Genomic DNA, 144179 nt, shown 5'->3' on the forward strand with positions numbered 1-144179 from the left:
ACTTTAACATCACATATCCAAATTAAGAGGTGTCAACAGGAAATAGTGTGTCTGAGAGATTTTATTTCCCACAAGGAAACTGACTTCAGCGTGCTCATGTGTGCTAGGCCTCCAGACCAGAACTTCCTCTGGTCACAGTCAATGTCCAAACCACCACTGTGGGTGAAAGGACACAGGGACCAGTCATATTTAAAATTAGCCTGATGTTGCTTCCAAGAGTTGTCAGATAGCTTGTATTGTGATTAGCATTTGCCCCTCACATTATATGGAACCAGTAGCTTATTTAAGAACCAGTGAAATCAATTTGTGGTTATGTTCTATTTCACCTTTTTTTTCTGGGAAGACTTAGGGCTCATAGTTCAAGGATGGAAGTAACCAGAGGACCTTGTAGAGGATAACATGACAGCCTGGTTTTTGCAACGTGGAAGCCTCTGCACTTCATTCAGTCTTACTGTAAATGCAGTTTCCATAGGGTAATACTATGACTGCATCATCGTCATACAACCAGGAATTGGCAAGCACTTCCTAGGAACAGGTGGATAGGATTGCTTAGGTAGGTATCAAGACCTGAGTCATTGTACCAGCACATTTGGTGCCTGCTGTGGTCACCAGCCCCATTTCAATGCTACTTTCTTCCTCTAGCTTCTACTCACTTATTTCTCTATGTAAGCAGAGGCATTACTGGACCACTGAGGCACCCCCAAACTTGAGGCTGGGAAAACCTCAAATGGCCAATCTAAAAAAAAAAAAAAAACACCTTAAAACAAAACCCAGGACCTCTCTCTCCTCCTGTTTATTTTTTCCTATTAATTCAACAAGGTATCCTGTAACAGCATCGTTGGAGCCTTCCTCCATTCCATAGGAAACAGTGTTAGCATGTACTATTCGTTACTTGGCTGGCTGCAAGTTAATTACTCTGCTTATGGTGGGGAAAATACAAAAAAGCATTGAATCAAGGCATGGCAGGCAGAACTTGCCCCTGTCTTTTTCCTTTTTCTCTTGTCACAGTGTCATAACGAACTCACGGGTTGCAGAAGGCTGAAGATTTGTTTATTTTGCTTTTATCCAAAGGCAAAGCAGTGCGCTTTGGTGTTTGTATTTGTGAAATTAGAAAACATAGCTCAAACTATCAAGAGAAGGTGAGGGTTGGGAGTATATGCCCATGACTTTCGCATACTGTATTTTTCTAGGTCTGTGATGCGTTTGTTCTTTGAAAAACAATAAACATGATTTCATGTAGAAATTCTGGGAATAGTTTTTTATTTTTTTAAGTAGAAGGTGAAAGATTTATTTGATCTAAAGGGAAACCATAGTATAGTCTTGTTTTTTTCAGTGTAGTGATGAGATGCCAATTCCTATAGACCTTGAGGGGACTAAACAAACAAAGCTGACAGAATAAAGGCTAATGAAGCCAAAAAGGGAGAAAACTGCATTTGCATGTTACATGTATATATGGGTTTTCACTGGGTAAACACTGCCCAAGAGGGAATGGAGGAAAGATCACTTACAGAATAGGACACAAGAAAGTGTTTGTGAAATATTCTGGTGCCTCCAGTGCTTGTCTGTTTGCCATTCTTAGATTTGGATGCTTTTGCCTGGTTTCCCTTTTCAAAGTAAGGCTTAAAAAAACCCCAGCTTTACTGAGGTATAATTAACATATAGTAAATCACACATATTTAAACTACATCATTTAATATGTTTCACATATGTATACAGCCTCACCACAAACAAGATGTTAGATGTTTAAGTGACTGAAATAAATATTAAAGGCTCAGCTGACATGCATCAGGGAGCCTCTGAAGACCAAGTAACCAAGTAAGTCCTGCTCAAAGCAGGGCTGGGATTTATGGAGTGAGCAGAAGAGAGGGATACATGTCCTTGTGCTGTGGCTCAGATAGAAGTCTTAGTTTTTAACTGTTGTGAATCTCACAGCTGGAATCATCAGAGATTATTCCCTTCTTGGTGCTTCTTGCTCAGGACAGTGCAATCTTATCCAGATAACTGTCAGAACAGTTCTCCACAGAGCTATTTTTTGTAATCCTTATGCTTTGTTAGTCAATGTTTAGGGGAAGGGAGGAGTAGCAAATAAAAGTGAGGGGGAGGGAAAGGAAAGGCATTAAGGGTCAAAGCCAAGGGAATCTGGGGTCTTGCTGTCATGATTTTAAAAATCCTTTTACAAAGATAATATCTGTCACCCTCAAAGTTTCCTCTTGCTCTATTGTACCTCCTCCCTCTGACTTCTCCCCACAACAAGGCCATCGCTGGTCTACTTTCTTTCTTTCTTTTTTTTTTTTAAAGAAGATGTTGGGGCTAGGAGTTTGTTTATTTATTTATTTTTGCTGTGTTGGGTCTTTATTTCTGTGCGAGGGCTTTCTCCAGTTGTGGCAAGCGGGGGCCACTCTTCATTGCGGTGCGCGGGCCTCTCACAATTGCGGCCTCTCTTGTTGTGGAGCACAGGCTCCAGATGTGCAGGCTCAGTAGTTGTGGCTCACAGGCCTAGTTGCTCCGTGGCATGTGGGATCCTCCCAGACCAGGGCTCAAACTCGTGTCCCCTGCATTAGCAGGCAGATTCTCAACCACTGTGCCACCAGGGAAGCCCTGGTCTACTTTCTCTCACATACATTAGTTTGTATTTTGTAGACTTTTATGTAAATGGAATCTAACAGTTTGAACTCTTTTTGTCTGTCTGCTTTCAACGCAAAATTATTTTGAGATTCAGCCATGTTGTTGTGTGTACCAATAATAGTTATTCCTTCTTTCTTTCTTTCTTTTTTTTTTTTTTTTTTTTTTTGCGGTACGTGGGCCTCTCACTGTTGTGGCCTCTCCCGTTGCGGAGCACAGGCTCTGGACGCACAGGCTCAGCGGCCATGGCTCACAGCCCTAGCCGCTCCGCAGCATGTGGGATCTTGCCGGACCGGGGCACGAACCCGTGTCCCCTGCATCGGCAGGCAGACTCTCAAACACTGCGCCACCAGGGAAGCCCTCTACTAGATAATTTTGTAGCTATCATTGGATTTTCTACACAGATAATCATATTGTCTGTGAACAAAGACAATTTTATGTCTTCCTTTTCACTGTGCATGCTGCGTGTTCAATTTTACATTGTAGAGTTCTGTATATCTCTATAAATGTTCTTGAGCTTTGTGCTTTTTTTTAAAGTAATTAACATGATTTTTGACTTTGATTTTGGAGAATAAACAACACAGATACCCTCCATACATCAAACCCAGCTCTGACCACACCCGTGCTGTCCTCTTTCTTCACAACTCTTCGTGAAGTTCGACCAGGATCCATTTGTGGGTCTGGATAAAGGGGCTGGGATCACGAGGAGGTGAGGTGAGGTGTGGATTATATGGTGTAATTTGAGGGGAGCCACATGCATCTCTCTAGCTCCATCCAGACATGAAATATTTCCACCAAGAGATTCATTCCTGAAGGTCAACAAATGAGTCCTGTCTCTTGAGAAATGTAAATATCCCAGAAGGGGCAGTTGAGCTTTGTTCTTGGATATAAGTTGTTACTTGGAAATAGTTTGATCTTTTAGGATCAGTTCTAGGCTTCTGCAAACTGTTGGGCATCTCATTCCCCTGTGCTATTAAGAGCACCACATTCTGGATGTGCTTCTGAAACTTACAAGGGAGGTAACAATGACAATCACTTCATTTCCCTTTAACTGTATCACTTTTATTTCCTTATTTACTGCTTTAGGAGCAAACCAATGTAAAAGCAATCTTGAAACAAAACTGAACAATCAGTCTTATCCACCCCCTGAAATGTTTGGCCTAGTTCAACTCTGTATCTCTTAACCTCTCATACTTTCCCTTCCTTTGTCTCTCTATTATGCATTATAGGTAACTTCTTCAGTTGTAACTTCTAGTTTAGTGATTCTCTTTTCAGCTGTGCCTAATCTGTGGTTTAACCCACCCACAGAATTTCTTTTTAATTATTTTTTAGTTTTTTTTCCTCTGAAAATTTTCAATGGTTATTTTTCCTTGTTAATATTTTTATTCCATTTTAGTTTATTTAAACATTATTTTGTGTTACGTACATATCTGATAATTCCTAGGCCTCTAATTCTGCTGGCAGTTGTCTCTGCTGATTCTCATTCATGACAGTTTAAATAATTATGTACTTTTGAATCCATGTTCTGTGGTGCTTTATCTTTGGGAATCTCTTGAGCTTAGATTGATGACATTTCTCTCCAGAGTTGATTCAGGTTTGCTTCTAACTGGTGTCCTAGGTGGCTACGAATCTTGGAGTACTTTAAGTTAACGTTTTGCCTATTTTTTTTCCTAAACCACTTCGGTGGTACAAGTTCAAATCTTAAACCCTTGTGAGGGCAAGCATGGGGTTACATGTGCTTAGAGAGATGTTTCCCCCCCCCACTTCCCAAGTCCAGACTAAGACAGACAAATTTTCTTATCATCTCTATTTGTCAGCAAGCAAATTTTATTTTCATTTTTTTTCTATTCCAGTCCTCCACTGAATGCATAGCCCTGATACAACCTGGACTTTATGTCAGGGTCTCAGTTCCAACTTCGACTTTCTCCTCCTGGCTCCTGTGTGGTGGTCAAAAGCAAGGCTCTTTGTTACCAAGATTGGCAAAGATACACACATTGGCTGTAGCAGCCACTTATCACCTAGTTTCCAGCATCTTCTTCCCTTTTGCTCCTGACCTTTTTCTTATTTTCTTTCAAGCCAAGTTCTGCATTTCAGTGGGGGACAATTATATTTTATTCAGCATTTCTTTGGTTTTTGATTTTTGTATTGGAAGGGATTTTACTTTTTTTACTCTATCTAGCATACCTTTATATATTAAATCAACTAAAAAGAAATCAGATTTTTTTCCTATTTAATATCCAGACTGTTGCTGGAATGATTACCAGGTCCACATGTCAGATGGCCAGATGTCATATAATCATGAGGTACTGCAAGGGATGGGAGGGGGTTCCACTACATGGGAGAGTGGGGTTGACAATAGTGTTCTCATCTATTTTGTTGCCTTCAGTGTTTTGTAGAGTATGCAGGTTTACATGCATGTGGTTGTATGGATTGATGTTTACATTGTCTAGTTTAAATTAACCGCCACACATGGCTTAAAAAGATTCCTGCGAAAAACCAGGGACTGAGACAATGTTACCTGTGCAAGCAAGAGAAAGGCAGAGTTTATGCTCCTGCACCTAGGATGAGATCTTCATAAGCCTCATTTTTAATCACTACCAGAAGTTGAGGTCATTTCTTGTTTTTTGTTTTATTTTGCATGCAGTTTGGTCTAATATAATTGCCAGGTCTATGAGATTCTTTTCTACCTAGCTTTTCATTTACTCTCATCAGCAGTGGTATCATGTAGAGGAGTTAGAATATATGTGAGTCAGACTTCTGGGTGTGAATTCTGGGGCCACACTTTTCTAACTCTAAGACTTTAGCAAGTTTCTTAACCCCAGTGCCTTAGTTTTAATCATCTGTAGTAATATCTACTTCATAGGCCTCTTGTGAGGATGAAAGAGCATGTGTAGAGCGGTTACAACAATAGCTAGCATGCAGCAGGTTTAAAAAGTGTTACCCTTCCCTCTGTCTTCCTGTTGCAGATGTGTTATGATGTAAAGAAATTGTATGTAAAGTTACATTGTAAAGGGTGAAGTGATATAACAAAACAAAGGATTATGATGGTAACTCTCTAACCCTGGTGCCTTTCTCTAGAGTACATCAGAGTTATAGAAGGGAGAGGAACTTGGTCAGCAGGACAATGTCTAGGAAGGCTCTGGTCTAGTAGAACTAAGTGAAAAATAGAAACTGTGTTATTCCAGTAGTAATATACTCAGTAGTGTTACTATTCAAGGTATTATAACAAATATCTCATGTGCTAGGAAGCTTGAAGGGACTAGTTTCTGGAAAATACTCTAAACTTTAAAAACCCAATTGAATATCTAAACCTTTTGGGAAAAAAAATAAAAACAGGCATTCGAATGTAATTTCTGACCTTCATCTGGAATTAATACTTTCTCTCTTTCTCTGTCAGCCAGTTTTTAAAAACTAAATTGTGGTAAAATAACCTGCTGTATAGCAAGGGGAACTCTACTCAACACTCTGTAATGGCCTTTATGGGAAAAGAATGTAAAAAAGGTTCTTATATGTACAACAGATTCACTTTGCCGTACACCTGAAACTAACACAATGTTGTAAATCAACTATACCCCAGTAAAAACTAAAGAAAAATTTTACTTAACATTAAAAAAAAATTGTGGTAAAATACACATAACATAAACTTTACACATCTTAACCATTTTCAAGTGTATAATTCAGTAGCATTAAGTACATTCACATTGTTGTGCAAGTTCAAACCAATCTTTGAACTTTCCATCTTGGAAAACTGAAAGTCTACACCAATTAAACAACAACTACCCATTTCTCTCTTCCCCCAGTCTGTGGCACCAACCACTCTACTTTCTATTTGTACGATCTTTCAGTCAAGTTTTAAAACCTCAGGCTGTTTGAGTAGATTCAATGACTAAGAAGGAACATGCCTTTTTGATATATTTATTTTATGATCGAATTAGCTCTTAGAGAACTGTTAAAAATGTTGGAATTCTCCTCTTCTGTGTTTTGTACTTTGAAGGCATTGCCACTTGATCTCCAATTTGAAAGTTTGATGGCTCTTAGCCATTGGAACTCAAAATTCAGGGCCTGGAACAAGACCCTTTAAGGGATGCTTCAGGTTTCTCACTCACTCTAGTGGCCATAACTATGGGATTACTTTTCACCTCAAAGCCACAACACCACTTTTGAAGGACAGTGACTAGCCATTTGGGCCTCTGTAGGAATCATATAATTTTTAGATTTTTCTATCATACAATTTAAGTCACCTTGAAGACTTTTGATTTCAAGAAATTTCAGAGCGGAGTGAGAGAAGATTGGTATCCATTGCAGTATTGGTGCATATTAAGTACTCAGTGAATATTTATTATGAGTGATTATATGATAATAAATGGCTTATTAAAACTGTTACACTGAAGATACATAGTAGGCTAGACAGACACCAGAAGGATCAGATCATAAAATAAATAAGAAAGTATCATATTGAGATAATTATTACAATTACTTACATCATGCAATAGTACCTCTATCTTTCACATGGTAATCCATATAGGGGATTTAAATATTTAAATTAAAACTTATTTAAATTTTAATTTAAATATGAAAAATAGATTTGATGTTTATACTATTGGGATGGAGTCCATGTCACAATCTGGATTTTTTTTCTCCTTATGAAAGCCATTTTTCAACAATTTTAATGCTTTTATTGAAGTATAGTTGATTTACAATGTTTTAGGTGAGGGCTTTTCTATTTTAAACTCACAGAAATGAAATAGTTGGCAAACTCTGCTTAGTTATCTTGCAAACATTCCAGTATTCTAGGAGTCAGAGACAGCTGTATTTTTATTGTCTCCCTGACTCTGACTGCTGTGTGAGCTTGGGACAAACATCCTATCGTCTTTGTGCTCCCCTTTCTTCTCCACATGTGTGTAAAGAAGATCCCAGTGTCTTTCCTGAGTGAACCTCAGAGCAGAGAATGGACACTTGTTTCAATTTCAGCTTAAGGACAAACATCCTTTCTCCCTTTGGCAGTTGCCAGCAACATAAGCTTGTCTCTTCTGAAGGAGGCAGCCTTCTGTGAGGTGCGCAGCTACGCTGTGACAGAGGCCTCTTTGTGGAACGTCCTCTGCCAGGGTTAGGCACCTTTGGCTATTCGTCAGATTTTGTTGTCTATCTAAGGCAAATCTGGCCTGCACCTTTTCCCCCCGTGGAACTCCTCTGCCTGTGGCCTCACATCAATGAGTCAAGATATTGTCTTCATGGTCTACCACACTCACTGTCTGTAACTGGGCTTCTGCAATTCCATCAGGCTGCTGACAGACAGGCAGCTGGCTCCTTCTAAGTGCCTTTCTTTTGTTGAAAAAGATCATCATCTACAGTCTTTGATACAATAATAAAAAAAAAAAACGGGCAAGGGTATTTTAGTTATGTAGGTTTATTCCCAGGTCAAGATTGTGCCCATAAACGCAAAGGAAAATAATTAAAATAATGCCACATTCTTTTACAGTTTACTTATCTAACTTTTTTTTTTTTTTTTTTTTTTTTTTTTTTTTAGTAGTTACTATCTTTATCTTCTGAGAAAATGGTGAGGATGCTTTGTGAGGAAAAGGAGAGAGGAGAACTATAAAGTCTATATGAAAAAAAAAAACAACTATCAGAAAATGAGGTTTCCTTGACTTAGCAGACTTTTGGCAAGTTTCCTAGCCTGTCCTGCATGTGAAGGGTCTGGTTTGGGTGAAGGAGGGAGGTATGCTGTTACTTTCCCTTTGCGGAGGTTGTGGCTGGCACTCAGAACTCTGCCACTTCTGGCTGTGTGACATTAAATAGGTGAGTTCATTTTTCATGCCTCAGTCTCCACATCTCTAGAATGGAGTCATAATAGCGTCTTCCTCATGCCATCATTGGTGAGAGGTCCGAATGAGAACTTGTGGATGAATTGTTTTGCTCTGTGACTGTCACACAATAAATACCCAATTAATGATCACTTTTATTAGTTCTATTCTATTACGCTTTTTAATCTGCTTCATAAAAACTCAGACTTAGTTCCCTTTTTCTTTATGCTTGGTTCTCCTTTCTCCCAAAAAGGCATTCAATGAATCTTGAGTCTGGAGCATGTAGATGATGATGGCAGTGATGATGATGATGATGATGATGATGTAAGTGTACCATTATAGGGAACACAGAATGACAGACAAGCCTATAGGGATTTTATGAGAGCTCTGAATAAGTGGGTGTATGGCAGGCAGATACTCAGCCTTTCTCTCCTTCCAGTAACACCTTGAAGAAGATATAGTTACTGTCCCCACTTTAGAAATGAGAAAACTGAGAATTAGAAATTTAGATAACTTACTCAGTGTCACACAGCTAGACTATGCAGAGCTGTCTAGCTGCTGAGCCCACACAATCATGCAAAGAGGAGAAGTAACCCTGTTCTTCTATCTTCACCTGCTCTCCAGCCCTCACACCAGGCCTTTGATTTTTCTGGATGACTTGGAGCCAATGAGTCACCTCCTGGCATCTGGTTTCTCCAATGGGGCTGTGAGATTGGGTTTAAAAGGAAATGAGAATGACACAGAGCATTTCTCAGGAGTCTTCTCAAAGCCAGTGGTCACTACTGATATATGTGGATGCTAAGACACAACTTAGAACTAAAGGTCTCTGAAGTCAATTTTCCTCAGTTTCTCTAACTCAGATTTTTTGTTCTCCAGGTTTAGTAGGGTGTCATTGACCTCTTTCTTGGGTGTTTGGATTCTTAAAATACTCAGGCAGAAGTTTTAGAAATAGGTGGCATGTTTTTGGAGATTTGAAATTTCTGTTATAGTGTGGTTAAAACCATTTCAGATCTTCTCAAACCCTGATGAGTCTATGGTATGAATACCAGTGAAACAGATGCTTCTGAAAGAAGTGTGTTTTTTGAACAGTAAAGAAAGTAATGTTTGTTAAGCTCCTGATTTGGGCTGTCTGTAAAGAATATCACAAAGTTTGCTCCATTGAATTTCTAAGATACCTCTGCATCACTGAAATGTATGTTTCTAGAAGGGCTAGCACTATATATTACTCATCTTTGAATCCATGCCTAGCATACCATAGCACTCCATTAATTTGATGAACACTTGAATGAATGTGTCCTTTTTCACACATCAGAATACTGATGCGGGACTATGTATCCAATGCTAGGGAGTATCTCTGCTAATTGATCAATAGCAAACACAGATTCCTTACAGGCATTGGAGGCTCTGGAGTGTCTACATAGGAGGGATTTGGAGAAGACATTCTAGGTCTAAAAACTCTCTTGGCATAAAATGCACTCAGTTTTTTGTTTTTATTGCATTTATTTGGAGTGGCTTTGGAGGTACTGATAGAGTTAATGCAGAGAGATGAGAAAGCATTTTAACTTGCGTTTTGGTACCGTGATCATACGTAAGCTTCTGAAGAAGTGCTCCCAGAGGCTAAAAGGACCAACATGGAAATGAACTTAATCTGACTCCTTTAATCAATGCTACGTGAGTCAGCATCCAGTAGAAAAGATGAACCAGTAGTCAGCAGCAACATGATAGCAGAGGAGCCCCCAAAGGAGTGAGCTGTCCCCTGCTCTTGGACTCAGTTGTAATAGGCACTTAAGCTTTCTTTGGTAAAGGAGTTAAAGGTTCTGGCTATGGCAGCAGAACAACTGACCATAGGCTGTTGACCCTTGCAGAAAAGGACTTTTGACCTGAAAGGTGAAAAGGCTATCCATGATGATAAGACAAGCTATAATCATTGAGTGCTAAGGACTTTGTAGATAATGTCTCATTTAATCCTATCAAGTAGGCCCTGTTTTTAACTCTACAATGTGGATGAGGAAGTCAAGGCTCATACATGGTACACCAGTTGCCCAGAGTCACACAAGTCATCCACGTGAAGCCAGGATTCAATCCCGGGATTCTGGCCCTGTTTGGCTCTTTAACTGCTCTGTGTGACTGCCCACATCTGGGCCTAATAACACCACTACCTACCGGCGGTGTCCTCTAATTGTAGGCCAACAGGAAGTTGTCAGGAGAAACTAAATGTCTAGCCGAGGACCGGGCTGTCAATCCTGACCTCCAAAGGGGTAATAATGTCTCAATAGCACGCTAGTGAGTTGTCATGATGAGTATGATGTAACGCGTCTCTTCTGACCTCAGGATTCTACAAGCCATTTGCCAGAATGATTTAGGATTATTAATTTTTTGCTTAGGTTAAAAAAATTCAAAGTGCTCAAAGAGAAATAGATTCCCCTTTGCTTTCCAGCCCAAAATACAGATACAATTCAAAATCCTTCAAAATATCTAGAGATTGCTTTGCTTGGTATGATGAATACCAGTAAGTACCAAGATGTGCTCATGGATTCTATCGCCAGTATTATAAGGTTTGAATTAACTGAAGAGCCTTTCCAACCTGCTAGAAAGCACTATACCTCTTAAAACAAGAGAACACTCTAAAAGCATTACACCACCATTCAAGAAATTCCAAAAATTAGTCTCTGGCCCCAGCTGACTTCCAATTTTTTATTTTTGATGTTTCTGTTGCAATAAAAGCCTTCCTACTAGGTAGGATGAACATGACGGTTGCCAGTTGACTGACCTGATCATTTATCTTTAATGTCTGAATGAGAAGTGTTCCTGGCTTAGCAATGTAGTCCCTTGGCAGAGCTGACCAGGGCCCCAGGGAGCACTGTCAGCAGCAGCTATTACTAATTTAGTTGGCATCTTGCATTGTATTTAAAGATCACCACGACTCAGCCAAGTGCTATGGGATTATAAAATGCTCAGGCCGAGGGGGGTCACTCACATAGCCTGAGCCACAGTCAGAGCGCCCAGTCATATTGTGTTACAAAGATACAGTAAACAGCTCTAGCATTGGAAAGTAGGATGCAGCGTAATTACATGCAATTAACTAAGGACTCCTTGGGCAGCAGCCCAACTTGAGACTTTATCTGACAGGGCTGCAGGGCCGGACAGACAGTGGGGAGAGACCTTATTTTAGCTGAGTTAGGGAAAATAATGTCAAAGTTTGTGGCTGATAGGAGTACATCATGTATAATGAGAAATGAAAAGCTTCTACGTCTGTCTTTTGAACTGACCATCTGAAGTATTGCTTTCAACTATTTTGTAGAATACTATTGGTCCACAGGGCATGGTTTCCCTCTTTGTGTCCTCTCAGAGGGCTGGAGAGAATATTAAAGGGAAAGCAGAGTAGGAACCCCAGTAGAGGCAAACTCCCACCAGGTCAGTTAGCAACTTTAAGGTGGAATCCACACTTCTCTATAGAACAGTTTTAGATGATGATTCGGTATGATCTTTCTATGACAGAAAGCATTGCTAAACTTGGAAATACTTCCTCGATATGAATGCCTTTCCAGACCTTTTTCTTTCCTCTGTCGCTCAGGGCGAATATTAACTTGAAATCCACACTTGTATTTGTTGCATATGCTAATTCCAGATAAAACGCAAGACTTCATTCTGGAAATCTAGGATTTATTTTCTTACATATTTGCTGTAGCCTGGTGAAACTGCTTTGCATGATAACAGACATGTACTGTTAGGCTGGGGGAAAGTGCTTCTTGAAATGACAGAAGGCTGATTTTCCTATAACTTTGAGGATTAAATGTTTGTGTACAGAATGGCTTCTATTAACTATGGTGGGATTATTTCAGGAAAAAAACATATCGTTCAAGGGAAGAATGAGGATAAAATTATGAGGAAAGAATTATATAGGAATGAGAAAATATTATGTAGTCTCTTGGGAAATTAGGGTACCAGTTCTGTGCAAAGGTCAGTGAATGCTCAGTGAATGTGTTTCTCACTAGCAAACATTGCAGGAAATAGTCCTATGAGCAGTACTGGGAGAAACACAAGACACTAAGGGATCATTCTAAAAATCCAAGACATAAATAACTTTACTGCACTACATAGGTTTTACCTATTGTTCACTGGCATTTTATTACTTTAATTTTTTTTTTTGGCGGTACGCGGGCCTCTCACTGTTGTGGCCTCTCCCGCTGCGGAGCACAGGCTCCGGACGCTCAGGCTTAGCGGCCATGGCTCACGGGCCCAGCCGCTCCACGGCATGGCATGTGGGATCTTCCCGGACTGGGGCACAAACCCGTGTCGCCTGCATCAGCAGGCGGACTCTCAACCACTGCGCCACCAGGGAAGCCCCAAGCTTATTTTTCCCTCCGTCCTCCCTCCCTCCCACCCTGCTTTCCTTTCTCCCTTCTTCACTCCCTTCCTCTGTTTCTCCTCATCCCTCTCTCCTCCTTTTCTTCATTTTCCTCAAGCATCCGTCTTTACCTTTATTTTGTTTCTCTGTTTCTTAGGGCCCATTATTTTACAATAGGGAAATGGAGGATCAGAAGGGTTAAGTGATCTTCTTAAGGTTGAACAGTTAGTGGCTAAAACCCTGAATACATCTTTAGGGTTGGGCTTCTCTACTGTGTCCTCATGATTTGTCCTCATGATTCTTCTTGTAAGAAGTAATAAGAAGTCCTCCAAAACATAAGTACAGACAATCAGATTGTACTTTTATCTCAGAACACAACAAGGAAGAGGCAAGAGAGGGATGGACGGTGAGAGCTGTACTGCGGCTCTTCACTCTGGGAGATGGGGAACAATCAGGCTTGGGGAACCTAAGCAAGTGCTGGGGATGTTTGCTTCTGTAAGAAAGAGGGATGTAAGCGAGGCGAGGTGTTTAATAGCTGGAATTTCATTCGTGAAGGCAGCAGGATAAGAGTAACCATTGCGACTACCACCCAAACCACATTCCAGGCTTTGCTCCAAAGGCTAGCTGGGTGGCGTGGAGCAAATGACTTCACAAACATCTTAGGGCCTGAGTTACTCATAAAATAATGGTTTGTTGACTATCAATATCAATATCAATAATAATAACGTAGAATCTGCCTCAAGGCAGGGAGACTGGATCCTTGAGGGCCCCTCTGGGCTCCATGTTCTAAGTTTTGATTTTATAACGGAAAAGTAAACTTGGACAGACATTGCCAAAACTGTGAAAAAGCCTGAGGCACTCTGTAACACACCGATGAACAAAATAATTGGTTGGAACCAGGTTTTCATCATTCTGAGCTGAAACATGATAATATACCTTTGTACTTAAAAAGGTGATTTCTCCCCCTCTCCTTCTGGTCCTTTATAGCATTGCATGGTATTTAAAATTAGAAATCAATTAAAATAATTTTTTTAAATAAACATTTTCCTGGCTCTCGCTTGCATCTACTAAGGCAGGCTTCCAGCCTGCAAGGTCTCCCAGGCAGCTGCCTGTAGGGGTGCTGGTGTTTGCCCTTTTCCTGTTCCATCACCCTGCAGCTGGGCAGCTGCCCACCTTCACTGTCTAGCGGTCACTGCTATCACTTAGATGGTATTGCTGTGTCAGGAGGTGCCCCAGCCCCTGGTCCCAATGCCACCCTGCCTTTGCTTTTAGACAAAGTGAGGCAGAATCCTTTGTGGTACTACGTACCTCCAGAGGCTCCTATATGGGGCTGCTGGTTCTGGACAGCGAGACAGTACTCTGGATTTTTCCTTATTGTTTCTTGTTCCCAAATAGGAATCCAACTCTGTATGTTGGGAAAGAGGTAGGGAGGCTAAGCCGAATGAGAAACACCTCCATATACTCAGATCCAGGCTGAGGCTTTGTTCTTGGGTCAAGCATGCTGGGCTCCACAGATGACCAGCTTTCCTGGTCTCCTGAGATGGAGGAGTTTCCTAGACTGAGGACCCACACTGCTAAGACCGGGGCAGTCCCCAGTGAACTGGGACAGTTGACCATCCTCACAGCTCCCTTAGCCTGCATCCCTTTCTGAGGGGTTCCTCAGAGGCCTGAGCACTTAGCCATCTTTGAACCTCAGCAGTGTTTGTAGCTTAGACTCAAATTAGGATTGCTGCCTTCTATTTACACTAAATTTAGTATAGACTAAATAAATCCGAATTTCTTAATTTTTCTATATCCAAGGAGAACCACTGTACTTGGCACACCACACAAAAGAGGCAGCCCTTCTCACCTGGGCATCAGTCAGAAGTCATGGCAAAGTGCTAAGACCTCAACAACCTCAGCAAATATTTACTAAGTGTCTAATAGGACCCTATGCAGACCTTGGCCTCTCTAGGGCAAACCTAACTCTCTTCTTCCTAACAGAGTAGAAAGATTCTTCATCATTTCCACACCCTTTCCTTGAAAAAGCTCCCACCCCCAAAGGGGATTTTCGGTTCTTTTGTCATTATATCAAAAGTTAACAATATTATTTTAAGTAATACCCCCTGGGAATTAGAACCAACCCAGCAGCTTACAGAGATCAATCAGTTTCTCAGTTTTTTCTTTTAAACCATGTGAAGGTAATTTAGCTCACTGCTAATTGCAATCTATTTAATTACAATGCATGCAGATGTAAAAGCAAGTGCTAACACAGGTTGCAATTAGAGCATCATGTCAAAAAGCTGTTGTCCCTGGTGGTAGAATTAGAGGATGGCGGAAACCTCAGAGGTCATTTAGCTCGTTGTCCTATTGCAGAGCCTTCACGCCACATTTATATAATGCTTTGTGTACATCTCCTGTGATTGTTACACCACAGAAAGGTAGAAAGGATTGACACTAATATTTATTCTTTAGCCACCAGCTATCAGACCTGATCTGGGAAGATGACAAAGATGATTTCACTGCATCTGCCCGACAGCCTTATGAGGGAGGTACTTCACCCCTATTTGTAGGTAAGTTCCCAATGCTCAGAGAAATGACATGACTTTTTCCAAGTCCTCACAGATCATAGGTGACATAAGGATGAGCTGAACCAGATAGGCTTGGTGTGGATGGCCACACTCTCACCACCCTGGAAAGCAGCGGCTCTTTTCTCGTGGGGGGAGAACACGAGATTCAACAGGTGACTTGGCCAAGGCTCACTGACAGGATGTGAGATCTGGAAAGGGTGTTGGAGGTTATGAGGCTCCACTTGCTCATTTTCTGAGTGATACACTCGAGGTTTGGAGAAGCTGGGTTGAGCTTAAGGCCCGCTGATTGAGGCTGGGAAGCCAGTATTCTCCCCTCTCTCTCCCTCTTCTCTCTCTCCCTCCCCTTACCCCTCCCTCCCTCCCTCTTCCTCTCCCCACTTTTCCCCTACTCCCCACTCCGTCTCCCGCCCCATCAGTGGCTCCAGTGTTCCAGTTCAAACAGTCTCCCCTCTGCTCTCCTGGACAGCTACCCTGTCAGAACTCACCTCTGTGTGATTAACTGTGCTGGGCAGACTGGTGCCTGGAGCTTCCCATCCCTCTAAGGAAGGCAGGGGAGTAAGTGATGGAGAGTTGTCTCTCTCTGTAAGAACTCTGCTGGTGCTTAGGAATTTGCCTCCACAATCTAGGAAAATGTGGCTATTCCCCAGACAGGGTGCAGAGCTGGGATGACTCTAAAAGCTGTGGCTACGTATACTCTAAGGAGGAAGAACATCAGGCTGCATGAGCAGAGTTATAAGATGTTTTGCAAAACTGGATATAATTCCAATCTTGTGTGAGTTTTGTTTGTGAATAACGCTTTGTTTGCTGGTGATCCTCAAACTAGCTCACATGTGAATCCAGAGGGCCTGTAAATACTCAAATGCCTGGGCCCTGAGCCCAGAGATTCTGATTCAGGCAGTCTGGGTGTGGCCCGAGAATTCTCATTTCTCCCTGGGCTCTGGGTGATGCTCAGGCAGTAAGGCCTGAGGCCGGCCACACCCCAGGAGCGCTGCTGCATTCATGCACTTACCTAAAGCTAGCTGGTCCTCCACGTTCCAGCAGGCTCAGGACACAACAAACCCGAATATTTGAACGTGGCCGTGCTTTTTTAAGGTATTTAGTTTTCAGCAAAACATAATTTATAGAGAAAGAACTAAGGATGTCTACCAGTTCGTCCATCTGTTGCTGATTTATCTTCCCCTGTAAACAAATGTAGATTCTACAGTTTGTTATGATGCATAAATTTGGTTATATAATGGGTGAAATCCAGTCTTTTGAAATATGACAACTGCACAATAGTGTAATACTTAAACAATAACATCATTATTCTACACAGTGGATGATGCTGGTTTTTATTCCAACTCGAGTGTCTATAGCACTTCTGTTGTTTTTTTTAGTCTTCTGTGTCCTTCATACCAGGTTCATTTGTAAACCTGGCTCCTTACTAATGGCCCCAGTCTCTCTGATCTCCCTTTCCCTGAGTTCAAGGAAGACTAAAAGTCACAGGCAGAACTCTGTTTACATGGATTAGTTCCCCTTTTCAGTGGCCATTTGCTGATGAGAAGGTGTGAGATCCTGACAGCATAACTAAGACACATACCATGAAAGAATGACTAATTGATCAAAGGAACCAAAGGCTGAAGTGAGGAAATCACCTTTTAAACTACAACTTCTCCTTGACTTAATTTGCAGGGGCCCTGCCAAACATTTACAGCATAAAAACCACTGAGGGGAAGGAAGCAGTATGTTGTTTTCCCTACAGCTCCAGAGATAATTGTCCATGCTGATTTGTGATTTATTGCTTTCATTGAAAACTTAGAGAGGAGGAATGCATTCAGGTAAACAGAAAAAGGAGAATCCCAAACAAGTATTTTTTAATTACTGGAATAAAATGAAGCCGCATAAAAAGACCTCTTGACAGCTTGCGTGATTAAATTTGATAAACAGTTTGGGAAATCTTAGGACATTTACTTGCAAAATTTACCATAAAACAGCGGGCTTCTTTGAGAACTGAAAAGATCTGATTTTCATGCAGAAAATGACATGGTGCTTTGACGTGGGAAAGTTGAGAAACTTGCAGAAAGTTGAGTAGGGCTGTGCTCTTGACTCTGTCCACCGCTCAGCCTCCTGTGCCTATGCCCACCCCCAACTCCTTTCTCCTGTTTTCTTGAATTACGTCACTCAGTTTCCAGTTGTGCTTTTCTCACCCCAAGAAGGAAAAAATCGTGAAATGAATGCTGCTTCTTTTGTAGTCTGCTATTTTGGAGGTATTTGAGGCTGCCTTTGAAACTTATTTTATTTAAGTTGTTTTTCCATGCAAATGTTTGCTCTCTACCTAATTTTGGTCATTTCTTTGCAATGCCCTTTCTCAGAAGAAAACCAAAAATAGGTGCCAGTGTCACTGTGTGGGTTTGTTACCCAAATGCCCTAATTGTCCTTAATCCACTTCTCTCATATTAGAGAACTATAGCTGCTACTCCTGTTGAGAAAGATTATTTTCTCTGCTTCTGACAGATTCCTCCCTTACTGCCTTGATCCTAAGCCCTCTAATTATGGTTAAGTGTCCTGGCCTTATGATACCTGAACATCAATCGTTCTTAAACAACTAGGCTTTCTTCTGGCAATTCACTATTTTGTCTTCTTCTTTCTTACTGACAGTTATATAAAAAGACTTTCAAATTTTAATGACTATGACAAAATCCATTGAGCTAATGTATTACACTCCTTTTAACCGTTCCTCAGTGATGAATATTTTAAATTTTTTCTTGTGTACCTGATGCTTTTCTACTTTCTGGTCTGTTTAATCAGAAGACATTCCCAAGAGTGAGATTATTATATTGAAGGACATTACTATTTTTATAGCTCTTGAAACAGTTTGTCAGATATATTCCAACATGTAACAACAGTTTCACAACGATGATGCTGGAATTTGGTGTTACTATTATTTAAATTTGTTTTGTGATCTTAGTAGATAGACAGTGGTGCCTATTAATTTTCCATTTTCATGTCTTTCATAACTAGTATCATAATACATTTTGTAATATATTTATTTGTCATTTGTATCTATCATTTAAAAAATGCCACTATATATTGGTAAATATTAGTTCAGTGAATACTGAGTTTACTGGACATATTCCAGCCATGGGCAGGATGGGAGGGAGGGAGAGTGGAAGGAAGAGAGGAAGAAAAGGAAGGGACCTGGGGAAGAAGGGAGAGCTCGTGTTCTAACAATAGTCATTGGCAGTGTTTGACCTTGCTCAAATATGGGCCCATCTTAAAAACCCTGTCCTGGCTTAAAATTAGACTACCGTGGGGGACGGTCCATATATACAGGCTTTAGGAACCGAAGCCTTCTGTTTAACTATTCTTTGCTTCTTTGTTATGAATGTGTTTAGTGATACCATATGCTCCTCTCCCTTTGAGATGGGCATTTTGCCATGTGTATAATGCTTTGCGACTATTAATTACTCTGTATGAAATAAGTTATTATTACTGTGCTTCTCTGATGATTCCAGTTCTGCAGGAGAAGTGGGTTTTTGTCTTGTTTGTTTTTAAACAGGCTGCTTCTTATTTTGAGACTTAGGTGCAGTGACAGGACACACAGTCATGGTGAGCCTTCATGATAGCTTTCTGGACTCTGAATAGTTTGGAGGAGACATTTGTCACTGGTGACATTCTTGGAAGACTTGAACCTGCTACATGGCTTCTGCTCTGCTTGGGGACATTCAGTATCTCCAGTGTGTTTTTTATGGCTAATACCTGTGAGGACCCATAGACTTAGAGTTGGACAGTCTAGTTCTCTGCCTTTAGGTAGGGCAGCCAGCAGTAGGTTTGTTCAATCATTCATTAGTTCATGCATGAATCCAACCCATGTTTATTGAAAAACTGCAATTCCAGGTACCTTCTAAGAATTCTGATTCAAGATTGTTTAGGGAAGGAAAAGCAGCTATGCTTTCATGGGTCTCCTGCTGCTAATTCTCTAATGTCTGTCAAATATTCTTTCAAAAAGTGGCAAACTCTTTCTAACAAGCTAACTTTGGTTAATACAACACGCTACCTCACCCCGCTGCTTCAGCACACAGGGCTAATAAAATCCTTGAACAAAGAAAGGAGTTGGAGAAATATATAGGACGTCAAGATCTGAACATGTAGAAAATGGTAGCCTCATCAGAAATAGGATTAGAGTAGGGATGGGCAAGAAATTACTATTGGGCAAATACCAGGTGCTCTAGACTGTTGTGAGAATTATAGAGGATGACAAATATAAAGTACCTGGTGATCTGATTGCGTTTTCTGAGGGTCTGTGACTATCAGGTTGATTGAATTGTTGGAGAGCAAGAGAGGTTAAGAGTGCAGGCAGAAGCTGTTGGAGTGTTCCGAGTGATGATGGCAGCTTAAATCACACAGTGGAGGTGGAGAGAGGTGGACAGAGTCCAGATATATTCCAGACGTTGAAATGACTGCAGTTGCTGGATGATTGGATGTGGAGGATGAGGGCAAGGAAAGACTCAAGCGTGACTTCTGGGTCCTGCCTTAGGCAAATGGGTGTTGCCATTTAGGATCATTTGTGGTCAGGAAGGACAGGAATGGGGGATGCTGGGTGCGGAAAAATTGGGGCCTATATGTATTATGGGGAAAGGGGAAATTCCTGGACCACCATTTTGAGAAATCTGATCTATAGGTTTCTCCCGACAAGTGGGAAGAAATATGTTGGTTACTTATATGTGTGTCATCTTCCACAAAGCTGTCCTGATTGAATACCTGGGTTAGGTTCTCAAAGATTTCCATCTTCTTTAGCAAGATGTGATTCCATTCAGGCATGGAAGAAAGTCATGACAAACAGAAAGAGGTATATTATAAACTTTTCTCATCCCTGAAATTTTCTCTTCAACTGTAGTGATAAGAATCACAGTGAACGTTCACATAGCTATCACGATGTGCCAGTCACTGTTTGAAGAACTTTACAGATATTTCCTCAATCCTCTCTGTAACCATGTTAAGTAGGTTCTCTTACACCTTCTATTTTACAAATAGGGAAACTGAGGTACTACGAGGCTAAATATCTGTCGTATTTTTATATGTCACATATAAAAATATATAAGGATGGTAAAAGTAAAAGTTAAGATTTGAACCCTGAAAGTCTGCTTTCAGAATAGATGCTTTCAATCACTAGATTACACAGAATAGAAGAAAATACCATAAGAATTAGGATTGTTTTCTCATGTTGAATGTTTAGCTTTAATAAAAGCAAGCTGAATTTCTTGGCTTTTAAGCTCAAGTTAATCTCTTTCTCTAGGGTCTGATATTGACGGATGCTGTTATGCATATTCCCCAGAGGGAGAAATATGGGTAACAAATTAGGAAGATATCCTATTTTTTTGTGGTGTGTTTTTTGTATGTCTGGGTGGCTGTGTATATCCATATGACAAACACAAACACACATGATCACTCACATAGACATCTAAAACTATGGAATCTTGGTATTGTAAGGGAACTCAGAGATCATCTTTTTTCAGGAAGCAGCTTCAGAGGGTTAGGTGACTCCACACAACCTGTTGGTAGCAGAAGCAGCACTGGAACTGAATTTCTCAATTCCTAGACCACCTGTATTTTTCTCTTTCTCTCTTATATATGCTATGTCACCTCCATCTGCCTCCAAAGATGCTCCTTTTATGATAATTCTATGTGAGAAGTTTGGAGAAAAAGTAATAACTGTAGACAGTCATTCACTTAAAGGTAATCACAGATCCTCCAGAGTTAGCAGTTAAGATTGCAGAGAGATTTGGAGAAACCCTAATTTATGTCCTGAGATTAGTCATCCTCCTAAAGATCTTCAGTTAATTATTTCTGCCACTACCTCTAGGTGGCACTGTTTCCCCTTTAACACTATTGTGAGCAAGCACCATACTTTCCTTGTAATACCCCGTAGCACAGTGGAGTTAAGGCTGAAGACTGTACTGAAATTTTCAAAGGTAGAAGAATAACTAAAAGTGTCTGCAGCTCACAGAGCCAATCTACCCTGGTTCTTTTCCAGTTGCTGCAGCTGGACAGAGGGCTCCAGAACCTGGGAGCTGCTAAATTAGAGAAATTGAGGTGGTAGAATGTGTCCCTCTGGGGAGTACATGGGAAGATAGGTTTAGGTTGAAGGGATCCAGAGGAATCATGTTCAAAGTGTGGGGCACATGGAGAACTAAAAAGCAGTATAGAAAATTCATTTCAAGCCCTAAACATGAAAGTTAAAAAGGACAAGAAGAAGATAGGAGGCTAAGTGGAAGCTTCCTGCAAGAGAGACAAGAAATGGCTGGGACCCAAGGGATATGGCTGTTAAGATGAGGAAGAAGGGAAAGTCTTGGGGACGGAGAAGAAAGCTGGGATTTGGTGAGAATCTGGCTATGCAGAGTAAATGGATGTGAAGAACTAAGCTTGGCTTCTAGTTTTGAGTCTTTGTGTAAATAGAGAGGAGGAGATAACAGGTAAGTAGAGACACATGTCCCTTGGCAGTGGGAGATATTTTGGAAAAAATCCCCCAGGAAGAGTTGTTAATGGTGCATCCTGGAATCAGGAGAACTGAGGGGGCCTGGTCCAGGAGAATGTATTGACTATTGATGTGATTTTTAGTAAGAAGGAGAGGAGAAGTATGAATAAGTATAAACAGTTCTTAAATTTTATCACTGCAAGTTTAAAGCCTATCCTCTACTCTCCAACATTACCTGTAAAGTGATACACAGTTATATCTTCAAGCTGTGCTTCTCGGGACCTGTTTACACATAACACAAAGTAAATACTGGTATGAATTCAGCTTCTTGTTTCTATTTTTCTATCAGGAAATGATTCTTTTTACCAAAAGGGACTTTTGGTAAACATCCCTCACTGAAGGATGCTTGCCTATCTATGCTCACACAGAGGACTCAGAGGAGAGAGGCAGGGAGCTGCAGCATCCGCGGCATGGCTGGCACCTTGACAGTGTTGAGTAAACAAAGCCTCCAGGAGAAATCAGTCACTCTTCTATATGCTGGGCAAATATGAGCAAAGGCCACGATTTAGTTACAAAGGCTTTGAAACAGTAAGGAATTACCCTGGAGAAATTGAACTTTTCAGAAAATATGCAGATAGAACAGCACAGGAACTGTTTCCTTAGGTGGAGCACAGGCCTGGCAGTAGTTCCACAGGGAGGAGGGGCTGAGCACTGTAACTAGAATTACAGGTGTATGTTTTCATACATGTATATTATGGAAAATTTCAATCATCTATAAAAATAGACTAGTATACCCATAATTCAGCTTCAACAATGATCAGCTCATGGCCAACTTTGCTTCAACTGTATCCTTTTTGCTCCCATATTATTTTTGAAGCATAACCCAGACAGTGTATTAATTTATCTGTAAATATTTCAATACACATACATAATCAGCATTCAAACTTCTAAGTATCTCATAATTGTTATAATTTTTTGTTTAAGCCAGGATCTAAATAATGTGTACTCATTGTGATTGGCTTATGTATCTTTTGGCCTTTTAAATTCTACAGGACCCCTTCACTCCCTTTTTTTTGTTTATTCCTTGCAATGAATTTGTGGGAGACAACTATATTATTACATATAAGTTGTTTGGATGTAAGACTCTGTGTGGCAGAGACTGGTTAGACATTCACCAATCCTGCTTCCTTTTCCTTCTAAGCACACAGCTAAACCAGTGTTCCCACCCTTTTTTTGCAGTCAGATGTGACCAGATGACTGAGTTTTGGCCAATGGAACGTGAGTGGAAGGGATGGGAGCCACTAATTCTTGGCCCATAAAGACTTGCCATGTGCCCTCTCCACGCTCTTTCCTCTTCCCTAGTGAAAAGGAAGCCATGCATTAAAGATGGTGGAGCCACGGGATGCAAAGAGTGTGCATTGCTGAATCAGCACTTGGAGGATAGTTCCTGGCTGCCTGGGAGCACCTACTATTTTTTTTTTTTTTTTTTTGGTGGTACGCAGGCCTCTCACTGTTGTGGCCTCTCCCGTTGCAGAGCACAGGCTCCGGACACCCAGGCTCAGCAGCCATGGCTCACGGGCCCAGCCGCTCCGCGGCATGTGGGATCTTCCCGGACCGGGGCACAAACCCATGTCCCCTGCATCGGCAGGTGGACTCTCAACCACTGCGCCACCAGGGAAGCCCCTACCTACTATTTTGTTACTGAGATTTTGGGTTTGTTTGTAACATCAGCTAGCAACTCCTTGACAAATAAAATTTTATATGAATCTCATTATAAAGTGATTCTCAACCTTGGCTGCATGTTACAAACACCATGGAAACTTTCAAAAAAGGCTAAACCTGGCCCAGGACAATTAAATCTGAATCACTGGGAGGAGGTTGCAGCATTTAAACAGGGTATTTAAACAGAGCACAACATGTAATTCTAATATTTCTGAGGTTGAGAACTACTCTTATTGGTTGTGGGTTCAGTTATTTTTAGGGACATCTTTTCTCATATTCCTAAAGTACTGAGCTGATAAACCCCTCTAGATATTGTTTCCTTTGTCATGTACAGATACCAGGCAGGGTAAACATTCTCTGGTTATTAGTTAAGATTCTGGTGTGTAGTGTGGTATTCAGGTATACAACCTCTCACCCCCCAATTGCCTTTATAGAACACAATTTTAATGGGACTGATTTCTTTCTGGGCCATGCTGGTACACACAGTCTTCAAATCTCTCCACTGCAATCCTCTACTTACATGTACATTTCTGCAAGGAGAAGAAGGAACCTTCTTGGGAAGACAAGCTCTGTGTCCTATTATTGTGTCCCATTGACTGGAAGAGTGGCAGTCACATAGTGGGCTTTTATTAAATATTATTGATGAAGGAATGAGTGAATGATTTTATCACAAGGAGATTATGGAAACACCTGTACAGAGTAGTTCTTCCAGAGAGGAGAAATAGGAGTGAAGAAAAATGAGGAAACAGTTGACTCAAAGCATATAAAGCAAGAAGGCTTCTGGCAAGTTAGGTTTGAAGTGGAAGAGGGTACAGGAGAGAAGAATGAGATCCACAACATCATTAGAAGCATGAATAAGCACATCATAAAATGTTAGACTTGGTAGGGATGCAGGTATCAATCCAGTCCAACAATGCTCAATCTATTACAATATTTAATACCTTCCTAATACTGAAATATTCTCCTATGAGATTGTGGTAATGTTAATGAATATGATTTTTAATTGTCATACAAAGTAATGTGTCAGTATTTGAAAGATCTGAAATAAGGAAGTGAACCAATATTTCCAAGTGACGAATGCATGCTTTTACAAAATCATGTACCAGTAAAAGATACATTCAAAGTGCAAGATGAGCCAATGGATGTAACAGAATACAAAAAGTTTACTGATATGCCTTTTGCTTTGCAAATGATCTAAGAAACTATAACTTATGAAGTTCAGTATCGAATCATGGATGACGAATGAGAATTATCTGAAAAGGCTATTAAAATGCCCCTCCTTTTTTCCAACTATATTTTTGTGTGAGGCTGGATCTACTTCATATAATTCAACCTAAACCACATTTCACAATTGATTGAATACAGAAGTGGACGCGAGAATCTAGTTGTCTCCTCTCAAGCCAGATATTGAATAGATTTGCAAAATTGTAAAACAATACTATTCTTCTCATTTTTTGTTTTGAAAAATAGTTACTTTTCAAAAATATGTTTTGTAGGTTAACATTGTAATGGGTTTACTGCTACTGACTTAAAACACTTTCCAGTTTTAATTCCTAATATATTAAATATTGATGGATATAGTCTACCTAAACGAAAGATTTTTGGACTCCTCAATAATTCTTAAGAGTGAAAAGGATCCTAAGACCAAAAAAGGCTGAGGACCGCTGCTCCAGCCCATCGCCTTATTGTTCTCATGGGGAAACTGAAGCAAGAACTACATTAAAAGATGGGGCATTAAACATCACTAGAGTAAGTTGCCAAAATATAGATGATAAATGCTTCTTTTGTAGAAGAAAGCACTTTCAGACAGAAAACAAACACACAAACAATTCTTTGGTAGAAGTGTTTCAGTTGAGTTTTTTTTATGACCTGGCAGTGCAGTTATCAACAATGGAGATTCTAAGCTTGAATAATGTATGACATGGTGCGACCTACCAGAAACAAGTGATTTACGTTATTATTCTAAATTAAAAACCCTTAACTGTACATCTCAGTCCCTGTCTTTTTAGAAAAGTACGAAAGAAAACAACAGCAACAAAGAAGGAGTAATAGCCATAGAAAAATGGGCAGATGATGGTAATTAGAGCTGGTGAATGGTTACCCTGCAGCCAGAAGTCCGAGGTCCTGGTTGTCAGTCCAGGTGACTACAGAAACAAGACCTTCTGCAACCATGTTCTGAGACAGATGTGATTGAGGAGCACAGGATGCTTTAAAACATGTTTCCTGCAGGCCACGTCCTTGTCAAAGACACAAGAAGGCTCAGCCAATCAAAACCTTTCAAGGACCAGTGGTGGTAAGCTTCAAGTCATGCAGAACTGTTGGGAGCTGCTGGGGAATAGAAGCAGAAGGGTTCTGGGGAGGTGGCAGAGAAGAGGGTGACTCTTCACCCAGAGTTACTAACATTTTAAACAACAGAGATCAAGGTCTCAGAACATAGACATGGGTAAGAGGAGCCCTGTGTTTTAGAGGCCCACAAGCTAGCCTGCTCTAGCCATGTAGCTCCCCGCATACAGGGGTGAATCTGCAGGGCCAAGGGGACTTTCACACACTCAGCCCATGCTGTTCACTTGTTGGCCACATTCTGGGTTCACATTCTGGGTTCAAGGCTCCTGGAATTCTTTGCACAAACAACCCCATCCTGTATCCAGGCTGAGCCTATCTTGAGGGTAGGCCAGGCACCAATGTGTGACCCTAAGTCTGAGGGGTGGCTAAAGGGTTGACTATTTGAAGGGGGTGTGAATGGAGCTTGGACACGTGGTCTGTGGTGTCCATGCTCAAAGACATGAGGTTCCTTGTGGTGCAGACAGATTCAAGAGCCCTGGGTGACTGTCCTCATGTGACATTATTCCTACACCAAACTCTGAGGAATCTAAGAATGCTAAGTTCGAACCTGACCGTCTCTAGTTCATCCCCTCATTGTTGTCAGGGTTAAAAGACAGAACATATATTTTTTTTTAAATAGTGAGGCTCCATTTGTTCTCTTGTCTGAGGACCCATGGATATTAGGGGCAGGTTTGTCCAAAACTGTTTGTAGACGTGCTGGCTGACCTTTAGCACTGGAATATTCCTGGTGAGCCATGGTCTCTGTCTTTAGTCATTTCTTATCTAGAAACTTAAACTCACATTGTGAGTTCTTAGCAAAATAAAGGTGTTTGTGTCTAGGCATTATATCAAAGAATTTTACAAGTCATTAAAGTTATTGTGGGGTCACTAAACCCCTCCCTGAGTGTGACTCAACTGGGCCAGTGCCCATGTTTTGAGTTGGTGGACACAGAGTGGTCATCCTTTTGGGAATATCCAGAGTGTTTGTCTGCGTTGTTGCTGGAATCTTCCCATACGTTAATCCAGAGATATGGCAGCCCCAGGGCAGAGCCACTGCCATATCTATAGCTTGTAGGGAAGCCAAGCCTGTTAATTCAGAGACTATCAGACCCAGAGGAGTGATGCATGGAACCAGAGCTTCTCAATCATGACAACGTCTGGGTGCAAACCATACATTGGAGAAATGCCTGTTGACTCACCATCTTCACGGCAGATGGCTCAATTCACAATCCAAACTGTGGCTACTGTGAGGAGTAAAAGATAGGACATTCGAAATCTTTGCAAGTCAGTCATAAATATAGTTGCCATTGTGGAGAGCTACCTCTGTGCCACTAAGTGCGTCATCGTTGTTGTTTACTTATTTTAATTTAAATTCACATAACCTGACTCTGAGCCCGCACTGACCTAAGCATTTTCAAATATCAATTCATACGATCCTGATAACAACCTTATATGGTAAGCACAATGTTAACTTCATTTTATAGTTGAGGAAACTGAGGCACAGAGCAGTTAGGTAAAGTGCCCAAGGTTGTAAACTAGTAGGTGGTGGATTAGGGGCATGCCCTGGGGCAGCCTGCTTTCAGGGTCCAGTTCTAATATATTTAACCCTCTTAGGGCAGACATTATTATCATCCATTTCACAGAGACTATGATGCTAAGCCTTCTAGTTTCTCCAGCTTCCCTGGCTACGTTTGCATAGCTGGTGAAAGGTGTTGGAGCTTGAGCCCTGTCTACTAAATCAGCTGGACTGTGGAGCTCCCTCGCCCCTTTTCTGAGAGTTCTGGATCCACAGGACTTTGCTGCATATTGAAAGACTGACAATAGTTGATATCTGGTCACTGTGTCATTTCCATTCTCTCTAATGACTGTAGGATAAAGGTCTACAGATGGTCTGGAGGAGGCCCTGTGATAGCTTTGCAAAGCACTTGAGATCTGCGAGGAGGAAAGATGGGCGTTGGAGGGAGATGATGGCCCTTCCTGTCTCGTGACTTTGGAGACTGGTGTCTGAGTGCTCAGTTGACATATGGCTTGATGAGAACCAGGACCTATGGAGTGGAATGCTTCATTCTACAGTGAAAGGGCCCAGGTTTTGGAGGGTGGCAGACCTGAGTTTGGGTTCTACCTTCATTGTTTACTTGATCTGCTTGGAGTCTCATTGTTTTCTCCTGAGTAGAACAGGGATGTTGGTACTGACCGTGTGGGTGGAGGTGAGGGCAGGGCATAGAGCAGGCAGCCCATACGCGTGCTGGTTTCCTTCCCCTTTCTTCATTCAGAGCCTCACATGAGCTCTGAAAGGACCTGTAGAAAGCTCCCTATACTGGGGATCTGGCTGGTGGGGAGGGTGTCATGCCAGCGTATTCGTCCCCTGGACTCCGGAAAGCGGAGACCTCCCTGGCCAGCAGTGTGGCCTGCTGAGCCCGCTGACGCAGTGGCTCGGGCAGAAGGCCCAGCTCTGCCTGGCGCTTTGCCTGGGCTGCTTGAGCCAAAATGCAGGAGCCGGGAGGCCTGGCTGGGGAGGTCCAGGGCCTCCTGCTGTTCTTTCTCTTCAGCCCAGAGTCTGCCTCTCCGGACTCAGAGGGATGCATGGGACATTTGCAAAATGGGGGAACTGGTGCCACATTTCTCCTCATTCTATCTTGCCGGTTTTATTTTGTGGTGTGAGGTAAAGCCAACCGGGTAGTAAAGGCATTCCTGAGAAGCAATCAAAATTGGCAGTTTGCTCCTGGGTCGGGGCTGCACGGGGCCAGGGAACTGTAACCTTACAGTTTTTGTCCTCTTGAGGGGAGAGTAAGGAGTCCAGGTCTAGCTATTTCTAAAGCATTTCCTCCGCTCCCCCAGCCTGGCTTGGAGGGAAGAGAGGGAGCAGGAGCATATGTTCCGTACTGATTTGCATGTGCACACTTTCCTGCATCCATTATCTCACCTCATTAGGGCTTGGAAGGGGAAGTGGAGCCGAGTGTAGCAGCAGCGTGTGCTTTCCTGAGCCCTGCGGAGAATTGTCCCAAACGGTAAATGAAACAGTTGCAAGGGCCGGCCAGGAGCCCGCAGGTGGCTGGGCATCTCCCGGCCCAGGCCCAGCAGTGCCTGGCCGGCTGCGAGGGTCCAGCTGCGCTCGAGTCACGTGGCCTAGCGAGGGCGCATCCTGGCCAGGCAGCTCTGTGATGGATGATCCTGCTGGAGCTGCAGAGGCTCCACGAGGCTCTGTGGATCCCCACACGTCTGCTCTCCTGGTTTGGTGTTCCTTGAGCAGGAAAACAAATGGTTAAAATGAAGCAATGCCTTCCCTCCTTCACTGACAGCCACCTTTTAAAAGTGGAGGTGGACAGAGAACTAATGTTTAGTTCTTAGTGAAAATGACAGTAGGAAAATCTCCAGGTCAGGGCTGATCAAGAAGTGGGAGGCATGGTGATGGGCGGAGGGGGAGCAACTTTCTTGTGTAGCTTGCATGCACACCTCAAATTTAGAACCAAATGAGCCTCAATGTTCAGTTGTAGTTCATGTGAGTGTATGAAAATTATACATATGTATGTAAATAATATATATGTATATGCATGCATATGTATGTATATATGTATGCATCTATATACATATTTGTATGTATGCACATGTATATATGTAAAGATGTGTATATATGCATGCATATATTTATGTATATATTACATATGTGTATATATGTGTATATATGTATATGTATGTACATGTGTATAGTATGGGTATGTATATGTATATATGTACATGTATATAATCAACCGAATCATTAAAATACAGGTATGGAGGTGGCCCAGGCCTCACTAGATCTCCGAATAGGCCTGCCTAAGTTTATCCTTAAATGTTTGTGTGATTGTCACCTTTCACCCTTTGATGCCTGTCACATGGTTTGAAACTTTCATCTCTCACCCCTTGAGTGGAGACCTGTTCATAGACCTAACTCTTATTCATCAGCTGTGTGAACATGATCAAGTCATTTGGCTCCCCTGGGTCTCAATTTCATCTTTTGAGTAGATGGCGCCATATTGACTGACCTAGTTATGAGGTTGAGGCCATTGAAAACAAAATGACCCAACAGTACCTGCCCCCATGCTTTTATGGTGATAAAATGCTACGTAAAAGTGGAGTGGTATCATTTGAGAATGAATAAAGCCATTTTCCCCCTTTGCCTGTGAAAAATTACCTATTGATCATCTCTTGAATCTTTCCCTTAAGTGGTCTGGACTAACTTAGGGCCTCCTATAAACAAAGCATTGCAAGACCAAAAGCTGGTCTTTCAAAATAAAAAGAGCCCTTCATAAGCTTCCCCAAGGGGTAGGAATTAAACAAATTCAGGGCTTACTGAAGAGGGCTGTGAAACAGAGAGGTGTTTGGTGGTTGTTCTCGCCTCCATCCAGAATGGGAAGTGGGCGATGGAGCATTTGCTGCCCTGCCTGGTGGTCCCGAGGAGAGAGGGGTCCAGGCTGGAGGAATGTCAGGAAGGTCATGGAGAAGCTATGGCAAGAGGTAAGGTCCAGCCAGCCGTGGGGCCATGGCATGACCTGAGCACAGGGTGGGAGAACATCATTTCATTGATTCTGACCTACACTGAACAGACACAAGAGCTGTCAGGACTGCTTTTCACCCCATATCCTTGGAGAAAGGTTTCTCATGGATCTGTGTTTTATCATCTCTAAATTAAATGGTTCACAGTGCCATTTGCTTGAAGACAACTTGAAAAGAAATCATTAGGCCCAGAACACACAGTACAGAAAAGTGGGGTGGATTAGAAAGTAAAATCAGGCATCAGGATGACAACAGTTTACCCTCATGGAAAGGAATATTCTGCCAACTGTTCCCATATACTTTTTTTTCGAACATCCCCTCATTACCATTTTAAGACATGTGCTTATTCAGCTGCTCTCCAATTCTGCAGTTTGGCAAAGTTAAGTTGGTAGTATTAGCCTTTATGTCATAGCTCAGGTGTGAGGCCTGCTGGGTCCTTGGCAACTCAGGGTGTGAGGGTGTGTGTAGGAGGAGTGGTGGTGGGGTGGACCCAGTCACAGGGTCTGGAAGCCTTTAGCCCTAGATACACAATGGGGAATGGGCCTAGCAGAGGGGGATGCAGGGGATGCAGGGATGGTTGCAAACCAAGGGATCAGGCAGGCTGTGGTTGCTGTTCCCAGGCAACAGGAGCAACCTGCCTTCAGCTTGGAGGGTGGCATCTCATCTTACGAGAAGGTTCCGGAAGACAGTAATAGAGGCCAGGTGTCCAGACCCAGCCAAATGGACTGTGTCCTGGGTTGAGCTTGGGCATTACACAGGGCGGCAGGCTGTACAAAGGAGGAACAGTCCCTGTGGCCTGTCAGGATCCAAGGGCTAACAGAGCTGGCTTAGGGGCCACTTGAAAGTCCAGGCTTGGCCCTCTTTGCCTGGGCTGGGGGTCTACTCGGCAGGCCAAACAAAAGCCCAGCTGTCTTGATGGGACTTCTAATCACAGTTCAAACCCCTCTTGGCTGGCCCCAACTATCTGGTGATTGGATCAGGGACTGAGGCTGCCTGAGTCTGAAGGATGGATACTGCAAGAGCTGCCTCTGAAGGACTTAGAGAAGATAGAGGCTGAGTTTTGGGGATAACGTGGCTCCCTTAAATATCGTTTGCAGGTGCTCAGTTTGGTACAACTCTGTTACAAAACAGAGAAAGTTTTCCTCTTTGGAATGACCATCTTTTACCCTTTTCACACTGTCTTAGATGAAGAGGAAAATCTGATTGGTTCGCAGGGCACCTCACCCTTTCTCCCCACCCCTCCCATGATCATTTTCATGGGTTTGCTGGGCAGGTGGCTAGAGTTGAAAGCAGTCAGTCAGCATGACATATAGCACAAGGAATGGGTTCAAACAGTACTTTTGGCCTTGGCCTCATTAACCTCAGGCTTTCAGCAGTTGAGCCGAAGTCTCCACTTGGTAGGGGTAGTTGTGACAACTGCTGTAGCTCTGAAGAGGCAGAGGCAGTGTGCATGGCTCTGCTGTAACTGGGGAGGGGAGGGCTCAGGAAGGGGGCTGGGCTCAGGGGCAGGCTGAGCCACCCATCAGTGTTGTGTAAATAGCAGGACTTCACTGGGAGGTAACACGGAATCTGAAGTAACAAGAATTTTACCCTTGAATTTCTGAGGGGAGACGTCAGTCAGTTTGAAAATGTTTTTGGGTTCTGAGCAACAGCCTATCTTGAGAGTGACAAACGTACCTGGCTCAACTGAATATGATCGACATTTTTCTAAAGTCCTGTGATTCTTTGGCCGGTAATACCTGTGCGTAGGACCCGCACGGGCAACTCAACAGTGTGTGTGCGTCCTGTGAAACTCTCCAAAAGTGTTTAACATGACCTATAAATAATAAATAATGGTCAGCATAATGATGATACACTGAGGTGTGTTTACTGAACCTAAACTGATATATTACCCTGCTGAGGATGAAGCTTCCTGTTGGTTTGCTAAATTATTCTTTTTGTTATGTTTAAGATGCAGTGTTTAGTGATTTACTCCTCTTTGTAATGAGGCTGGGTGATTAGAGAAATCTTGCAGTGGCTCTGTTCTTCCCCTTTAATAGCATGCTTACAGGGAGTCTAAAGGTGACAGGCTGCTTACTGAGAGAGGAACATTTAGAGTTGGGTCAGAATATTTGTGCAAAGTGAAAAGAAATGTAAATCTTCTCCAGGGGTTACCATCAATAGTGTCTGTCTAAGATGCGCAGCAAAATTCCAATGGCTGGTCTACCTACCTTGAAACATGTTTGGGAAAATAGCTCTTCCAAATGCAGCTACCTAAAATTAGGTCAGGTGTCTCAAATTTCTGAAGTGTTGCTCTAGTGTAAGCTTTTAGAGGGCCAAATATGATGCTAGAGTGACGTTATCATCTTGGCCTCACCTACGGAGATCTCATTTTCGGAAGGCATGTCTATTTTTTGTCTCTGCTGCTACAGATCACCTACAGCATTTCCTTCAGAGTTGGACTTACACATGGAGGCTGTCCTTTGCATGGCAAAAGACATCCCGAATGCAGTCAAGGTTCGATTGAAATTTTCAATAACTTTCTATATCTGCTTCCTTTTTCCATGTATGATATATCATGGAAGAGTGTCAACTTACAAGGTACTTGGCATAGATCAGCTTTTGGGAAGCCTGTTTTCTTAGTGATTATATTTAACAACTTTGATAGCCTAGTAATTTTAGTCTTAAAGATGCACTTTTGTATTATCTGGGTAGTTTGCTCCTAGGATTAAAAAAGAGGGCACTTTATTGGGCATCAAGGGACATACCTGAATTAGTGGACCTGAGAGTTCTTGTGAAATTTTAATGGGAATCGTCAGCATGTTTGCTCATGAGAAAGATGGGAAATACAGTATGGTGAATCAAAACCATGTGGTAGTTTTCATTTTAATGTTCCCAGACACATAGCTCCAATATTTTTAAATTTATGCTCTTCCCAGATCTTACTTTCCCTTGGTATAACTCCAGCATTTTGGGAAAAGTCACTTATGTTAAAGGTGACATTGCTTCCTCTTTTGGAACATGCATTTGGCAAGGAATTCATTAGCTAGACAGGTGTTTATGTCACTGTCAAATTGCAATTGCTATTTTTTTGTTCGTTTCTGCCTATGGGAATAACACAGCTATTAGATGTTAATAAGAAGCAAATAACTTTCTACGACCTTTTCTAAGTTTAGGTGCCTGAAAGAAACAGCAGCCATTATTTGAAAGGTTGCTTACTATTATTGTTTTCTCTCTATAAGTTTAAAATGACATGCGCCTGGAGGTAACCTGGGATACGTATGCTTGGAGACTAGTTGAAAGAGTATAAAATCAAGTGTATAAAATCAATGCAGGAGGCAGTTGGGAGCCTCTCATGAGAAGTAAAAATATCAAATAACACATAAAAGACTTGATTGTTGTTGTATAATTATATATAGAGGATGGGAAAGGAAAAAAGGGTAAGGAGACTACATTAGCAAGAATGGAGAAGTTTACACTGGAAAAATTTATGCACAAGTAAAAATGACATGGATGGAGGCTGAAACAAAGGGAAATAGAGGGACACATTTAAGTGCTATCATTCAGCAGAACTTGGCATTGGTTAGGCTAGTTCTGCAGGCAAAATAATCAAGATCATCTCCAAGGTTAAGACATTAGGGAACAAACTGGAAATGCCAGTTATTAGGGATAAGATCAGAAGATGGATAATAAGGGAACAAGCTGTTACTAATTATAAATGGTAGTAAAACATTGGAAGGGAAAATCCAGAAAGTTAGAGCTGAAGGAAGCTTAGTAATCATTCAGAACGCTCATCCCAGAGAGGAGACTGGAGAACAGCAAAGGTCAATGAGTTGGCCAGTTAGTGAGACACCTGGGACTACTACCCGTGCTTCTTAGTTTGTGTTTTATCCCAAAGTGCTTTGTCAATGCCTCATGGAAAAATAAATGAGAGAGAAGCATATACTAATTTTGGGGGCACCCATGTTACAGGCCAAAATAGAAGCCAGGATTGCATGTATAAGCTGGACACCAATGGTTTGAGTATGAAGCAGCGTCCAGGAATAGATGCTTTAGAACCAAGTGTATAAGATGGAATATATGATGGAAAGGACATTTGAAAGGACAGTAAGCCAAAACTCCAATTGTGAGGCTGTGCAACTGCAGTTCTTAGGTGTTTGGGAGTTCCTGGGGACCTTAAGTGTGAGGTGGAGCTCAGGATTTGGGGCAGGGGTACAGGTATGCGGGCTAATACTGAAGGTGCTCCATGTAGCTGTAACATACCTAAGAATCTTAAAATGGTCCCGTGAGGCCTCTCCCACCCCGGACCCGCCAAGTCTGGCCAATATATTAGAGTGTTAGGTCAGATGTATCTGTTGCCTTGGTTACTCTGACTGGAGATTTAGAAATCAGCCTGGTGAACTTGGGGAGTCTCACTGAGCCATCAGGTAATACCAGAGAAGACTCTGGGGCCTTAGTTAATTCCTTGTGCTGGTCAGAAGCCAAGCCTGGTTACTTTGAGAGTTGGAGGTCTTCTCAGGGGGAAGTGGGGATGCTAACTATAGTTAATAGGCAGTGACTCCAAGGGTTGACCTTGACTCTTCAGGGATGACGTTGGGCAGTCGGTGTCTACAGAGTTGCAGAGCGTCTCCTGGGGCCTCACATAAAAGTTTCCCTGTGAGCTGTTGCTGAGGGGAGCTTCCAGCTCTGCTTAGCAGTTCTCAACCAGCTTCTCTAGGCTGGGCCCCCATGCTTTATCTGAGACTGGCTTATAAGTGCACAGCTCAGTTATGTGTAGGAGGCTCAGGGAGCACATTAGGGTTGGTTTCAGAGGGCTTACTAATGAAATGATTTCAATGATAGTATAGCCCAGTGGTTAAGAGCATTCAGACTTGACTCTGACACCTTAGTTCTATGATCTTGGGCAAGTTGTTTTACCTTGCTGAACTGCAGTTTCATCATCTGTAAAATGGGCCTAATAAAAATGCCTGTAAAATTGGGTTTTAAGGATGATTAAATGAGATACTGTATATGAGGTGCTTAACCTTGTGCCTAGCTTATGGGAGGCATTCCTTCAGTGTCAGGTGTTACTATTGTGACTCCTGCTGAATGAAGGGTCTGGACTGTAGTTTGAAGAGTCCTTTGGAATTCTCAGTCCTGGCGTGCTCTGCATCTTCAACCAGCAAGCCATCTGGCCTCTCAGGATATAGTAGGAAAAACTTCCCTGGGCCTAAAGGAAACCCACTGGCTCAAGTATCCATGAATTTCAGAAGGAAGAAAGAACATGGAAGTAAGAGATGAGCTCAGCACAACCTCCCCTCACCCCCAGAAGAATGGGGTCTGTGTGTGTTTTGCAAGGATCTGAACCCTGGAGTTAACTGGTCCCCAACATTAAATCACCATGAGCTTCAAGGGTGGGGATTTCTGGGTCTAAGTACTAATAGGAACAAAAGTATTTGGATGTTTGGGAGAGGTTTAGGAAATGGCCTAGCTTCAATGGCACAAAGGCAAGAGTCAGAGTCCACATGAAGTGCTTGTGGCAGTGGAAATAGTGGGCTTCAGTAATGGCTAGGAAGTAGACGGCTTCACTTATTGGGGAAACCCAAGGCCAAGGTCCTGACATTCTAAGAGATGACTAGAAGTGAATTCCTCCTACGTTTGGCTACAGTCTCCAGAGACTTAGACCATTGGGACGATGATGGGTGGTGCCAGGCCTGGTTGGTGGGGCAGGTGTGCCATTATCAGGGAGCCCTGCAGGGTCCAGGGGGCCCTGAACAAACAGAGAGCTCCTGTTGGCCATGGAGGTGTGAAGAGTAACAGCAGTGACCAGTAACGGTGCCTTCTATTTGCCTGACACTTTGCAAAGAGCTTCATGTTGAGGCATAAAATATCTGATCATTTTACTAATGGACATGAGTTTCTTTTACAAAAGGAATTGTATGTATGTATTAAATGCTTTGTCAAGGGTTTAGGGACAGGAGACAAGGCCCAAAGGGAATGCATTTTAAAGAGACAGACAACTGTACTATTTTACATCAATGGACATAAATTAGGGGATGGTAGGAGAGAAGAAATATGAGCTGGGACAGAGGGGGCAGGACAGAAATAAGGCTTCGAACCACATCTTGGGCACCAAATGCCTGTCTTGTTAAATAGGGCCCAGGAGACACTGGAAACGTATCTCGTATTTAATTTTAAGTTGTTTTTCTTGGTGTGTTGTAGTCCCCCTCCTTTTTCTCAACTTTCAATAACGTCTGCAACTTACCCGACAGCCCTGGTAAGCGTGTGCGAGCTGTGTGCAAGACAAAGGAAATGACCTGGATCTGCTGGCTGGGTTGATGTGGAGAGGAACCCACAGCTGGGGATCGCCCCTCAGGTGCTCTGTGCCCGTGCGGGTGCCAGTTAAGAGAAGTCCCGGTTCCTTAGAGATTTCATTTGTTCACCAATTTAATGTGGAGAAAGAGACCTTTTAAACACTAAAATAAAAATAATTTCTTTGACAGAATTCTATACCGTGGCCAGTTTTCTCAGGGACCTCATCAGACAGAAACTCAGGTGAGGAAGACATTGAGAACTCACTGTCCATTGTTAGGACAGGCTGATGGATTCTGTCACTGCTTTGAGAGGGGTTCTGTTCTGGTGACTATTCTGCAGTGAATCATCGTGTCTCGAGGGATCTTACAACCCCATCGGCATTTTCCTCCCAGAGATCACAATTACCCTCCTTCTATTATCATGTATATAGTCCAGAAGCAAATTATTTTACATCTCAGAGTTCTCAGAGATTGTAATACAAAGTCATACCACATTCAGTATAACAGTTTCAGATCTTTCTAGTTTATGTATTTTCTTGCAGGGGATGGGGGAGGTTGGCATTCCACACCAGTTACTCCTTTATATCTTCCAGCACATTTTGGACAACCCTCTTTGGGTTTTAAGAGTCACTGCCAAATGTCAGCCTTTCCAAATCTCCGGATAAAGCTAAGCCTCTCCTTCCTCTCCTTTGCAGTCCATTCATGATCCAATCCAGTTCTCCACTTAAATGACATCTCTAGTGGTTTGTAAGCTCTGCTGCTATGAAAAATAGTGAGAAATTCCATATTAGCTCATGCATCCTTACAGATACTTTTCCTAGTAAAAAAAAAGCTTTTCATTCTAGCATACAAACTAAAAAGCCTTAAAAGTATAAACTATATATAGTTTTAATATATAACTGCTTTTTTATCTTCCTTTCACTTCCAGCTATAATGTGTTTCTCTTTGATTGGCTATCTATGTTTTAAATATTGGGTTTCCAATATTTAAATAAATAGCCAAATAAATATTGGCTATTTATGTTTTATCTATGCTCTTCTATGTTTTAAACATCGAATTCCTCATACAAAGCTTAAAAAGCAATGTGCTGACAAATTATTGGCTTCTTTTTTCTTTTGACCCCTTGGTTCTAATTTTCTTTCCATTAGATTCCTATCCAACAATCATCAGCAGCATCAGGATATTTAGCCTTTAATATGAATGATCTTTGAACACTAGAGGCCTTCAGAGTAACCCCCACTGATAAATTTGCTTCTGAAAAAATATTCTAAAATTTGTTTAAAAAAATTTTTTAAACATCTTTATTGGAGTATAATTGCTTTACAATGGTGTGTTAGTTTCTGCTTTATAACAAAGTGAATCAGTTATACATATACATACATCCCCATATCCCCTCCCTCTTGTGTCTCCTCCCTCCCACCCTCCCTATCCCACCCCTCTAGGTGGTCACAAAGCACCGAGCTGATCTCCCTGTACTATGCGGCTGCTTCTCTCTAGCTATTGGTTTTACATTTGGTAGTGTATATATGTCCATGCCTAACATTTTTAAAAATTTGTTTTTAAGTAATATGTTCATATCATTTTGAAAAAGACATCAAAATCCTTATTAATGTATAATATTGATTTTTTTCTAGAGTTAAGACTAACAACGTGTTTCAATAAGTAGAATATGCAGGAGGACAATACAGAAGTCACTATTATTTCTGAGGACAAGATGGCTATCATTTATTTTTAAAATAAAAACACCTCCTAGCATATTCTTTCACAAAAACAAATGTTAGATTTTCTTAAACCCATAGTTTGTGGACCCTGGTGGACACGTCCCCTTGGCCGCAGCTCTTTAGTGGGTGGGATGGGCAAGGCCAGGGAAGGGCCAGAGCAGCGTTCTCTGAGCGACGCCCAGGGCAAATGTCCACCTGTGCAGAGTTCAAGGGCTGCCCTGTGTCAGAGGTGGAGGCTGGGCAGTCACACCCAAGAGATCCAGTAATATATGAGGATGGAGCTATCAACTCTACGGTGGCTAGATTTTAATCTATGAGGATCCCTGGTCCTGATGGATCTTGAGTTTCCTTTCACTGTGAAACAAACAAACAAAAAAGGTAATTAACTCTAACCAATAATAATATGGGGTCACACTTTCATGTTCTGGAATAACTCCCAAGAGGGTCCTCAAAGAGAAAAGGTGTTGTAAACACATTTTATTTATCTATTTTTGTAAAGTGTTACATGATCCCAGTACAAAACTCAAAAGTTACAAAAAATATTCAGTGAAAAATGTCTTTCTTATACTCCTAGCCCAGCCATCCAGTTATTTCCAAAGGCAGCCATCGTTACCAGTTTTGTGTGTAACTTTTTAAAAAATATTTATTTATTTTCTTTATCATTATTATTATTATTTTTGGCTGCGTTGGGTCTTAGTTGAGGCACATGGGATCTTTTTTGAGGCATGTGGGATCTTCTTTGTTACGGCACGCGGTCTGCTTGGGTTTCTTTCTAGTTGCGGCGTGTGGGTTTTCTCTCTCTGGTTGTGCTGCAGGGGCTCCAGGGCGCATGCGTTCTCTAGTTGTGGTGCACAGGTTCCAGAGCGCGTGGGCTCTGTAGTTTGCGGCACATGGGCTCTAGTTGAGGTGCATGAGCTCAGTAGTTGTGGCGCATGGGCTTAGCTGCCCCACAGCATGTGGGATCTTAGTTCCTCGACCAGGGATTGAACCTGCATCCCCTGCATTGGAAGGCAGATTCTTTAGCACTGGATCACAAGGGAAGTCCCTGTGTATCTTTATAGAGGTGGTTTTATGCATTTACCACACACATATATGTGTGTATAGATAGATAGATAGATATAGATATTATTATGCATCTTGTCTTTTCCCCACTTAGATAACTTCGAGATTCCATACCATATTGGTACATTTAGAGTTGCCACAGAAAATGATATTTTTGTTTTCTGTCCTCTGTTTTTCCTGATAGTTGAATAGCTGTAAAGATTTAAGAAAGAGGATTTTACAATCTGCCCCAAAATCTATAAAACTTTTGCCTCATATTTTCCGTATTTCTTCTCCAAGCACTACCTTCTGAAGATTTAATATAAAATTTGAGAGTTAGAAATTCAAGAGCATCTCATCCAGAGCCAGATTTAGATTCAATTTCTAGTTGTGGTTTTCACTAAGTAGATGAAATGCATAGACAATCAAAGATAAAAACCGAGTAGAAAATTGATACAGCTACTATGGAGAACAGTATGGAGGTTCCTTAAAAAACTAAAAATAGAACTACCATACGACCTAGCAATCCCACTACTGGGCATATACCCTGAGAAAACCATAATTCAAAAAGAGTCATGTACCAAAATGTTCATTGCAGCTTGATTTACAATAGCCAGGACATGGAAGCAACCTAAGTGTCCATCATCAAATGAATGGATAAAGAAGATGTGGCACATATATACAATGGAATATTACTCAGCCATAAAAAGAAGCGAAATTGAGTTATTTGTAGTGAGGTGGATGGACCTAGAGTCTGTCATACAGAGTGAAGTAACTCAGAAAGAGAAAAACAAATACTGTATGCTAACACATATATATGGAATCTAAGAAAAAAATAAAAATAAAAAAAAAGGTCATGAAGAACCTAAGGGTAAGATGGGAATAAAGACACAGACCTACTAGAGCATGGACTTGAGGATATGGGGAGGGGGAAGGGTAAGCTGTGACAAAGTGAGAGAGTGGCGTGGACATATATACACTACCAAACGTAAAATAGATAGCTAGTGGGAAGTAGCCGCATAGCACAGGGAGATCAGCTAGGTGGTTTGTGACCACCTAGAGGGGTGGGATAGGGAGGGTGGGAGGGAGGGAGACGCAAGAGGGAAGAGATATGGGAACATATGTATATGTATAACTGATTCATTTTGTTATAAAGCAGAAACTAACACACCATTGTAAAGCAATTATACTCCAATAAAGATGTTAAAAAAAAAGAAGAGTAGATTTTCCATTGAGACTTGTGATGGAAGATACTCCATCAGAATTTCCCCACTATCCCTGATGATAAGAATCAACTGAGACAATTCATAAATCAACAGTTTCCCAGGCTTCTCCTAGCTTAGGAAATCTCATTCAGCGGGTCTGGAGTCGGGGCTGGAGATTTGTAGCTGTAACAAGTATATTTAAATTTACTACATTAGTTAACTATTACCTCAAAATCCCTCACAACTTCATGGCTTAAAACAACCATCATCAGATATTATCTCTTATGATTTTTGTGGGTCAGTTTCTCAGATGGGGCACAGTGCAGGTGGCTAGTCTCTTATTCATGATGTCTGGGGACTCAGCTGGAAGACTCAGTTTGGGACAGGAAGCACTGAAGGCTGTTCACTCACAGGTAGTTGATGCTGGTTGTCAGCTGAGCACCTAAAAGGAACTGTCAGCAAGAACACCCACACATGACCTCTCTGTGTGGCCTGGGCTTCCTCACAATATGGTGTCTCTGTCTCAAGGACTATTATCCTCAGAGAAAGGGAGAGGAAATGCAGCAGAAGCTGTATCCTTAGTATGTCCTAGCCTCAGAAATTTACATAGTATTACTTTGACCATGTATACTTCCCCACTGATTGGGGCAGTGACTTCCTCCCCTCTCTCTTCCCTCAATTCAAGGAACAAAACGTAGACCTCACCTCCTGGTGGGGGGAGTTCACTCAGTAAAAAGAGCCTGTGGGGTGGGATAATGGCCAAAGATGGCCAATCTTTGGAGACTACTCTGTTCAGGGCACTCGATGGCCACAACAATTCATATTTCTCCATGTGTAGAATACATGCATCCCCTCCCCTGAGACCCCCCAAGCCTCATCCCATTACAGCATCTGGCTCAGGATTGGGGACTAGAGGGTGGACTGTGGTAGGTGGCTTCCAAGATTGTCTGTCCTCATGAGCCTCATGTCACCCGGTATTCATGCCTTTGTGAGATCTCCCACATTGGGTCTGGCTGACCCACATGATGGAAGGAATACAGCAGAATGGACGGTGTGTGACTTCTAAGGGCAGGTTGTAAAAGGCATTGCAGCTTCTGCTTGGTCTCCTGTTGCTCGATCTTGGGGAGGCTAGCCCCCATACTGTGAGGATACCCAACAGCCCTATGGAGAGGCCCACATGGAGAGAAACCAAGTCTTTCCAACAACAGCCAGCTCTAATTTGCCAGCCTTGTGAGTGAGCCACCTTGGAAGCAGCACCTCTGTCCCCAGTCTGGCCTTCCAATGACAGCAGCCCCAGTGGACATCTGCCTACAACCCTTTGAGAGACTCTGAGTCAGAACTGCCAGCTGAACTTCTTCTGAATTCTTGTCCCTTAAGCCACTGAGTTTTGAGGTGATTTGTTTCACAGCATTAAATAACTAATACAGCTCCCCAGGTAAATCTCATCTTCAGTAAAATTTGAGAACACTGGCTGAAGACTTTACTGGTTATGCAGATAGAGTTCCAGGCAGAGGCAGGGAGGTACACCTTTCATCATTGTAAACAATCTTGTTAGAAGTAAACTGTGTCCATCTGAAGTGGAAATAAGAGTTCTCTTTCTCATTTTTGAGGTATGTCATGGAAAAGGATGAAGAGAAGTAGGAAGATGTAACTTGTAACATATTCAAGTATTTTGGAAAAAACAATTCTGGACAGCAGGTCCTTCAGGTAGAAAGCTCCATGATGGGCAACTTTATCCTCAGATTTTTTTTTTTTTTTTTTTTTTTTTTGTGGTACGCAGGCCTCTCACTGTTGTGGCCTTTCCTGTTGTGGATCACAGGCTCCGGACGCGCAGGCCTAGCGGCCATGGCTCACGGGTCCAGCTGCTCCGCAGCATGTATCCTCCCGGACCGGGGCACGAACCCGCGTCCCCTGCATCGGCAGGCAGACTCCCAACCACTGCGCCACCAGGGAGGCCCAATATCCTCAGATTTTGATTTGAGTTTGTATATGTCTTGGCAGGTGTTAGCTCTGGATCCTGTCAGGAGCAGAACTCTAGAACACCATGTTTAATTCTGTTTCTCCTGAGATTAGGTCCCATGCAAATAATAGTTTCCACCCCTGTTGTTCTTTCTGTACGCTGCGTGTCAGTTAGTAATTATTTTCCCAGGGAAAGTCTATCAGGATGATTCAGCTCTTCATGTCCCTTTAATCTGCCAAGCAGTGGGGCTGTAAGTGTGTTTTTGAAGGAGTGGAAACCACCTTCCTGTGAGAGAGTTTACCGTGATATCAGCTACAAAATATGTCGCCAATGTTGTAGGTCAGCAACGTTTTAACATACCAAATGATTCTTAAATATTCCATGATTTTTTTCCTTTGGAAAAGGAGAACTGAAATGTTGGCCATGATATTTTCCTACAGTAGGAATAATATTTTAAGTTTAAAAAGGTAGAGTAAATTAAAATTTAAAAGATAGAATAAATAGAAAAAATTTCCCAGAGGTAGTGGGAGAACTAAAGAAGTAGGTTTGAAAACCAAAGAGTAAACTAAATATAACACTTGCATCAGCCATTAGCTTTGTCTTTTTTATCTGCAGACTTTGTGCTCTTTACTGCTGCCTAACATCCATTCTGTTAGGGTTCATGTTAGTGAGCACCCAGCCCGTGTGATGCTGGAGGGCTCATGGCTCTTTAGGACATGCTCCATGACATCAAGTAGCTGAGGCTCATGAAGAAGAAATAGAGACACACACAGAGATGTGTATGATATGAGCTCCTAGGTGACATAAATGATAAATGATTGCTCTGATATCCAAAAAGGAGACTGCTTGAAAGTTGACCCTTAAATAATAGCTAAGAGTTTTGCAAGTTGTGAAAATAATACATATTTATTATAGAAAATCAAACCAATACAAATAAGCAAATGGAAGAAGAAAATCTGTTGTTTGATCACATGGAAATAACCAGTTAACAGTAAAGTGTATAATCTTTTACTCTTTATCTATCTGGTATCTAGATGTTATCAGTATATTCATTACATTTAAAAAATAAAATAGGGATTACATTATATACATTCTGTCATTTTTTTCTTAATATATAGACAGCGTATTTCTACATCATTAAATATCTCTCCATAACATTTAAAAATGACTGCATATCTTATTGTCAGGAGGACAATACAAGTATATTGTTAAAAGGTTCATATACCTTACATGAAGTTGTATAAGATCACTGGAAGGTACGTTCTACAAACCCTAAAGCAACCACTAAAATTAGCCAAGTAAAGGAGCTATTATAGAATCATAAAATAATTAATTACAAGAATCAGAAAAAGAGGAAAAGAAAACAAAGCACAGACGAAACAAATGAAAAACAAATAGCAAGATGATAGATTCAAACTTAACCATATCAGTGATCACATTAAGTGTAAATGGTCTAAATAACATAATGAAGAAGAAAATATTGCCATATTGTATAAAAAAGTAAGATGGAACTTACTTTTATATCCTGCCTGCAAGAAGCACATTGCAATATATGGACACAAATAGCTTAAAGTAAATAATGGAAAAAGATTTCTGTTCTAACACTAACCAAAAGAAAGCTGGAGTGGTTATATTAATATCAGACAAAGTAGATATTAGAGCAAAGAATGTTACCAGGGTAAAAGAAGGTCATTTCTTAAACTTAGAGGTTGACTCATCAAGGGGAGATCCTAACTTATCTGGCTTAAATAATGAGGACACATGATCTCACATGACAGGGAATGCTGAGGTATCTGGATCCAGGGTTGGCTAGTTCAACAGCTCAAAGACATCAAAGACTCAAGTTATTTCTGCATTTTTGCTCTGCTATCCCCAGAATGTCAACTTGGTCCTTAGACTGGCCTCCCTCATAAAGGCAAGATGGCTGCCATCATTCTAGGAGTTGCATCCAGAGGAAGAAAAGGAAACTCTTTTTTTCCCAATTGCCCTCAGCAGACTTTTCCTTAACTGTCATTTATCAACACTGGGTCAACACTTGTGCACCTGTAAACTAAACCAAACTCTGGCAAAGGGAACGGTATTAGTAATTGGCTTAGACCAGCATTTAGCAAATTTTTTCTGTAAAGGGTCAGATGGCAAATATTATAGTTTTGCAGGCCATATGGTTTCTGTTGCAACTACTCAGTTCTGCAGTTGTAGCACAAAAACATTGATAGATGATACGTAAATGATAACATGGTTGTAGTACATTTTTATATACAGAAACAGCCAGTGAGCTGGATTTGGCTTAAGAGCCATTGTTTGCTGGCTCTTGACTTAAACTAATCAGCTGGAGTGGAGACAGGGCTACCTTCCTTGGGGGTTTGATAGTTAAACAAAATTAGTGTTCTCTAGGCTAGGAAGTTGGAAGGAATGGCTGTTGGGTAAGCAATCATCAGTATCTGTCACATACTGTCTTTTCCACAGTCCCTGTAGTTATTCGGTGCTCAGTAAACACCAGCTGGATGAATGGTGAGTGACATATGCAAGAGGAGGGTGAATGAGCACCTCTACAGACAGACCTAAGTTTTATAGGGAGTTGTTTCCACATTCTCACCTCTTTGCCCCAGGGCCTTGCACACCCTTGAGATGAGATTCGTTCTCCTTACAGCTGTTGCATGATGCAACTTGGGTAAGCTGGAAGGCAACCAGGTGAGGCAGAGAGATCATGGTGCTGAAGCGACATCCCCGCTCCTCCAAGATGACATCCTTGCCTCCCTCAGGTCCCTGACATCAAAGCTTCCCAATGGCAGCCTTACAAATAATAAATTAAACGGGGAAAGATCAAGCATGGCCTCACATGGCTGAAAGGTTGAATTATGATGTTATGAAGCAGAAGAAAGAGAGCCCCTCCCCCTTTTAAACCTAGAGTTATAGTTCTTCTTCCCTTGGCTAGTGAACACACTTCTGTTACTTCTGCAAATGCATTCTTTCTGTACTGAATGTGTACATGCTGTGAAAATATGTGGGTGCCTGCTAGAGATTCATTTCCCCAAAACACCTAGCAATTGGGGGAGTCATGTCACCCCATGTAATTGCAGGTTTGGGGCACCCTTCCTGCAGCTATCCAGGAGTTATCATATTCATGACCCATTTGTTGTTAATCCATCCAGGATCCTGGGGAATTCTGAGTGAGGGAGGCACTTTTCTCACGTAGTGACAAATCGGTAGTTGGGTAAATGATTTTGTTACTGGGATGAATTCTAGGAAAGGAAACCTCAGCGTTGATTATAAAAATAGTTTGTTTATAGAAGTAAGAGCTTTCAGGAGTGTTGCCTTTAATTTAACAGAAAGAGAAAAATTCCAAACATACAGAAGGTGGCAAGTCCACCTCCATGCCCCTTTCCTCTCAGTGCAAGGACATTTGTAGTAAGATGCAATTAAGATGTGGGGAACACAGTGAGCTCAGCTTTTTGGGTTCCAAATCTCTGCTCTGTTATTCACTAGCTTTATGACTTTGGTCAAGCTGATCAAGCTCTCCGAGCCTCTATTTATTTAACTTCAAAATGGGTATGATAATAGCACCTACCTCATGGAGGTACAATGAAAAGAGTCCATCCATGTAAAGTGCAAAGGAAGGGAAAGTGACTGAGATGTTAGAAAGAGGTACAGGGACCATCCTATGGCAACAGGGCAGGGAGGGCCAGAAACCATGCTCTGGGGGTTATGCTTTCTTGTTCTTGCTCTGTATGCATCCCAGCCTGACTTTTCTTAATTGGCCTCCTGGGAACATGGGATTTTCTAAACAGAGAAAAAAATGCAAAGTATTTCCTGGGCAGTCCAGCTCAGGAAGTAAACAAAGGTGTGGACAATTTGCCCACTTGTTTGATGAGGTCGATAGAACTGGGATTCCAGGCGGAGCAAAAGTGTGTTCCCACTCTGGCTGTCTGAGTCGAGGCCTTCTGTGTCAGGCTTTTAAAGATTTTGTTTGCTTTTCCATTTTCTCTTCTCAAAGTTGAGCCAGCTCAGAAAAAACAAATTCCTAATCCGTGTTTTAACCTAGTGTAAACATTGGTTTTCTCAGACAACAGTAGGAAATACCAGCCAATCTGGGGAAAGTTTTAAAGCAGACCATCAGCACTATTGTGAAATATTTTACAGAATATTAAATTCTATGAATATGATAATAATCCATATTCACATTCTACTTGAGTCTTTTAATTTCAACTATCTACTTAAAACTATAAAGTTAAATTTACATAAATATGTGTTCAGTTCCCTGAATACGTGTTTTTCTTCAAATCGTCAATAGAATGACTATTTTCACCACTTTTCCCATATTAGATTGATATATTTATCATAACGCAGGCTTTCAGGACATCACATGTGGTTGTTTTTCTAAAATCTTGTTCTCACAGCTTCTTGAGTTAGTGTTGCTTCAGTTCACGGCAGCCAAGGTGGTTAGAATCACTGTCTCCAAAGTTGTTGAGATAGTATTCTCTGTCCTTTCCAAAAATAATAATAACTAAAGGAGTTTAGTGTGGTTCCTGGTGCCAGCAGATGTTTTCTGTATTCCGTCAGTTACCTTTAATTCTGTATTTTCCTTCTTTTATGTTTACTGATTGAAGATTGAAGTACATTTCATATATGAGTTTCTGTCACTTTAAACATGGTTTATACGTGCAGGGCACATGACAGAGAAGAGAGACTGAAGCCTTAGGGAAGAAGGCCTGCGTGCCAAGGCCAACGCCCACTGTCTATTCGTGGCCTGATCTTGAGAAAGTCACTTTGTGTGTCTCAGTTTTATCTGTAAAGTGAAAATAATTTTAACTTCCATACTGTGGATTAGTTGAGAGTATTAAGTTAAAATCCTTATATGAAACTGCTTGTATTTGTTTGGCTACATTGGGCTCAGTTTCTTAGTGATCTTTGCTAGTTATCTGTCTAGTAACCCAAAGTGCCCGTTGCTTAACTCAATACTTCCTCACAGCAGCAAGAAAAAATTTCTACCCAAAGGATTTGGGTTTCCTGCTCCCAAGGCTGTGATCTCTAATACCTCCGTCACTGCTCAGATATTCATTTAAATTGCAGGAATTCTGCTTAGGTTCTCTCTGTCTCTCTATTTTCTTTTCTTTCTCCTGGTTTTTAAATTATTATATATATATATATATATATATACACATATCATATGTATATGCAACTCAGGGTGCTCCTGCATAGGAGAGGGTGGGGCTGCTACCCAGGGCAGCCTGGAGTTCATAAGGAAGTTGGCCCTAAGAGGAGCCTGGATCACGGGCTAGGGCCTGTGGGTTCCCAGAAGGGCTGTTCTAAAGAATGATAATAAGGAAGGCACAACTTAGATTCAGAGGAAGGGAGATATATATATATATATATATTTAACAACCTCAGGATAGCTTTTGTAATTTCAGAATTAAAAGAACAATTCCCTCTTTCATGGAGTCTTTTCCTTGAGGGAAGACTTTAGTTAGAAACTGACCAAATCCAGAATAAGTCTTTCTTTTGATCAATTTCCACATGTCACTTAGTTCCTGATGTAACAGTGACATCTTGTTCAATCTGAATAAGCGGCTGTGCAGAAGAGGAAATTGCAAAAGGAACACGAATCACTATTATGCCTTTCACTAATTTATGCATGCAGGGCTCATTTCCTCCAACAGAGTCCGGGATTAGAAGTGATGGATGCCTCCCAGGGGCCCCAATCCATCATTAGTCGGAATACTCCGCCACCTCCTCAAGGAAGAGCCTGATTCTTTGAGATGCTTTTTTCTCTCCTTACTTTCTTTACTATTTCTTGCTTGCAAGGATTATCTTTCTTCAGTAACCTGGGCTTTAGTGTGACCCTGAATAAGGAAATCATTCATTCGTGAATGCATGTATCCATTCATTTATTTACTCAATAAAAATGCATTGAAAATCTACTTTGTGCTAGCCCTTCTACTATGCACTGAAAATAGAAATGTGAAGAAAAATTAGTTCTAGCCCTCAGGATTTCCAGTTTTAAAGAGGCACTGAAGAGATAAACCAGACAACGCTTATGATGGACTGAATGCTTGAAGAGAAAGACTGTCTTTATACTATTGCTGTGGGAGAATAGTAATAGCTAATCTTTTAAAATTTTTACCATGTGCCAGGCACTGTTCTAAGCACTTGATATGTTTTAACTCACTTAATCCACACAACAACCTTATGAGGCAGATACAGTGTGTCTACTTTTATAGTTGAGAAAATCAGGTACCCAGAATTTAAGCAATTTGTCCAGTTTTTTAAGGAAAGGGTGGCTGAGGGAAATGAGTCCCTGCTGCTGATATTGGTTAATGTGTTGTGATTAGATAGATAACACTGTTGTGGTTTGGGCACAGGGCTTCCCTTAAAAGGCATGGATATTTACCCTGGTGCTCATTTGGGGAGGTGTCAATGTCCCGAAGGAAGGCAGAGCTTAGATTCAAAGGAAGGGATATTCCTGCCTTTCCATGGGTCACTCTTTTTTTTTTTTTAAACATCTTTATTGGAGTATAATTGCTTTACAGTGTTGTGTTAGTTTCTGCTGTATAACAAAGTGAATCAGCTATATGAATACTTATATCCCCATATCCCCTCCCTCTTGGGTCTCCCTCCCACCTTCCCTATCCCACCCATCTAGGCGGTCACAAAGCACCGAGCTGATCTCCCTGTGCTATGCAGCTGCTTCCCATGGGTCACTCTTTTGTGGTTGGACTCATCCATGCCCAGATACAACTCAGGGTGCTCCTGCATAGGAGAGGGTGGGGCTGCTACCCAGGGCAGCGTGGGAGTCCATCAGGAAGTCGGCCCTAAGAGGAACCTGGATCACGGGTTAGGGCCTGTGGGTTCCCAGAAGAGCTGTTCTAAAGAATGATAATAATTGTGATCGCCACATTTGGGCCAATCAAGTTCATCATCATGATAATAGCTAATACTTATCGAGTACTTCTCCAGCAGACAGTGCTGTTCAGTGCTTTGACTATATTAGTTCCAGTCTTCTAGCCATGCAATGAGATGGGTGTTATTTGCATTTACAGGTGAGAATACTGAGGAGTAGATAAGCTCAGTCATTCGTTCAGGATTCCACTAGCAAGTTTGCCCCAAGGAATTGGGGAAAAGGCTTGTGGTCATGCTTGGGTCAGGAGAATTAAGGGGAGGGCAGGGCCTTCATGCCAGGGGGGATGCTGGCAGCAGTGGCCCAGGCCCGCAGTAGTGACCAGAGACTGTGGACGTCAGCTGGAGGCGGGCCTTGGAGCTGGCACAGTGAGGAGCATGGAGGTGGCGGCAGTGGCACAGGCATTGGCCCTCTTGTGGTGATGAACGAGACACTGGAGCAGAGGAGGGGAGGCGGGCAGCTGTGGCAAGGACGTGCTCACATCATATACTTGCCGGGACCCCCGGATAGAAGGAAAGGAAAGGGGAGGTCCTAAAAGAATATAGGAGGGGGCCACAAGCTCACAAAAGCTGCATACATATCAGTGTGTTTCCAGCTCACCAAGTACTTATTGAGCACCTGTTATGTGCCTGGTGTTGTTTTAGAAGCTGGGGATTCAACAATGGAACAGCTCACACAAAAACTCCTATCTTCACAGAACTAATATTCACATAGGGAAGAAACACAGTAAAGAAGATAGATTAGTAAAATACAATATATGTATGTGTGCTCCACATAGAGAGAAAGCAGGAATGGGAGAAAGGATGTGAGAGTGTGTGTGTGTGTGTGTTTCTGTGACTCTGTGTGTGTGTGTGAGGTCGGGGGGTGGGGGGTTGGCTGCAATTTTAAACTGGAAGTCCAGGGAAGGCCTCACAAAAAATGTGACATTTGCAAACATTCCCAGGTGAAGAAGGTGAGAGATGAGCCGCAGACTTAGGGGGAGAGGATGAGAGGTAGAGAACAGCAAGTGTAAATGCTCAAGTGTAAACGCTCCAGGAATGGCAAAGAGGCCATTGTGGTGGCCTGGGGGCAGGATCACAGGGGAGGAGGTCTGAGAAGTAGGGGCACAGCGATGACTGGAAGAATCTTTCCTTTTGTTCTGAGTGATGGAAGTTAATGCAAGACCTTGAGAGAGCATCATCTGATCTACGTTGTAGTAGAATCACTCTGGCTGCTGCATTGAAAATAGGGGGTCAAGAGAGGAAGCAGTTGGGTTACACAGGCTATACAATAATCAGGTGAGAGGTGATGGTGGATTGGGCTAAGGTGATAGCAGTGGAGGTGGTGAGTTGTGGTCAGATTTGGCATATAATTTGAAGGTAGAGAAAACAGGTTTTTCTGCTGAATTGGATGTGGGCTATGAGCTGAAAAGGAGTCTAGGATGAATTCTGTCTTTGTCTTGAGCCTTTGAGAGAGTGGTCTTGCCATAGCCTGCAATGGGAATGCCTGGGAAGAGCAGGTTTGTGGCGTGTAGGATCAGGGCTCAGGCTTGAACATGTTAACTTGGGAGCCTGTTAGACATCCAAGTGTTGATATGTGCTCATGTGTGCCCAGGACCTGAAGAGACTGTAGAGTACTCTGAACTGAATCAAGTTAAAGAAAGTAAAAAATGTATTGAAAATTCTTCGAGGTGACAGACAAAGCAAATTCTTGCATTTTCATGTCACTGATGTTGCTTACAAGTTCTGGTTTTGATGAATTCATGGTGGGGAAGTTCTTTTGCAGGGAAGTCCCTTAGCAGAGTGGCGAGTAGGGTGTATCCCCAGAAACGTGCTTTTGAGAAGTGATGCCTGGGACTTACAGATCTAAACAAAGAAATTTCAGTATTACGTATGTGGACAGTCTTTCCTCTCCTTTCTCTGTGGTACAGGTAACCCTTCTGAAGCTTGCAACCAGTTAATACACTTTAGAGAATATCCTTGATTTTCACCATCTGAAAGTCCAAGTTCAGTCATAGTCTATTATGCATGTTGCTCAGGTTGAGATGGTCTGTGTGTTAAGACTTCTGATAGAACTGGTTTTACTGTTTACTCTCCTTTCTACCTTTAAATAGGTTGTCACCTTCTCAAAAGGTGAACTGAATGATTTGGTGCTATACTTTGCATAGTATTTTGAGGACACTGAGTCTGACTGGATTAATGGTAAAGGGGTACAGGATGCAATAAGACAGAGTTTTGGAAATTTCTTACCTAAAACATCCTTCTGACTTGGGTCAGATAAATTTCTCTCTCTCTTTTTTTTTTTTTTTGTGGTGCGCGGGCCTCTCACTGTTGTGGTCTCTCCCGTTGCGGAGCACAGGCTCCGGACACACAGGCCCAGCGGCCATGGCTCACGGGCCCAGCCGCTCCGTGGCATGTGGGATCTTCCCGGACCAGGGCAGGAACCCGTGTCCCCTGCATCGGCAGGCAGACTCTCAACCACTGCACCACCAGGGAAGCCCGGATCAGATAAGTTTAACAACACTTTGGAAACCCAAGAGAGTTCATGCAACGTTACCCTGCAGAGTTACTATTTACTCCATAGCAGAGATATATCAATTATTTGGATTTTTGAGGTGGTGAATTTTGATGTATTACTGATATCCCTGTAGCTATAGACATAGGAAGTCTCTTTTTATATGATCGAAGAGCTCCAAAATATTTGCAAGTCAAAAAATATCTTCTGCTATAAGGCATGAAATTTTAACAATAAAATGAGTTAAGGCATTTTTTCTATAAGGCCATTGTAGCTCAGTTCACACTTAATTTTTTAGACTCATGCTTGGGCATGCTCTTTATTAGAATACCTTATCTATCAAGGTCCTAAATATTGCACCTGGAGTAGGTAAGTTTTGAGAACAAGAAATTGGGGATAGTTTCTAAATGGTGAGCTGCCCATCTAAGCTAGGGTGTTATGCCTGGGCTGTTGTATCTCAGATGAGAATGTGGGTGGTAGGAAATGACTGGGGACTTGGAGACCAACATTTAATGGGACTGGGGGTGACAGCAGAGATGAATGTAGTGGTAGATGAGCTTCGCTTGCTTAGAACTTTGTCTTAACCAGACTTGATCAACATGCATGGCTTGCTCTAGAGGTAAATTAAATCATACCTTGTCTTGTCCTCTTAGATCATGGCTCCCAGTGGAAACCTAGGGAGTAGAGGAGGTTGGGACACTCAGTTGAAAAGCATAGTTCCTGCACTTGCCATGAAATGCAAAAGGCTACTGGACGTCCAATGCTGTGCCAGCTAGCAGAGGGTTAAGTCATGGTGCAAACATGCCTGGCCACCTTCAGATCAGAGCTGCAGCTGTCAAAGCCATTTATAAAAGCTGACACCAGAGCACATGTCACTATTAAGAGATCAAAGGGAAAGTTCCCTGGTAGAAATTCCAGGGAGGACATGTCTTTGTTGAACATTACCATTCTGTAGCTTGTGTGTCCTGTTCAAGTTGCTAAAAGGAGCAAACAAGGTGAATGGTAATGCTTGTGGATCAGCTCTCACAGCAGGGCTGGTTTCTTTGGCCTCTCGCTGGTAGCAGGGTCACAGGTGGAGATAAATTAAATGCCCCAGGCAATCAGCTAGTGTGAGCGTCAGGGAGAGAATGTGAACCTCCGTGGGCAGGGACACATACCAAAAGGGGCAAGACCTTCCCATGATTTAGCTAAATCTGCACACTGTGTAGAACAAATTGGTACCAAAGGCATGTCCTTTGATCACGGAGAAATCGCTACAATTCCTGCCTGTTGGAGCAGTCCTAAGTGAAATGAATTAGGATCCTAGGGAAACAACATTTTCAGGTTACTAGGTTTCTAGGAGGGCAGAAAGTTCAATATTAATTTGTCTGGCAAAAATCTTCACTACAGAGACGTGGCACATATTTTAAGGAGAATCTGTATCTGTTCCGTCCGCTATGGGAGCCACTAGACTCAGGTATCTATGTAAAAGTAAATAAAATAAAATAAAATAAAAAACCCAGCTTCTCAGTCACACTAGGCACATTTTAAGTGATCAGTAGTCACTGGAGGCTAATGGCTACTGTCTTCAACAGCACAGAAATGGAACATTTCTATCCTTGCTGAAAGTTCTCTTGGTCAGACTTGATCTGGATCATGAAATTGGCTGACGTTTTTCTGTTTCCACTAAAGGAAGGACAGACACAGGTGGAAATTATGCACCTGGCGCAGATTAGGTACTTAAACGCACTTCCTGGAGCGGGGAAGAAGGGGTGGTTCTTAGACCTTGAGCTGCATCACCAAGATGGTGCAGTTTTTCTCTTCCCCTTCTGTCTCTGAAAACTTGAGGTAAGAATAACCTAACTTATTTGTTTTGAGGGATTGTTTTGCATGGATTTGTAGGACTTTATAGATATCCTATAACAGAGATTTTCAAACTATGGGCCATGACCCATTAGGTTGTGAAATAAATTTAGTGGCTTGTACTGGCGTTAAAGGAAATGGAATGAAAATATCATCATGCTTTGTGTGTAGTGGGAGTGACTATTATTCTGAAAAATTTTGTTTGAGAGGTTGTACATATTTGGGTATACTGGTTCACTGTGTAAAAATGTGTATTTGACTCTGAATGGTGTTTAAAGCATGTTTGAAAGCCAGCTCTGAAGTTGAAAAACTGTGAAATGGCAAGCTCTTAGGGTCTTAGGGCCTAAAGCAATGGCAAGCCGCAAGTAAATGTGAAGAAGCTCATTTAGTTATTTATACCAAAGTCCATTTATCAAGTCTTACTTTAATGTTGCCTGTAGATGAAGAAGGGAACTGGGCATTTGGCCTCTCTAAGAGGAGATCTTTAAGGCAATCCTGTAGTGATCTATGGGGGCAGGATAAGTGGGATGCGGGTGATCTCTGTTATCTAATGTCTTTTAATATCTAACAGCAAAGGGATTTGAAAAGAAGGCATTTTGTAAATGCCAAATAGATAACATGGCATTTAATTACATTTAAGTATTTTATTTCTATTTTGTTGGAAGCAGATTTAACCCAAGAGTTATTGGTAGCATTTCCATTGATTCTGCTAAGTCAGTTGGTTTGTATATATAACTTCCATGTGTAACTTCATTTTATTCATCGATATAGTCGTTTTAATTAGGCCTTGAGTAGGAGTGGCAGTGAGAATTCAGTTTTTTTTGATACAAAAGCGCTTTCCAGAACTGTGAACAGCAAATATATTCTTCCCTTTGTTCTCTAACGGCCTGACTAGGGTGGGTCTTTTTGCCTAGTTTGAGAAGGGATTTGCTAAAACATAAACAGGTAGTTTGATCGGTTTTGCTGGATTCAACCCTATAGCAGCCAGAGAAAAAGGACACAGGTGAAGAGTAGGTACCAGCACTCTGTCTTTGGAGATGCCCTTTCTCACCCTAGAGAATTTCTAAGTGGATTTAACACAACACTGCCAGAAAATTCTTCTCATTTGCAAAGATGCTTGTTGCCTGATGTCCGTTTATTAGATGATAAGCTTCATGAGAGCAGAAACCTTGCCTGTCTGTTTACTGCCGTCTCTGTGCACCTGGGTCAGTACTTGGGACATAACAGGCACTTAACATAATAATTCAGTGCAATGATTGTTAAAGTGCAGGCCCCAGATCAGCCTCTGGGGAGTTGGTAGTCATGCAAGTTGTAGGAATCCTACCCGACCTATTGAAACGCTGGAGGTGGTGCCCAGCTGTCTGTGTTTAACAAGTCCCCCAGGTGATTCTGGTCTACATTAAGTTTAGAAAGGGTTTGATAATTTCAGGAGAATTGAGGGCCTTATGTGGGATTTTTGTATGTTCTTCTCAAGTGTAGATTTTTTAATTTAGGTTTTCACCTAAGGTCTCAGAGATTGAGTCAGAAAATGTGAGAATCAAAGTCTTTAGGAATAAGCCAGTGAATTAGTCTCTTGAAACTCTCATCTATCAGTCTTTGAAGACTTAACTAAAATGGTCTACTTCTATCATGCCTGTGAAAGAAGGAATACCAAAGGTGAGAATTGTGTTTGATTGTGGATGGTTAATGTTGATCAACTGACTTTCTAATAAATATCCAGGTAGAAAATCTTAAAAATTTGAATGAGAAGATTTTTGCACGTAGAATTATCTAAGTAAATGGTCGGAAATGCTATTATTGCTATTCCATTTGTTTAAAATCTTGTGCTGTTATAACCTCTAAATGTCTAACTCTGGAATAAGTAAACAGAATTATGATATAGTCTTTCTTTGGATTATTATGTAGCCAATAAGATATTCTTAAAGATTTTAAGTGATGTGGAATGCTTAATATCTAAAGCTCAATTAACAAAGCAGTTTACAGAACATTATGCTTTATGCAATGTATATGTCAGGAAATAAACTGGTAAAGAAAAGACAGAAAGGAAATATAATAGTAACACCTTTTGAGGTTGGTGTAAGAGACCACTGATTTCCTTAACTTTTCTTTGAATGTTTTATTTGTTTATGAGGATATATTAAAATGGAAACATTTATATTTCTATTTATGCTACAAAATACTAACAAATTAAAAAGAAGAAACTTAACCATCCTTCTACTGTGCTAACATAACTGTGTCCCTATGTTCATATTTTCTTCTAGTTTTAGTCCTTATGTGTGCATGTGTTTTACAACTGTGCTGATCAATCACATTTTAACATTTTATAACTGGCCCTAAACAGAGAGACTTGTCAATTCCTAATGTTTGCTTTGTCAAACCGATGTTTTAGGATTACAGATTTCTTGTGTAGTTAAAAACACTTTCAGAACATTTAGTGCCTTGAAATTTATTTGGAAAAAGAACACATTGTATAGAACACTGTCAATTCAAGATGTGCTTCTAGGGGGCGTTTCAAGAATAGAAAACAGGGATCTGAATCGGTGAAGTCACCTTTTCCAAGCAAAGATAAGAAGATGAGGATAGTGCATGGGGAGGAAGTATGGAAGAGAGGATGGATGGGCAAAGGTCTAGAGAGGGTCCTGAAGCATGAGGGTGGGATTGGAGCTCAGACCTAATGAACACCCTCTACGTTCCAAGAATTAGGAAGATCATTGTCTCTGCTTTTAGGAAACTTATTCTATTGTTTACACTACTTCCTCTTCTGAGTGAAATGTAACTCAGAAGAACAAGAAAAAACTGTTGCTGGAAGCCATGGTTCTGAGTAGTGGAATAAGCAGACTTGGACCATTGCAAATCAATGCAACCACTGCAGCAACCACAGGGAGATTTTCCTTAGGAGCAGCTAGTGGCTGAGAGCTTGGCCCTCTATCTTGCAAAGTATACATATATCTGGATATCATACAACACAATGGGCCTAATACTTTGCAGTTTTACTGTACTTTTACTATAAAAATACAGATTTAAATCTTTGATCTATTTGGAATTTTCGCTAGTAAAAAAGTATATAGTATAATATAATCTTATAAGAAAATCTTTTTTGCTTTTCTCAGAATGGTGGATAGTTATCCCAATATCATGAATTCGTTTGAAATGCCAAATTTATTATACCATGAGTTCCTTATGTATTTAGGCCTGTTTCTGAATGCTCTACTCTGCTCTTTTAGACTCTTTATGCAGGCACTGGTACCAACCATTCCATTTGTGATATGTTTGTAATGTTTTATTATTTGGTGAGGCTAGTCCCCTCCCATGACTCTTTTTTTTTAATGGCAAACTTTGATTATATATGATCTTAAGAGTCAACTTGTTCAACTTCAAAACTAATGAGAAAATCTTTACAACTTTACAACTTGGGTCTTTTAACCCAAGAATAAGGTGTATCTTTTGATTTATTCACCATTCTGTATATTTATCTTCAATGTTTCAAAGTTTTCTTTATCTATAAAGGGGACATCTCTTACAAATTTCACATCCACATGTTTTATCCTTTTGTATATACTGTAAATGAGTTTTTTCTTATTTTATAATTGCACATTGTTGTCATATAAGAAATATGATATATTAAATAAGAAATATATATTAATATAATAACCAGATACATTACTGGATTCTACTACCATTTTTATTAGTTTTCACCTAATTTTCTTGGGGTTTACAGGTATGAAATTGTATATTCTAAAATGGTGAGTGTTTAACTTTGTTCCAAGTTTTGTCTTTTATTTCTCTTAGCTAATTTGAGTACTTTCAAAACAGTGTTAAATATTGATGATAATGTGTTTCATATAATATGGAAATGTTTCTAATAATGGTTATGAGAATTATAAATAATAGTGAACACATGTTTGGTACTAATTATCTTCCAAAAAACTCTTCTAAGTATTTTGCATATATTTAGCATTCAGAATGGCTGGCATTTGACATGAGATATATGTATTTTATCAGGCAATGGAGTTTCTATATATTTATCATTTGCTAAAAATTAAAATTCTTCATCCATTCCAGGTTATAAAGATGAAATGCTATTTCAGCATCTGGATAGCTGATAATACAGGGTGCTTTTTTCTTTTGACTTGTTGATAGAATGAGTTATATTAATATGTGTCTTAATATTGAATCATCCTTGGCATGGTTAGTGATAAGTCATTCTTTTAGGGTGATTCTGGCTTCTATTTGCTTATATATTTATATAGAATATTTTTTATTAATATTCATGAATTGGATTAGACTATAGTGGTTTTTTTTTGCTATATTTATCAGATTTCTGTATCACTATCATGCAGGCTTTTGAAAAAAAATTGGCAGTTTGTGTTCTCTCTATCTGTGTTGGAAAATTTTAAACAATTGAGTTTGTTCCTTGATGGTTTTTTTTAGAACTCACCTGTGACATTATTCGTACAGGTGCTTTTTGTGAGGAAGTTTTTGGATAACAGGGTTTTTTCCTACTCCTTCTCATTTTTAGTGTCAATTTTAGTAATGTGTATTTTCCTTTCCATTTTTCTTGTTTTTCATTTTTATTTGCATAGACTTTGAAAAGTATTCTCTTATAATTTGTATTTTATTTTTTTCTCTACCTCATATTTGTGTTTATATATATTTTTTTGCTCTTCACCTCCTTCCTCCACCATGATTCTAAATGAGGTTGATTAGTGGTTTGTATTTCCCTCTCCCCTTCCCAAACCAATTCTACCCTTAGGTTTAACCTTGAAGTTCTACCTATCTGAAAAATATTACTATACAGCTTTTATTAGAATGTTTTTATCCAAGTCTTTGCAAAATATTGACTTTGTTCTTGTCAAGGATCCAGGATCTTTAAAATAGCTTAGTTTGCTAGATGAAAAAAATAACAGAAGAGTGAGGTAAGGTCATCAGCCTTGTTGGATTGCAGTGAAGTGTCTGGAAATGATGCAAGCACTAGGCAGGGGAGAGAGGTGGGCCTTAAAGGGCCACCACTGTTCTTGTGACCAGAGGCTTTTTGGCTTTAGTGGAGCATCAATCCCTCGTAGTCAGTCAGACTTCCGACATCAAAGATCATATAGCACTTGTGATTCCATATTGATCTTGAGCAATTTTCCCTTTTATTTCCCACTTTACCTCTCCACCCATTAAAATCAATAGTGTTTGGTGACCAACTGGAGAGGAGAGGCAGGAACGAAGAAGAAAGTTGGAGTTTTCACTTTTTTCTAGGCTGGGAGAGTGGATGGATGAAAGAACTGCTAACCAGGATAAGAAAAGAGGAGAAGGAATAGTTTTGGTTGGAAATGTAATGAGTTTCATTCTGCATATGTAGTGTTTGCAAAGCCTACAAGATACCAAGAGTGAAATGTCCAGTCTATTTTGATACTTGAAGACTCTCAAATACTTCCCTACCTCTCTGTCTGCAACCTCTGTCTTATATCAGATTCTTATAATTTCATACATAATTATTGGAATAGCTCTGGTTTTCCTTGCTTGCAGTCTTGACTTTCTATGATCTAATCCAGATGAACGTCTTTCAAACTTTTTATGGTGTCTGGCAGGGTTCTTTAAAATTTGCTCTCCCCACTTTCTTCTTTTAAGCTTAACTTCCTCAGCATTACTCCAGCCCTGACCCATAAATGCACACCCCAGGATCAGTCAGGCTGAACTATTTTATTCTCTGAACACTTTCTCTCATGGCTCAAATGATTTTCACATATTTGCTCTTGTAAGTTGCCCCTCTGCTTGAAATTCAACTTCCCCAAAACTTGTACAGCTGAATTCCTCATTCCTTGCAAAACATCCTAAATGCTGTCTCCTCTGTGAAATGCTGCAGACATTCCCCTGATCACCCCATAGTAGTCTGTTTTCTTATTAATCTAATTTACAAAAGAACAGACTTGATAGCAGAGATTCACTTCTATGCCTTCAGTACCTGTGTTGGTCTTGGTATATACTGAGTGCCCTGGACTCTTGGCTAAATGAATGGGTTTACCTTTTAATCAGAATGATTATATAGTGAGAATTTCAAGTTGAATGATTAGTGGAGGTGAATTTTGAAATAAGCAGCTGAGATGTTTGGGGCCATGATGGGTCTACCTATAAAACAGCCAGATCCACATATGTGGATATGTGATAAAGGTGATACTTAAATTCTTTGGCCTATAGCAGCCACTGGGAATCCATCTGCTTACTTGTCCCTGCACTCTTTGTGCTCCAATTCTTTCCTCTAAATTTGAACTCTTTGCAGTGCCTCTGCAACCACAATCCTACCTCTAACCCCCTAGGGCATAAGAATCGCTCTTAATCCCACTTCATTTGAATCTTTTCACTTCCTTACTGGCTCTGCAGTACCTTATAATACTTGTTCTCACTCTACTGCCTTTGTCTGAGCAAGCAGCTCCTGCCCCTCCCAAACCTGAAGAACCCACCTACTGGATGAGTAACTAGATTCCTGTTAAAGCAGGTCTGGTCTACTGTGAAGGGAAAAATGATATGATCAATAATTTAAATGATTGTGTTTTACCGTAAACTTTTATTTTCCTTTATAATTGGCCATAGATACACACAAAACAAAAACAGGGATAATGCTTTTATGGTTTTGAGGAAATAATCAGTTTGAGATATCACAAAGACAAATCTTGGTTTTCTGCAAGAGGGTGGTAGATGATGAATCATTTGCAGCTGGTGTGGTTCTAGAAGGTTCTGAGATAGTAGTGATTACTCAGGCAGCATCAGCCACTATTTGTCCTGTTGAGAACTCTTTGGAGAGAGTCCTGAGGATAAGGCTTGGAAACAAAATCAAGACCTCTTGCTATGTGATGAGTCCCAGGAGGGACTTGGCTTTCCCCAGTATTTAACAGCATATGAGTAATGTTAATGGCCATAACTACTAATAGCTCAACAAGGAAAATCAAAAGCCCCTGTGAAGAGGAGTTAAAGAAAAAGTCTCTCAATTGGTTTTGTTGGGTCTTATTTCACAGGTCTTAATTCACTTAGTTCTTTCTTCTTCTTCTTTGTGCTTTGATTTTTTGCCATTAAGTGTAAGGGAAAATCATTTAGGGGGAGTAGTACATTAACAATTACTGAGAATTTATCATATAAAGTCACCATATGGATTAACTCATTTGCCTCACAATAACCCTGTAAAGTAGGCAACATTATTCTCTCCCTTTCATAGGCAAATAAACTGCAGCTCAGCTAGGCTTAGTGACTCGTGAAAGTGACATGGTCAGTAGGTGATAGAGTCCAGCATTGACTGAAGGAAGCCTAACTCTAGGAACTTCACTTGGTGCTATTCTAACACTCCAACCTGAATCCATGTTTGAAGATCGTCTGCTGAGCTGCCCAGTCTGAGAGGAGAGATGAAGAGAAACAAGGTCTTTGTCTAGGCTTTGCTCAGGAAGAGAAGCCATTGCAGTAGGGAAGTGGCAGGTGATGGACCTCAGGCCTTTAGCTGTTTCGGGGAAGAGGGAAAACTAGGCTGGGGGTGGACAGGAGACAAAACGGATTTGTATACCACAGAATTGATTCTGAAGTGATTATCTCTCCAGTGCCATTATCAAAGAGCACAACAAGATAAACTGTGGGTGTAGATTGTAAAGGTGATGGGGGAGTGATAAGAAACCTAGACTGGGAGAAAGCAAGGGGAGACAATGGGAGAGTTCTGAAAGGACAAGTTGATCAGCCAAGTGGTATAGAAATGAGAAAAAGCTGTGGCTTCCTGGAAACACCTTGACAAAATCAAAGGAGACAGAGAATTCCCGACAGATGAGGCAGGCGCGAGCCCCTGTGGTGAACTCAAAGCAACAGGATTGGCTTCTCCCAGCAGACAGGAGGGAGCCACCAGGAAAGCAGAGCTTACAAGAGATTTCCAGGTATTTTGTTATAAAAACTTTTCTTTGGCTTCTAAATTCAATCTTGCAAAATCATTTTGAAGTAGAATCGTAGTCCTGAACTTCTTTCTGTACCAGAACTTTTCAATATTATTAACTTTAGGGGCTCTCATTTCCTCTGATGTCAAGATCCTGTGGTTTTACAACTAGAGATTGGCACTAGGTACATGGGGACTTATCTAGGTCATGTTTCATGATTAATGTATTCTACCCTCAGGACATTAATAGCTTCTTTTCACTTATAATCAAATTTTTTTTAACTGATAATGACCTTTTAACCTATTTTCATATAAAGTAAGACTTCTCCTCTGGGAATGGCAATTCCTTAATAGACTTGTGCATTAAAGCTCTTTATAGAGAAAAATATTTTTTTCTGGGGGTTTGGGGAGAGTTTGGTATGCTAAGTTTCCTCACTTTTGGAAAAATGTGTAGTTTGGCCCATTTTCAAGTAATGAGAACTCAAAATAGAAACATACTTAAAAAAAAAAACCTTACTGGTTAAAAAAATTAGAAAGTTTGCTCAGATATAGAAAAATGTAAATGGAAATAAAAATAGGAACGCAAATGAGTCCCAGATTTAGTTAAGATGACAGCCCTCTTTAATGCCACCATCCTAAGGCACCCTTTGTACACTCTTTTCTGTTATATGGTTTTAATGGAAAGCAGCTGCCTTGGAAGGCATTGTTTACAATGGATCTCTGTCATAGTTCTGCATTGTAGCTATAAATAATGTCAACATGTTCTCCTATCCAGCAGCCTAGATGCTGATGCCACCCATCCATACCAGATGAGGTTATATTATTCTTCCCAAACATATTCATTATCATCTTAGGCTGTCCCCATCCCTGAGGGTAATGATGACCCTTTGTAACACCATTCATCACTGCCTGTGATTGTTTGCAGCTGAGGCTGTTGGCCTGAGGGTCCTCTCCCACCCAGCTGCTTTGTTGCTCAGCAATATCATGTCTGCTCTGCCTTCTTTTTGATCTTTCTTGAAAACGTTTTCATCTTTTTCAATATGGACATGTGGCTGTAAAAGCAATGCAAAGCCAAGGTACATCTATGTTAGCATCTGACATACTCACGTAGTGGTCTCGACAGTTTAGCCAGGTAAGGGATGAACCACTGATGGAAAGTCTAGGAAGGATCTTGAAAAATGGATAGAAGGTCAGGGGGAAACTGTGAGGTGGGGTTTTAAATATATTTTCTGGGAAAAGCTGGACTGAATGGAGGCCAGTGAGTCAGTGACATTTTCTTGTGTCCACTTCCCCCAGCAGGTTGGTAAGAGTCAGGGGGCCCTGAAGTCTCAGTGTGTATGTATTTTTCTGGGTAGGGGTGACTTCATTTTGTTGGATTCTTGGTTATGAACCACAGATACAAAAGGCAATGAATAAATACATAGCAATACTAAGAAATAGGGAGAAGGGCCATCAGTGAAACAGAATTTGAAGACTACTTGAAAGACAGAGGCAGGTGGGATTAAATGATGGGGAAATAGCTCAAAACAGGCAGAGGAGAAGATGGCTGCTGCCTGTGGAGACAAATTTAAAGATTCTCTAAAATCAGTTTTAGGTATCAGGTGCAGAAAGGGGTCCCAAGAGAATCATCAGAGGACTAGTTTACGGATCAGCAAGTGGACTAGCCTCCAGTGGGAGGAGTGGGAGGTTCTCTCACCGAGAAGATTAGCTACTTATAGATTATAATTTTACCCCAATAAGTGGAGAAAATCTGAGGGAAAAAATAAAGTCAACAAATAAGCTAGCAGTGAATCAAGCACAAAGACAAACCAGCAACTCAGATCTCCAAATGTTTGAAGAACAAACACCACGAACTCAACAGAGCACCTAAGATCTGAGGTTACTGTTGAGTTTAAAAGAAGTATATTTATTGCCTTCCAGGAGGTGAGATGATATCATACTTACAAAACAAGATTAATCAGTTTCATGATACAGTAAAATCCTTAGAGGTCTTGGGACTAGGAAATAAGATTACCCAAATTGAAAACCAAAAGCTCTGTTAACCTGAATAGCAAAAGGAACACAATCTATGCATCAAAATATTGACCCAAGATACTGAGCAGAAGATTATCCCAGAACCACCACAAAAAGGCATGGAAGCAAAAAAGCATGGAAGAAAGCTGAAACAAAAAGACCTAGAAATCCCAAAATCTATCTAATGGGAACTCCCAAAGGAGGAAATGGAAGAGAGGATATAATTAAAGTACTAGAAGGTAATTCCCCACAACTTAGAGGTTGAATGGTACCTGAATTTGAATAGGCACGCTGAGGCCTGTCAGAAGGAAAATGATGACATATCTTCCTTAACTTACCAGGGAGAACTTTCAGAGCACCAAGCATAAACAGACACTTCCAAAGAAAGAAACAAACCCACAAAGATACATATAAGGAAAAAGAATTGGACTGACATCATATTTCTCAATGGCAACATTAGATACAGGAAGACAAAAGATTTGAATCCTGATTTATATGTTTGGTCAAATTCTCATTCATCTGTAAGAGCAAACTTAAATTTTTTTCAGATTTAAAAAAGATAAATTCCACTTCCTACAAACCCCAGTTAGAGAATAACCAGTATGTATTCTAGCAAATGAACAATATATGTAACAAAAAAACATATAATTACAAGAAATCAGGGTGAGGAAGAATCCAAGAAAATAATACTGCTATTATGTTTGAATAATTGTTCATTTCTAGACAAAAATTTATATTCCTAAATGTGGAATTAGAAGAGAATAAAGGAAGTATGAGCTAACATGTATTCCTTGCTCAATGAGATAATGTGATATTAACTAACTATATGTGGTAGGAAAATAAATATAGATATTCATATACAAATAGGATGTTTGAATTCCAGACCACAAAGGACAAAATAAAAAATCTACATTTGTTCACTCTAAGTAAATACCAAAGAGGAAAAGAAATAAGAAAATACAGTACATAGAAAAATAAGGTGGCTAACATAAATCCAAATATACTGGTAATCCTAATAAATGGGAAGAGATTAAATTCCCCAACTCTGGGTAGAAATTCTGAGATTGGGTTAAAAAAAATAAACTCCAAGCTATTTCAGGAAACTTAAAAAACAAAATGAAGCCAGAATTTTGGAAATCAAATCATAAAAAGAGATATCCTAGCATTTGCCTTTCAACAGAGTGCAGGTAAAGCAAAACACCAAGCAAAAATGGCATTCAAGGTAGGAAGCACTAAAAACAACATTTTAATTAGATAAATCAGTTAAAAAACATGAAGGACAAACCTTCATAAACCTAGTAACATAGACTTATGATGCATTAAAACAAAACATTAAAATGTCATAAGGAGAGGTGAACAAATTCACAATCAAGATGGAAGACTTAAAAAAAAAATCCAAAACCTCATTCAGAAATTGATCAAGTAGATAAAATGAATTAGAATATAGAGTGATATAATCCACAGATTTGACCAAATGATTATATATATAAATTTATAGAGTACAGAGTATAGTCTTCTCAGATATACATATTCATAGAACTGGGATTAAAAAATCAAAACTAAAATGAGAAGTAATCAATTAATTGGAGTGAAAGAATTCTGATAAAAATTATACTTTTAAGTACATTTATTGGACACCTAGGATCTCAATGTAAAAGTACTTTTAAAAAGAAGAAATGTATAAAGATAAAATCAAAGATTAGTAAAAAAAAAAACATAGAACATATCAGTTAAATTATAAGATGTTTTTCACCTTTAACTAGAATCTAGAAGATTTCTGGAAAAATCTAGTTAGAAATAAAAGAACCAGAACCTTTTCAAAAATTAAAAATGGGGTAGAATTAAAGATTTTAGGAAATTTTAAGTAAAAGATGTCTAACATTTTGTTAATAAACTTGAGAATCTAGAAGAAATGGGTTAATTTCTTAAAAATAAACATACTAACTTTGGCTCAAAAAGCAATTTATCTGAATAGAGCTGCTACATAACAAAATTGAATTGAGTAAATTTAAAACCTCTTATTGGCTTTATTCAGCCATTCTTGAATTAGGCAGTGTCCCATCTAGCAGATAGAAGGATGCTCCAAAGAGTTTTACAAGATGAAATCCTTTTATAGGCAGAAGGGAGCTGGACAAGGAAGTTTAACTAGCAAAATGCAAATTGGCTGTGGTAAGGTCACCTTCCTTTAGGGGAGGCAGGGGTCTATCAGGCAGATGACCTCACTAGTGCTGACCAGATAATTCCAAATTGACTGGCTTAAGATTCCATTCTTGGGAGATGCTGAAACTGTAATTAAGTGTTAAGTCTTGGTGATGTGGGCAGGCATAACTATCTTGCTTTTAACAGAGCAATAAGCATGAAAGTGAAAATACAGTTTAAAAGAAAAAACTCTCCAAAAGATGAACTCTGTGTCTATGGGTCAAAAAATATATAGGAAGACTAATAATCAAGTAATTACAAGCATAATGAGTGTCATGAATGTGGAAGAAAGAATGCCTTCTTTTTATGTGGCTTTGCTATAAATCCTTGAGAAAAAGCCAAGGGAGCCTATTTTTTTTCAGCCCTTTCCAGGAAACTCTTGAAGTTTTTAAAGAATTTTGACAATCAAGCTGCCACCCGTTTACTCTAAAACACTTGATTTTCCAAAGGAAGCAGCTCAGTCATAAAACAAGCAGGAGAGAGAAAACCTTTCCTTTCTTAAGTAATATTTGATCCCTGAAGGGAAAAAGCAAAGATTAAAGTAGGGGTAATGATATGAGAAAGATACCCTGTTATCTTGATTTACACAGAAAGTGGAGAGGAAGCATTTCTAATTTATGGTTCCATATATATCACAGAATGGAGAACATATGATAACATTTAATGAGTGCATTAATTTTTTACAGTGCTCAGTTGATTAGAACCATGCTGGAATACTAAGGAATGCTGGTGGTATAAAACAGTCCTCTAAGCATCAGTGACAAAGTATCAGGTGGAAGTTACATTAAGTTTGGCACACATCATTAAACAGTGACTGATATGAGCAGATGTTCAATTTTTCACACTGAAGAGGTGGTGCAGGAGATTCTATTGTAACGTAACATAATGTAATGGCATAATTTGCCATGAAAGTAAAATAAGCCATCTATCTTGGATGTGGTGGTTGGTGTTTGTTTGTGAAGTGTGTTAATAATTTCAGTGTTTATGTCTGCAGTGGAAACTAAAGATTCTGAAGGTCCTACATACCCCTTGTCTACAACTGCTTTTATCCATAGTGTACTGACACAGTACTATAGGTGTCATGCTCAGGTAGCATCTTTAAATATCTGATAATGTTTTTAGTGGTGTCCTTTAAGACTCATATTTCCTCAATTTTGCCATTGTATCCTTTAATACTCCCTCACTCTGCCCACTTCCTATGTCCTAGAAGTCAAGGGAAAGTTGCTAAAATATGAGAGTAGTAAATTCCTTAAAGCCTCAGCTTCCTAAAAGATATCTTCTTGACACACTTTTCTACCTAAAGGCTGGGTTCTCTAGTCAGCTGTTTTGAATGGTGTTGTTTATTGTCATTCCTATTCCTCATTTTTTTGTGTGTCAGTATCTCAGGAAATAAAAAAATAACTGAGCCAAGGGTGGATATGTAAATTTGACTCTCCCAACTTCTCAAAATAATAAAGAGCAATAAAAACAACACAACCACACAAACTTTTCCATCATCATAACTATAAGTCAGACTGGTCCAAACCTCGAATTACCAGTAAGTGGAAGAATAAACATGAAATCCCAGCATGCTATCTCTTGTGTTCCCCACTGCAAGCCTTTGGGGGACTGTATGGGTAGTTCAGCAAAAACTACACAGAAGAAGTAAAATGGGGAGATAGCAGTAGGGGGAAAATAAATCCAATAGAAACCACCAACAGAAAGAAAAAGGCTGAGAAAATACAGAAAAAGTGTAGTGGTGACAGGCCAGAGCTCTGACTACAGGGGAGGGACTTAAAAGTATGTGTGAGACATGAGTAAAGAGTAGCTGAGTGGTAACACTATAGGCAAAGAAGAAGGTTAAGGTAATGGAGAGCCATCCTTGGAAAGTGTCTGGAGGAGGGAAAAGGAAACAAGATGGGGATGTTTGGACAGAAGAGAATCAAACTATGAGAGGACACACCAAACCCCTCCCTCAGTTACCTCTCCCCCCAACCCCCAAAATACAATACTTAGTTAAAAAATAAATTACTCCTTGTTACACTGTGGTAAGAAATTATTTGTTCTTTCTCACAAGCACCCCAAACTGCTGGCTCTGTCTACAGAAATGCAGAAGCATGTTTCCAGCTTGTTTTTAAGGTTATTACAAAAATACAGAATGAGAATAATCCAAATGTTTAGCTGATTAAAGACTCATCCTCTAAAGAAGATGTGGCACATATATACAATGGAATATTACTCAGGCATAAAAAGAAACGAAATTGAGTTATTTGTAGTGAGGTGGATGGACCTAGAGTCTGTCATACAGAGTGAAGTAAGTCAGAAAGAGAAAAACAAATACCATATGCTAACACATATATATGGAATCTAAAAAAAAAGGTTCTGATGAACCTAGGGCCAGGACAGGAATAAAGATGCAGACATAGAGAACGGACTTGAGGACATGGGGAAGGGGAAGGGTAAGCTGGGACGAAGTGAGAGAGTGGCATGGACACATAATACACTACCAAATGTAAAATAGATAGCTAGTGGGAAGCAGCTGCATAGCACAGGGAGATCAGTTTGGTGCTTTGTGTCCACCTAGAGGGGTGGGAGGGAAGGAGGGAGATGCAAAAGGGAGGGGATATGGGGATATATGTATATGTATAGCTGATTCACTTTGTTATGCAGCAGAAACTAACACAACATTGTAAAGCAATTATACTCCAATAAAGATGTTAAAAAATTAGGTTATCAAATAATAATTAATAAAAAAAGTTTTTGTGATATTAAAAAAAAATCATCCTCATCAAAACCAATGGCAAAAAAGAAAGAAAATGAAATGCAACACTTCAAACTGAATTCAGTATCCTCAAACAAGCTTTTGTGGTTTTGGAGGATGCTTTGATCTATAAGTCCAAAATCTGAGAACAAAAGGCACATAACCTCAAATGAAACAACTTTATTAAACTGAGGGAAGAAATAAAATAAGTTAAAATCATATTAGAAATGTAGACTAACTTATAAGTTAGCCAAAGAAGAGTAGATTTAAAAAGATAATAAAGGACATTGGAAAAAAGTAGAAAAGCAACCAAGAAAATGTGACAAAGGAAGTAAAAAGACTCAGAAGGATGGCAATTGATTTGGAAGGCAACCACAGAAGGAATAACATTTAAATAGTTGGAGTCCCAAGGAACAAAAACAAAAAATGGAGCAGAACTAGTAGTTACCACCATTAAAAAAACAACAACAACAAAAAACCTTTTTGGATGTAAAGGACTTGTGTCTACATTTTTTTTTTTTTTTTTTTTTTTTGCGATACGCAGGCCTCTCACTGTTGTGGCCTCTCCCATTGCGGAGCACACGCTCCGGACGTGCAGACTCAGTGGCCATGGTTCACAGGCCCAGCCGCTTCGCGGCATGAAGAATCTTCCCAGACCAGGGCACGAACCCGTGTCCCTTGCATCGGCAAGTGGACTCTCAACCACAGCGCCACCAGGGAAACCCCTGTGTCTACATTTTGAAAGGGCTCACTGACACTACTGTAAACTAACCCTTAATAATCAACTCAAAGTCATACTCTCATAAAGCTACTAAACAAAGATAAAGATTCCTTAGCACCATCAGAGGAAAAGATACAGTAACTTACAAGAGAAGATAACTAGACTGATATGAAACTTCTCAAATACAACAGAAAAAGCAAGGCAACAATAGAACATCATTTTCATAAAAAGTGTGAACCAGAGATTTTTCCCTCCAGCCAAGCTGTCCTTCAAGTGTCAAGGCTATAGAAAAACAACTTTAAACCCAGAAGAGCTCAGGGAATTATGTATCCTTGAGGCTTTTTTGAAGAATCTACTAGAAAATGAACTCCATTTAACCAAGAGATAACGAGGGAAACTTTAGCAAAAGAAACGATGGACATCATTTAATAACTTATATCTAAAACTAAAACAAAGGTGAATAAGAAGGATGAAGAAGGACTTCCCTGATGTTCCAGGGATTAAGGCTCCATGCTTCCAATGTAGGGGGCGCGCCATGGGTTTGATCCCTGGTTGGGGAAATAAGATCCCCTATGCAGTGCCATGCAGCCAAAAAAAAAAAAGTGAATAATAAAATGTTATATGACATATGCTAATGTTATGTGTTCTGTGTTCTGATAAAGTAGACATAATGTGATTAGAAAGATGAAAATAGAGTAAATTCACTAATTATCATATAGGTGCTAGATGGGGGTTAAGAATACCATTAAAAACTCATAAATGATTGTAATGATTTAAGAAAACAAGGGAATAATGGCATTTAAAACAGTATAAACAAAAATACAAACCTTAAAAGCCAAAAAAAGTAAAAACATCATACAGAGAAAAAAATTATACAGTTGATATCAAATGTGGCAGTCTTAACAATAAATGTAAGTGGGTTCAACTCACTTATTAAAAAAAAAAAAGCTGTTCAACTGGCTCTCAAAGGAAGGCTTACCTATATGCTATAAATGTAAGAGACACACCTAAAATGAAATAATTTGAAAAGGCTAACAAGAAAGAAATAGGCAAAGTGTATCAGGCAAATGGAAACAATAAGAAAGCAGGTTTAGCAAACTAATATCATACAAAGTATAATTCAATCCAAAAAGCATTAAACGTAAAAATGAAGGATGCTTTTTAATGTTAAAAGGCCTAATTCATGATGTATAACAATTATGAACATTATGCACCAAAAAACCCCACAGCAATCATCTTTATAAAAAAAACCAGGGGCTTCCCTGGTGGCGCAGTGGTTGAGAATCTGCCTGCTAATGCAGGGGACACGGGTTCGAGCCCTGGTCTGGGAAGATCCCACATGCCGCAGAGCAACTAGGCCCGTGAGCCACAACTACTGAGCCTGCGTGTCTGGAGCCTGTGCTCCACAATAAGAGAGGCCGCGACAGTGAGAGGCCCGTGCACCGCGATGAAGAGTGGCCCCCGCTTGCCACAACTAGAGAAAGCCCTCGCACAGAAACGAAGACCCAACACAGCAAAAATTAATTAATTAATTAATAAAACTCCTACCCCTAACATCTTCTAAAAAAACAAAAAAACAAAAAACCTAACTAGAAATGTAAGGAGATGTAGAGACAGCATGCTAATATGGGATTTTAAGACACACAAAACCGATCAAATTGACAAAAGCAAGGATGGAAAACCTAAACATAACTAAAAGATAGATTTTATGATATATTGAATTTTATACCTCAATATAGATGATATGTTTCTCTGAAGCACAGGTGAAATGCTAAAACCTTAGATAACAAAGAAAGCAACAGTAGAAATATTAAATATTACAAATAACACTATTGGATTACAATGGACAAAAACTAGAAATTATTATTTTAAAAAAACCCCAAAGTACTTGCACCTGGATACTTAACTTTTTGTTATACAGCTCTTGAAAGGGAAATATAAAATTTTAAAACTTCTAAAAAATTACATAATTATAAAATTTGTCATTTTATGTAATTAAAAATATGTAGTTTTTAAAAAATGAAAACATTCAAACAGTGACATGTTTAAAGCAGTGATAATAGGAAAATCAGCAGCTCAAAATACCTTTATCATAAAAGTGAAAGAATAGAAAAATGAAACTACAAGCACAAAAGTTAGAAAAAACCTCAACGTAAACCAGGAGAGAGCACAAGGAAAGGGCTAATAATGATGAAAGCAAAAATTAAAGAGGACAATAGAAAAACAGATCTAGTTAAACAAACTCCTGGCAATTTGAAAACATTAACAAAATAGTCAGACCTATAGATACCATGATCAAGAAACAAAGGGACAAATCACAAATATACAAAATAAGAAATGGAAAGGGAGAAATGGCCCGAGTGAGTTGGACAAAATTTTAAAATATCATCAAACTGTTTTGCAAAGCCCTAAGTAATACATTTGAAAATGGAGATGAAGTAGATAATTTCCTAGGGAGATGAAAGTTTACCAAACGGACCCTATTAAAGATAGAATGTTTACTCAAACAACTTGCCCTAGAAGAAACTGAGAAAGTTATCAAGATACTACCTCACAAGAAGTACCATATTCAGGTGAGAATTCACAGCAAAGTTCAAAGAGTAGATGGTCCCAATGCTTTATGCATTATTCCAGAGCATTGAAAATGAAGGAAGACTTACTAATGTTTTAATGAAGCAAGTATAACATTGACATATAAATTTGATAAAGATAGTACAAAAGATTTATGAATCAATATCATCAATGAATATTGATGCAAAAGTTCAAAATAATACATGGTGAACAGAATCCAGTGCTACTATAAGGAAACAATACAGAATGACCTGAGCTTATTTTAGGAATGTGAGGTTAGTTTAATATTTGGAAGCCCATTAATATATAGCTAAATAATATACCTAAATAATATGTCTAAGGAAAAAACAAAGGATTGTCTCCACTGATACTAGAAATTTCAAATTGTTAAACTGTTAAGACTTCAAAACATATTACTGATAAAATGCACTCAAGCAAATAGGAATTGATGTATACTTTTTTTTGTTGTTACAGATTCAAATAAAAAGTATATATACATATCCTACTCCTGAAGCTAGCATCCTCCTTAACTGGGAAGCGCTAGCAGCATTTCCAGTAACATCTGAGAGAAACAACTGTAGTAGGGAATCTGGGTGAAGGTATCTGGGAATTCTTTTGACTAGCCTTGTAAATTTTCTCAAAGTCTGAAATTATGTCAAAATAAAATATTTTCAAATGTGTAGAATGAGGTTACTAATGCTTCTTTTCTTTATTATGACCTAGGACAGATATTTCTAGCTATCTACCCAATGCCTAGTTTTCCACTCTTCCAAATTACTTTTTAGGGAGGTCTGAGGTTAAATATCTTGTAATGCAACTCTGTCCCCTGAGATAAACTTGAAAGGGTAGGGCTTCTGGGAAAAATTCTAAAAAGGGGCAGGCCTGGCTGATAATAGCCTCAGGCTTTTTGCCCTTCAATACCTTCCTGCCAGGAGGCAGCAGCCACCTTATCTCCACAAGGAGGAAATGCTCAGGCTGAAGATGAAGTGACAGATACAGAAGGAGCTTGAGTCCCTAGTGGAGTTGGGGAGTCATTACGCCAGCCACTGAGGGCCAATTTCTGGATGTTTTGCATAATAGGAATAATCCTCTTCCTCACTTGGCTGTAGTTGGTTGGGTTTACTGTTTCTTGCAGCTGCATGAATTTAATTTTTTTCATATAGGTATGATATAGACTTTAAGTGAGAAAATTAACATAGTTGAGAACCACCACAAGATCCAGGATTAAATCCCAAACTGTATTTCCAAGTGAAGGTTTTAGAGAGTTCACACTATGTTGAGAACCACTCCAGTGACTTGAAGAACGAAGCACAAGGCAATAAGCATGGGTAATGCTTTCATCCTCTCGTTTTATCAGTTCCATATGATTTGTTGAGAAACTACTAAGTGCAAAATACTGGAAAACAGAAATGTGTCTCAGTAGTTCACAAGGACCTTATAATACCTCCTAGCAAGTGAATAGAGATGTATGTGCTTTAAGAAATAAAACCCACGCATGACATTATGTTAAAGGTGTCAATAAGCAGTATGGATGGTACAAATCCTATATAAATTCAAAGATGTACTGGATTGAGTGGAGAATTCATGGAGGAGGTGGTATCTGAGTAAGTCTTGGCAAAAAGATAAAACTTGGATCATTGGAAGGGGGATAGGTGGGAAGGCAGTCTTGGCAAAATAAATGCCATATACCAATGGGTGGAAGTTATAAAGAGAGTGACATTTAGGGACAGTAAGACAGTCAGTTCTTTTGGAGTAGAATGTTTTGGTTTTTATTTTAAAGAAGATGTTGGAGGTAGGAGTTTATTAATTAATTTATTTTTTCTGTGTTGGGTCTTTGTTTCTGTGCGAGGGCTTTCTCTAGTTGCGGCAAGCGGGGGCCACTCTTCATCGCGGTGCACGGGCCTCTCACTGTCGCGGCCTCTCTTGTTGTGGAGCACAGGCTCCAGACGCGCAGGCTCAGTAGGTGTGGCTCATGGGTCTAGTTGCTCCACGGCATGTGGGGTCTTCCCGGACCAGGACTCAAACCCGTGTCCCCTGCATTAGCAGGCGGATTCTCAACCACTGCGCCACCAGGGAAGCCCGGAGTAGAATGTTTTTGACATTATAAATTCTTCAGCAGGGTTATAGTCTGACTGAAGCAGAATTTTAGAGTTATCTAATACGTAGGATGAGACAGAGGAAGCTTAGAATCAAACAGGGTGAGAAATTTAGTAACCTTAATCATAGGTGGAATGGAAAAGACAAATTCAAGAGCTATCTCTAAGGAAAAAAACACATGCTTTGGTACCTTATCAAATTTAGGGGTGGATCATAAACTATCCTAATGTTTCTAATGTAATTGCTTATTAAAAGAATAGTGGTGTCATTGACAGAAATTGGTAATTAGAAATGGGGCTCTTTGCTTGGAGAGAGCAGTAGGAAGAGTAAGAAGATACTAGTTTAAACTGTTACACTTACTGTCAAAGCTAATATTGGGTCTTTTTCTATGTGTGCATTTACAAACTTGGTTTAAACTCTACTGTTCTTTTTTCTAGTAATTTGAAAGCTGTGACCCTACTCTAAAATGTAAATTTTGGTTTCAAAAAATAGACTAAAATATAATGTCTCCGTTTGTTAGTATTAACAATGAAATAATAGCTAACAAAACGATATTACCATATTACAGGTTGAAGCAATTTTCTCCATTTTGATTTAATCCCATTTATCTTATTATAATCTGACTTTTAGACTTAAATTATTGTTTTCAACCTGTCTTATTGTAGACACCTTTTAATTATTTTGTATACATTCTTTGCTAATCTGACCACAAAGAAATAACTGTGTTCAGTGCTGTTATAAAGTGGTATTTAAAACATCACTTCTTCAGGTTTTTATTTAAAGTTCTTATTCTCATATCATGTAATTGGGTATCCCTGTGTGTGTGTGTGTGTGTGTGTGTGTGTGTAAGGATAAATTAATGTAATGTTTTGAGTATTTGATTAGCTGAGGAAGATTTACTACTGCTTTCTTACATTGAGTATAGCTTAACTACTCAAAATTATTAGGTGTAAGAATTACCTTTAGGGCTTCCCTGGTGGTGCAGTGGTTGAGAGTCCACCTGCCGATGCAGGGGACACGGGTTCATGCCCTGGTCCGGGAAGATCCCACATGCCGCGGAGCGGCTGGGCCCGTGAGCCGTGGCTGCTGAGCCTGCACGTCCAGAGCCTGTGCTCCGCAATGGGAGAGGCCACAACAGTGAGAGGCCTGCATACCGTGAAAAAAAAAAAAAAAAAAAGAATTACCTTTAGATAAATATTTCTTTATTGTCTCTGTCCTTCATAGTATATAAGAAAGCACAGTTTCTTGAGAAACTCCTTCCATTGAAAATACATTTTTTTCATCTTTGCTCCTTTTTTTCTTGGTGCTTGACATATCAAAATTGTATGTAGGTATGTTTACATCTTGATTAATTTTAATAAACAGTATTGTATGGCACTGATAGAACTCTTCCAAATTATTGTTTGTCCTTTTTAGCTCAAGCAAGTGTTGTAAACTTTGACTATTACTTTTGTTCTTTTTTCCCCCAGATGTTATCTCTTAACAGAAATGGTAATAAAACTCTAAAAAACTTTGAGAAATCTACCAGAGTTGGTGTATTTTATCTTACCATTCATATAACATATTTGTAGTTTACATTTGAGGTAGCAGAGATGTTAATATTATTACCTAGGCACAGTCATTGGTAAATAATATGATTAATCATAATTATAGACACTTCAGAGGTTTAAGGTAGTTGCTCTCTCTAGATAGCAATTATATCTGAATTCTAGGTGTTTCATAAAACTCTTTTTGCAAGGAGAGTTGATGATGTGGAATAATTTACTTTTTCTGCTGCAGCAAAAGAATAGGATATATTTTCTTATCATGCAGATACCTTTAATAGTAGTTAGAAGAACATAATGGCTTTAGAGTAAGTGCTAAATCCATTAGCTTTTGAAAAAAGGGACATCTGCAAAACATTAAAAAAGAGTCAAAATAAGATTATTAACAAAAGGAATATGTGGCATGTAATGCTTTGCAGCTATATTTTTGAAAAAAATATCAGTAAGATCTAGGCTGACTCTTCATTTAAGTTGTTTTTCTCTCATAATTTCAATTGTCACTGTGTCTGCATTCTGAGAGGTTTAAAGTTTCTCTTCCATATAACTGATTGTATTTTCAGCAATGTAAAATACACTTTTTATTGCTTTGCCTGATGATCTTAATTCTAATGTTGCATTTAGATTTTATAGTCATTCTTAATCCTATCCAACTTCCTTTTCATTTCTGCCTCTATCTTGGTTCTAGTTAGCTTTTCTATATAGTAAGTTCTCTTGAATTTTTTTTTTATCATCTTTCCCAGAATATATTTTCAGAAGAAAGCTTTTCTTCTCTTTATTGGGTGTTGTGTCCTCATTTAAGTTGTAGAATCTCTATATAACTCCACATTGACTGTTTCTGAAATCCTTGTTCCGATCCTATACAGGCCTATGTAAAGAGGTAAGTATTTGTTAACAGACCAAATGGTTAGGTTTGCCTTACCCTTCCTGCTTTTTCATCTGTGAATTAACACAGCCCCACTAAGGTGTTAACCTGAAGAACAGATTGGTGTTCATAGCTCCATGCCAAATTCCTGGCCCTTTTCCTGGGGTGATTCTGCTAGACTGAGGAGGGATATTATCTTCCTCCTGCTTTCTACTTTTCTATTGCTATTAGACTATTCATAAGAAGACACACTTGATCCTTTTCTCCTGGTCATGAATGATCTCTGGGGGCCATGGGGTGTGGTGGCTTGAAGTGAGGTCTTAGTTCCCTGACTGGGAATTGAACCCGGGCTGTGGCAATGAGAGTGCCGAATCTTAACCTCTAGACCACGAGGACCAGTGGGCTTAAAACAGGACCACAGTCCTTATCTTTTGCGGGCCTCTCACTGTTGCGGCCTCTCCCGTTGTGGAGCACAGGCTCCGGATGCGCAGGCTCAGCGGCCATGGCTCACGGGCCCAGCCGCTCCGCGGCATATGGGATCCTCCCGGACCGGGGCACGAACCCGTATCCCCTGCATCGGCAGGCGGACTCTCAACCACTGCGCCACCAGGGAGGCCCTCCTTATCTTTTTTGAGGAAAGATTTCAGCAAAGAGAAAGAAGGTAGTGAAGCTTGTAAAGCATTATTAGAAGCTAAGTACGTGTGAAAGGACACTGGTGGGCTCAGAGTGAGCTGCGCTTTTGGGGTAGCTTAAATTGCTTATTTGGAGGCAGTTTTCTGGGTTTCTTCTGGCCAATCATCTTGCTCGTTGTTCAAATCTGGTCTGACTCAGGGCCTTTCTCGATGTGCATACTCATCTTTTAGCCAAGGTGGATTCTAAGCACGAGGGTTACTGGGATGTTGGCAGGACATAGTACGGGCTGGCACCCCTTTTCTGAGGATGGCTCCTGAGGATCTTTTCTGCACATGTGTGGTCTGGGAGGTCTCCTTGATCCCAAGAAAAATGTGGCTTCCTTATCTTTTACTCAAGCAGAGCTCTGCCCCTACTGTTATCTTTATCTTGAAGTAACAGGAGACAAGTTCCAGGTGCTCAGCCTGGGGCCCAGCTATCTCCTGTCTCATTACCAGCACACACCAGGCTCTAAGAAGGCAGCGTTTTCACAGATCTCTACTTCTGCCCTTTCCTACCACCAAGCTATTCCTCAGGATGTGGGGTCTGCCTGCTCCTTCCACAACCAAATAGGCATTACATTCATCAAGTTGATGTTCATCAAGTAGGTGCAGTGAAAGAAGCACTGATGAGGGTAGTAGGGACAAGAAATGCTTTCATCTGACTCAAGCTGATTTGGGCAGTAGTTAGGTCACTCCTTTAGATCAGAAAAATCCTGTGTGTCTGAAGTAAGGGTCTGCCATGCTGTTGGGTAGAAATTTTCCATGTCTTTTTCTAACTCTTGTAATTCAGATATGTTCTCTCCCTTTTCTTAGTTAAAATTCCTCTGGGTGTATTGCAAGCAGCTGTTTAATATTACCTGTGTTGCTCTGTTTTGCATCCCTCAGGCTTCTATGAATAGTTTAATAAATGGATGAAGGAAGAAAAAAAGATTTTATCTGCCTTTTAACTCAAGAAGTCTCAAATTTCCTTTATTTTAAAAGAGTGTTCATGGTATTAGGAAGTTACTGGTTCACCAATAACTGCGTTCATCTGTTTTGGGCCATTGACACCACAGCACAAGTCTCTGGATTGAAGCAGAACTATGTGAAGCCCTCAAAAGATGTATGGCGGCAGCAGGAACCATACTCAGGACTTTGTCCCATGACACACATTACACATATCACATGTGGATATTAAATAAAAATCCATAAAACTCTCCAATAGGCAGTGGTTCCAAGCAATTAAATTTAGATTGTTTATTTTGCAGAAATAGGGTCATTAGAAGGAGAATTTTAGTTGATTGCTGAAAAGAATAATGGGTGTGAAAATTGTCTTCAGGGATCAGAAATGGACTTTAATGGCATACTAAGGATAAAAATTTGGTATGTTATAAAAAACTGTGACCGGCGTGGTTTAAAGCAATAAATGCTGATACCTCTTGTGAATTCATATATGTAAATCACATAGGACATAGTCAGAAGGTGCTGGAACTCTGGAAAACTGTTTGCATTGCCAGAAGCTATGTGACACCCTTCTAGGATATATAACAATAGTATCAGTTAGTTGCCTTGCAGAGATCTCTCTTTCTGTCTCCCCCCACCCCACCCCAGTTATCTATTTCCACAGTGTTGTATATGTTTCTTCTCTAATCCTGACTTGTCCGGAATCAGGATCAATTGTAGTTGATGGAAAAGAAGGAATAGAGATGAGAGAAAACAAGAAGTATCTCTTATTTGTAGTGCAATGATAATGTTGGGACAACTTAATTACCTGAGAGCAGTTTTTCCTAGTATCATGGTCATAGTTGCAAATGGTAGCCTAACCTATGTGTGTCACTTGGAAAGTTATTTCAAATTCCAGGGCACTGAGAAAATTTTCATGACTACACTGAGCACACACTTGCCATAGCTTTCCAGAAAAGAGCAGCGGCAGAAGTTTGCTTTAGTAAACACAGAATGCTGGTGCTGGAAAAGATCTGACAGTTCATCTGCTTCTTTCTCTTTATTTTGCAAATGAGGAAATTGGAATCAGGCAGGTGAAGTGACTTCTCTCAGATCAAATGTGAGTTTAAGGACACATTCTGGGCCTAAACCCAGCTCTCCTGCATCCTACTCCAGCACCCTTCCATTTCCCCATACTTCTGTCAGGAAAAGCCCTTTTGGGAAAGGCAACAAAAAATTGCCTTAAATATTAAAAAGTGCCACATTATTTGGAAACGTAAAAAATCAGACAGTTGAGGGAAAGAAAAATTCCTTTAGGTTAAGCAGAAATGAAGAAAAGGCAAAAGGAGAAACTTGGTTCTTTTCTTACTTTTCAAATCTTTTTAACTTATGATAAAATGCCTGGGGAATTTTTTAAAGGCTGAATTTAAGCCTAACTCTACTTTAATGCCTGTTTTTCTTTTTCTTCTTTTTTTAAAGAGCAATGGTCTAGTCGTTGGCATGGCAGATGACAGTTTCTGTTTTAAACAATCCAGTAGTTTCAGTTCTTGATTGCATCTTCTGATTCTTATTTTAGCTTTTTATGTGTATTTTTGTAATATTGTTTAAATTATTTTTGGAAGGTGACAGAAATAAATGCAGTGATTTTAAACTCCTATTTCCTTATTTAGATTTCTTTAAGATCTTATTTTCATTCCCTTTTCTGAACCAAGTCACTAACTAGCATCATGAGTGGATTTGAAATATTCCCATAAACTCTTGGTTTCATCAGGACTGATGAGAAAGCCTCTAAACTTGATATAAATATCTTAAATTATTATTTTTCTAATTAAAAAAAGCTGATGGGGAGAGGAAAGGCGGGTCCTGCCTTAGTTTATTTGATGAGAAAGTAAAATACCTGTTCTAACCACTTCAGAAAGGAAGAATAGACCTACTCCTGGCCCATTAGTACCCTTTTGAATTCGCCAGTTGTATAATTCAAAGGAGCAGAAGCTTTGAGAAGAAATCAGAATGAAATCGCTCCCCCACAAGACCTTCCTCCTCTTCCAGAGAGGACAGTGGAAACTGAGCCTCAGGACATGGAACAAGTGCCAGAGTCTCTCGGGAAGCTCAGAGGCTTGAAACTCATGTTGAGATGAAATTCAGGTCCAAGATTGGCAGAGTTCCAATCTGTTGGCCTTTAGTATCTAAAGAGAATTTTCTTGAAGAGGAAAAGATGTCTTAGTTTAGGTTATTTTCCTGTGAGCTAAGAGACACCTGAGTGCCAGTTCTGTTTTTGTGTGAACTCGGGCAAGTTAATGAACCCCTCTGGTGCTGTGTTTTCATCTGACAAATGAGTTAACAGTGCTGTTCTACCTGCTTTATGAGGAAGAATGAGGTATTGGTAAACGTGCTTCAAAGAAATAAAAAGGCTTTGTGAAATATTGTTATTCACTAATTCATTCTCTTGAAGTAACTCCTTTGTCAAAAAGAGTTGATTCCTCTTTTCATGGGAACCACATCTGATGGATTGTCTTTTATCCTCTTTTTTCTGTGCATTTCATTTCTGATCCTTTTTTTTTGAGATGGGGGTTTTATCATATTGGCTAACTGGGTATGGCTACTAAAAATGAAAAGCAGATGTTCTGAGTCTACCATCCCATGGATTCTCAAACTGCCCCAACATATGGGGCAGTTACATTAAACTGAGCATTCAAGTTCAGTTGGAATATTTGCCATGAATTTTTGCCCTTAATCAAGTTAGATACAAGCTCTTAGCCAATGAAATTGTCGACTGAAAAAAAGGAAAAAACAATGCACATCCTAAAAGCTGAGAATTATATTTTATTTGGGGATGTTACTGAGGACTGTAGCCTAGGAAATCAGCCTCTCAGAAAGCTCTGGGGGAACAAACGTATGGACACCAAGGGGGGAGAGTGGCGGCGGGGGTGGTGGTGGTGGTGTGATGAATTGGTAGATTGGGATTGACATGTATACACTGATATGTATAAAATGGACAACTAATAAGAACCTGCTGTATAAAAAAATAAATAAAATTAAATTAAAAAATTCCAAAAAAAAAAAAAAGGTAAGCTCTGAGGAACTGTTCCAAAGAGGTAAGGGAGGAGTCGGGATTTATAGGAATTTTTGCTGGAAAAAACCCAAACAAACATGTAGTTGAACATCAAAAGATTACTGCTAATCACAAAAACAAGATATCTCAAGTTAACGATTTTAGTGCTTTTCTATGTATGGGAAGATGCAGGAATCTGGTCTCACTGAAATTATCCCTTTGATCTGCATCATAACTACCTAGGGCCATTCTCCTGTTTTTCTCCGCCCTGAATTCCCCTCAGGGTGCCCCATTTTGGGGCAGCTCCAGTGGCTGATGGCTTGATGGTGGGCATAAGATGTTGTTTACTGGAATGGTAGGCAACATTCTTTGTTTACTGAAATGGCAGGCAACTTTGTTTTTTGTCCACAGAATAAATGCTGGATTCCAGAGGTCTTCCACAAAGGAATTCTCAGAAGTATTCTCTACCTGCCTGGCTCATGTGTGTGGGAGTCCTATAATTAGCATTATTGTGAGAGTGTGTGGCGAGAGGTGGGTCCAGAGCGACCTTGGTAAATGCTGACAACCCATTTTCTCAGAGACAAATGAATGAGTGGGAGATTGAGAGCACTGAGAGGGGAGACAGGGAGAGGAGGGCTCGTGAATGCCCAGTGGGAAACTTATTGAGTACGGGGAACACACACCGGTCACCAGAGGCAAGAATCGAGAAAGAAGGTGGTTTTCAGCTTTGGAGTGCAGGGGGAGCTAGAAGGTATTTCTTCCAACGCTAAATATTTCAAGGCTCTTGCTTTTTTGTGTGTAGAATTTGACCCATGAAAGGCAAATGAGGTGATGTGAGGCCTCTAATCCGCTCAAGGAAGTGCAATGAGAGAACTGCGTTACATGATTTATTCATCCGCAGTTTCTTCTCTGGCACCTGAAAGAGCATTAGTACTCCAAACAGCAGATTGAGTTCCTTTGGAAAGGCTGATAGACACATAGGAAGTTAAAATTCAAGTCAGAGGCTCAGATTATTTTAATTTTGAGTTTTTGAATATCTGGAGGCAAAATAAATTTGAGGGGTAAAAAGAGGTGGGTTTTAGTTTGTTTTTTCCAGTGCTGACTGTATCAGGTCATATCATGTGCTCTGGGGACATAGCATCCTGGGAAGTTTCAGCATGGAGGGAGCCAGCCTGTGAGTTTTATTACCAAAAACAGAAGTTAAATTGAAAGGAAGCCTCTTCTGCTTTCCAGGAAAGACAATACACTTAAATTAACTTGTGACCTCTCTCTCCCTCTTTATCAACTGTCAAGGACCAGTTTTGCCTACCTCCAGGCTCACTTCAGTAGTCTGTAATCACCAATCTTGTTTTTCCCTCTCCTTGTTCCAATCTAGTTAGGGTTTCCAATCATTCTTAGACAAGGTCTCTGTCAGCTGGGTGCAGGATCTTCCCAGTAAGCACAGAGATTAAATTTGCTAGGTTTGGGTTTGCCAATTTGTTAAGTGGTGAGCAGTTTTGCCTGCTTTTATTTGATCAGCAGCGTGAACTCCTGCAGATTGCAAATATATTTTGTTTGCAGGGAATCTGTGTGTTGTATGGGAAAGAATGCTGACTTAGTAGTGAGGACCTGAATCTTACCCTCAGTTCTTAGATCTACTTATGAGTTATTTTACCTGTTTGAAGTTTAGTTTCTCATCTTTAAAATGCGAACGACAATGAAAATAATAGATGGTTTTAGCACCTTACATGTATTAATCTGTGTTACACGTATTAACACAACTATATGACTTGGGTGCTATTATCATTTTCTCAGATGAGGAAACTAAGCCACAGATAGTTGTAACTTATCCCCAAGGTAACTCAGCTAGTATGTGGCCCCATAGGGATTTGAATCCAGGTGGACTGATGTTTAGTGAAGCAGAAGGAAATGTTAAGGCTTTCTTGATCACCAAGATGGGGGCCAAATGACTGTATCTAGACCAATCACTGGAAGGCTATATTGAAGGAGTTCTTCTCCCATCTGTGCAGAGTGGCATTTGTTGTCGTGGGACACCTTGTGGCCACTAATTCAGCTTTCTGTTCAGTTTTGGGTTTGTAAAAATTATCCCTTGTTCAAAGAAATTCTGCTGATTTATACTTGACTGAGAATACCAGGATGTTTTCTTCTCAAATCTAACATTTAACTCTGGGCAAGACACTAAAGTTAGGTTGCCTGAATTCCCTTTACTATATCATTCTCAACATCTTTCCTTTGAAGCCTAACTCTAATTTTTTTTTTATGGGGCTTTACGAAGTATTATTTATATACACTAAATTGCTTATGTATGAGGTATGCAATTTGATAAATTTTGACCCATGTGTATACCCATAAAGCTATCACTGTAATCAAGAGAATGAAAATATTTTTTATTAATTTTTATTAGAGTATAGTTGCTTTACTAGATTATGAAAATATTGATATCCGCACAAAGTTGTCATATACACTTTTAAGCTCAATACCTATCCCCATCCCTGAAAAACCTTGATCTGCTGTCTGTCTCTTGAGATTGGTTTGCATATTGTAGAGTATTTTATGAATGGAATAATACTGTATGCATCATTCTTTTCTCTGGCTCCTTCTACCCATACCCTGCATGATTATTTTGAGTTTCATCCTGGCTGTTGGGTGTGACAGCTGTTCTTTTCTGTCGCTAAAATGTTTTTCATTGTATGGTTTTACCACAATTTGCTTAACTATTCACTTGTTGATGGACATTGGCATTGCTTACTGTTTTGTTTTTGTTATTACAAATAAAACATGAATATTCATGAACAAGCATTTTTCCAGATTTATTGAGGCAAAATTGACAAAACTGTAATATATTTAAAGTGTAAAATGTGATAATATACACACATCCGTTGTGAAAGGAAAGAATTCCCATAATCAAGTTAATTAACACATCCATCAACTCACAGTCACCTTTTTTTTCCTTAGTGAAAATGCTTAAGATCTACTTTCTTAGCAAACTTCAAGTATATAATACAGTATTATTACTATAGTCACTATACTACACATTAGGGCCTCATAATTTATTCATGTTATAGTTAAATGTTTTGCACCATCTTGCCAGTCTCTCCCCATTTCTCCCACTCTCCTCCCCAATCCCTGGCCACCACCATTCTATTTCTGAGTTCACCTTTTTCTTTTTCTTTTTTTTTTTTTTTTAAGATTCCACATATAAAAGATATGAAAATACAGTATTTTTCTTTCTCTGCTTTATTTCAGTTAGCATTATGCCCTCCAGTTTTATCCATGTTGTCGCAAATGGCAGGTTTTCCTTCTTTTTTAAGGCCAAATAATATTTTATTGTATACATATACTACAATTTCTTTGTCTTTTCATCAATTGTTAGACATTTAAGTTGTTACCATACCTTGGCTATTTTGAATAATGCTGCAATAAATATGGGAGTATATGGGAATAGTATAACTATTCTTCCAGATGGTTATTTGATTTCCTTTGGATATATATGCAGAAGTGGGGTTGCTGAATCATATGGTAGTTACAGTTTTAATTTTTGAGGAACCTCCTCTTTGTTTTCCACAGCGGTTATACCAATTTATATTCCCACCAACAGTGTACTAGGGTTCCTTTGTCTCCATTACCTCATCAATATTTGTCTTTTTAATAATAGGCATCCTGACTGGTGTACGTTTTGATTTGTACTTTCCTGATGCTTAGTGATGTGAACATATTTTCACATACCTATCAGTCAGCTGTAAGTCTTCTTTGGAAAAATATCTATTCAGGTATTTTGTCATATTGGGTTATTTGTATTTTTTTTATTACTGAGTTGAGTTCCTTATATAATTGGATGTTAACCCTTTATTACATAGTTTACTAATATTTTTTCCCATCTGTAGGTTGCATTTTCATTATGTTAATTGTTTCCTTTTCTGTGCACAAACTTTTTAGTTGGATGTATTCCCACTTGTTTATTTTTGCTTTTGCTCCTTGTGCTTTTGGTGCCAAATCCAAAAAGTCAGCACCAAGGCCACTATCAAGGGGTTACCTCCTATGTTTTCTTCTAGTAGTTTTATGGTTTAAGGTCTTATGTTATATTCCTCAATCTATTTTGAACTGATTTTTGTGTATTGTGTGAGATAGGGGTCCAATGTCATTCTTTTGCATGTGACTGTACAATTTTCCCAGCACCATATATTGAAGAGACTTTCTTTTCCTCATTGTGTATTCTTGACACCTTTGTTATAAATTAATTGACTGTATATGCATGGGTTTATCTTTGGGCTCTCTCTTCTGTTTCATTGATCTATGTGTGTGCTTTTATTCCAATACCATATTGATTTGATTACTATAGTTTTGTAATATAGTTTGAAATTAGGAAGCATGATGCCCCCAACTTTGCTCTTCTTGCTCAAGATTCGTTAAGCTATTCTGGGTCTTTTGTGGTTCCATAAGAGTGTTAGGATTGTTTTCTTTATTTATGTGAAAAAAGCCATTGGAAATTTGATAAAGATTGCATTGAATCTGTAGATCACTTTGGGTATTGTGGACAAGTCAGCAATATTAATTATTCCAGCTCATGAACACAAAGTATCTTTCCATTTATTTGTGTTTCCTTTAATTTCTTTCATCATAGGTTTTACAGGTTTCAGTGTACAAATCTTTCACCTCCTTGGTTAAATTTATTCCTAAATATTTTCTTTTTTAATGCTATTATAAATGGCTTTTCCTAATTTATTTTTCAGATAGTTGGTTGCTACTGTATAGAAATGCAACTGATTTTTGCATGTTGACTTTGTTCCTGCAACTCTACTGAGTTCATCTATCAGTTCTAACAGCTTTTTGGTAGAGAAGTTAGGTTTTAAATATATCTATATCTATAATCATGTCATCTGCAAACAGAAAATTTTAGTTCTTCCTTTTTGATTTGGATTCATAACTTTTCTTTTTCTGGCTTAATTGCTTTGGATAGGACTTCCAGTACTATGCTGAAAAAAAGTGGCAAGAGAGGGCATTTTGGTCTTTTTCCTGATCTTAGAGGGAAAGATTTTAACTTTCCAATATTGAGTATGATGTTAGCTGTGTGCTTGTCATATGTGGCTTTTATTATGTTGAGGTATGTCCCTTCTATACCCAGTTTGTTGAGAGTTTTTTTTATCATGAAATGTCAAATTTTGTTAAATACTTTATCTGCATTTATTGAGATAATTATACTATTTTTATCCTTCATTTTGTTAATGTGATGTATCATAATTACTGATTTGTGTATGTTGAACCATCCTTGCATCCAAGGGATACATCCCACTTGATCATGGTATATGATCCTTTTAATGTGCTGTTGAATTGGGTTCAATAATATTTTATTAAGAATATTTGTTTCTTGGTTCATGAGGAATATTGGCCTGCAACTTTCTTTTCTTGTAGCATCCTTTTCTGGTTTTTGTATCAGGGTAATGCTGGCCTCCTAAAATGAGTTTGGGAGTGTGCCCTCCTCTTCTGTTTTTTGGAAGAGTTTGAGAAGGATTGGAGTTCATTCTTCTTTAAATGTTTGGTAGAAGTCATTAATAAAAACGTCTGGTCCTGGACTTCGCTTAGTTGGGAGGTTTTGGATTACTGATTCAATCTATTTACTCATTATTGATCAGATTTTCCATTTCTTTATGATGCTTTTTTCATAGGTTGCATGTTCCTAGGAATTTATCCATTTCTTCTGGATTTTTAAATGGTCCCATTTTCCTCTGAGTCTCTGAACAAAGATAATTCATAGAAATAATATTCCCCAGGCACAGACTGTTTTATTTTCTTCATTATCCTTTGGGATTTTAATCATTTCAGAGAGTTTTTTTCTGCCTCCACCTAAGAAATTGTTAATGTATGGTGACATCACCTATATAGTATACTCTAATCTATAGACCATAGGTAATCTCAATGGTCTAAAACTCAATAAAATAGTGAAAGAAATTCTAAAACATTTTTAGGTCTCACAGTTAGAGCAAGGGTAGTGGAAAGAGAGAGACAAAAAGAAGACATGCTTAGTGAATGGGAAGAATGTAATTCCTCATCAATCCTACTTTCTTCATGCCTTGTTCCCAATAGGAATATTAGTATTTAGAGGGGGAGCAAGGGAGCAGGGACCTGAGCAGGAATGGTCAGTGAAGTAGGACAAGCTCCAGGAGAGTGTGGCCTCAGGGATACTCAGGAAAGGTGGTTCACTCACTAAAGTGTGAGAGATAATCAGAGACTATTGAGGTTTGAGTGAATGAAGGATGGAAATGATCACTGGATTTGGTGACATTGAGGCAACTGGTGACCTTGTGGTCTCAGGGACATGGTGGAGAATCGGAAGCATGTTTGGAAGGGATTGAAAAGAGAATGTGGGAGGAGGAGGAGACCACAACTCAGGCAGTTCTTTGGAGATGCTTCACTGCAAATTAGAGCAGAGAGCAGCTACAGCAGCCAGAAGCAGTTTGCCCTGCCCCCTAGCCCCTAGTTACTATGCTCTGATAAGGATCATATCAGCAACAGTCCCAGAAACTAGATTAGTGTCACTTTCTCCCATGGGATGGAACAAATGGGGAGGCAGAGAGAAGGTTTGTAAGATTTTCTAATTCTACTCACTCCTGAAGATTATAAGAAATTTTAACTTCTGTGATTAAACCCTACCACCAATGAAATCTAGTATTTTTAATTCTCCTGCAGATAGCTAACCCCTTTCTAATAATGTAGTCACAGCAAAGAAAATCATGACAGAGGTTCTTATTTTAATGCTTAGCTTTAGTAAATTTTTTTAAATTAAAAAAACATTAAAAAAAATTTGAAGAAAAGCAGGCTTCTTTTCCCTGTAAAGAAACAATATCTAATGGAACAAACATCATCATACTTTAGGCTTGTGGGATAATTTGTTGTGTTCATTATTATTCATTAGCAGTTGGGTGACAAAACCCTCCCCTTGTAAGAAAAGAACATTTCAGGACAAAACAGCGGAATAATTTGCATCTTCTTCAGTGTCTGCCTTAAAAACATATTTTTTTCTTATTTTTCGGATAGTGATGGGATTCAAGCCAAATTTATTTTTAGTCAGGTTTGATGTCCTCTTTTAAGATATTGCTTGAAACCTTTTTGAGTATTTATTTTCTACCTCAAAGATGAGAGGATTTTTAAGAAGCCTTTTGCCTTCTTTGAGAGCTGGACAATTGTGTATATGATGCCAGATGATCCAAGGGGAGGTTACAGGAAGGCAGGAGCAGGGGACACACCTAGAAGGTTTCCAATCACCCTTTAAGCAGGTAGTTTATAACTCATGGAGGAGAAAGTCATCTACCTTTACTTTGAAGAACAGAGCAGTGTTATATTTTAATTGTAAATTTCAGTGTTATATAACATTGTGGACAAAAAATATTTCCCTTTGGCTAAATAAATAACTCCTTATAATTTTCAAATTTTATTTTAAGGAAAATGGTGGGCAGAATCTCCTGTATTGGCTTTTTGTAGCTATAATATTGTTGACAACGTTTATCTTGGATTTTGATGTAATCCCCACATCATTTATTTCAAATCTGATGTGATTTGTATGGAAAGATAGCAGTTTCTTTCTTGATTAAATTCTGTGTTTGCCTTCAGTGATAATCATTTTGTTCTTGTCCATTCCTTTTATCAACATATCCTAGGTATTTAAAATTTTATTTTAAGATTCTAAGTGGTAAATATTACTGTGATTTGATACTACATTTCTCTTAAATCCAGTCTTTAAAATATTTAAAATATATTTGTAAATAAGTATCTAAATCTGGATTGATTAAAGAAGTGGTGAATAAAATTGTATAGAGACCAATTTATAAAGTTAAAAAATTATTTTCATTAAAACTTTTTTTAAAAATTCAGGAAACGAACTATCTCCAACTGTTCTAAATAAGTTTTTTAAATTTGCTACTGAAGAGTTTCTTTCTTCCTGGCTAAATTTTGAAAACTTATAACCATGAGCCAGTGCAGTATCTTGTTTTGATATTCTGCTCTTAAACACATTTTGTTATTGAGTGAGAGATTTTTGAAAGCTGGCTCCTCTTGTTTTCTCTTGACTGACTTTTAAGTTGCTTAATTGCAATATGTGTTTTGTCTCACAGTGATTCTCAATAGTATGCTCCCTGAAGAGAGAGAGAATTTTTCTTTGCAAAGAGCCAAACTTCAAAAATTCATTTGGAAACTTTCAAATATACATGAAATAGAAAAGAACAATGACTATCTTTTTGCCTGTCACTCAATTTCATCATTTATCAAGATTTTGCCCCATTTGCAATATTTATCCTTTATTTTCCTTTGCTGAAGTATTTAAAAAACAAACATGTTGTTTCACTCCTACATACATCAGTATCCTTGTCTAAAAATTATGGGCCATAATCTAACCATAATCTTATTATCATAACTATCATTATTCCTTGATAACTTCTGATAACTATTCTACAATCAAATTTCTTCATTTCTCACTGAAGGTCATTTTACAGTTGATTTGGTTGAGTCAGGACCCAAATAAAGTACACACTAATATTTAGTTGATCCTTTTTTTGAATCTCTTTTGATCTGGAGTAGTCCTCTTCCTCCTTTTTTTCTTCTGCAGGTGACATGTGTCAGAAACTGAGTTCATTCTTTAGAATGTTTTCTTTTTGGATTTGTCTATTGGCTTCTTTGTGGTGATGTTTAACTTTCTCTTCTATTCCTCTCTTGCCAGTAAATGAGAGATGTCTACAGGCTTGATTTTATTCTGGTTCATTTGTTTCCACAAGAACACTTCATAACCAGGGCTATGTGCTTTGTGTTGTGTCCCATTGTGAGACACACACAGTCTCTGGTTTTCTCACTTCTAAGGATGCTAAGATTGATCATTGGTTCATATGGTAACACCTAGTCCCTCCATTGTCATGTTCCCCATTCTTTTATCTAATGCCTCTGTCCATTGGTGACTATTGCAAGGGATTGCACAATGGTGCTTTTCTAGTTCTGTTTTTCCTTTCATGTCAATTACCTTCAATTCTTCAGTAAAGAATAACTTTTCTGTTGTTGAACATACTATACGGTTCCCCTAACATATAAGTTCTTCCAGGAAAGGTGGAATAAACGTTTAATTCTTTAATTGGCAATAATTGTTCCTTCAGCCCTCAGAACTGTTTGCTGCTAACAATTTCCCTGCAGAACCCACAGCTGGCTGTCAGGCAAAGTAAGTGACCAATATCTCTTTGTCTGCTAGATCTGGCCCGTGAGCCCTTGATCAGAACATAGCATGGGGCTCCTGATCCTAGCAGATTGAGCCCAGCCCTCTCTGAAAAGGTTTCTGAAATTATGCCCCAAGTCAGATTGCAAAACTGAAGTGGTTTGGAGATTGCTCAGCCAGTGATGTAGGGTTCGTTTTCAAGGTTTCTGATGAACATGCTATGTGAAGTGTTAAAGTGTTAAAGTCTGTGTCACATCCCTTCACAGTACTTACACAGCTTGAAACCACAGATGTACTTATCATTTGGTTGATATTCTTTCCCACTAGACTGTAATGTCAGAGGACAGACCAGGTGTGTTTGGCCACCCAGTATAAGAAGCTAGAACTTTTCTGGTTTTAAGAGAGAAGTTCAGCTCAAACTACAATTGGCCCTTGAACAAAATGGGAGTTAGCTGTCCCAACCCTCCACGTAGTTGTAAATCCATGTATAAATTTGTATTCATTCCTGAAAAAAAATCTGCTTGGAAGTGGACTGGTGCAGCTCAAACCTGTGTTGTTAAAGGGTTGATTTAATGTGTAACACGAGGAGAAATTATTTGGAAAGCTATGAGGGTAGCTCACTGGGCTGAAGGACAAGTTACAGAATGTTCAGCTGCTCTTGGAATTTCAAGCAGTTCAGTTGGACTTGAATGTCTTCAACACTCTCTGTCTCTTTTCTTTTTACCTGTGATTGACAGCTTTGTTCTCTCAAATGCTTCCATGTGGTGGTGGCCATGGTAACAAGCTGCACAAGGAGTTGTGTCCTTTTAACATCAGGGCTCTTGATTGATCTATCTGGAGACATGCTCATCTCTAGACCAGTTATTACCTCCAGGGGAAGTGGGTGCTCTGGTTGGCCTACTTTGGGTCAAGTGTCCAGATCTGTATTCATGAGGGGGAAGAACAGTGATAGTTTCCATCATTCTAGATGAGCAGAGTAGAAGTGAAGCAGTTCACCATAGAAACAGGGGGGTGCTCTTAAGCAAAGAATGGAAGATGTGTACTGTGTAGGCAAAAATAGATGTTACTATACATTTGTATCTCCAGCACCCAAAAAAGTATTATATATTGCATATAGCAAAATTTTGTGGAAGACTCAGTGGAATCAAGGAAAGCTGATAGCTTTCATGTAATGCATTAGGTATGTAGAATCTATTTTGTCACAACATACTCCATAAAATCACGAAGATTTTTATTTGCTCTGTGGGTTATCTGATCCACAAAACATTTTACTTAAAATTGCTGTTTTAATTTTTCTTTAAAGAACACTTTTCTCTAGCCTTCACAAATTCTCAAAAGTAGTGTTGAACTCTCAAAGTTAATCCTTTATAAAGGCATAAATAATTTCTCTAGTACTAAAAATAGTGAGTCATCAGGACCTACAAATTTCAACATATCTCAGCATGTATTCAAGTGCTGGATCCTTTCATGTTGGTTATGGTACCTGCCACTATTCTGTGCTTCAACATGAGAGGTGATATACATGAAGACTAAGCCAAATAAAATTTTGTTTTCAAAGTTGTTCATCAAGTGATTTTTTAAATTCCAACAAATAGATATTTTTCATTTTTTTCTGGGACAATGAAAGATCACAAAGTTTCATCATCATTGTTTTCTGACCCTGTGTATAACTCAGTGTCGACTGAGAATTATGACTCCCTGCTACCCACTGCTTCAACTTGACCTAAGTTTATCTAATGAGGAATCATGACCCTAAATTCATTCTTCATGTGTGGATTCATTCAGATCACTTAAAATCATAGGACTCTCTAGGAAGAAAACAGCACATATTATCAGTGGCAGAAAAGTATAATATTCTTCTTTTGTTTCCTAAGTTAATGAAATCTTTAAGCAACTGGATGCAATCCTTTTTTTTTTCCTATTAGTAAATGTATCATAAAATATTTCCTATAAAAGTTGGGGCCTGTTTGCCTTGAATAATTATTCAACTTTTACATTGGACTCCTTACAATCACCATAAAAATATGAATTTGGAATTATGTAAAAAATTAAGTAAATACTCAAATGTCTTTAACATTTCGTTCCCTTAACTCTTTTTGATATCTATCGTCAAAGGGAATTTCACATTTAAAAGGTAACAAAGTGTTGAATTTATTATCCCCCCTCTCTCCCATGATGGTAAATGTAAATCAAGTTGATGATGAAATCTGCAGTAATGTTGTTTTGATGGCTTTAGATGCAGGAGAATTTGGAAGCCAATATGCAGTTCATTTAACTTGTGCCCAAGCCATCTGTTTATCTGCATCACTCAGCCAGCCAGCTTGCTTCTTTGCTCCTAGAGTCTACAGAGCTGATTAACCTGGATGAAGATTCCTGGCAGCCTCAATTCACTTCCTGAATCTTCCACACCATCCAGAATTCCCTGGTGGAGCCTGGCAGGATATTTGGAAAGGCAGAGAGGCTCTTTTGGCCTGAGATGTAGTGTAGATATAAATGTCAGCTGCTGAACCATTGCTGGGGAGAATGACTTCAGGGTTCAAGGCTTGTTAGAAATAAATTGCGAGTTACCAGCCAACTATAATATAGAATCACCAAGAAGGGGAATATTTTGATCTTGATCATCTCATTTCTTTGTTTTATAGCAATAGGAATAGTGTAGTTCAACTAAGTTTAATGTGCCAAGAAATTATTTATCAAAGTCACTTGGAGGATAAGACAGGTGACTTTTTTTTCCCTTCCATCCCAACCTATATTAGAAATGACCTGGCACTAGAAGTCTTATTCCTTTGGATGGTGGAGGCTGTGCTTTTTAATATCCCCTGGGATATAATTGTATTAAGATCCATTATAGGGGATCAGCCAGGGCAGCAGTGATATTTGGCCTGAGTGACTTCGAATCTTCTCTAAGTGAAGCACAGAGTATTTGGCCATTAATTTGTACCATGAATATGAGTCAGGGACCTGTCCTGCCTTTCTCCCTCATGAATGTGGTTTTAGTCATCTTGTCCATTTGACCTCTGGACTGTGCAACTGCCAGGAACTGTCCAGTTGTCCAAATGAGAAGCAAGGAGGAGTGTGAAAACTGATGATAGAATACAGGCCTGTAAATCAGAGAAGAAAAGTCCCTTATTGCCAACAGCCCTTAGGCAGCAGAAACTTCTCTTGCCGTGCTGCCATGCTGCTGCTGAGCGTCCAACCACAGGGCACACCCACCCATCACTGGGTCATCAATCTGAATAATTCATGGCAGTTGTATGTTGCCTTGTGTACAGTCCAACAGCATTTAAAAAAAATTTTGGCTTAGGGCTTCTTCTTCAATGGCAAGCATGAAGAAAATAGTTTTCTGATGAAATTGCCAGTATAAAAAAGAAGGAAGACAAAAAAAGGCAGGTCTAAGAGTACTGTATATCAAGACAAGGGGATGGTTTTATGATAAAAGCCCAATCACTTAGTGAGGATGAAGGCATCGCATCAGACATGATCAGGCCCCTCCCTCAGACTAAATTGTGTACAGCTCATTCCTCGGCACCACTGCCCTGGACTGAGCCTTCTCAAAATTTTGAAGTCAGTTGTGTGTGTTTTCGGTGCCTCCCAGCTTCCCTTGTTTAGCCCCATGTCTGTCTTCATGATCCCTCTCATGGCTACCCAGAGCCCTCCCACCACAGTGCCCCTCAGAGCCTTGCTCCCTTGGGTTGCTCTTTTTACAGCAGTGCGGCCGTCTCTCAGTCCCCCCTCAGTCCTATGCTTTGTTCTAAAAGCACTGCTGAAACTGTGCAACTAAGTACCGAAGAACTGGTGAAGTGTTAGGGATAAAGGTCTACTGATCTATGTGCCTTTTACAGAGGACCCCAGGATGTCACTGGTATTGACTCTATGAAAGCACATAAATGGTCGGATATCCCACTTTTCACCCTTCCTCAATCCAAGATAATTAGGCCCAAATTTTGACGTTGAAGCTTGTTAACTATATTCCTTGCTCCTAAAAGTGTGGTCCACTGATCAGTGACATTGACATCACCTGGGAGTTTATTAGAAATGCAGAATCTCAAGCCCTATCACAGACCTACTGAATCAGAATCTGCTTTTTAACCAAGAGCCCCAGGTAATGATTTTTCATATTAATATTTGAAAAAAAAATGATCTATTCCATACCAGGTTTCAGTGAAAATAAGTGCTGTGTTGTGTCAGGCTTCTGAGGAAAATAGAAAATAAGTATCCTGACATAGGTAAGGGTGAAAAGCTTGGTATGGAACAGTTGCTCTCAAAATTCCTTATGTGTAAGGGTCAGCTGGAAGGTTTATTAAATCATGGGTTACTAGGACCCACCCTCAGAATTTCTGATTTAGGTCTAGAGGGAGCCTGAGGATTTGCATTAATAAAAAGTTCCCAGTTGATACTGATCCTGCTAGTCCAGGGATTACACTTTAAGAACCAGGGACATATAGTGATGCATATAGTGATACAATGGAAACAATCTATGCTGGTTGAGGCCCTGGACAGGAGTTTTGTGGCTGGAACTCTGGTAGGTCCTTGTACATAAATCAACAACACTCCATTTAGAAGCTTTAGATCAGAGTTTTAGGGCAATCTTTACCATTGCCTGTCCTGGTGACCTTGTAGAGGTCACACTGCCTCTCTTGACTTCAGCTTCTGTACCTGACAAAATAAAGAGCGGCTTAGATGCTCTATATCATACCCACCATTTCTAAAATTCTATGCTGTGTCATTTTTTTTTTTGGTGACTCCTTGAGACCTAAGTCAGAGAAGTAATTCTAAGTGGAGGATCTCAGACCCAGGAGATGGAAAGGAGCATGAACCATGATGAGAGTTAGTTGGGGATTACTTGAGACAATCAAAAGTTATTCCTCTCAAAGTTGGCCAACATTGTGCCTGCAGGTGGACCCAGACACACATTTCCTAAGAATTCATTACCCCTGGAATTCTTTCTTTACTGGGGAATTGGAAAAATTCAAAGTCTAACTTTTCAGCAGTATGAAATATCTTGGAACCAAAGGATAGAGAGGTCTCAATGTATTTGGAACCCAAACTGATAGTTTCAATTTTTTGGATTTCTACCAAATGGGAAAAATATATTTCTCAGTAAATACACAGCTCTAGTTAACAAATTACTGCACTGTTTTCGTAGATTAGGTGTTAATGTGTAGGAATAAGTACACTCAGGGATTTGGTCTTTCTGTAGGTATGTCTGGGAGTATTAAAATCTGAATCTGTGTTCTAAAGAAATTTTACTTCTGTTGTGTAAGTAAATGCATCAGCTATCATGTGTGATGGTAGAGTCTGATCATTGGTGTCAAGGCTCATACATGTTGAAGTACCTTCACCATGCCAACCTGAAATATATTACCAGTTCTCTTGTTAAGGAGATACACCTTCAGAGGAAGGAGACCTCAAGGGTCAGGTTAAACATCCAGAGTCAGAGCTGGGGGTAGAGGTGGGCAGTGTTATATCAGAATATCATGAGAAGCAAGCAGAGAGCTATGGATTTGTCATAAGGAAAGTTAAGAGTCACCATAGGTGATGCCTCAAGCATAAGGAACAACAACGAGAAATAAAAAGGAAAAAAATGTGGAGTCTGTGGTTGTTGAATAGTTTGTAGGAACATACTGACACTTGGCTTTCTGATAACGGCCTCTAGTATATGTGCCTTGAATTCTCTTTCTTTTCTCCTTCTTCGCAGTGCAGTTTCATATGTGAAAGAATTTCTCTGGAGAGGGCTTTAAAAAAACTAACTAAAAATATCCTAGAACATGAGAAGATCCTTCAAGTTTCCGAGGTTTATTTTATATTTTAAAACATAAATTAAAAAGCATCGAGGACCTGATCTAACCCAAGATAAGACATGAGTTCTGGCAGTTGCCACTTCTGCAGTGTGTAGGAAAGTAGGAAGGACTGTGTAATCAAATAGAATAAGTAGCTAGGATGATCCCACATAGCTCCTGGGCATTAACACTTGTGCCTTGCTTCTAGGCCCTCTTGCCAAAACCCTATTGCTTTACTTCTCTACTAAAATAACAATCCTCTGTCCTACTTTTTTGTTATTATATATTTTTTTATTCATAGGAAATGTTCTCATTTCATGGCATCGTCTAAAAGCTTTATTTACCCTCGTTTTAGCTACTGTGTATCTAAGTGAATTATAGTGAAAGGTGCCTTATCTAATACCTGGCAATCCTGTGGAAATCAGCATTTTGAATGTTAATCTTAAATAATGCTTTGGTCTATTAACACAAATTCTTTTGGAATAAAGGGCTCAGACCGTGGTGCAGTGGGTGGTGTAAAGTTTAGAGGAAGCAGGACGTTTTATTCTGTCACAAAACGTCTACAGATAATGTTAGTGTCATTGGGTTTTTTGTTCAGTTAATATTGAAAAATGAAAAGGTGACAGCCTGGTACAATATACACGGACTCATAGGTGTCTATCTATATTTTTACTAATTGGACAAGCATGCCAAATACATAAAGATTTTATAAAAGTAATTCATGCATGTTTTGGAAAATTTGGAACAAGCAGAATATATAAATATGCAGAAAAAGATTTAATCATGACCCCACAACTCAGAGGGTGCCATTCATTTGTTCAGTGTAAATCATTTATAATATATTAAAAACTTCTGTAACCTGTTTTGCTGTTTCACCATGGATTTGTTTAATCCTTGCTACAGTGAGGGTGTAATGATATGGCAGCAATCTTGCCCTGTTGATTATTTTAAAAGTAATAACTTTTCTTGACCCCATATTCAGGATTGCCATTGGTAACTTCTACCTCCTTCTTCAAGTGATCTCCTCTCTTGGCCCCCTGGACCTTATTATCCCTTTCGATCCCCTTTTCTCTGTATTCTCCACTAACTCTTCATCCTCCACTCTGTGCTTCTTTTTTTTTTTTTCATTATTAATTAATTAATTAATTTGTTTTTGGCTGCATTGGGTCTTTGTTGCTGTACGCAGGCTTTTCTCTAGTTGCAGCAAGCGGGGCTACTCTTCGTTGTGGTGTTGGCTTCTCATTGAGGTGGCTTCTCTTGTTGCGGAGCACGGGCTCTAGGCACCTGGGCTTCAGTAGTTGTGGCATGTGGGCTCAGTAGTTGTGGCTCATGGGCTCCAGAGCACAGGATCAGTATTTGTGGTGCATGGGCTTAGTTGCTCTGTGGCATGTGGGATCTTCCCAGACCAGGGCTCGAACCCGTGTCCCCTGCAATGGCAGGCGGATTCTTAACCACTGCGCCACCAGGGAAGTCCCCACTTTGTGCTTCTTGATGACCGCTTCCCAGGCTTAGTTTTCAGCCCTCTGCTTCCTGCATTCTTCACCTAGGTGATAACATCCTTTCTCCTGGCTTCAGCCATCACCTCTGTGGGCTGGGTTCTAAATTTGTGTATCCAGCCAAGACCCACTTGTGCATCTTTGCCACAGATACTTACCAGGCACCCTTTTGCATGCAGCCCTGGATCAGGCACTGGGTGTGGAGTGGCTAGGAGATAGGCAAAGTCCATTCTCTCAGAGTTGTATTCTAGAAGGAGTAGACAGACAATACACAAAGAAACAAACCTATAATTTAGGATGGTGCCAAATGTTTGTGAAGATTAATAAAGCAGAATGATCTGAGGAAGAGTGATGGGGGTAGCCAGTATTATTTTGATAACGTGGTCTTGAAAATCTCTCTAAAAAGGTGATGTTTGAGCTGACACTTCAAACAAGAAGACGCTGACCATGTGAAAATTTTGGAGACACTCATTCAGATAAAAGAAAACAAAAGGGCAAATGCACAGGTCCTAAATGGAAAAGGCCTTCATATGCTCAAAGAATCAAAAGATCAGTTACAGAGTTAAGAGCAAAAATACTTAATTCCAATTGCAGTAACTTCTACGACAGAGAGGTATGGAATACTATGGGAACATCAACAGGGGAACGTCATCTTAATAATGTATTGTAAAACTTTTTCAATATCAGTATAGTATGTTATTTTATAGCAGTATTTTTAATGTTTATATCTGTATTCCATTTTATGATTATACCACAATTTTTAACCAAGAGTCTTTAAAAAAATTGAATTCCACAGAATCATTTTTTTAATTACAGGCATTCCCAGTGTCTCAAAAGAAAATTATAACCACAAGGCAAGCATATATAAGAAAGCAGCATAGAGATGCTGGCAGAAAACCAATGTGGGTGGGAAATCACCAGCAAGGGGGACTCTGCTCCTCCTCTGGTAGCTCTGTAATTGTTTCAGGAGTGTTATTCCTGTTGCTAAACCATACTGTAAGTTAATTTTTAAAAATAAACTTATTTTAGAATAATTTTAGATTTATAGAAAAGTTGCAAAGATAGTACAGAGAGTTCCCATCTACCCTCACCCAGCTTTCCCTATTGTTAACATCTTATGTAACCATGGTAGATTTGTCAAAATTCAGAAACTAACGTTTGTATGCTACTATTAACTAAACTCCAGACTTCATTAGGATTTCACTAGTGTTTCCACTAATACCCTTTTTCTATTCTAGGATCCAGTCCAGGAGACCACATTGTACTGAATAATCTCCTTAGTCTCTTATCTTGTTTTTCACCATCTAGACAATTTTGGGAAGTACTGGTCAGATATTTTGTAAATGTTTCTCAATTTGGGTTTGTTTGATTTTTTTTTTTTCATGATTAGACAGGGATTATGGGTTTGGGGAAGAATACCACAGAAGTGAAGTGCCCTTCTTTTCATATCCTATTGAGAATACATGGTATCAACCTGCCTTATCACTGGCAATGTTAACCTTGATAGCCTAGCCAAGGTGGGGTTTACCAGGTTTTCCACTGTAAAGTTACCTTTCCTTCCTGTTTCCATTCTCTAGTCATCAGAAGCAGGTCACTAAGTCCATCACACACTGAGTGAGGGTTGGGAGGAGTAAAGGTGGGGTGCATAAGTAGAAGGGTTAGGAAGGGTGAGGTCTGTTTCCTTAACAGTGTAATCTGCATAAATATTTTAGACTTCTTCTGAAGGAAAGATTTCTGTTTTTCCTTCTATATTTATTAATCATGTATTTATATTAGTGGGAACTTGTGCATATTTATTTTATACTTTGGCTTATAATCTATTACTCTACTATTAATTTTTCTAGTCACAGTGTTCCAGCTTTGGCCATTGGGAGATCTTTCAGATTGGCTCCTTTGGCCCTCTGATAATCCCTTATCCTTTTGTGTTTTGATAATCTCTCATCCTTTCTTACTGTTTGCTCCATGTTCATCTTGTATTTTCCCTGCCCCTTACCCAGAATCAGTCTTTTCTTTAAGGATCCCTAATTCCTTTTATAAGAAAATCATATTTAGAAACCAGGACCTGAGCCACCACCAGTCTTTTGATGATTTTCAATCTTAGTTTGTAACATTGTTGCTCTAAATATCCCTTGAGCTAACTCTTTGCACATATCTGTGATTATTCCTTATTATAAATGTCTAGAGGTGGAATTGTTGGGTTAAAGGGAATATTAATATTTTAAGGCTTTCAAAATATTGTCAAGTTGTATTATAGAAAGATTTTATCCATTTATATGGCGATGAGTGGTATAGAAATTTCTAGTTTTGGGTTTTGAACACCCGACCTACTTTATTTCCCTACCAAGTGAGCTCATCTTCATTGCCAACGCACTAGTCTAAGTCACACTCACCTGTCGCCTGCATCTCTGCAACGGACTTGTGACTAGTCTCCTCCTCTGCTCCCACTGTCTCCATCCTTTAGAGAAAAGTCAGAACAATGTTTTGAAAATAGAGAAAAAAAAAAAAGACAATATTGTACTCTTGCTTTAAAACCTTCCACGAGTGTTCGATATACAAATAATAAAGCATAAAATCTTTGATAAGGACATAGGGCCATGGGTTTGTCTGGGTCCTGTTTACCTCTCTGGTGTCTTCCTGGGCCTTTGTCCCACTCACTCATTAAGTACGTTGGGAAAGCATTGGCCTTCTTTATGTTTGCCCAATATGCCAACCTGTTTCCTGCTTCATGGCTTTTACATAAATTTTCCCCACTGCCTAGAAATCTTTCCACCACCCCCTAAATAGTAAATTTCTAGTAATTCTTCAGGTCTCAATTTAAAATCTCAAGTTCTTGATTCCTACTATAATTCTACCTGAAAATACTTTCATAGTTTCCTATACATTATTTAAAAGCATTTCTCACAGACTCTAATTATAATTATATAATTATTTCGTAGCCACCTCTCCAGTAGATTTTAAACCCATGAGAGCAGGAATGATGTTCATGTTAATCAGCATCTAGAAGAACTCCTGGCACTTAGTAGGAACTCAGTAATTATGTGTTGAATGAATGTGCAACTCGTGTCTTGAATTCACTCAGTGAAACATAATCCAGGAAAACATCTGCATTAAATAAGGTGCTATAAAACTTTATTCATATTTAGAAGATTATTAATTGATGTATTTGAGAAGTGAAATGGGTCTGTCTATTCCCCAAGTAGAACATGATTTGATTTAGAGAAAAACATCTTATTTTCTTCATGTAAAGATTAGAGCATTTATAACACCTCTGGTTTGCATTGTCAGTGTAGCCTTCAGAAAGATACCCGTTCACATTTAGCATTCTATGAGAGTATGCATTTTCCTACAGTTTTTCTGTGGCAGACTGTATCTTCTGAGAATGGCCACAACAAAATCTCCCCTCTCATACGGTCTTTGTACAATATGACTTTGATATTCCTCCCATTGAAAGATAGGGTTTGTTTCCTCCTGGTGAATCTGGGCAGGTTTGTGACTTCAGTGGATTTGATATGTGACTCTGGAGGCTGGGGCACAAAGGTGATAAGCTTCCACCTGCTTCCCTTTGGACCCTTGTCTTTGGAGGCCTGGGACACCACTGTGTAATAAAGGTGAGGGCTACATGCCAGGCCACATGGAGAGGAGACAGGGTGGTGTTCTGGCCCATAGCCCCAGATGAGCTCCTAGGTGACAGCCAGCATCAACCACCAGCCACGAGTAAAGACACCTCCAAGTGACTCCTGCCACCCCACTGTCCAGTCATCTTCAGTTCCTGAGTCTTGTCAGTTGAGGCCACAGATATCACAGAGCAGAAACAAACTGCCCCACTGTGCCTTTTCTGAATCCCTGACCCACAGAATCTATAAATAGAATTAAATTGTTTTAAGTTGCCAAATTTGGGGCCAATTTACTTTCCAGCAGTAGGAACTAGAAGAAACTTCAGGATTATGACTTTCAATTTTTCTTACCTTAGTCTCAGAATAAAAATCTATTACTTAAACTTATATTCCTTTCATTACTTGGAAGATTGGATAAGTATTAACCAGTTGTATCTCTTTTCCTATTATCCTTTTCCTGTTTTTCATAGTCTTATTTTGGATTTGTAAGACTTCTTTGTGTATCAAGGATATCAAACTTCCTTTCTGTTATGTGTTCCAAATATTTTGCTGTTACCTTGTTACCTGTGTTTATTCTGTTTTTTAAAAATTTATTTATTTATTTTTGGCTGTGTTGGGTCTTCGTTGTTGTGCGTGGGCTTTCTCTAGCTGTGGCAAGCAGGGGCTACTCTTTGTTGCGGTGCACGGGCTTCTCATTTCCGTGGCTTCTCTTGTTGTGGAGCATGGGCCCTAGGCATGCGGGCTTCAGTAGTTGTGGTGCACGGGCTTAGTTGCTCTGCGGCATGTGGGATCTTCCTGGACCACGGCTCGAACCTGTGTCCCTTGCATTGACAGGTGGATTCTTAACCACTGTGCCAACAGGGAAGTCCTTGTGTTTATTCTTTAAAGTGAGACTTGAATATTTTTTCAGTGTTCTTCCTAGTGAACTCATGACTGTTGAGTCATTGTCTCTTTAATCCCAAGCCACTTATATTTAATTTCTTCTTCCATGTTGAAGGGTGCAGTGTTCCCTCAGCTAAGAAAATGATCCCCATAACACTTCTGTTTTTTTCTTTCAGTTTTATTGAGATATAATTGACACACAGCACCGTACAAGTTTAAGGTATATAGTATAATGATTTGTCTTACCTACCTCATGAAATGATTACCACAATAGGCTTAGTGAGCATCCATAATCTCATATAGATACAAGATTAAAGAAATAGGAAGAAAAATTCTCCTTGTGATTAGAACTCTTAGATTTACTCTCTTGACAACTTTCATGTATTGAAAATATAACATAGAGAAGTATTAATTACATTTATCATGTGGTACATTATATCCTTAGTACTTATTTATCTTATAACTGGAAGTTTGACCTTTTGACTGCCCTTCTCCAATTCCCCCTATACCTCCTCCACATCCCTGCCTCTGGTAAACACAAATCTGATCCCTTTTTCTGAGTTTGTTTTTGAATGTAATTGACTTACAACACTATTTTAGTTCCTATTATACAACATAGTGATTGCATATTTCTATATATCTCAAAATGATCACCATTTTATATATTTCTATATATCTCAAATGATCTAGTTACGCTATGTCACCATACAGAAAAGATATTATGTAGTCCTATATTCCTCAACTGTACATTTCATACCTGTGACTCATTTATTTTGCAACTGGAAGTTTGTACCTCTTAATTTCCCTCACCTATTTCTCCCCTGACACCTCTCCCCTCTGGCAAACCCCTGTTTGTTCCCTGTATCTATAACTCTATTTATGTTTTTTATGCTTGTTCATTTGTTTTACTTTTTAGATTCTACATACAAGTGAAATCATATGGTATGTCTTTCTCTGTCTGACTTATTTCACTTAGCATAATACCTTCTAGATTCACCCATGTTGTTGCAGTGACAAGATCTCATTCTATTTATATGGTTGAGTAACATTCCATTGTACGTATATAGACCACAGCTTTTTTAACCATTCACCTATTGTTGAGTACTCTTGTTGCTTCCATATCTTGGCTATTGTAAATAATGTTGCTACGAACATAGGGGTGCATGTATATTTACAAGTTAATGTGTTTGTTTTCTTCAGATAAATACCTGGAGTGGTATTGCTGGATCATATGGTAGGTCTATTTTTAATTTTTTGAGGAATCACCATACTTTCTTCAACACTTGCTGCACCAGTTTACATTCCCACCAACAGTGCACAAGCAGTCCCCTTCCTCTATGTCCTTGCTAACGCTTGTTATTTGTTGATTTTTTGATAATAGCCATTCTGACAGATGTGAAGTGGTATCTCATTGTGGTTTTGATTTGCATTTCCCTGATGATTAGTGTTGTGGAGCATTTTTCATGTGCATGTTGACTATCTGTATGTCTTCTTTGAAAAAAATGTCTATTCAGAACCTTTGCCCATTTTCTAATTGGGTTTTTTTTTATGTTGAGTTGAATGAGTTCTTTGTACATTTTGTATGTTAACCCCTTATCAGATATATTGTTTGCAAATATCTTTTCCAATTCAGCAGGTATCCTTTCATTTTGTTGATAGCTTCCTTCATCATGCAAAAGCTTTTTAGTTTGATGTAGTCCCATTTGTTTATTTTTGCTTTTGTGTCCTTTGCCCAAAGAGACATATCCAAAAACGTATTACGAAGACTGACATCAGAGAGCATACTGCATGTGTTTTCTTCTAGAAGTTTTATGGTTTCAGATCTTACACTTAAGTCTTTAATCCATTTTGAATTTATTTTTGTGCATGGCATGAGAGTAGTCCAGTTTGATTCTTTTGCATGTAGCTGTCCAGTTTTCCAAACGCCATTTGTTGAAGAGGCTCATTGTGTATTCCTCATTGTGTATTCTTGCCTCCTTTGTCATAAATAAATTACCCATATAAATTTGGGTTTATTTCTAGGCTCTCTATTCTATTCCATTGATCTTTGTGTCTGTTTTTGTGCCTATACCATATCGTTTTGATGAATGTAGCTTTGTAATAGTTTGAAATCAGGGAGCATGATACCTCTAACTTTGTTCTTCCTTCTCAAGATTGTTTTGGCTGTTTGGAATCATTTGTATTTTATACAAATTTTGAAATTTTTCTAGTTCTGTGAGAAAAGCCAGTGATATTTTGATAGGGGTTGCATTGAAAGTTTAGATTGCCTTGGATAGTATGGTAATTTTACCAGTGTCTATTCTTCCAATCCATGAGCACAGTATATCTTTCCATCTATTTGTGTCATCTTCATTTGCTTTCATCAGTGTCTTACAGTTTTATGAGTACTGGTCTTTTACCTCCTTAGTTAGATTTATCCCTAGGTATTTTATTCTTTTTTGATGCGATGGTAAAAGGGATTGTTTCCTTAATTTCTCTTTCTGATAGTTCATTGTAGTATATAGAAATGCAACAGATTCCTGTATATTAATTTTGTACCCTGCAACTTTACCAAATTCTTTGATGAACTCTAGTCGTTTTTTTGATGTTGTCTTGAAGATTTTCTAAGGTATAGTTATCATGTTATCTGCAAACCGTGACAGTTTACTTCTTCCTTTCCAATTTGGATTCCTTTTATCTCTTTTTCTGTCTAATTGCTATGGCTAGGATTGCCAATAATATGTTGAATAGAGTGGCAAGAGTGGACATCCTTGTCTTCTTCCTGATCTTAGAGGAAATGGTTTCAGTTTTTCACCATTGAGTATGATGTTAGCTGTGGGCTACCATATGTGACATTTACTATGTTGCAGTATGTTCCCTCTATACACACTTTGTTGAGAGTTTTTTTTTTATCATAAATGGATGTTAAATTTTGTCAAAACCTTTTCTAAATCTATTGAGATGACTATCTGATTTTTAATCTTAAATTTGTTAATGTGGTGTATCACACTGATTGATTTGCAGATAGTGCAACATCCTTTCATCCCTGGGATAAATCCCACTTGATCATAGTGTTATGATCCTTTTAATGTATTGTTGGGCTTGGTTTGCTAATATTTTATTTAGGACTTTTGCATCTATGTTCATCAACAATATTGGCCTGCAATTTTCTTGTTTTTGGGTGTTATTTTCATCTGGTTTTGGTATAACTGTGATGCTGACCTAATAGAATGAATTTGGAAACATTCTTTCTTCTGCAATTTTTTGGAATAGTTTGAAAAGGACAGGTGTTAACTCTTCTCTAAATGTTTGGTAGAATTCACCTGTGCAGCCATCTGGTCCTGGACTTTTGTGTGTTGATAGTATTTTTATTACTGATTCAATTTCATTACTGGTAATGAGTTTGTTCATATTATCTATTTCTTCCTGATTAAATCTTGGGAGATTGTACATTTCTAGGAATTTGTCTTTTTTGTGGATGTTGTCCATTTTACAGGCATATAATTGTTCATAGTAAACTCTTAGGATCCATTGTGTTTCTGTGGTGTCAGCTGTAACTTCTCCTTTTTCATTTCTGATTTTATTGATTTGAGCACTCTCTCTTTTTTTCTTGATGAGTTCAGCTAAAGGTTTATCGATTTTATCTTTTCAAAGAACCAGTTCTTAGTTTCACTGGTTTTTATTTATTTATATTTTTGGGTCAGTATTTCATTTATTTCTGCTCCGGTACTTATTATTGAATTGGCCAAGAAGTTTGTTCGGGTTTTTCCATACCGTCTTACCCTGAATGAACTTTTTGGCCAATGTAATATTTCTTTCCTTCTTCTAATTGGTTTTGTTTGTTCTTCTTTTTCTAGCTCCTTTAGGTGAAAAGTTAGGTTGTTTGTTTGAGATTTTTCTTGTTTCCTGAGGTAGGCTTTTATCATATAAACTTCCCTCTTAGAATTGCTTTCATTGCATCCCATAGATTTTGGATCATTGTGTTTTCATTTTCATTTGTCTCCAGGTATTTTTATTTCTTCTCTGTTTTCTTTAGTGATTCATTGGTTGTTTAGTAGCATATTGTTTAGCCTCTGTACGTTTGTGCTTTTTGCAGTTTTTTCCTTGTAGTTGATTTCTACCCCCGCAGTGTTGTGTTCAGTAGACACTTGATATGATTTCAATTTTCTTAAATTTATTGAGATTTGTTTTGTGGCCTAGCCTGTGATCTATCATGGAGAATGTTCTATGTGTACTTGAAAATACTGTGATTCTGCTACTTTTGGATGGAATGTTCCATATGTATCTACTAAGTTTGTCTGCTCTAATGTGCCATTTAAGGTCAGTGTTTCCTTATTGATTTTCTGTCTGGATGATCTGTCCATTGATGTAAGTGAGGTATTAAAGTCCCCTACTATTATTGTATTACTGTCAATTTCTCTTTTTATGTCTATTAATGTTTGCTTTATGTATTTAGGTGCTCTTATATTGGGTGCCTATATATTTATAATTGTTATATCTTTTTCTTGGATTGATCCCTTGACCTTTACCTAAGATCCTTCTTTGTCTCCTGTACAGCCTGTTTTAAAATCTGTTTTGTCTGATATAAGTATTGCAACCCCATCTTTCCTTTGATTTCCATTTGCATGGAATACCTTTATCTATCCTCTCACTTTTAGTCTGTGTGTCTTTAGATCTAAAGTCAGTCTCTTGTAGGCAGCACATGTAAGGGTCTTGTATCCATTCAGTCACCCTGTCTATTGATTGGAGCATTAGGTCCATTTACATTTAAAGTAATTATTGCCAGGTAATTATTGCCATTTTGTTAATTGTGTTTGTGTTGTTTTTGTAGTCTTTTGTTCTCTTGTTCTCTTTCCTTGTGATTTGATGACTCCGTTTAGGGTTATGTTTGGATCCCCTTCTCTTTTTGTGTGTGTATCTACTACAGATTTTTTTTTTTTTAATTTTTTGCCTTATAACAAATTTAATCAGTTATACATATACATATGTTTCCATATCCCCTCCCTTTTGCGTCTCCCTCCCAGCCTCCCTATCCCACCCCTCCAGGCGGTCACAAGGCACCAAGCTGATCTCCCTGTGCTATGCGGCTGCTTCCCACTATCTATCTACCTTACGTTTGGTAGTGTATATATGTCCATGCCGCTCTTTCACTTTGTCACAGCTTACCCTTCCCCCTCCCCATATCCTCAAGTCCATTCTCTAGTACTACAGATTTTTGATTTGTGGTTACCATGAGGTTTATATATAGCAATCTATGTATAAAAGCATGATTATTTTAAGTTGCTGATCAATTAATTAAAAACGCATTTTAAAAACCCTGAATTTGTACTCTCTTCCCCCATAATTACTGTTTTTGACATCATATTTTATATAATTTCATTTTGTGTCTCTGAACTACTTATTGTGGATATAGATGATTTTTACTATTTTTATCTTTTAACCTTCCTACTAGCTTTATATATGGTTGATTTACTACCTTTACAGTATATTCACCTTTACCAATGTGATTCTTCCTTTTGTACTTTTCATGTTTCCATTTGTGGCCTTTTCTTTTTTGTTTAAAGAAGTGCCTTTAACATTTCATGTGAAGTTGGTTTGGTGGTGCTCAGGTGTATTAGCTTTTGCTTGTCTGTAAAACTTTAGATCTCTCCATCAAATCTGAACAAGAGCCTTGCTGGGTAGAGTATTCTTCGTTGTAGATTTTTCCCTTTCATTAATTAAAATTTATTGTGCTGCTCCTGTATGGCCTTCAGAGTTTCTGCTGAAAAGCCAGCTGATAGCCTTGTGGGAGTTCCCTCCTATGTAACTTTTTGCTTTTCCCTTGCTGCTTTTAATATTCTTTCTTTATTTTTAATTTTTGCCATTTTAATTACAGTGTGTCTTGGTGTGGTCCTCTTTGGGTTGATCCTGTTTTGGACTCTGTACTTTCTGGACCTAGATGTCTATTTCCTGTCCCATGTTAGGGAAGTTTTTACCTATTATGTCTTTAAATATGTTCCTTACCCTTTATCTCTCTCTTCTCCTTCTGAGATGTCTATAATGTGAATGTTAGTACACTTGTTATTGTCCAAGAGGTCTCTTACACGATCCTTAAAATTCTTTTTTCTTTTCTTCTGTTCAGCTTGGGTGATTTCCACTACTCTGTCTTCCAGCTCACTGATTTCTTCCTCTTTATAATCTAATCTACCTTTGATTCCTTCTAGTATATTTTTTCATTACAGTTATTATATTCTTCATCTCTTTTTGGTTCTTCTTTATATTTTCTAACTCTGTTAAAAACTTCTAACTTCTCACTGTGTTATACCATCTTCTCCTGAGTTCTTTGAACATCTTTATGATCATTTCCTTGAATACTTTATCAGGTAGATTGCCTGTCTCCATTTCACTTAGTTCTTCTGAGGTTTTATCTTTTTCCTTCCTTTGGAACATGTTCCTCTGTCACCTCATTTTGCCTAATTTACATTTTTATTTCTGTGTATCTGGTAGGTTGGTTATGTTTCCCACATTTGGAGAAAGGGGCCTTTTGTAGGAGCTCTCCTCTATATCCCTTTGGTCCCCCCTTTGGCCACCAGAGCTATATTATTTAGAGTTGAACATTTGTGGGATGCACGAGTCTTCTGTTGTGGTAGGCTGACCACTGTGGGTGGTCTGGTAGACATGGCTGGCCCCGTCTCATTGGTTGCCAGGCCTTGCCTTGTATGAAGGCTAATGACCACTGGTTGGTGGGGCTGGGTCATAAGGTTGATGGTTGTGGAGCCTGGGGAATCCTGGGGCTAGTACTGGATCACTGGTGGGTGGAGCTGGGTTTTGGAATGGGTGGTTGTGGGGTTGGGGTTCCTGGATTAAGTGATGGCCTATGGGTGGGTGGGTCAGTTCCTGACATGGCTGGCTGTGGGTTCCAAGGTGTCCCAAAACTGGTGCTGGCCCACTGATGAGTGGAACTGGATCCTGGTGTGACTGGATTAGGGGTACAAGATGTCTTGGAGCTGGTGTTGGCCTCCTGGTGGGTGGGGCTGAGACCCAGGTGGTCCTGTGGCTAGTGCTGGCTCACTGGTGGGTGTAGCCAGGTCCCAGAGTTTCTAGCTCCATATCCCTGTGGGTCCTGGAGTTGGTATTTTGGCCTGCTAGTATGTGGGGCAGGGGACTAGGGAGTTCTGGGGCTGGTGCCTTCCCACTGTTGTGTGAGGCTGGTCTCATGGCTAGTGCCAGCCCACTGGTGTGTGGCCAGGTGTCCTGGGGATGCTGTGGGCTTGTGGTGTCTTAAGGCATCCTGGTGGCCAGTAGATGGGGCTGTGTCCCTGCCCAGCTCATTGCTTGTCCTGAGGTGTCCCAGTTTTGGTGATAGGCTGGTGGATGGGGTTGGGTCCTGGTGCTGATAAGCTAGAGGAAAGGATTCCAAAATGGTGCTTGCTAGCAACAGTGTACTTGTGGTAGAATGAGTTCCCCACAATGGCTACTACCAGTGTCTCTGTCCCCAGGGTGAGCTCCATTTGCCTCCTGCCTCTGGAGGTTCTACAAGATCAGCAGGTGGACCTGACCCAGGCTTCATTCAAATTATTGCTTCTTCTCCCTACCCCAGAGCATGAGAGATTTTTTTGTGTGCCCTCTGAGAGTGGAGTCTCTATTTCCCACAGCCTGTGGCTCTCCTAAAAGTAAGCCCCACCTGGCCTTCAAAGACAAGTATTCTGGGGGCTCTTGTTTTTGATGCAGGACTCCTGGCCTAAGGAGCCTGATGGGGAACTGAGATCACTTGCTCCTTGGGGATAACCTCTGCAAGTGCAACTATCCTCCCATTTGTGGATTGCCTGCCTGAGTTATATGTCTTGACTATAATGTGTTTCTACTCCTCCTACCCATCTCCCTGTGATTATTTCTTTATATCTTTAGTTGTAGAAGATCTTGTTGCTAGATTCCAGTCTTTCTCATCAATAGTGACTCTGTAAATCATTGTAATTTTGGTGTACCCATGGTGAGCTTAGGGCCAACTTGGCCTCTCCCCACTTCTAATCTTTCTTAAAACTTTGTTGTACTTTGGTTAAATGTATTTTCAAAAGTTACACTTTAGTATAGCTTATAGATACTTTTAATATTGAGTGTCTTAACAGAAAAGTGATTTAGTATAATCTTAATAGTTAAAGTGTAGGGAAAAAAGACTCAGTGATAAATTGATGTAAACCACATACTAATCAGTGTAATGTGGAAATGAAGAACCTTATAGATCAAGGTAAAAACGATTCTTGAAAAATTTAGAAAGGAGATACTAGCAAATTACTGGTGAGAAAACAATAATTATGAAAATATGTGCTAGCAAAAATTCAGGTGAGTTGTGCTGATGTATTAATTATAAGTGATGAAATGGGGGAAATCCAGGTGTAAGGTGGGTATAAAAATAGAGTAGAAATTTAGAAAACCAGAAAGGCCAAATATAAAAATGTAGCTAAGTAAGTGACATTTCAAGGCAGTCAATGGGGAATTGAAGTAAGAAAAGGGTAGATAAGAAAGGTGCCTGCTTTTGATACATGCTATCTATAGGCCTAAATTGTAGAATTAAAACCATAGATAAACTCTGGAGATGTATCTTGTGAAAGATATTTAACTAGAAGCATAATGATTAGGGTAGGTAGAAAGACACATATAGTTCAATTCTGGTTTTGAAATTTGAAATTATATTCTATAGTGAATATTGCTAATTAAAGGTTAACAGAATGCCATCTTAAATACCCAATGAATTTGTATTCTTAAAACCATGTTCAAGTGAATCTTTTCAAGAAGGATATTTTCTGAGTCTTTGCTGATTTTCAGTTATCATAGGGAAGCAGATATAATTGAGAAGAAACAACATATTCTCTGCATTTAGATAATATTACAGGAAATGTAGGTGGTTAGACCTTCATACTGTAACAGCTAATTTATTACAAACAAGATTCTTGGAGGAACAAGCTATGTCAAGAAACCCACAAAGAGACATGTATTATACTCTGAGAAAACCAAGTAGCAGCAGCATCAACTGTTACTCAGGAGAAATCCATCCAAAGTGAAAGGGTGATCGTCAGTATTTTACTTTCATGATTGGAAAGAAATGTGATTGAAAGTGAGTGTCTATATAATTTTAAAATCTTTCTACATGTAATGCATCACTGTTGATTTCAGGGTGTTTTTGAAAACACTCAAGTAGAATAATTTCTATTACGTTTACGGACTTTAAACATGCATAAACATGCATAGTTTTTAGGAACAATGGCCAGAGAATTCTCAACGCTTCCCTTTTTGATAAAGAGCTTCATCTATCAAGCATGGTTTCTTTTAAATAAAAATGTTTTCCCAACACTGTTGCTGGCTCCTAGTGGGTGTGAAGAGGTATCTTGTTTTGTGTTGCTTTGCATTTCCGTAGTGGTGAATGATGTTGAGAATCTTTTCATATGCTTATTGACCGTTTGTATATCTTTGGAGAAATGACCATTCAGATCACTTAAATTTGCATTATTTGTCTTTTTATTATTGATTTATGAGCATTCTTTGTATATCCTAGATACAAGTCAATCATCAGATAAATGATTTCCAAATATTTTTCCTATTCTATGGGTTTTCTTTTCACTTTCTTCATGGTATCCTTTGAAGTACAAAATTTTTGAGTATTGATGAAGCCCAGTATAAACTTTCTTATTGTTGCTTATGCTTTTGGTTTCATAATTAAGAAGGCTTTGGCTAATCCAAAATCATGAATATTTAGTTCTATATTTTCTTTGTAACCTGGTAGCAAAGTTGTTGGGAAAGAGCTAACCCTCATCCACCTAAGACTTTTGTAAGATCATCTGATTTCCAAAATAATCTAAAAGTTGTGCTTGATCAAGTTGTCTAAGGTCATTTTGGAATAATCATTTGAGCCATAGAATTGAAGCTTCATGAATAGGGTAAATTGAAACTCGAGATCCGGGTGAAATCAGCAACATAGTTTTGGAAGGAAATGAAAACTCAGAACTTCCAGCTCACTCAGGTTGCCATCAATTTACTAAGTAAAACCCACAGTACTTACATGGACCATATTACTCTATTTCCTGCTCAAACTCCCACAGTCTCTTTCTGCAGATCCAGGTGAAAAAAAACTGGAAGAAAAGAGGAAAATGTCAATGCCTACATAGGGCTTAACTTGAAAATGTCCTAGGTAACCCAGCTCTCTTGTTAAGCAAGAGTACCCTGGCTTTAACAAGTCACAACAGGGATTTTCAAGTGAGTCCAATGAGTCAAAGCCTTTTCTGTTCCATAGGAGCATAAGAGGCTTATGAGGCAATAATATCCTGGCATAATTGATTAAAATCAATGCATTCCTTCAGTGACAGTCTAATTTCCTTGATCTTCATCCTTCCCTAGGTATCATACATGGGAGAGTTGTTATGAATATTAACATTTATTAAATATGTTAAGAGTGCTGAGCACCACAGAGTGAACACAAGAGAGGCCACACCAGTAACCTCAATGAATATGGACCCTAGAGCAGTTTCTTCCCACAGCCTGCCCAAGCTGCTGCTGTACAGAGAGCACACTGCAGGGTTTCCTACCAAGTTAGACTGAGGTCAAAGTCACTGACTCGTTCACTGTGTTAGATACTATTTAGCTGGATCCCCCAACTCTACAGAAGAAGTGATTAAGAATCTAGTAGGGTGGCGAAGGACAATACAGGCACAGAACAATGTATTCTAACATTATTGCCTAGAAGCTGATTCCCTACCTTTTAAGAGTTAGCTTATTTCATGATTCCCAAGCATCAATTTTGTTAGGAGTGTCCTAAGCAGGTAGATTGAAATAGAAGTAGATTGAAATGGAGATAGACTGGCTATCAATACATAATTTAAAATGTCAAGAAAAGAGCAAGATATACTGGAGGTTCTAATCAGGCAATGAAGCAAGAAAATGTCAAAATTTACATCTTTTTATATTGGGTATCCATTAACAAATTACTGTTTTTTAATACTCTTGTCCTTTAACCTTTATACTAGAATTAAGTGGTTAACACATGACCATATTGTGGTATTAGTGTATTCTGAGTTTGACTACATGCTTACCTTTACCAGTAAAAAATCTTTTTTTGCTACTTATCATCCTTTCATTGTACCTCAAATAACTCTCTTCTGCATATCTTGTAAATCAGGTCTACTGCTGCCAAACTCCCTCAGCTTTTGTTTGCCTGGGAGAGTCTTTATCTATTCTTCATTTCTGAAGGACAACTTTACTAGGTAAAGTATTCTTTGTTGGCAGTTTATTTTCTTTTAGCAGTTTGAATAGATCATCCCACTCTCCCCTGGCCTAAAAAGTTTCTGCCTTATGGGGTTTTCCTTGTATGTGAAGAATTTTCTTTATCTTGCTGCTTTAAAAATTCTCTCTTTGTCTTGATTTTAGTTGGTTTAATCATAGAGTGCCTTGGAAAACATCTTTTTGAGTTGAAATTTTGGGGGGACTTAGGAGCTTTCTGACATGAATGTCCAAATCTCTCCCCAGATTTTAGACATTCTCAGCCATTATTTCTTTAAATAATCTTTTGCCCCCTTTCCCTCTCTTTTCTTCTGGGACTCCAAACAACTTCTGGTTGTTTATCTTAATGGTATTCCAAATTTCACATATTCTTGATTCTCTGTCATTCTTTTTTTTCTTTGCTATCCTCTGGCTAGATAATTTCAAATGAACCGTCTTCTGCTTTCCAGATTCTTTATTCTACTTGATCCAATCTGATGTTGATGCTCTCTATTGCATTTTTCATTCTCTTCATTGTTTTGTTCAGCTTCAGAGTTTGTTAGGGTCTTACAATTTCTTTTTTCTTTTAAATGCTGTTTTGTTTGTGTATTGTTTTCCTGATTTTGTTGATTTGCTTTAAGTGTTTTCTTATAGCTCACTGAGCTTCCTTAAAACGACTATTCTGAATTCTGTATCAGGCAAATTACAGATCTCCATTTCTTTGGAGTCGGTTACTGCAAAATTGTGTTCCTTTGCTGGTATCATGTTTCCTTGATTTTTCATGTTCCTTGAAGTCTTGCTTTGTTGTCTTTGTATTTGAAGAAGCAGTCACCTCCTCTAGTCTTTACTCGTGGGCTACAAGAGAGAAATACCTTCTGTCAGCTCTGTTAGGGATTCTGAGGCTTTCTCAGATCTTTTCTGTGGATACTACTGCTCTGCATTTCTTGTTCCCTTTGGTGGGGAATTCTTAAGATCGTCTGTCTTCCTTTGATCCTGCAGAGCCAGACCACTTGCTGACAACCTCCTGTTAGCTTTCTTGAGGGTAGTACTGAATACTCAAGTTTGTGTGCTTTCTCCCAAACCTGTAGAGTCAGATCAGCTTTCTGTGTGTGCTCACTAGCTCTCACTGCCCTTGGGGACATGCACAGGGAGCTGGCCACAGGGTAGGGGTGTGTATGGGTTAGTAATGTGGAGTATTGGGAATGTCACTGGGCCAGTTGGTCAGACTTGTAGGCAAGGCATCCCCAGTGGTTTGTGGATGAGCTTCCTAATGGAGTCTGTGGTTTGTAGGGTCTGTGTCCATTTGAATGCCCTCCAAGAACCCTGGTTGCTGTTCTCCTAGTCACTCTCTGCACTCTTACCCAGTGACACAGTACACTTCAGTATTTGGAATGGAGTGAGAAAGAAATGGCCCTCTTTGGCAGCATCCTGCACAGCTGGGGAAGCTGAGGGCTCACTCACATGCTCTCACCCCCAATGAGAGGAATCATGAGTTGAGAAGGTTTCTCGTGGCACTGAGCTGTTCTACCTTAGGGGAGAGATGACAAGAATAAAGTGAAACCATTCTTCTGACTCTCTTCAGTGAATCTGGTGTTGGATAATTTGCTGTTCTTATTGTTCCAGCGGTGTGCTGGAACTTCTCCATTGGACTCATAGGCTTCCACAGAGGCACTTTTATCCATGGATGATTGTCAAAATTGATGTTCTTTGGGGGAAAGTTGGTAGGAGACTCCTATTCTGCCATTTTGATGGTATTGCCTAACAAGTCTTAATATCGCTATTTTCACCAATATAAATGTAATATTGAAATTGCTTATGCTAATGAAAAAAGTCTGTGGTGTTGACTGAGATAGGGATGGAAAGCTACCTCTGGAATATGGCCTCTCAGATTAAATGAAGCTGTCTTCTGCTGGAGTGTGCACTTGTGATTAGTGTCCTTGGAGTCTTGCTTTAATTCTCTGACATCTTATATGATACTATAATAATTTAAAAGTGATTTACAAATATAACTGGGTGGATTGGGAACTGCAAAATATTAAATGCTGTTCTTTTTCAAAAAGCTTATGAAGATGAGAGAGTACATGTAGTTAAGATTTATCCGATACTTTCTATGGAAGAGTCTGCATTAGGCATTGGGGATATGGAGATGAGTAACATGGTAGCCATGCTTTCAAGGGCAACACCCTTTAGTGGTGGAGAAGGACATGTAAACAAATAATTCTAATGCCATGGGAAAAGCACAAAGCTAGGAAAAAATATATATATAGGTAGTTGGAAGAGTCAAAACCACCACAGAGGGGTGCTGAATCAGGGAAAGCCTTCTCAGGAAAAGAGACACTTGATTTCAGTTTTGGAGGCTAGGCAAAAGGAAAGGATAGTTCAGGTAGAAGCCCAGCACAGTGAAGGCAGGGAGCCACAAGACAGCAGGTGGTGTTGGAGAGATCAATGTTAGTGTAGGGTGGCTGATTCATGAAGTACTATGGCTTTTGTGGCTGGAATTTGGGTAGGTAGGGGCTAGGTTGTAAATGGCTTTGAGGCTCCACAAATGAACACAAGTAACTAGGAAAATTATTTCTGTTATTTCACTTAGATGCTGAGGATGTTGTTAGATGTACTGGCTTTCTATTGAGTGGCAGAGTTTTCCTTTCTAAAAAACCAGGGTGCAAAACCGACTGAATGTTATGTAAGAAAGTTAAGGATCTTAATTAGGACCATCCAATGGTGAAACTGAGAAGCAGGTGGGATTTGGCTTCTGGTGGCTTGCCAACAGTGTTTCCAGGACCCTGTCACAGCTTTCCCAGACTCTGGGTTGGGGGTGTTTTACTTAGCTGTCTCTTCTATGAACGCTCAGGCTCCCATTGCCTTCAACTCTCCTCTTCTTTACTGATTTTTATCAACAAAGGTGTCAATATCAGTGGTTTACTTTAGCACAGGCTGTGAAGGTGAAGAGGTGAACAAAATAATGACTAGAATTCCTGCTAGAGGAAGCCTAGAGTTTGAAAGAAATACTTGCATCTTTTGCTTGGAAACAAAGTATAACCCCAAGAGCATGTTTAAGCCACACAAAGTACTCAGGAAGCAGCTATGACTAAGAAAAGAGGAGCCATTTGTTTTATTCCAGAGAAAGAGAGAGAAAGAGGGAAGAATTAAGAGAGAGAAAGAAGTGGTGGAGGTGGTGGAAAGGAAGAGTGGGGCTGGAGACAAGGTAATAGAAGACTCTGTGCTCTGTGATGTCACCCAAGTCTTCAAGTGAAAGGTGACTGAATTTCAAAGTGCTTGGTGAATGGATTGTGTATGGGTGTTTTCATAAATCATTAAAATCACATGAAAACTGTTGTTGGAGGTGGAGGGGAGGTTTAGCTACAGGCCATGAGGCAGATAAAGCTAGAAGGATTGAATCCCTTTGAGTATTAATAGAAATCTTTAGGAGAACATTGCTTTTCTTCTGGCTGCATTAAAGCTAATCCCACCCAGGTTTAAGGAGAGTTGGTATGGGGAGGATTCTCATCTAATATCTGGATTGCAATTGCATTTTAAACATGGCTTCCTGGAAATAATATTCCAAACAAAAGTATAACTATAAAGTTGAGAATTTCAAGTTATTGTCTAAGGAGATGTGTTGGTGAGCAAGCAGGCCTTTTACAACTCCTCCGTTAAAAACTTCACTCACTGAACATGTATTTTTCACTCATTAAGACCAATCTAAAGCAAAATCGTTGAACTGGACCCTGAATTTAACTTTGCTTCTGAGGGACTTTGTGTCCTTAGGTAATGTTGTCTCTGTATTCTGCAAGAAAGCTGCTAAGTCAGCCCTCTCCTTTTCATGTATTGCTCAAGTGGTGTGACCTTGAGCCTCTGCCTTCCCAGGGCAGATACTCCACAAGTCAGAGGAAAGCTATCTGATCAGGTATCCCCTTTTCTGCCCCCTCTCCTGTTGCGGGGAAAGTGATCAACCAGCTGCAGGTACCAGCCACAGTTAGCTGTACCTGTCAAGAGCTCTGAAAAGGCTATTCTTCAAAAATAAAGAAATTCTCATTTCATCCCTTTCCACACAGCACTAACTGGAGAAAGAGGTAAGGAAGCTGCCAGAGTCCTTTTGGATTCTCTCTGTTACACCCAACTGCTTTCAAATGATGAATTTTGAAACTAGAGAGTAAAAGAAGACAGGGAACTGAGACTCTCAGGTTCTGAGAGAGATAAAAAATACACTTCCCTCTTGCCTTCTGGCTTGGGAATCCTGCTGGCTGACTTACAGTTTGGAGAAAAGATTTCTTTTAGGCTTTTCTAACGGGTTTCCGAGGTTTTCTTGTACTTATATATGACAGTTAACCTACATGGTAGCAAGTAGAGGGTTTAAATTCAAATGCCATGGGAGTGAAGGGGTACAAGCATTATTATTATAAGAATGATTGTTGTTAAAAATACAGTTCATAAATTAGCTTAGTTTTTGACCATGTTACTTCAATATTATAATTAGGTGGACCATTAATCAAGCTTTGACAAATTTGCCGATAACATTTTTAATGAATTTGTATTTATTATCACGGGATTTGGCATATGTAGTAACAGTCAGAAATAAGGACAATAAATAGCCCAGATTTATTAACAACTCACTAAATTATGCCAAGATACTTTTGTTTATGAAAATAGGGGATATTGAATCCTATGTTCATGGAATTTTTATTTTAGTTATAGAGAAGAATGTGAAATGTAGACCAAATAGTATGGTGCCTGATGGGAAAGGAATTCCGTTACAGAAGAATCATTAAAGTTTGGGATTGTCAAGGAAAGTAGGATTTGGAAAGAGGATGTTTTATATGAAAAAAAAAAAGTATGGGATGAGGAAATAATATTGGAGAGTTTGTAGGACAAAGGCAGCCAGCCACCCTGGAGTGGAAGGCATGTCTCCAGGAGCAGAGTGTGATGGATCTGATTGTATGGACCAGCAGGTTCAGAGGGGCCTTGGAAGACAGATTTGACTCTGGTAGGGTGTTGGTGTCATTGAAGGTTGTTGAACAGAAAAATAGCTCAATTGAATGATGGGGAAGTCCTACTTTACACACAGTGAACTCTACTGATGTTTAATAATTCTGGTGATAGTGTTCACACATCAGATAACCTGGCCTCTGCTGCTATTTAGAGCATTTGTACGTTGGAGTCAGGTTATCCCTGGGTTTATGTAATCCCTTACCAAAACTCTTCCTTTCTCTCACATACTTGCAAACTCACTCCATTTCCAGGATATTTCTCCAGGTCCACATGGAATTATTACATAAAACAAAGTAGGTTTCAGTTTGTTGAGAAAGGACGTGGCATAGAGCGGTTAACTGGCTAAATTCAGGACACCTGGTTTACAATGATGTCTGGAGCTGGGACTAGAAAACTTTCCCTTTTTAAAATAAAATATTCAAAATTAGAAATATCAGGGCTGATTTCTCAGGCTAACAACCTCATTGACTTAATTGGTTTATAGTCCAAAAAGAGAAGATTTTTTTCAAGTCCTAAAGATTGTATTGTCCCCTGATTGCAATCCAGGAACACAGAGTGATGTTCCTGAATGCTTATTTTTCAAGTTTTGCCTTGACTTCATAGCTCCTGCCTCTGTGGTTTTGCCTCTCCATGGAGAAGCTTTATCGAGAGTCAAGGCTTCAAGAGGAGCATCTCACCCTGAATCTTCTGAGTGCACACTCTCCTCCCTAAATCTACATACCCTTCCCCATTTCTCCAACTGGACTGAAAACAGAAAATGTGGTTTTGGGTTTAGTTTAACACTGTTGAAACTTCACTAAGGCATGAGAACACTTCTGTACTGTGGATGTTCCTTGGTTAGTCAACCTCCCTTTGAGCTCCTGCTGTGTTGGAAGCATGAGAGGCACAGTGAAGAGGCTGACCATTCTCTTCCCAGGGGACTTCTCCAAATAAAGAGACAGAAACACTGCTTGAGTCTGAGATTACCAACCCTTTCCAGCCCTGTGAGTCTTTAATCAGGCTGCTGCTTTGTTCTCGGAATGAATTGTCCAAAACTGGACGCAACGTCCATTTTTTTTCTTTCTTTCTTTCTTTCTTTTTTTTTTTTTTGATGTAGACCATTCTTAAAGTCTTTATTGAATTTGTTATAATATTGCTTCTGTTTTATGTTTTGGTTTTATGGCTGCGAGGCATGTGGGATCTTAGCTCCCCAACCAGGGATTGAATCTGCACCCCCTGCATTGGAAGGCGAAGTCTTAACCACTGCACCACTGGGGAAGTCCCTGCTATGCCCATTTTTTTTTAAAGGTGGAAGTCCCTAGAAAGATTAACAGTTTTCTTTTTAGCAGAATATTTTGTGGCTCTTGTAAGAGGAAACTTTCATGTTTGCTTCACTGAAACAGCTCATTTTTTTACCTTATTTGGTTGTTTTTACTGATACACTAGTGAACTGCTATGACATAGTTCTCAGCTTTGAATACAGCTCTGAATTTTTGTCAAAGGGAAGATTCATACCACCAGCTTACAGGGATTCATTTGACCCCAGAGTCATTCAGGAGTAATTTAGTCAATTAGCAACACTGGCAGTTACTTGCTTATTTGGTGGAGTCTGAGAAAGAAAATTTACTCCCTAGAATTTGACTTCTTAGGAGGATAAAAAATTATATACATTTAACTGTAATAGCATTAGTATTGATATATTATGAATCTTATTACTATAAGTGGCTGAAGAGCCATGTGAAATGGTAAATGATAGCATTGGATGCCATTCTTTGAAAATAAATATTATTAATACAGCTAATGAACATTGCATTTAGTTATAATGGTAAATGTACTACAGTTGAATGACTATCTGTTGATTAGACTGCTCCTAAATAATTCTTATTAAATTTAATGAAATCAGTGGGCAGCCTTTAGAATCTATTAGAGATTGCATTTTCTTTGAAAAAACTTTATTACCAAATATGGATATGGATGTATATGTCGATATATAAAAACATTGTATATATAATGTGTATATATAATATACATATATAATATTGTACAGTCTTACAAAATAAAAATCTCATTAAGACTGACAAAATAAAATGGTGCCCACAGCATTCATCTGTAGTTTTCATTACCTTCTAACAACTTTTAGTAGAATTTCCCTTTTACTGAACTAAGGGTTTATGAAGAAGGTTCTGAATTGATTTCAAGGCATGTGGCTTGCATGGTGATCTCTGCTTCCCATGAGCTGTGGGACTTCACATAAGCCATTTTCCCTAAGTCCCACTTTGTCACCCACAAAATTCAGTCATTCACCCAATGAGCTGAGAATATAGCAGTGAAGGAAGACATGGTCCCTGTTCTCAAGGAGATGGTATTGCTAGAGGTTGAGACAGGTAAATGAGCAAGATGTTTTCAGATGGTAATGAGTGTTGTGAAGATCATTAAAAAAGAAGAATGTATCAAATAGTGACTGAAGGATACTTTTAGATCAGGCAATCAGGGAAGACTTCTGTGGCACGGTGACATTTGAACTGAGACCCAGATGACAAGGAGGAGCCAAGCTATGAAAGAACTGGGGGAGCGGCATTTGGAACAGCAAGTGAGTCAGCCCCATGGCTAGAGCACACATGGTGGTTCAGCAAGAGAAGGGAGGTCAGTGAGCATGGTGTGCAGTGAGGAGGGGGACATAAAGGGCAGAGTGGGGTTGTGGCTGATTCTATGGGGCCTTGAAAGCCATGCCAAGGACTTTACTCTAAGTGTGTGTGAAACCATTGGAAGGTGTTAAACAGGTGAACATTAGCAGCTGATGTTTTATAAAGAATCCCCTGCCCACCCTATGGGAGAATTGACCACAGATGGGCTTGATGGAGGCAGGGAGACTGGATGAGAAGGCTTGCATCCTAATCCCAGGGGCAAGTGATAGGGTTGAACTCTACTTAGTGTTCCTTAATTTCTGAGGATACAGCTCCTTTCCCAAGAAAAATGCTGAAATCCACTTGTATAGCATTATAAATTCTCAGGGGATTATTATACATTTTGAAGACAATCCATGGATTGCCTCCAGCTAGGGATGGATATTTGCCAAAAGTTTCCTTCACCTCTGATACTATGTTTAAGTGTTTTCAAAAAAAAAGCTACTTACATTTTTTTTGCATATCCAGATTAACATGAAAACCAAAGACCATTATGAATTTTTTGTATGTGATAGTTTAGTAACTTCATTTTTAGGGCTTAAAGCACTTTATCAACAATTTCATTGTTTCTGATGCTCAAACATTTTGCAGTCTGTTTTGATAACTGCCCATTTTAGATGTAGAAGATGTCAAAAAGTCAGGTAAGGAAGACTTCAGATTTTTATGATGATATGAAAACATTTTTACATACTCTCCTCTCTTTAAATATACAAAATAATAAACAGAGTAACAAATAGAAGGGACTTCCCTGGTGGCACAGTGCTTAAGAATCCACCTGCCAATGCAGGAGACACAGGTTCAAGCCTTGGTCTAGGAAGATCCTACGTGCCACAGAGCAACTAAGACCGTGTGCCACAACTACTGAGCCCATGTGACACAACTACTGAAGCCTCTGTGCCGCAGCTACTAAAGCCGGCGTGCCTAGAACCTGTGCTCCGCAGTGAAGCAACTGGAGAAGACACCTCAGTGAGAAGCCTGTGCACCGCAATGAAGAGTAGCCCCTGCCTCCACAACTAGAGAAGGCCCCCGTGCAGCAACGAAGATCCAAAGCAGCCAAAAATAAATAAATAAAATAAATAAATTTTTTAAAATAACAAATAAATAAAAAATAAGTAAATTTTAAAAGATACAGAGGAAACTTAAATGCATAAAAAAAGAATAAATAGAAAAGGTGGCTACAAAAAAACCTCAAATAACAAAAAATAAGAAAATAACCTTGAAAGACAAGAAAAACAAAAAAACCCAGCCACAACCCCCAAAATAAGGTATAAAAATGATCTGCCAAACAGAATGTAATGTGGACTCGGGGAAAGATGATTAGAACAATACCATATAGCTCCTCTAAAAACAGGGGCCAGGTGACCAGCATACTGAAGGGAGCTGAATTTAAGGCAGCAGGGAATAGGGAGAGGGGAAGTAAATGGCACACCCATATAAAGAGGACAAATGTAGCTCAGTTCCAGCCAATTTTGCCATGGAGGAAAAATTGCCGTTGAGGACTTCCAGATCATCTTTTTTAATTTTTTTTAAGGTAGCTGAAAAATAGATTTTTACATGAAATGTTCCTATCTTTCAAAAACTGTGTGGGCCAAACAAAATTATCTGCCAGCTGGATTCCATCCGTAGGCTGCCAGTCTGTGATCCCTGTTCAAAAAGTAAGTGGCATAATCCTCAAAGGCCCATCTAATCATTCTTTGATTAGATGGATGAGATCTAGGAGTGGAAAAGAAGCATCCCTGAGATGTCTAATTCCACATTATAACAAGGTGAGAAGGTAGATTGGTTTATGACTAGGCTTCGAGTCAAGGAGACTGTGTTAAGGAAGGAGGGCGAGAGGGAGCCGTGACATTGATCAGCAGTTTCTGGGACTTTCAGGGCTTTGCTGTGAACTTCCTGACTCCCCAGAGTGTGAGCACTGTGGGGAGATGTGACTCGTGGCAGAAGACACATTCAATCTGGTTGGGTGTTGGAAATAAACCCAAATCAAAACTGGAAGTGCTTCAGTTCGTCGTTCTCTTCACCCTTCCCCTCCTGTTCTTTGGCAGTTGTTGGCCTGGATGGAACTGCTGCAGAGATGATGAATCACTAGAAGACACAGCAAATATGAGCAAGTGAACAAGTAGGAATCCAGGCTTAATGTAAATAAAGGAATAGAAGCAAAAGGAATGATACACCTTAGATGGAGACTTCTCCTAGAAAATAAGAAGTCAGATGCTTTTCTCTAGTTTCAAGGAACTTAAAGACAACAAGCTTGAAGAAGAAATGTAAAACGTCAAAGAGAAATCACTAACACAGGAAAGATACAGGGCTATCTGTTCTCTTCACAAACTGCTAAATCAAGGATTCCTTTCTCTGATTATGATGCTCTTGCTTTCTGGCTGACTTGTTTGCTCCTTCCCACAATGACTGTTCTTCAGACTCACAGACAACTCAGTCCATTGCTTGATGCATCTACATTCTCGCCATTTCTCTCTCCTTTCTTTTTTCCCTCTTTAGTCATATTTTACAGGCCATTCTTTCAAGAATCCTGTCTTTTTGGGGATTCAGTTCACTTCCTCGTGCTTTGGGTACCAATCTTACCCATTTTTCAAGAAAACATAAACTATTGTTTATATTTTCTCTATTTTCTGTATTCAACCTCTCCCCCTCAGTAGGAGCCTGTCATTTAAAAAAATGCTCAAGTTTCCCTTATTAAAACAAAAAATAATGATCCCAAGCAAAAAAAAAAAAAAAAAAAAAAGTTTGTGCCTACATCTACCTCTAGCTACCCGATCTCTTCCTTTTTTACTGTTCTACAATTTGCTGTCTTTTCCCTCAACTTCCTTGCTGCTTAACTCTTTTGGGATTGCCCCACCTCTCCACCAGATTGCCTCTGCACAGCAATGACTCCTACGTCACTCTATCCAGGGACATTTTTCAGTTAGCTTGTCCTCTCGGTTGCATTCAACCCTGTTGACTATTCCATCCACCTGAAACCCTCTCTTCTCCTGGCTTTTCAGGCTCCACACTTCTTGTCACTCAGCCTCTCTGGCTTTTCCCCCTTGGACTCCTTCATAGGCTCCTCCTCCTCTGATGGTCTTTGTAGACTGAAGCTCTTCAGGGCTTAGTCCTAGGCCTTCTTCCCATCTGCTCAGAGTCCATCCTTTCTCCCTAGTTGGTTGCAACAATAATCACCACTGAAGTCATCATGTGTGAGCTTGATACTCTCAGAATCCACATCCTCAGCCTCGCTTCCTTTTCCACTGTGCACCCTGCTCTGGGGGCTTTACACGGCCTTCGTCCAGAGCCATGGTTTGTCCCAGTGTGGGCCCTTTTCTCACACTTTCCTTCTGACTGGGGCAGTGCTCCTCAAAATCTCTGGAATGAAAGATTTGTGTTTTAAAATTTTCTAACCCATCACAGACTGATATATTTTTTTTTACATCTTTATTGGAGTATAATTGCTTAACAATGGTATGTTAGTTTCTGCTTTATAAGAAAATGAATCAGTTATACATATGTGCCCATATCCCCTCCCCCTTGCGTCTCCCTCCCACCCTCCCTATCCCACCCTCCCTATCCCACCCCTCCAGGCGGTCACAAAGCACCGAGCTGATCTCCCTGTGCTATGTGGCTGCTCCCACTAGCTATCTATTTTACATTTGGTAGTGTATATATGTCCATGCCTCTCTTTCGCTTTGTCACAGCTTACCCTTCCCCCTCCCCATATCCTCAAGTCCATTCTCTGGTAGGTCTGTGTCTTTATTCCTGTCTTACCCCTATGTTCTTCAGGACTTTTTTTTTTTCTTAAATTCCATATATATGTGTCAGCATACAGTATTTGTCTTTCTCTTTCTGACTTACTTCACTCTGTATGACAGACTCTAGGTCCATCCACCTCATTACAAATAGCTTAATTTCGTTTCTTTTTATGGCTGAGTAATATTCCATTGTATATATGTGCCATATCTTCTTTATCCATTCATCCGATGATAGACACTTAGGTTGTTTCCATCTCCGGGCTATTGTAAATAGGGTTGCTAGGAACATTTTGGTACATGATTCTTTTTGAATTATGATTTTCTCAGGGTATATGCCCAGTAGTGGGATTGCTGGGTCATATGGTAGTTCTATTTGTAGTTTTTTAAGGAACCTCCATACTGTTCTCCATAGCGGCTGTACCAATTCACATTCCCACCAGCAGTGCAAGAGTGTTCCCTTTTCTCCACACCCTCTCCAGCATTTATTGTTTCTAGATTTTTTGATGATGGCCATTCTGACTGGTGTGAGATGATATCTCATTGTAGTTTTGATTTGCATTTCTCTAATGATTAAAGATGTTGAGCATCCTTTCATGCGTTTGTTGGCAGTCTGTATATCTTCTGACAGACTGATATTTTTATAAGGACAATAAAAATGAAACACTAGAAAACTAAAATGAATAAAAAAGACACACAAAAAAGCCTCACTTTTTATTCTATTCAAGGGATATAAAATGACTCTGTCAAATTGCTCCAAACTTCTAAATGCTTACCTTCAATTATTGTACAGGTGTTGCTGCAGCATGGTAACAAGTAGTCCAAGGACTGGAATGGGTCAAAAGACCCTCGTGTGAGTGGAATTCTGCCTGCCTTTGCTTGGTGTATTCATCAGATTTCAACTAAAACACCTCTAATTTAAGAAAGCCTTCCCTGATCTCCCTAAGTCACTTACACCTATGATTTATTCTGAAAGCTCACATGCCCCTCCCCTGTACTACTTTGAGCAGTTCTGACATTCATAACCTTTGTACCCTCCAGGTAAGCACCATGATGGCAGGAACTGGGTTTCTTCTTTTTCTGTTCACTACCATATTCTCGGCACATAGCGCACACTCACAATTACTTACTCCTTGTGTAAAGAGGATAGGCGTGCAGAAAGAGGTGACTACAGAGGCAGTAGATAATTCTGCCCAAAGATTTCAGGCAAATTGAGTTTTGAATGAGAGTTCCAGGTACAGAGGGTGGAAAAGAGCATTTTTGGTGAAGGAAGTAGCATGTAGAAAAGCACAGATGCACAAAAGCACAGAGCTTGTCTGAGGAAGGGTGAGTGTGTTGGGGGCTGCTTAAAGCATGAAGTGAGCTGAGCTGAGGAAAAGGGCTGTGATTCTGTCAGATGGGCATAAAGAGGAGAAGATAGACTGTGGGTGGTTAAAGTCCTTGCTGTCAAACTAAGGAGTTCAGATTTTATTACCTCTAGCCAGAAGGTCATTCTTTTTATCTAATGTTAGAAATTCATTAAATAATTTATAGCAGTAGAATGAATACATGATTAGATTTGATTGTGTCAAGGATGATTGGTGGTTTTGTGGGACTAAGATTGGATAGGTCGAGGTGGGAGATTCTTGGAATAGCCTGCCTCATGAGTACCTATGTGGCCATTGGGATGGAAAGGAGCAGGTGAACTGGGGAAGTATTTAGAACGTGGAACTCTATTGTCTTGGGGATCTGAGGATGAGGAGGGGCCACTCTAAAATTATATTCCCGGAGATGGCAGCATTATGAGTTTCTGTTGTATTGCTTCAGTCCTCTGACCACGGAACTCTTTGCTTCACCAGAGTGTTAGAAGTGCGTTCTTGGAGTATATCTTTCTTAAGACCCTAAGTCATAATATTAGCACAATTATCCTTACAATATCTGATTGGAAATGTTGATTAAAAAAAGTTATGCTTCATCCTCTGAATGTGACACACATGTTTATCAAATATTATTTCCTCTAAATAAAAATAGGCATTGATAAAACTAGTCTCTTATGCCTGGATGATAATCAGATGGTTTTACATTGATTTATGGTTCCATGACCTCTAAAATATCAGCATCAGAATTGTAATATTGTACCTCCCAGATTTTGGTGAAGTTGTCCCATTGTCTCATTTCAGCTTGGCCAGTCATTCTGAGCTGCTCCAGGAGAGCTGCTGGTGACTTTGACCAGCCATAGGTCCCCAGATGAGAGATGGGAATCACCTCAAAAGGCAGACTGGGAGGCAGCCATGGTGGAGTGGGAATCACCCCACCTCTTGAGTGCTGCATTCTTAATCTCAAACATGTGGTTAATAATGCCCACCTCCCAGCCCAACTTGCAAGATGTCATCACTGCCTTTTGATTTCCCATTTCAGCTGCCTTATTCGGTATGTGCGTTTTATTAAAAGTTGCCCCATGTTCTCTTCAGATGTTTTTGGGGTATACTTTACCCATAAATATCTTAACCATTATATTGTGTGTAAATAACACTACATCCTTTGACATAATCTGCTCTACTGTTTTTTTTGTTTGTTTTTTTGGTTTTTTTTTTTAAAGAAAGAACTTGTATTTTTCTAGCTTCCAATTTTGACACCTTGCATGAGAGCTGGAAGAAATGGGCTGAAACTAAGACAGAAGCATTTTCAACCTCAAAGGAAATTGTGGAAAATTTTTACAGAAGTGTATGAGCTGATTCAGTTTGGTGGGACAGGGAGAAATGCACTCTGCCTTGCCTAAATGATGTTCACTGCTTCTTTATGGACCACTCTATCCTGGTGGAACCAGACCTGAGTTTGCCTACCTCAACAGGAACTGCCAGATACTAAGCTAATGAGCTGAAGATAGGGGCAGTGAGGGAAAAAATCCCAGGAAACCCTAAGGAAAAGTAGGGTCTCTTACTCTTTCTTATTTTCATTGCCTGGATTTCTATTTCCTGGGAGGAGCTTACAATCTGGGATTCTTTCTGCTCTGGCCCTTATGGACATTTTAGTTGTTTTTCAGATTTCCCCAGGATCTAAATGAGGCCTTTGCTTTGATTTCCTACTGCTTCCAGATAGAGACCAATTCTGAAAAGTCAACCACGCAGATTCTCCAGATTTGGGAAGCAGCAGAACTCTCCATAATTTGGCCTCAAAAAAGAGAGCTGGCAGATGGAGTACTGGTGAAGTGGTGCTGGACCTTCATTCCTGTCCTGGAAAAGTCAGGGGTGGAGGGGCAGAAGGCATTTGGGGGGGGTGGGTACGTAATGGGGACGAAAAGGACAAGTTGGACTGGAGAGGTATTTAGAAGGTAGCGATTCTAGGATGAGGCTCCCAGTGTCTTGGAGATCTGAGGATGAGGAGGGGTCACTGTTAATTCATACTCCCTGAGAAGGCAGCCTTGTGTTCTCTGCCGTCCCCGAACTCCTCATTCTCTGTAGCAGCAGCTACACTGATGAGTTTGTGTCAGCTGGAGTAGAAGTTTCTGTGAGGGGAGGCAGGCACTATCTGTAATGTTTGTAAAGAGAAAGTCAACAGCTGCCCCCATGTACCGATACATGCAGGGAAGTCTCCCAATTCCTTATTCAGCTAATTTGAGTTAAATTGTCCTAAAAAGTAGCACTATGTACTCAGATTTGGACAAGAAACATCGTGGAGAAACCAGACTCAATAAAAATGAGGGACCTTTTGGTCATGGGATAGTCTATCCAAAGTAAACAACATTGAGTATCTCTATCAGGAAAGGCTGAAAGTCAGGTTCCCCATCTCCAGTCATTCTCCTTTGGAAATGATACCGACCAGGGTTCTTGGCCTTCCCCAATCAATAGAAATTGATCAGAGGCCCGACAAGAAATTCAGGCAAGGGTTTTTTGGAGCCGCTGCTGCATCAGTGGGGAACCAGGACAAGCAACAGCTTCCCTTGCTCACTCTCCAAGGAGAGGCAAACTGGTTCCTTATATGGGGTGAGGGTAGCGGTGCGTCCAAGGGTGGGACTGGAGGGGTGGCTTAGGTGTTTTGCCCGCTCCTTTGGTGGTGTTGAGTGCAGGGGCATGCACAGTACCCTGCTTTTGCTCCCAGCTCTTCAGATATAGCAGCTGGGCTTTGTGTCTCTTTGTATCTTGTTGTCCATAATTTGCCCCAACTGTGCATGCACGCAGTTATTTTTAGTCCCTTATAATTTCTTTGTGTTTTGTTGCTCAAGGAGACATTTGTCCAGGTGCAAGCACTGCAGCAAAGGGTCCCAGGTCCCAGCCTGTCTCAGAATCAGACAGATTTATCTCAGAACACAGTGCAGGCGTAAACAGCCTCTTCCTCTGTGGTCCCATGACACTTGGCCATAGTGTTCATTGGACACATCGTTGTGTATGACTATATCTTCTTCTCCAGCTGGAGTGCATCAAGGGCAAGAGCTGCTGCTTACTCATCTTTACATACTTGGGCGTTTATGCAGAGCAAGGCCCAGAGGTGCATTCTATAAGCATTTGTGGAATTAGTTTAATGATACTGACTGTTCTTGAAAACCCCACGAGGAATCTCAAGACCACCTGTGTTGCTGGTAGCGCTATGGCCTCTCTGTGGGAGGAGGTCATTAAGACTATCAGGAAGTAGGGTCACTCATCCCTGATGACTCATCCTGAGCTGAAATGAGTAATGCTTAAAATCTGAAAAATCTACAAGGTTCTCTCTTAGCCACGTAGAGCTCACATTGCTGTCCAAAGCAATGTGCATTTGCATACCTAGGAAAAAATGAGTCTATCAAAGTTTAGTGGCTGGTCCAACTAACTTGCTGATAACAGAACCCAGGAACTATGTGACACAGGTAATATTCATCTGGTGCTCTTTGCATCTAGAGGCAGTGCAACTGGCAATCATAGGTGATCCCATGAGTCCTCATTTACTAGCTTATTTGTGTGGTTATTTTATTAATGTTAGTCTCCCCCAAGGACTATGTCACTTCCTGCTCACCACTGCATCACACAATGCCTATAGATAGTGGTCACAGTAACTATTTGGGGAGAAAGGGAAGTTGGGAAGGAAAGACATGTGATAGCCTACTTTGGCTCACATCTTTGTTTCTCTTCATCTACTGCCTCTTTTCCAAATCCAACCACTTGATGTCCTCCTGTGTCACAGAATTCCATGGATCTTACCAGTACTTAAAGAGGGATTTTCTCCTGTTATTCTCTATCCACCAGATGTACATATCACTTAAGTAATTTCTTTGATCCCTTTCAGCAGCACAGGGCCGAGGTGAATTATAGTCTTTCATCTTAATTAAAAAATGAGGAGGAGACTATGACTTTCTAACACGGACAGCTAATTTGTTAATTCCAGACAAGTAGACAGTAGGTCAGAAACTGGATGCTCTGAGAGATGGGGTGGCAGCTGTCTAACAGTAGCCGTATTCAATAAGGATGCTGTTGCGCTATTTCAGTTAGGAAATTCTCTACTGTGCAGCACCCTTCTATGGCACGTTGCAGGACATATAGCGTCACTGGCTGCCAGCAGTGCCTCTCAATCATTGTGACCACTCACGAAAGTTCAAGTACTTCCAATTGCCTGCTAGTGGGAGGAGCATGGTACTGAGCTGGGTTGAGCACCACTAGGGGGAGACGGTACAGGAGATGGAGATGATTTTGCTTCCTCTGGTTGCATTTTTAGTGTATCCTTTTGGAAACTACACTTCTCATTCCTAATGTATGATTCACTTCAGTTATCTCAAAGCCAGAGAGTAGGGCAGGAAGTTATCTCCCTGGATTTTTTTTTTTTTTTTTTTTTTTTCGGTACGTGGGCCTCTCACTGCTGTGGCCTCTCCCGTTGTGGAGCGCAGGCTCCGGACGTTCAGGCTCAGCGGCCATGGCTCACGGGCCCAGCTGCTCCGCGGCACGTGGGATCTTCCCAGACCGGGGCACGAACCCGTGTCCCCTGCATCGGCAGGCGGACTCTCAACCACTGCGCCACCAGGGAAGCCCTCCCTGGATTCTTAAATCCAGGAACTAAATATGACAGTTCCTTCTCAGTAAGTAGGCCTCCTAAACTGACTTAGTGCTTTCAAGCATTAAGAATTTACTGATAGAAATTTATGGTGGTACATTTGCCATACTCTTGTCTTTTCTGGCTGTAACCTAACTTCAATTTCTATTAAATTAGTCTAAGTGGCTAGATCACTTAATGGTAGTCTATGATAGTGATTTCACTTGCAGCTTTGAGCTCTTCTCTCACACCAGCAAAATGACTCCTTCAATCCCTTCAGCCACTTGAGAAGGAGAACTTGTGTGTGTTTATAAGATTAGTGGAAGAAAGTGAGAGGAGTAATAGAGAACATGGGTAGGTGAAAATTAAATATCATCTCTGGGATTTATAGTTTTCCAAATATCTAACCAACAAGAAATAGAGAAAGGTATGTTTTCAGAGCTTGTCCTCAGTTTCTACAGTGGTGAGTTGCTCTGGCCCTGGCAGAGAGGCCACGTGACCCATTGGGCAGGGTGAGACTGCTCAGAATCCCACCTTCTGTGGTGCATGGGGGCGTCTTAAGTATGCCTGGGCATCAGTCAGTCCAACTTTATGACACATCCTTTGGTTTAAGAAAATAAGGGAAGAAACAGTGCTTCTCAGAGATGGAGATTTGTTTTTCTAGTATTTTTTTCAGTACTGCCTTCCTGACCATAAATTTTGTGTCACTTTGAATAAACATTAGAAAAATAGTTTCCATGTATTATTTTTGAAGGAAACATATTTTAATACTACTTTTAATTTTTATAAATGTGAAGCACACACTATAAAAATTCTAACACCAATAGTAAATTCAATAAGAAATAACTAACTCCAGATTCAAAATTTTCTTTGCCAGTACTGAAAGTAGAATCTTAACCTTATAACATGTTCTCTGAATATGTAAGCACCCAGGTATATAATGGTCCTTGGTGAGCATCACAGTGCAGTGATAAATGGTGGAGGCCTTGAGGTCTAGCCATCAGACTGCCTGGGTTCAAATTCTGGCTTCACCATTTACTAGCTAATCTAACTTTCTGGCCTCAGTTTCCCCATCTCTAAAATGGGGATAATAAAAGCACCTACTTCACAAGACTTTTGTGATGACCAAGTGAACTAAAATATGTCAGGTTCTCAGAACATAACCTGACTCATGGGCCGCACAGTATAAATATTAGCTATTTTTGGTTTACAGTCTCGGGTAAAGCTTAATTCAGAAGTTTTTCTTTTAACTCTCTTTGCTATGCACACTGATTCCTTAATATCTTCTCGTCCTGGTACTGAAAATCATGATGAAAAATGTTAGTTTAAGAATTCTTGAAGTGAAAACTTTGGAATATGTCCTTTTCCCCTCTCCCACTCCTTCTCTTCTCTCTACTGTGCCTTTTCTTTCCCTCCAACAAACAACCTTCAGAACATTATGAAATTGAAAAGGTGTGCCCTGTTTCTTTATCTTTCTCTACCTTGGGGTGCTCAGACCTCCAGGCACATACAGCCTGTCCACAGGAGACACCCACACCTTTCTGGCCCTCACAGACCCCCCACTCCTGCCTCATTTTCCCTCACTGTTCAAAAGCCCTGGCTTAGTCATTCACCGCAGGTTGGGAAGTTAATGTATGATGATGACCCCATATGTTCCCATATCCGAGGGTCTTTGCATTCTGTCCTTGAATCTCGGGAGAACCAACACCATAAGTGAATGAAATGAATCTCTGTGGTGGAATTTCAGGCATCATGTCATGGCAGCTGTAAGGATTATTTTTGGACAGGGCCCCTTCTTAGTATCCCTCAGAAGTTAGGACATAGGCAGCTGCCCAGCCCACTCAGCTTTCCCTTGTGCTTCAAGTGGTGAATGAGGCAAACGAAAAGCTGGCTTCTTTAAGGGAGGGTGATAATACTGTTAAATAAATTGTTAGCTTTTCTTTCCTGGATATGGCAAATTCCAGGCTCAGAGTTCAGTTGGAATGTTGATAAGAAGGATACTTGCTTGCTTCTCAGGAAGGATTGTGAGTGAGGAATGAAAACATGAATCGAATTAGAAGTTTCATTTATAATTTACTGAGTAGCCAGGGAATATAATATGTCCATAAAGGGAGTTAATGTTACTCCAGGATTCCAGTCACCTCCTAAAAAGACTTACCCTTAGAAAATAGTAGGGTAGAAGGAGTTAGATACTCATTTAGTTTGTTCTAATTGGAGCCAAGTAGGGGTCTGTAATGTTTTTCCTTTACCTTTCTGAAGGATCATATAGGTCTAGATAAAAAAAGACTGCATTTTGAATTTGCTGCTTTGTCAAGAAGGATGGTGGTGGCCCTTTCCTGTTTACCACCCACTGAAGCCGTGGAATGTGAAATGTTGAATGTTGTTTTAGATGGTCTCCATAAATAACCATCCACAGCCCTTCTGTCTCCCTACGTGAAATGCTTTTCTCATATCAAGAGGTGATGTCTGGACCACTGAATCTGGACTGACCTTGGAACTTGCCTTGACCAATAGAATGCATCACAAATGATGTTCTGGGACTTCGGAGCTGAGGCCCCAAGAGAACTGGGAGTTCCCAGTCCCCTTCTCTTGGGGCCCAGTTTCTCTGCTGTGAGAAAGTTCAGACTAGACTACGGAATAGTGTGAGAGACCCTGGAGGATCAGGGGTACCTTACATATCCCAGCCCCAGGTGAGTCCTCTGTCAAATGCAGCCACATAAATGGCCTCAGCGACACCACAAGGAACACAAAGCTTATAAGCAGGGACCAGCCAACTCTCAAAATTGGGAGCAATAGTAAATCATTGCTTTGTACCTCTAAGTGCTGGAGTGGCTTTTAACACAGTAGTAGCTAACTAAGACAGGGGTTGATCTTCCTAATTCCCTGCAGTTTTCACTTCTTTTCTTGCACATCACCTCAGGGACTTGCCTGGACTGAATCACAGGTCCTTCAGACCCAGGGGCTGGAAGTGCCTAGCTGAGAAGGTGGCCATGGGCCAGTGATCCTCCAGAAGAGGGCTGGCTGTTGCCGAGGTCACCTTCAAGCAATTCATAGCCGAGTCTTTCCAATGGGCCTGAGGGAAGTGAAAAAGGATTCATTCTCTTGCATGTGTGGGGTTCAGATTGCAAACTGTTCCATTATAAGTCAGTGCAGCATGCTTCATCTAGGTATCATGGAGCTGCAGCCTCCTAATTTCCGGTATGTTTGGCTACTCAACCATAAATAGAGCTCTTCCTACATGTTAGCAATACATTGGACCACTCAGATGTGCTTGTTGGAGAGCTCCTTCGTTTCTCTTCTTTTTTTTTTTTTTTTTTTCTCCTCAGCTTCCCTGGGGATAGGAAATGAGAGTCAAGACCCCCGCACATACTTCCAGATGGGACAGAGTTTTCTAATATATGCCCTTCTGAATACCAGTTCTGTGATATGAGATGCTAATAGCTATTCTATGGCAAAGAAAGATTCTGGGCACTCAGGTGTAGGGGGGAAAGGCTAATCAGAGGTTTTTTGTGGGGTTTTTTTGCGTGGTGTTTCAGAGCCTTTGATATACTAACATGCCTGTGAATCTCCAGGAGAGTTTGTTATTTTGCTTTCTTTAATTATATATGACCATTGCAAGTTCTCCCTTCATCTTAAAGAAAAGAGCATCTCTAGGGACACGTATTTCATAGGAAATTCTTTGGGCACTGCCCATTTTTAACAGGAGATTGTTGATGAAGTGTGGAAACGTACTGTTGGAAACTCGGTCACAAATTTGTGTGAAGGAAGTGCAGATGTTATGATCAACTATTTCTTGAACAAAGAGAACAGTAGGATTGATATCCTGCCAGGATATCAGATGAACACCTTTTATGGAAATCAGCACTTTTTCCATATGGAGAGGGGAAGAGTAAAGGATCTTTAAACACATGTTTATTCCTCATTCTCTTTTTTGAATATCCTGCTCTATAGCAAAATGTCAAGAAAATGTTTTCACGGTCTGTCTTGCCACCTAGAATGTTTGGGTGTTACTTGACAGTGGTAGTCATTGTGATCCTAGGTCTGGAATTCTCCTTTCAGACTTCTTTCCATGGTAAGAAGCAGAGAAACTTCTGACCATGGTCTCCATTCCCTGTCTCCATGCTCACTGAGTGCTCACTACTGTCATCCTGAATGTTTGACATCGACAAACCCTTATGACCCACGGTAGTGGATCAGAAGTTATCCCCTAGCTGGCTGATCACAGATGTTGCCTACTTTCTGACGCTCAACTGTAACCTGATGTTAAATTCTGTCTTGTGATTCTGGGGTCTGACTTAAATGGTAACAGTTTCATTCTATTCTCAGATGTCCTCAGAACTGGGTTTTGTAGGCTGCTAGGGAGACCTATCATTACCAGCTACAGGCTGTAGCATCTGGAAGGAAAGTCTACTCATGCTAACCAAAAGGTGGCATTAACATTTTCTTCAAGAGATGCTTCTGGATGACAGTTAAATTTGATGAAATCCTGTTGTTGCATTCTCCAAGAACATTGCCCAATGCAAGGTGGGACTGACCTAGCAGTGTGGGCTGCATGAGCCTGCCTTTGTTCCTCACAATTACAGGGCACATACCAAACTCATGACCCCAAATTGAGGTGATACAGATGCCCTTTTAGATTTCTTTCTGATGAGAACATATACAGTGTCTCTAGACTAATGGAAAACAAGTACCCTGTAACTCCGAATGCAAGGATGTCTGGTAAAAGTGGACTGAAGGCAAGGCAGAGGACTGAGACTGAATTCAACTACCTATTTTTCTCTTCTGCTGAGTTGAAAATAATACAGCCTGCAGTGCTGGCCTGAAATGAGTTATTCATCCAGCTTCATGGATTAGGGACTATGTCCCTACTTCATAAAGGAAGACAGAAGGAGATGAAATGGCCAAAGTGGCAATCATGCCAAAGTGGCAATCATGCCAAAGAGTCAAGTGGGATGCTCTGAAAAATCAGATCAGTGACTTTTCTTCCCTTGGTATGGATTGAGTAAAAGAGTGGAAAGAGAAGAAAGGAATGGATACCCTAACTTTCTTACCTTGTGGGGAGAGGGAGTTTGAGCTGAAAGTCAGTAGAATTATGAGATGGGAGAGAACCTCTCTTTTTCAACACAAATACATCTTTAAAAAAAATACAACCCCCTCCAAGTTAGGTGAAACTGGAAACATCAATCTGCCAACTGCAAATGCTACGTTACTCTGTAAAGAGAAACTAATAAAATTTGTCAATTTTATTGCAATGGTGTTCCAAAGCATGCAATCTGGCATAGGCTGTGGCATAGCCTTAGGGTTAGGAAATATTACCTTACTTATAATTCATAATTACTTCCGTTCAAAAACTTGACCCTTCCTGGTGCCATCTGGATGAACGGCGTGACTGCATGACTCAGTAATGTCTGGTTAACTTGTCTTTTGAGAGGTGTCTATCATCTGGTGGTCTGCTTGTGAATGGCGCATATTCATTTCAACCAAAAGATAGAATTTAGACACATCAAAACTGAAAAGCTCCAAGGTGCAAAAGCTCAAATACCTTGATATTTCATAGTGTGTTCTGAAGATATTAAATGGCCGGTTGAGAAGATGTAAAAGGAACTGGAAGAAATGAAATGAACATGTAACGACTAAAGAGCATATAGGGAAAAGAATGAAAGCTGACTTAAAGATAAATTAGATAGTGCTTTCAAGGCTTAGACTAGTAGGTGAGCCAATGATAGGCATTTTCTTTTACTGCCTATGCCCATGTAATATTTTCAACATTTCACAGCATGCAAACCACACAAAACTCCTGAAAGAGAGAGTCATTACCTTGCTCATTTTGCAGAGAGGAAAGGGACTCAGGTTAAAATGACTTGCTTCTGATTGCTCAGCCCAGTAAGTCAGAATAATAATACAGAGCTTCTGACTCTAAACTTATGGCTCTTTTCACTATATCATACCTACCTTGGTCTTTTCATATGGTTGATTTACTACCATGTCTGCTTGGATCCACCTTTGAGGTCCTCTATTCCCACCCCCAACTTTTTAAAACTGACCTAGAACTGGGAGAGAATTGGAATCAATGGAGATCAGGAACAGGTCTACAGAGAGCTGTCTAATCCAGCCTGTCTCAGGTTGGATGCAGAACATTGGGCTGGTTTGTATCTGTGTTTAAGCTGTTCAGTTGGTTCTGTCCTGTACCATGGGTATCTTCCGCTCTCAGCCAGGACATGGGGGAGGGTGGAGTATTTCCTGTCAGTCTATCTCTAATGTGAGAGGAAGCGATTCCTTAAGTGGAGGTAAGCAAAGGCTAACTGAAGCGTAATGAAAGTCCCAGCACTTCTGATACTTTCTTATAAAACTGAGCTTAAAAGGTTAAAGGAAGTGTGAAAAGTCAACTCTTCCAGCTTTGTATCTGCATCTGAAAGTCTGTCACAGAGAAGACCTTGCGAGTGTAAAGTTAATCTTATTTATTATCTTTTCTATGATTTGGGATCAGTGAGAGGTGAACAGAACCACTTGTAATTTGTTTTCCAAGGAGCATCAGACTTTGATGGAGACACAAGAAGGGCAGGATATTCTTTCTGAAGCTTCAGTTTCAAAACCTATAGTATTAAAGGAAAGCTAAAAACAAGCTCTCCTCATTTTGCAAAATTTTCTTGAATGGAATTGAAGGGCTTGTTGCAAATAGCATATTTTGCCTTGGCAGGGAGCAGAATGAGAAGTCTATTAGGGAAGTCAAAGCTTTATAGTGTTTTGCAAGAAGTGTTGTTAATTATGTGGGTTGAACTATCCTCTCGGTAGATCAGATACCAGCTCCAGATAACCCACATTGCTGGGTTGTGTGTGTGTGTGTGTGTTTAAGTATAAAACATTTGAAAGAGAAAAGTAAAGAGTACAACAATGAACTGTGTACCCATTGCTCACCTCTATCAAATTGTATCATTTTACCATGTTTGTTTCAGTATAATTTAAAATAAATGAAACATTACAGATACAGGGGAAGTCCACTGATACCCTTCTCCCCTTTATGGTCCCCATTTCAAAATATCAGTATCCAGAAATGGAAGTTCATTTCCATTGCTTTTTATTTTTATTTTTTTGTAAATGTTTTAACTGAATAGCACACAGAAGTGAGCAAATCATAGTGACATATAATGATAGATAGTATACATATAATGAGCATATCCATCTCAGTCGATGTTTGCTAAGTGAACATACCTATGTAACTGCCACCCTGATCAAGATATAGACTTCTACCAGGACTCTAGAAGCCTCTCTTGGGCGCCTTTATAATCATTATCCCCGCTGAAACTAATTACTCTTCTGACCCCTATCATAATTGATCAGTTTTGCCTGATTTTGAACTTCGTATGAATGGAATCATGTACTATTTTGTGAAAGACTTCTTAGGCTCCACGTTGTTTGTGAAATTGATATGTGTTGTTGCATATTACTACTTCATCCTTTTCACTGCTGTATGGTGAATTTTAAATAACAGTTTACTTAGTCTATTCTACAGTTGATGGATATTCGGATGTTTTGGCTCTTATGAACACTGCTGCCAAGACCAGGGACGGGACTAGAGTGAGGCAAGAGAGGTGCTTGGGGTGCAAAATTTGAGGAAGCACTCACTCTCAGGATCACACTGGCATTTTGATGACCCTGGGAGTGAGCACCTCCTCAAATTTTGGGTACTAGGCATCTCCCTTACTTCACCCTACTCCTGGTACTGGCCAAGAACACCCTTCCCTATGTCTTTGTTTGCCTGCATTTCTGTTAGGATATACTTAGGAATGGAATTGACAGATCACAAGATCCATGAACGTTTATCTTTTAAAGGTACTACCAAACCGTTTTCCAGAGTGATTAAACCAATTTTATATTCAACAGCGTATGAGAGTTCCAGATGCTCTACATCTCTGCAACAGTTGATATTAAGGGATTTTTACTGTTGTTTATTGGTCATTTAAATATTCTTTTTGAGGTATTGTATCTAAGTCCTTTCCCCCATTTTTAATTTAGTTGTCTGTTTTTCTTTTTTTCTTGTTCACTTGTAGGAATTTATATATTTTAGACCCTTTGGCTATATGTGCATAAAGGCTTCTTTTTCTTTAAGGTGTGACTTTTCATTCCTTAATGACTTATTTTGATAAACAGGAATTTTATATTTTTAATAAATTCCAATTTATCAATCTTTCATTTATGGTTAGTGTCTTTTCCTCCTGTTTAAGAAATTTTTGCCTAACTCAAGGTCACGAAGATACTCTCCTATGTTACCTTCTAAAAATTTTATTCCTTTTTTTTAAATTGAAGTACAGTTGATTTACAATGTTGTGTTAGTTTCTGGTATACAGCAAAGTGATTCAGTTATACATAAATTCTTTTTCATAGTCTTCTTCATTATAGGTATTGAATATATAAGGTATTGAATATAGTTCCTTGTGCTATACAGTAGGACCTTGTTGTTTATTTCATACATAGTAGTTTCAGTTAATACCCAGCTCCTAATATATCCCTCCCCACTCCACTTTCCCCTTTGGCAACCATAAGTTTGCTTTCTGTCTCTGAGTCTGTTTCTGATTTGTAAATAAGGTCATTTGTGTTTTAGATTCCACATGTAAGTTATATTGTATATTTGTTTTTCTCTGTCTGACTTACTTCACTTAGTGTAATCTCTAGGTCCATCCATGTTGCTGCAAATGGCGTAATTTCATTCTTTTTTATGCCCGAGTAATATTCCATTGTGTGTATATATATATATATATATATATATATATATGCCACATCTTCTTTATCCATTCATCTGTTGATGGACATTTAGTTGCTTCCATGTCTTGGCTATTGTAAATAGTGCTGCAATGAACACTGGGGTACACGTATCTTTTTTAAAAAAATAAATTTATTTATTTTTGGCTGTGTTGGGTCTTCGTTGCTGCACATGGGCTTTCTCTAGTTGTGGTGAGCAGGGGCTACTCTTCGTTGCAGTGCGTGGGCTTCTCATTGCGGTAGCTTCTCTTCTTGCAGAGCAGGGCTCTAGATGCGCGGGCTTCAGTAGTTGTGACTTGCGGGCTCTAGAGCACAGGCTCAATAGTTGTGGTGTGTGGGCTTAGTTGCTCTGCAGCATGGGGGATCTTCCTTTACCAGGGATCAAACCGTGTCCCCTGCATTAGGTGAATTTTTAACCACTCCGCCACCAGGGAAGTCCTCATGTATCTTTTTGAAGTATGGTTTTCTCCGGATATATGCCCAGGAGTGGAATTGCAGGATCATATGGTAACTCTATTTTTAGTTTTTTAAGGAACCTCCATACTGTTTTCTATAGTGGCTGCACCAATTTACTTTCCAACTATTCCAATCCCTTTCCTCCACATCCTCTCCAGCATTTATTGTAAAACTTTTATTCTTTTAATATTTATATCTAGAATCCATGTGAAGTTAAATTTTATGTATGATGTAGGGAAGGAGTAAAAGCTTGTTGTTTTTTTTTATATGTAAGCCAATTGCTTTAGCATAATTTATTGAAGAGATAAACCATTTTCCACTGTATTCCAGTGACAACTTTTTCATAAATTAGGATCTGTTTCTAGATATTATATTCAGCCCAATTATCTATTTGTCTATATTTGCACCAACAAAGAAAGTTTAAATATTTATGTCTAATTTTTATGATTTTTTTGTTTCTTTCTCTTACATAATTGCAATGGTTAGGCCCTGCAGTACAGTGTTGAATAGAAGTGGTAAGAATGGGCATCCTTGTATTACCCTGATCTTAGGGAGAAAGTGTTCAGTATTTCAAAGTTAGGTATCTTATTAGTTGTAGGTCTTCCTTAGATGCTCTTTATCAATTTGAGAAATTTTCTTCTAAGTTTGTAAGTACTTTTATCATGAATGGGTAAGTAAAATTGTGTCAAAATTGTGTCAAAATTTTCTTCTATATCTATTACATGATTATATAATTTTTCTCCTTTAATATGTTACTCTGATGAATTGCATTGTTTGAATCTCATAAATTGTCAGTCTTGTATTACTGAAATTCTTGTTTGCGACATATTATCCTTTTTATTTATGTCTATATTCTGTTTGCTAATATCATTATTATTGAGTCTCTGCTCATGAGGAACACAGTTTCTAATATGATTTTGTGGTCTTGATGTCAGCATTATGTAGGCCTCATAGAGTGAGTTGGCAAGTATTGTATCCTCCTCCATTTTTGAAGAGTGGATCTAAAACTGATATTTCTTTCTAAAATATTTGATAGTATTCACCAGTGAAATCATCTTGGAGTGACATCTTCTTGAATGGATATAGGGATACTTACATTGTTCTTATTCCAGTTTTTATAAGTTTTTTCCAAGGAATTTATGCATTTAATATATGTTGACAAATTTATTGGCATAAAATTGTTTGTAATATTTTTCTTTTTAATGGCCCTACTATATGTGGTGATAATCCCTCTTTAATTCCTGATATTTAGAATTTGTAGTTTCTCTTTATTTCATTCAATCTTGCTAGAGATTTTTCAGTTTTATTATTCTTTTCAATATAGAAACACTTCTGACCTTAATCATTTTCTCTATTTATTGTTTTCCATTTTACTGATCTCTGCTGTCATTTTGTTATTTTCTCTCTTCTACTTGTGGTTCAATTTACTCTTCTTTTATAGATCCTTAAGATAAGCATAGATCATTGATTGTGGCTTTTAAGTTGGCCCTTTAAGTTAAAATTTCCTTATAAGTACTGCTTTAGTTGCATCCTGCACATTGTGACATAATGTTTTTTCATTATCATTTAGTTCAAATATATATATATATATTTATTATTATTATTATTATTTTGGCGGTACGCGCGCCTCTCACCATTGTGGCCTCTCCCGTTGCGGAGCACAGGCTCCGGACGCACAGGCTCAGCAGCCATGGCTCACGGGCCCAGCTGCTCCGCGGCATGTGGGATCTTCCTGGACTGGGGCATGAACCTGTGTCCCCTGCATCGGCAGGCGGACTCTCAACCACTGCGCCACCAGGGAAGGCCCCAAAATATATTTTGAACTAAACTATTTTCATTGTGGTGTCTGAGTTATTTATGAGTGTTTTGTTTAATTTATAAATATTTGAGGGATTTTTTTAGCCATCCTAATGTTAGTGGTTTCTAATTTAATACTGGCATAATCAGATAACATCCTCTTCATGATTTTTTTTGTGTCTATGATTTTGATTTTTTAAAATTAATTGACACTTGATTTATGGGTCAGTATATGGTATTTCTTGGTGAATATTCCATGTACACTTGAAAATAATATGTCTCCTATAGTTATTAGAGATTAGAATCTATAAATGTTCACTAGGTCAATTTGGTGGATAGTGTTCAAATCTTTAAAATATTTCTAATTTTTTAAAAGTAATACAGAAATGCTTCAAGGTCAGCAGCTTTCAGTGGGGAGTTGTTGCATTGCTTTTATTAATTTTTTATTTGTGTATTTGAGTACTTTTTTGTTAGGTACATATACATTTCTTCTTTATGAACTGTGACTTCTGTTACTGTGACATATTTATACAGCCACACTAGCTTTATTATGCTTCATGTTTAAATGGTAAATCTTTAAATCCATTGTTTAGTAATTGGTATATGTCCTTCAGTATGTTTCTTCTAATCAACATATAGTTGGACTAGGTCTTGCTTTTTTGTCCAATATAGCAATCTAAGCTTTTAAATAAGTTTTATTGCATTTATATTTAATGTAATTATTGACACACTTGTAGATAAGTCTGTTCTCTTGGTGTTAAATTTTATTTGTTCCATTGGCTCTTTTTCCCTCCTTCTTTCTTGCCTTTTATCATTAAATTTAATAATTTTAGTATTTCTTTCCATCCATCTATTGACTTTTAATTTTATCTTTTCTATGTTATCTTTAGTGGTTATTCCAGAGTTGTACTATCTAATGGAAATATAATATGAGTCATAAATGTGGGCCAAGTATAATTTCAAATATTCTAGTAGACACATTAAAATAGTAAAAATAGGGAATTCCCTGGCGGTTAGGACTTCATGATTTCACTGCTGAGGGTGCAAGTTCAATCTGGTCAGGGAACTAAGATCCCTCAAGCCACATGGCATGGCCAAAAACTAAAAAATGAAATAGTAAAAATAAACAGGTAGAATTAATCTTGCTAATATATTTTATTAAAATCAATATATTCAAACTATTATCATTTCAAATGTAAGCAATATAAAATTTCTAATGAGATACTTTACATTTTTTGTTCCTTCCAAGTCTCTGAAATTTGGTTGATTTTACACTATAGCACATCTAAATTCTGACTAGGCATACATTAAGTGCAGAATAGCTAGAGACCCGCACCAACTACCACACTGAATGGTTCAGTACAAACAGTCTTCAGCAAATATTTTACTGCTTCATGAACACTGTCAGGACCTTACAAAGTATACTCCTCTGAACACTTTCCTGATCTTTGTAATCTTATTGCCATATACTTTACATATATATATATATATATATATATATATATACACACACACATATATCTGTACTTTACATTTCTCACATTTTAAAAACAATCTTTTAAAGAATTTTAATTATATTGTTGACCCTTGAACAATGCAAGGGTTAAGGGTGCCAACCCTCTATTTAGTTGAAATCTGTATAATTTATAGTTGGCCATCCATATCTGTGGTTCCTCCATATCTGTAATTCCACATTCATGGATTCAACCAACTGTGGATTGTATAGTAATATAGAATTTATTATTGTAAAAAATTTGTGGACAAGTGCTCCTGTGCATTTCAAACTCATGTTGTTCAAGGGTCAACTTTATATGTGTATCTATAACACATATTGTGTGTTAATGTGTATATAGAAATAATTTTTAGATGTAAAATCATATAGTATATGTTTATGAACATTTTAATGTTTTTCTTCTGTGTTCTTTATTCATTGTTTTATAACTTCAGCCTAAGGAGTGTTCAGTATTTCATGTAGTACAGATCTGCTGGAGAGTAATTCTTTCAACTATTTTTTCTTAGAAAATCTTTATTCCATTTTTAGCAGACATTTTTGCTGTGTGTAGAATATTAAATTTAAAGGGTGTTTTATTTCAGTAATTTAAAATGTAGTGTTGCCTTCTGTATTCCATTGTTTTTGTTGAGAAGTCAGTCTTCATTCTTATCATTGCTTTTTGGGTAATGTGTCTTTTTTTTCTGAATGCCTTTAAGATTTTCTTTTTATCTTTGATTTTCAGGTTGAATATCATGTACCTAGTTGTGGTTTTCTTAATATTTATCCTTTGAATTTTCTGAACTTCTAGGATCTGTGTGTTTGCTTTCTTTCATCAGTTTTGGAAAATCGTTAAACACTATCTCTTCAAAAAGTCTTCTGATCTATTTTCTTCTCCTTCTGTGCTTCATTAACACAACTTTATTCTGTATATCTCTGATGTTTATTTTTAAAACTCTTTTCCCATTTGTGTTTTAGACTGAATAATTTCTACTGAACTGTCTTCAAATTCAACGACTTCTCCCTGTGCTATATCCACTATGCATGTAAGCCCATAAAAATAATTCATCT

The sequence above is a fragment of the Mesoplodon mirus genome, assembly GCF_964341445.2.
Source record: "Mesoplodon mirus genome assembly, chromosome: 5".
Lineage (NCBI taxonomy): Eukaryota > Metazoa > Chordata > Mammalia > Artiodactyla > Ziphiidae > Mesoplodon > Mesoplodon mirus.